At 50.1% G+C, this 121,896-nt stretch overlaps 2 protein-coding genes and 2 long non-coding RNA genes across 7 annotated transcripts; 2 read left to right on the top strand and 2 right to left on the bottom strand.

The window, feature by feature from the left end:
• Positions 1–2,877: 2,877 nt before the first annotated feature.
• On the bottom strand, positions 2,878–27,905 carry USP2 (ubiquitin specific peptidase 2). 4 transcript variants are annotated; one of them, XM_031670412.2, is made up of 14 exons: positions 27,711–27,905; positions 19,066–19,883; positions 18,641–18,826; positions 7,476–7,526; positions 6,839–6,962; positions 6,524–6,635; positions 6,316–6,426; positions 6,106–6,170; positions 5,829–5,932; positions 5,662–5,742; positions 5,453–5,531; positions 5,127–5,234; positions 4,825–4,945; positions 2,878–4,594 (listed from the first exon to the last, which is right to left on the bottom strand). In XM_031670412.2, the coding sequence occupies exons 2-14, from the start codon at positions 19,840–19,842 to the stop codon at positions 4,507–4,509; spliced, it is 2,007 nt and encodes a 668-aa protein (XP_031526272.1). In that variant the 5' UTR covers positions 19,843–19,883; positions 27,711–27,905; the 3' UTR covers positions 2,878–4,506. The 4 variants fall into 4 exon arrangements, with proteins under 4 accessions (XP_031526272.1, XP_006207788.1, XP_031526273.1 ...); XM_006207726.4 differs by lacking the exons at positions 18,641–18,826; positions 27,711–27,905 and adding exons at positions 25,537–25,729; positions 26,656–26,896; XM_031670413.2 differs by lacking the exon at positions 18,641–18,826 and having other exon boundaries at positions 27,711–27,903.
• LOC116276734 (uncharacterized) lies at positions 11,487–13,188 on the top strand. The gene is made up of 2 exons (XR_012066766.1): positions 11,487–12,763; positions 12,849–13,188. It is a non-coding gene; the product is annotated as an uncharacterized lncRNA (long non-coding RNA).
• A 144-nt stretch (positions 27,906–28,049) lies between the features above and the next one.
• LOC116276732 (uncharacterized) lies at positions 28,050–90,626 on the top strand. The gene is made up of 4 exons (XR_012066754.1): positions 28,050–28,128; positions 80,471–80,562; positions 82,019–82,142; positions 90,376–90,626. It is a non-coding gene; the product is annotated as an uncharacterized lncRNA (long non-coding RNA).
• On the bottom strand, positions 40,678–45,470 carry THY1 (Thy-1 cell surface antigen). The gene is made up of 4 exons (XM_072953929.1): positions 45,340–45,470; positions 43,350–43,410; positions 42,386–42,721; positions 40,678–41,937 (listed from the first exon to the last, which is right to left on the bottom strand). The coding sequence occupies exons 2-4, from the start codon at positions 43,384–43,386 to the stop codon at positions 41,825–41,827; spliced, it is 486 nt and encodes a 161-aa protein (XP_072810030.1). The 5' UTR covers positions 43,387–43,410; positions 45,340–45,470; the 3' UTR covers positions 40,678–41,824.
• Positions 90,627–121,896: the final 31,270 nt, after the last annotated feature.

Below are 121,896 nucleotides of genomic sequence, written 5' to 3'. Positions count from 1 at the left end.
CCAGCTTGAGGTTAGCTGTCACCTTCTAGACTCTGGCTCTCTAGCTCTCCCTCCTGCTGGCTCTCCAGCTCTAACCTTCCATGCCAGGCAGACCAGCCTCTCTGTTGTCCTGGAACACACTGTACCCACCCTACTTGTCCTTGTCCAGGCTTGTCCTCTGATCTGAACGCTTGCCTTTTGCTCGCTCCTGGGACCAGCATTATAGGTGTGCATTAGGACCTGACATTTCTAACCCCGTAAATCTGTCAGATACTCCCTCTTCTCCTTGTTCACTGCCACCTCCGCCCTTGACTCTCCACTCCTTGGTTCCTGGATCTTCTCTGGTCTCTAGGAGCCTGGAAGACTGCAGCTCAGGCCCAGCCACCCCACTGCTACCTCCAAGAGGCAGGTCATACCAAGTATCACGAAATCAGAAAGCTCATCCCTTGGCTTCAGAATGTACATTCAGTGGCTCTGTCTCATTAATTCTGTGTGGTTTGGGCAACACCATACTTCGCATTCCTGAGAAGTCAGAAGGCTGACTTCTCATCCTAAGAGGCCAGGAGAACTAAGCATTTGCCGAACATCACCCATTAAGAGGATCGTAGTGGAGTATTGATGGTGTGGTCCTAGGAATGGAAGTGAGTTGGGGGAATATGGACATTCGTTGACCTCCTACTGTGGGCCAGACACTTGCAGCTCTGAGTAGCTATTGTTATGCTTGGATTACAGAGGAGGAAACTAAGGCTCAGAGAAACTAAGTGATATTCTTGGACTATGAATTCTAGTCTCCTTCTGCTGCCTCCTGCCCGGGTGTTTGTGCCCATAGAGCAGTGAAGGACGGGCCCCTTAGAGATGCACAGCCCAGACCTGCTAGTGCCCAGGTAGGTGACAGATTGTGCTGGGTCTGCTCTTGGGTGTGTGTGAATGTGTAGAGTCAGGGAGTTCCCTGGTTATGTCACTGTTCAGCTCAATTGCTAACAGACACAGGTTGGGAAATTTTCTGCAGAAAGTCCTGGAAAAAATGCTATTTGACCAAAAGGCAGAGCACTCAGATGGAAAGAAATCTGGGTGGGGAGTCAAGATCCCTGGGTTCCATCTGATGAGCTGGTGGACTTGAGCAATTTCTCCAGCGCAGGTGTCCTCACTGGAAAGATAATGTGGACAAGGTGACCTCTATGGTCCTAACTCTGAAGCTTTATGGAAAGAAAGTGATATGTACTTTCTGAGCACTTGTCACTTTAAAACATATAAACTTCATAAAGTGGAACCGGGGAGCCAGATGTGTCTAAGTCCCCTAATGTAGGACTTGTGTTTAGAGAAATAGTGACTTAGAATGAGAACACTTGAGCTGAGACCTTTGAGATCCACTAGTCCAGTCTCCGTAATTCACAGATGAGACACTAAAGCCCTGAGAGAGGGAGGTTCTTGTTCAAGGTCACACAAGAGCAGGTGCAGGGGAACGCCTCCCCCAGGGAGAGGCCAGGGGAACGCCTCCCCTAGGGAGAGGCCAGGGGAACGCCAGCAGAGAATGGAAGCAATCCCAGTTGCTAGGAGACAAAGCTGATGGGTAAAGAAACATGGGGACAGGCTGTGTATGGGGCTCCGTGTAGCACCAGGACGCGTTGCTGTGGGAGAAGCAAGCACCACAGGCTAAGCACAGAAAGGAGCGCTGGGAGCCAGGGTGGAGGGGACTGAGCCCCTGCCCTCGATGCCACCTGCAGCTTGTTCCCGGTGGGAGACAACAGACACACTTCTACCTCTAGTGAGAAACTAGTCACAGGAGAGGGAGTGCACCTTGCAGGGGTTTGGGGCTCAGCTACCCACTTTGCTGTTGTTTCCATTTTGAGGGTGATCCTCTTCACCTGTGGTTTGGGGTATGTTATCAGCATTTAACATGGTATCCTGCGTTGGGCTCCTCCTAGGGCAGGCTGGGGAGAAATCCCAGGCTTGAGTCACTGTTGTTTTCAAGCCTTCTTGGAAATGTCCAGAAAAATTGCCCCCACCATTGTCTCAGCCCAGGAGGTAACAGCAGTGCTTTGATTTCTCAGTGTCTGGAGCAGGGATGGCTGCGGGAAAAATCCCGGTAAACACTCTAAGCTCAGCTGGTGGAGACTTCAGTTTCCCAAGTTCTAGAATCTGGTAGAAATGGTAAATCTGAACAGCACTGAGAAAAGATAAAACCAAAGGCGCTGAGTCCCTTGGGGGCCCCAGTGAGGCCCTCCCTTCAAGGGGTTAAATCTGGTGCCGTCTTGAAAACACTTTGGAGAACAGCGCATTTAATGAAAAGGCAGCTGTTTCCAGGTCTTTGTGGGGCAAGCTGAGAGCTTCCATTCCCCGAGGACCAAGCCTTGATCACTCCATGCCCAGGCACGGCCGCTCTGCTCTAAGAGCAGATTTGCTGTATTAAGCCTCTGCTGGAGAGGCCTGTCTTAGCCTGTTGTAGGTCAGCACAGGTACCCGTGTCAACAGGGAACCACAGGGGTGCCCACGCCAGCAGTTAAAGAGCAGGTAGACCATTTAAAGAAACATCTGTTAGAGATGCTGATTTTCTTAGGTGTGAAGCCAGGGTTGTGATTAAGTGGGAGACACATGCTGATGGTGATTGGAAACCTCACCCCTAAATATTTTGCCCCAAAGAATAAAGTATACATAGACAGAGGTGGAAAACGTTAATAACCGGTGAATCCAGGTGAGAAATGTCATGTTCGAAATGAGTACTAGTTCAGCTTTTTTTTTACAGAACTGAGAAGTTTAAACCAAAAAGCGGGTAGTTAACTTTTTCTAGAACTTGGAATTTACAATCTGGCCAAAGCAGTAAAATACCTGGCCACTGACAGGCTAGGAGTGCTTCCTGGGTTCAAACCTCTCCCAAATCAAGATTCCACTGCTCACCAATTTGTTTCTCAAAGCTATTATTTATTCTGTACAAGATTCCACTGTACATCACACATTCTTCTACTCTTGCTTACACAGTAAACAAGTGTACACACCAGCCCTTTGGCTCAGGTTCACAGGTCTCCCCTGGAAAAGGCTGTCAGGCCAGTTAAACTCAGGGTGTCTTTTTTGATGCCTCCTGGGAGCACTGGAAAGCTCTAGGCTCTGAGGGGCACAAGCCCGGCCCAGCTCTGTGGATGTGCAGAGAGCTCCACGCCCTGTTGCTAAAACAGCTTTTCTCTGGGACAGCACAGTTTTTGCCCAACTACTTAGGGCAAAATCAAGCCCGTGGGAAAGAATCCTAGAACTGAGGCAAGATGTCCCAAAACACCCAGGTTCCAGCTCCCAGGCTGGACTGCAGACTGATGCCAAGAGGAGCTGGGGGCGGCATGGGCATCCCTGAGAAACTCGGTCCAAAGGGCCTGTGTCAGGAGGCTCTGAGAAGGAGGCTTGGGGCAGGGCAGTTGGGGAGAAAAAGCATGTTATGGGGGAATAAATTAAAGGTGAGAGCAGCTCTAGAGTCAGGGGCTTGTGCTATCCTTCCAACAGCTGGGGAGTAGACCAGGGGTGGCTTAGAGGAAGCGGGAGGGAAGAACTTGACGCACTACCTGAAGACATCTCCTCTCACCTACTCTCCTCTTCACCTCACTGCGATGCGAAGCCAGCCAGGGACCGCGGGTATCACCCTGAGCTCCGCCGGTGGCTCTGAACACGGCACTGGGGAAAAGGGCAGAGGCTGAGGGATATTTCAGGGAGGGGCAGTTACCCCCTGGTCCCCAAATGCTATAAGGCACAATTCTTGGAGGCAACTAGATTCCATCCAAAACATTAAAAAACCAAAAAACTTATCAGATCCCAGGCCTACTGTGGCTGTGCTTGGGGCCTGGCCAACTCCCACCTAGCACCACTGGGGGCTAGCACTAGATAAGTTATATTTGAAGAATTAAAAAAAAAAGAAAAATGACCAGCACAATGTCCCAGCTGTTAAGAGGTGTGAAGGAGAGCATCTCCAGTCTGAAAACTTTAGTTATGATAATTAAAAAAAAAGTTGGGCTTTTAAAAATCAAAAACAGCTTGTTTCAAAGATGTCCCTCACATGTGCCCCTGGAGTTAGCAGCGTTAAGAGGGCTCTCGGCTCATGGATGCTTCTCTTGCTCCTGGACCAGAGAGGGTGAGCAGGGTCCAGGGGAAGACGGACGGCACTTCCAGGCAGTGATCCTCCCAGCAGGCTCCAGAGGGCGCTGTCTTCTCGGGAAGCGTTGGGGCTGGAGCCGGCAGCTTGGACGAGCATCTTCTCCCCGCCGACCGTTGTTGTTTATCACACACAGGAGAAAAACCACAAGCTTACAAATGCAAACGAGAGAAGCCGAGGGGCGCTGTGCTGGCTCCCGGCAGTGTCCCATCTTCCCTGCCAGGCGGGCTCGGGAGCACCGGGCTCCCCCCAGACCGTCCAGGCTGCAGCAACTCCTGCCTGGCAGCTTCACTGTATCTTCCTCTTACGTGTCAGGTGTTTTTGTTGTTTGTCTTTTTAAAAGAACTTCGGATGTGGGGCCACCACAGGGGAGGGAGGATGGGCTGTACTCCTCGCTGCTACATGCGGGAGGGTGGACTGGCCAACTCGTAGAAGAGCAGATAGGCGTCGCTGGTGCGCACTTGGCTGGGGGACATGGGGGAGACGCTGCGGAGAGAGCAGGGACAGGTCAGCCTGGCGGGCAAGGGCCACCGCGATGCAGCCGAGTGGCTGGGGGAGTGTGAGGGTCCGTCTCTAATCTCTCTACTGGACACCCGAGGCCACCCTCTCCTGTTGTCTCCTGGACAGTCTTCAAACGGGCAGCTGCTCAGCCTTCTGGCCCTGACCTCTTCTGTCCAGGCACAGACGGAGGTACGGGCGTCTGAGGTCTATCTCACCTGGAGTCGTTGAAGGTGTGCCATTCGCCTGTCACCGGACTCCGGCAGCAGGCTGTGTAATGGCCGCCCAGGGTGGTGCCGGAGTGATTGGACACAGCGTACAGGTTGTAAACAACATGGTCTGAGGAGGAAGCACAAGGTTTCAAGCCCCCAGGCATCCCTTGCCTCCCCGTCCCCACCCCGCCCCCTATTCCCAGCTTCCCCATCTCACCTGTGAGCAGCTTCCCTCCACCTCCTGGCCTCCCATCTGCATCTCAGATACTTGTGCCCTGTGTCTGCCCTTCCAGCTGAAAAATACTTACTGGTGTTTTCTGAGGCAAATTCTCTCAAGTCCAGGTCTCTTAGTGGGAAATTCACAAATGTTGTGAGCTTGCTGGTTCGTATCCTGGATTCTGAGAACCGCTTCAGATCTGGTATTGATGTGAGTCAAGGACAAACAGGGTGGTGAGAACAGGGTCAAAGAACAGGAGACAAGCCCCTGAGGGTGACTGCACTTCCTGGGAAGCAGAAGAGCAAACAAAGAGAATGAAAGCCCATCAAGTTTCCTTCTTCCCTACTTTGCCTGCCCTCACAGTGGCCCCTTGTCACTCTCAAGTCAAGCCCCTGCCCTGATGGATCTGAAGGATACGGAGCACCAAGATCTTTGGGAACCTCTGGATGGAGAACTTCTTTATACACCGTTTTCTGGCTCGGCAGCGACAGCATGTCTGAAAGATACGACAGAGTTGAGAAGGACTCACGGGAAAGGCTGATGGCCGAATCCAGCAATTCCGCGGCTGGTCTGCCCCCGAGAGGGCTCTGGGAGATGTGCTCTCGCTGTCACGGAGGGTGACTTACTGGCTTTTCATCGCCATCAAGCACATCCTCTTTGGTGAAGAGCCTCATGCAATCCATTAAAGTCACCTCGGGATAACCTCGCTGGGAGAGAAAAGTAAAGGTCAGAGGTCAACAACACAGAGAAGATAAGAGTAGCGTTTCAAAAGTGGGGTGACAGGGGTGCATACCTTAGCAATGGGCAGTGAGAGGTCCCAGAAGGGATCAAAGACAGTAGAACAGTAACCACAATCAGTACACGTCAGGGAGCTCTTCAGCTGCCCCACAAAGAGATCTGGGGGAGAGATGGACATGTGATGCTTAAACGCAGGGTCTCCTTTCTCACCACCACTCCTGCCTCGGTTGGTTGGGCACTGGGCATTGGGAGAGGTCCCTGGGAGAACCCATGCTCTGCTCAGGCAAAGCAGTTCACAGGGGAGGCAGGCATGCCCCTGTGCCTGCACTTACCCCCAATCCGACTGTCTTCCCGTTCTAGATATTTCCTCCACATCTGGCGCCCTTTCTCATCATCACTGGGACCCACAGAGAGGAAGACGACTGGGTCAGAGCTCAGACCATGATAAGTCTAAAGGTCTACCAACTGAAATCCTTAGTATCCAAAATCCTCCCCCAAACTATTACCCCCAAAGAAGTTGGCATGCTTCTCCTCCTACTCACGGAAGATGGTCCAGGTTCTCAGGGTTGGACTTGGGCCTCGCTGTGACCCGGTTCACCTCGTTGTGGAGCCCGTCCAGAAGGAAACGAAGAAACTCCTGGGCATCCTGCTGACTGAACCCGAGGAAAGGAGAGTGAGAACACCCCTCGTCCCTAGCACCTGCTGCTGCCACCACCCACCCTGGGGAGGACCCGTCCCCAGGGCCCTTACTTGTAGCCGACGAAGCGCGGGGCGTATCTCTGGATCTGGGTCTTGAACTCAGAGGGGCTCACCACATCATTGGGGGATGAGGTCCATATGGTCTGGATTAGTTTTGCAAACTCTTGGAAGGAGAGGGTAGAGGGGGGCGTGGAAGACAGGTGAGCCCCTTTCTCTAAGAAATTCAGAAACTAGAGTCCCAACAAAAAGAAGTCAAAGAAAAAGAAACAGAAGAGGAACACAGAACACAGCCCCACCAGGACAGCAGCAGGAGAGCGGGGAAGTGTCCAGCGGGGACCAGGACCACCGCGCGCACGGGCCCCTCACCTTCCATGAGGGCCGTGTGCGCGCTGCTGCTGTGGCTCAGCTCCCGCACGTACAGCCTCTGGAGGCAGTAATCTCGCAGCTCCCGGGTGTTGCTCAGGCACTGCAGGATGGAGTTCATGAAGCACTGCAAGAGAGCGTCCCGTCAGCAGGGGAAGACAGACCCCTGGCTGGCATGTCTAGTTCCTTAATACTCCAGGCCCTCCGGTTCACCTGGCCCAGAAATGAATCCTCCCACAGCCTCAAGTTCCTCTTTCTGTAAGTGAAAGGTGTGAAGTGAGGCAGATTCCCACCGCTGGCACAGGTGACGCAACTGGTTATTTACTAAACAGGTGTACAAAAGGGTGTGGGGGAGCCAGACGGAAGTGGGTGGGGAAGTGATGGATGTCCTTGAGAAGGATCCAGGAAAGCAGCTAGGCCGCCAGCGAAAAGGGCAACTCCCCTTTAGCAGTCTTTCCTGCTGGGGGCGGGGATAAGGCAGAGCCCAGCAATTCTGTAAAACACCAGTCAGGAAGGGCAGCTACCAACTAGCCTGGAGGGTAGGGAGTCAGCTGAAGCCAGGAGGGGACTCTGGTTAGATGGTCCCAGCAGGGATGGAAGGGAGTGGCCTCAGGGAAGAAGTGGGCTGGGAAGAACTCACCGTGTTCCCAAGGTTTCGGAGACCAGCCAGACCCTGGGCGCTCTTAGAATTCTGCAAGCAAAGAACACGTGGCATATGAGGCTGAAGGAAGAGGCCGGCCCCAGGCTAGGTTCTTTCTGGCTGATTGTAGCTGCTAGCATCAGGCCACACACATTACTCTCTCTCCAACTTTAGTCTATGTACATTGTAAGAAAGAGGGGTGAGAATGCCTGTCATTTTCAACACACAACAAAAATATTCCTCAAGGCTTTGCTTTCCTTTATTGACCATGTGTTTCCCCCCATCTTTACGTTACATCTTTACTCTTCATTCTCTGCCATGTTGGAGACTAGAGATTAGAGCCAGAGACTGGGAGTTCACATATCTGATTCCTGTTATAAGTTTCAGGTCCCCAGTCCAGACACACTCTAAATGACCTACACGTGTACCGCTAATGTCTGAGCTATAAAGCAGCTATACTAATAAGCACTTCAAGGAGGTCTTGGAAAGCCCAATGACGAAAATTAACTGAGTTCAGATCTTCAGCTGGGAAAAACTCTGTCGGCCTGCCATTCTGAATTGCCAGGGACAGGTGGAATTCCTTTCAGCTGAGCTCAGCTCCTCAGGGCTGATTAAAGCCTGGGAGAATCCTCCCCACCTGGTTCAGGTTTCAACATCCTGACTGGCCACTGGCTGGGAATCCTTCTGATGGCAGACTGGCCACGCAGAGGTGAGCACCTGGCTGCAGGCGCGACTCCTGCCCTTGTCCCTCTGGTGGAGGCTGGGAGGGGGCTGGAGAGAGCACAGGTGCTGGGTCGAGGACGCTGAGCGTTGTTTTTCCAGGTCTCTTGGCTAATCCTGGCCCAACCTCCAAGGAGGCAGAAAACCTTCAGGCTCAAAGGGTTAAAGCAGCAACGTGCAGAGGACCCTGCCATCCTCCCTTTCAGGGAGGGGACCCGGGAGCAGGCAGCTCTGGAGCAACACTGGCTGGGGCATGCGTGGGGCCAGCTCAACCCTGATCAGAACAGAAGCCTGAAATAACTCAGCTAAAATTACTCATGCCGTGTGCTGACAGCCTCTGAGGCTGTCAGCAGCTCAAAGCCCATGAGGTTGTCAGCATAAGGGGGGTGGGGTGGGGAGAAGCAGGCTGAAGGAGGGCTTTTCTCAGGAACTGCCCTGCTGATCCCACAAGTAAGAGGATCCCTCCTTGCCACTTATTAGGTCTAACGCTAACAGGTAGGCAAGGAAATACCTAAACCAGCCGACAGACCTGATTTCCACCTGCAGCTGGAAAGAAAAGCCTATTGGCAGCAGGTGGGGTATAAGCAGCCTCTGAAGAACAGAGCAGTGTAGGGCCCCAAAAGCAAAATTTAAATCTTACCTTTCCAACAATCTAAACCCTGATGTTCCAGGCAGGGGCCACAACAAAGACAATTCCCTGGACAAAGACCTTACCAGCACTTTCAGGTCAACCTGGGGCCCAGCAGAAACACTGACGTCTCCGTGCTGCCCACCTGGAACTAAGCAGTAAAGCCCGCCCGCAGCTGAACGCCCACTCCGACACCTCTTTCTGGCAGCGCTTTATTAGTTCTCACCCCCCTGTGCTTCCACCACTGGTGACTGTCACTGTCCACCCTCGGCTGAGATGCAGTCACGCAGCACTAGTGGGGGTAGGGCAGCGGGAGACCGGAGGCATCTTTCTAGGGAAGCATTCCTGTGGTGTTGACACTTTGACCCAGCAGACAGAGGGTCAAGAATGCATCGTGATGAACAGTTACTATCCTGAAGGATCTAATCTTACTTGTGGCCTGGCCGGTGGAGGAGAGCTGGAGAGGCTCCTTCAAGGCATCGCTAGGACCCTCTTCGTTCTGGGGGTGGGGGTTGTGTCTGTCTAAAACCTCCTGAGCTCGAAACCACTTGCCAATTCGTAAGCACCCTATGTAGAAGGCGGCTGGGTGACAGGAGTCAGGGGGTTAGGGTGGAGGGGAGAGCAGGACTGTTCTCTGCCTAGCCAGATAGTCTTCTGCCATGAATAGGAAATCAGGAGCTCCAGGGAAAGTCAGCACTTTCCATTCCAGAGAGGAACAAAATGTCCCAGAAGTGACCTTTCTTACGGGGAAAACAATCCTACCTCAGGGCTGACAGGGAGAGGCTAGAACTGGAGAAGTTGGGAGAGACCCTGTATAGCTAGCCTCTCACCAGGAGAGGAGGAACTGACTCCAGCTAGGATGCTGGAACTCAAGTGCAAAGAGCTGAGAAGGTTCGGGTCAAGAACATCCTTCAAATTAGCCATCAGCACACCTAATGTGACTCAGTAGCAACCACTGTTCTAGAAAGTAGATGCCACCTCCATAGCCAGTAAACAGCGTTCACCTTCCAGCGAAGGTGCAGGGGACTCAGGAAGCACCCGCTCTACGTTAAGGCATTGGAAACATCCGGGAATATAGGCCATATTAAAAAGGCTGATTGAGGTTTGTACCTTCACACTCGAGACCCCAGGAAAGAGCATTCCGGCGTACTTCACCTGTGCCATGAGGGTCAGCCATGAGTCCTGGCTGCAGCCAAGGAGCCTGGTGTGGCCCTGGCACGGGGCAGTGCACGCACTGCCAACACGGGAGCTGGTGCTGTTACATAAGATATGCCAAGCTCTGGCCCCTTCTCCCTTCCCCGAGCGGACAGTGCCCAGCCTTTAGCCCCAGCATCACTCTGGAGTGACTACCTCATTTGAAGGCTCCAGAGCCCACTTAGCAGAACTGGGGAGGGCTGGGAAGAGAAGGGACGTTGACCTCTTTCCAGTCTGCAATTCCTCTGCCCTTCACGGGGTCAAAGGACCCCTGTTACCGACCCTCGGGGAGAGGGCCTTTTGGGATCAGTGACGGGGAGGCAGCCCCCTTCTGATCAGCCTTTCTTGCTGGGTTTTGGCCTTGGAGGAGTCACACCAGCAGAGTCCAGCGAGCTGCCCGTTCCCTCACACCCCGAGAACTAGTCAAGGTTACGCCTTCCTGCACCTGTCCGGATAGGTGCCAGGAATTAATTAAGAGCCCAAGAGCCACCTGGTGCCTGGGTCGCGGAGAGGGAGGGGGGAGGGGGACTCGGGGCTGGGACCTCAACAAGGGGCAGGGGCCGCGAGTGAGCGTGAGATCACATGGGGAGGGGGCACTCCTTGCCGGGAGATCCTGGGAAAGGAGGGTGGGGGGGCTGGGAAGAATCCGCGCCCGAGCCGAGGGCGCGCGGCGGACGGAGGTAGGGGTGGGGGCGTCCCGGGGAGGAGGCGGAACCCCAGCCCTCAGCGTGGGGGTCCCGGAAAAGGGCCCCGCGTACCTTGGCTTTGTTGACCAGGAGCCCCACGAAGGTGGAGATCAGCAGGGAAGGGGAGAGAGTGGAGCGCGGCCGCAGCTCCTTGGCGAGGGCGGGAAAGGGGGCAGCGGGGGGCTCCTCGGGCAGGGTCACGGTGTACGAGGTGCGCATGCTGGGGGGCGGGCGGCGGGCTCGGCCCCTCGCCTAACGTTGGCCAAGGGGGCGCGGGGAAGGACCGCGCGGACCCACAGCCCGGACGCCCAGGCCGCCGAGGCCGCCACAGGACACCGTCCGCGGCGCCCGGCGGTAACCGCTACGGCGGGCCGACCGCGCACCGCTCCGCCTCAACCTCCCCGGCGCGCGCCGCCAACCGCCCCGGCACCGGCTTAGCGATCCGGCGGACTGACGGCCCCCGCGGGAGCCTCGGGCCCCACGACGTCAGCGCCGGGGCGGGGCCAGGACTCCAGCCCCGCCCCAGCCCCGCCCCCGGGCGCCGGCACGCGGACCCGGGCGAGGCTGCTCCCCCGCCCACCCCTCATCTCCTGCGGGTCCGCTCCCTGGCCCCGGCCGGCCCCGCCCGCCGCAGAGACCCGCAGCCCCCGGCGGCGGGCAGGATCCCGGCAGGCAGGACCGGAGCGCGGAGCCCCGGACCCGCCTCGGGACTGGGACTCGGGAGACACTTTGAGGCCCGCAGAGGACATGTCTCCAAGGCCGAGTGTCAGCCGGGTTAGCCTCCCCCAAGGCAGCCTGCGATTCATTACTTTTGGGGCCTTGCAGATCATTTTGAGAACCAGATGAAAGCTCTGTACTCGTTTTTCAGGGAAAGATGCACTCACGCACAAACCTGTACAGCATTGGCGGGGTGTAGGGGGAGGTTCAGGCCTTCTTGAAGCCCAACATCCACACAGTCCATGAGGGTCACTGGGCCAAGGTTAGGAAGATAGATTTCCAGGGCCTTGGGACTGACCTCCCCTCCTCCCTCCAGTTAGAACTAGGGTTTGGCCCATTATCAAGAGGCAGTGCCCATATTTTTATAAGGTACAAGAGGTCACTGTCCCTTTTGGCCCCAGGAAAGAATCTTTTCGGGCCTCTTCTATCCAGTTACCCAACTCCATCTCTTCCAGAATCTCAAATTTTGATTTCTTTTTGGGAGACGGGGATAAAGCAACATGATAGTGGAGAAATAGGTGCTCAGCTGGTGTGGGGGAGAATGTACTGCTCTGACCTAGGGGCAGCAATACTTGAAGATCAGAGGTCTCAGTGTTTTATTCCTGATGCTCCACCCGCCTCACCTATCGGGTACCCACACAGAATCTGCCTGGGGAAAGTATCTTGTTTGGAGCTTGATGGCTATTTTTAGCCAGTATTTTTAGCATTTAAAAATACTGAGAGAGGCAGCAGTGTGTGCTGTTACTCATCTGTGGCCTCCTTCTGTTCCTCTTGGCCTGCTCATCCTCACATGTACACGCGCACTGCACACACGACCACAGCCACACGGGGAATGTGCCCAGGACACACGTATGGCTGTACCCCAGGCCTCCCACAGAACAGCAATTTTGTGCTGTTGAGAGGGGTGTACAGACAGTTGCCCCTGTGTGTTCCAGGAGTGGTGGTGGGAGGAGTGGACAGCAGCAGGAGCTATAGGGCATTCTCCTGGCTAATAAGTGAGGGCGGGATGTTAGGTCACTGTCCTCGCCCAGTGACCAAACCTGGACCTTGGACAAAATGCAGCTGCCTTCTTTCTAACCACACCCTTTCAAGCCAGTCCTACGCTGTCTGCAGCAATGCCTGCATTTCATCACATCACTCTTCTGCCCTGAAACACCACAAGTGGCCGACTCTTCTCTCCAGTACGGAAGCCTCAAGTAGCCCTGTCTGTGAGGCTGTCATCCATAGGCAGCACACCATTGTCACCACCCTCCCTCTTCTCTGATCCTTGCTGCCAACCATCCTGCTTCATCACTTGCCTTCTCTCAAAAAGCAAAACTGATTATGTACTTACTAAATGCTAGGTACTTCTAAGTGCGTTATATATATTATCCCAGTTAACTTGCATAATAACACAATGATGCAGTAACTATTACCTCTGTTTTCTAGATGAAGGACCTTAAGCCCTGAGAGGTCAAGAGAGAGACTTGCCAGGACCACAGAGCTAGTAAATGGCAGTGTGGCTTTGAACCCATACCTGTGCTACAGCAAAACCCAGGCTTGCAGCAACTACCAGGAGATTCTGGATGGCCCTTCCTGTTCTCTGCTAATTACCTGCTGGTAAATTCTGCTCAAAACACATGTTTTCCACAAAGCTTTCTCTAATGAACTCCACCCAGCTCTAAATACCCCATTACTGTCTATTAATGTTGTTTGCACTGTATTAATTTGTCTTAATATGTTTACCTTTGTTTCCTAAGTGTCTCTAAGACTTCTGTAAATGATCTGAGCTTGTGTGTTGATGGTGCCGTCACACTGATACCTCCTCAAGGGCAGGGCTGGGGCTTCTTAGTGGGTGCTTAACAAAGGTGTTGAGCCCATCACTAAAGAGGGCCAGACCAGGCTCTGCTGGGCATCCTGGAAGTCGAACTGGGCCTTGGGAGAGGGGGCAGGGTGAGTCTGGGTCTGCCTGTTGAATATGTGCAGCAGACAACGCTGTCCGTCAGGTGCTCACGCACTGGAGCATTTGGCCTGTCTTCCCCTGACGTAGGCTGGCTACCCCAGGCCATCATGGCATCCTGCCAGTACGCTGTCTCCCTCTTTCCTGGAATGCAGAAGGTTAGGGACATTGCTGGGAGCAGGGAGGCCCAGATGGGGGAAGCCCCTGCGTGGGAGCCCTTTGAGAAGTCTGGGTGGAAAGAATTCACACAGGGTCCAGTCTTGTCAGGCAGGTCTGGCTGCTACAGGACACAACCAACCAAGAACTGTTGGTTCAGTTCTTAACTAGCCAAGCCCCGGTGAGACTCCTTCTCCTCCCTCCGTGCCATTTCTTGAAGTGGGATGGGTAACACATACAGTCTTACGGGATCTGAGTCTGGCTTTGGCTGTGTGACTCGGCCTCAAACACGCTGAGCTAATCTGAGCAGGGCTCATTCCTGGACCTGGAGCAAAACTGCTATTTCTCAGAGCCTGTGCTTGGCCTGCCTCCCCTGTAAATAATTTTCTCACCTCAAATCCTTCCTGGCACGAATGGAGCATTTAAATAAGTTAAAGTCACGGTTAGCTGTGCCTGAGGCTGGACTATGGAGATCTTGCTTTCTCAGATCTTAGTGGGCAGCTGGGTCCTGGTTTAGAAAAACTGCTCAGGCCGAGGCAAATGCCTTCAGGCCAACAGCCCTGCTTCCACGCACACCTGCTTTTACCACCTCAAACGGGACAGACTGGTGGCCTCATCCACCGATTGAACCGGCAGGGGCTCAGAATCCTTGTTAGGGTGTAAGTGCCCTTTGTGGAGAGGACCAGTCAGTCCTACCTAAGTTCTATAGGCAGCTCCACCTCTCTGCATCACTCAGACCTCAGGAGGCCAAAATCTCTGTACTCCTTTGAGCCTAGGGGGCAGTCTGGCCTGAACCAGCTGGATTCCAGAGGCCCACACACTTCCCTCTTGCTTGTACCTTTGTGTGGGGTGCTGGTTTTACATATCCATGGCGGTGAGAGGGTGCAGGGAGCCATGTGTCCAGCTCTGAGCCCTGAACATGGTGTTCATTTCTGCAGCTGATGGTCAGTGGAGTGGCTTCCTCAGGGGCAGGGAATATTTGGCCAGGCTTGAATTAACTTCTGCTTTGCTGAGCCCCACCCCAGCACCACATTAATTCCGGAGACAACCTGGAGTGGGGATGGAGGAGGAGGCAGGGAGCATGGTACTGGGCACTGATTGAGAAACTGAGCCTGGTTAAGGTAGCACCAAGGCCACCAGCCAGGTCACAGTCCACAGCCGGTCTTCAAGGGATGGAGACATCGGTGTCTTGCTGAGTCTAACCACAGACCACAAACCGACCGCTCTTTCTTTCTCAGTAGCTAGTACCAGTCCTGGCTGTGGGACCCCTCTGGCTTAAGGTCTCCACATGACTGTCCTATGCTGTCAACACAGATTCAGGCCCTCATGAAGTTTAGCCTCCTCAGGGTGAGGACAAGCCCCAGGGTCTCAGGCTGCCAAGCTGGACAAACAAGACAGCAGAGATGCAGTTCAGCGTGGCTGAGTAAACAGTGAGAAGGCAGGGGAGAGAGGAAGGTCATACTTCTCACCCGGGAGCTCCAGGGCAGCCCCTGCTGTCCTCAGCTAGTTCTCTTGGGAGTAAAACTCCTCCCCGTTCCCCACTGCTTTGCAGCAGTCAGGTCCAAAGTCCCACCCAAGAGAAAAAGCACATGACCTCAGCTTATATAATCTCCTTGTCACTGAACAGCTGGAACCCAAGGTTGAGTCAGCAGCCCCAGTGGCAAAAAGAACCCTGGTAATCTAGGTTCCCCGGCTGTGTGCTCCTAGCAACAGGTCCCAGAGCAGAGAGCAAGGCTGTGGAAGAGGCTGTGTTGAGGGTAACAGGCTACACCAGGCTCTGAGCCTCAGTCTCAGACTCTGAGCCATCAGTCTCTGGCTCTGTACCTGAGCAGCAGGTGCCCGGTCTGGTGACTGCTCTGGAGGGCCCTGGGCCAACCCAGCTCTTCCTGGGGAGGCGACAGGGTGGCCTGGGCAGGGCAAGGCAAGGGGAGGGCAGGGCTGAGGCCGGAGGGCAGAATGCCAGGGCCGGGGAGGGAGCAGCTGGAGTGGGTGGAGCGGAGGAGGATTAGGATGGATTGTAGGGTTAAAGCGCAGCCCTGGCAGGGCTCAGTGGGAACAGCCTGTCCTTCCATAGGCCCGAGGGAACAGGAGAGGTGGGGTGGAGGGGGGACAGGACCGGTTTGGGTGTTTGAGCCTACAGCTCTCTGCAGGGCCAACCCACCGGGCCTGGCTTGGAGTCCCCATTGTGGGTGGTGGAAGTTCTCTCTTTTTTTTTCTTACCAGTTCTGAACTAACACACCCCGCTCTTCTCCAGTCTCTCTGCCTTAAAACAGAAGGTGAAGCTTGGGGCAGCCCTCACTGTCCTAGGCTGAGCTGCACTGGTGTGCGGACTGGCATTTTGTTGGTATTTAAGCAAGCCGGGTGGGGAGGGGGGTTCCGGAATTCATGTGTCCTCCCCTCCCCCCACCAGTTCTTTAACTCCTGCTCAGCTGCATCTGTGATATTCCAAGTTCACGTGGGCTGTTGTATTAATGAGGGGAATGAGTCTGGTTGGAACTGTTCTACTCCCCGGTTGGGTCTGCTTTTGACCTTCCTCTGTGAGTGCCAACTGTAGTTCAAGTCAGCTACCCTGAGAGCCCAGGGCCAGGGCCAGGGCTGCCCCAGGGTGGGGGCCCAGGGGAGTCAGATCACACTGGATGTGCTTTCTCACCTTTGTTCTTCCCCACGGTGGTCCCCTCCCCACTCCATTCAGCTGCCAAATGCCCCTTTTCCATCATCTCCTTTGCCCCCCTAAGTTTAAGCTCTCCTGCAGCATTTTACAGGTTTCAGATTCCTCCACATCCATTATTTGCTTTGAGCCTCATGACATCCCTGTGAGGTGGGCAGGGCAGGCATGACCACTCCCTTTTATGGATGAGGAAACAGCTCAGATGAGAGGTGTCCAAGGTTAAAGAGGCAAACTGTCCTTCCAGCGGTCATAGCAGCCCATCGCGGCCTCAGGTGACTTCTCCCTTTCCCACCACCTATGACACAGAGAAACACCTCGGGCTGCCTCCTATTGCAACTATTTGTAGAACTTATTTCCTCAAGTTAATTGTGAATAGACTGAGGCCACGGACCATGGCTCACACCTCTCTTGCTTCCCAAAGCACCTGGGAGGGGACATTCATTGAGCACCTACTATGTGCCAGGCCCTTTCACACGCAATCTTTGATCCCTCACGATCATCTATGACGTGGGAATTGTGACTGCTTTCATTTTACAGAGGAGACAGGTTCAGAAGTTCAGGAACCTCTCAGAGGTTAGTTACACTGCTAGTGAGCTGAGCACTGGAAATGGATGCATGAGGTCCCCAAATGAAGATGGGAAAGGAAACTGGACTTGGTTTTAGAAAGAAGTGGTCCAGGCCCTAGGAATAGGGTTGTTCTCACCGCAGCAAGATGCGGTCAGCCCCAGGAAGTGACGGTGAGAATGGTGAGGAGAGAGGGGGCGAGGTAAAGTCAAGGTCTCACACCGTTGACCCCAGGAGGGGCCTTTCCCATTTGGCAGTATCTTCTTGAGCACGAGCTCAGAGTGAAACAATAGCTCAATTGTAGGGCCACTGGCTCCTTAAGTGCCTTGTGAGTTGTTTCTGGAGGGGATGGAAGGATGTTAGGGGGCCAAGTTTGCCCAGAGGCCAACTCAAAACTTCTCTCCCCCCAGCCCTGGGGTGGGGGTGGGGCCGTGTGTCCGCTGTGGAAGGGCTGGAGGGCCGTGGACTCCAGGGAGGTTTGGGGTATGCCAGTGTGGGAAGGAGGCAGAGTCCCAGTGGAGTCTTGACTCCCAGAGGAGGAGGAGGCCTTCCCTCTTGTGATTGGGGCTGAGGGTGGGTCTGCCCTTCTGTCTGTAGAGGGAGATTTTCAGACCTCAGCGTGTGTGAAGGTTACAGGGAGGCTTGTGAAAAGGGCACATTCCCAGAGAGTTTGATTCAGGGGATCTGGGTGGGGCCCAGGACCCTGAATTGTTAAGCTGTGCAAGTGATTCTGATGTAGGCAGTCTGCAGACCCCACCATAAAGAGCCCTTCTCCTCTGAGCAAAGGGAGGGGGCCCCTCAGAGGCTTCTAGGACCCAAGCCCCTTCACTGAGAGCTGCGTTCTGACTGCCCCTGAGATGGGCAACACCAGATGTGTTCAAGTGAATCACGCTTCAACCCAAGCACATATCCCCTGAGAGCATATCCTTCTCTCCCAGGCCAGCCCTGTTGTCTCCCACTCCTCGTCTACACTAGCTCTCCAACATAGCCAACCCTGCCTTCTCAGGGTCCAAATGTTCTAGGAGTCACCATCTTTGGTATTTCCCATGGCACTTCACAGATGGCCCAGCAAGGCCCAGACTCTCTTTAAGTTATGGTATCAAAGTTGTCCTCTCAAGACCTTTAGTTATGACAAGCTGCAAGGTCTATGACTCAAAGCCCTGCCCCTGCCTTATGCTCCTGTTCCATTTTTCCAGACAAGCACCCTAAGCAGCATTTCTTGCTACAGCACAGCTATTGTTTCTAAAAGACACACGTCCAAAGAGTAGGGGAAATGTACATAAGGTAATGAAGGAGACACAGCACCCAGTTATCCTGCCCACATGCTTGTCTGTCCATCTATCTGTCCATCCACACACCCAGGCACCCACTCATCCATCTATCTATCCATCCATCCATCCATCCACCCACATGATAAGCAGGCCAGATGAGTTCTGCACTGAGCTAGGCACATGGTGAGGGATGTAGAGATGTGATTTCTTTCTCATCCTCTGAGAGTTCACCACCTAATGGGTAAACCAATAAAGACAAGGCAGGAGGTAGTCAGTGCCCCAAGAGAGGCGTGTTTAGGGATTAGATGGAAGCGGGGCCATGCCAGCCCTTACCCCCGGTCTCCAGTAGAGCCCCTTCCTTCACTCCAGCCCCGGCAGGGTTGGAGGATAGAGAGATTGGATTGTCTAAAGCCCTAGACAAAAACTTCTCCACCATTTTTCTCAAAAGACATGCAAAAACTACTGTCCAGACACCTTGGTCCTGAGCCAACCAGTGTCAACCAGAGGAGTCCCCCTTTTCCCCTGATGTCTTATGTCCAGATGCTGACCCATACCTCTGGGCTGGGATGTAAAAGCCTGAGCAGGAGGAGAGATGCAACCAGAGCAGGGAGGCCTCTCTTACCACAGGGCACACTGGTGGTCTGGGGGCCTCAGCATTCAGTCCAGGAGGGGGCAGGGCCTGCAGGGGACCCCAGCATGTTGGCTGGGAAAGTAGAGGGTAAGAATCGCAGTGTAGGTGGGGGTAGCTGGGCACTTCCAAGAGCACTGCTGGACCATTGTTGAGTGCACAGGTCGTGAAGTAGGTTTCCTAGGGAGAGTGGGAAGACCCCTGAGCAAGGCACCGAGCCACGAGGGCATCATATGTGCTGAGATGACCTCCCTGGCTTGTCCCCACTTGGGCTTCAGGAGCAGCCACTGTGAGGTGTGGGTAAGAAAACCTCTGTCTTCGATCATTGGTCCAGTTGGCAGTCCTTTCCTCCACCTGGCTCTTCTACATCAGTGATTGCCTCCCCAGCCCATTACTGGGTCCCCAAGGGGCAAACTCACCATCGTGTCTCGCCCTGGGGAGCTGGAGCGGCTGGACATAGGGGCCTGGCCCTTGCCCTTCTCCCACAGAGTGTAACGGCCACTGGGTCGGTAGGTGGGGCTGAGGACTTCAGGGACTCGTGAGGGAGGGGCCTGGCTGGGCACCTGGGGTGCACTGCCCTTGCGACCATAGTTCTCCAGGTAATCGGCCAGGTACTCGGAGCGGCTGGCTGCCTGGTAGAGCCCTTGCAGGGCACACAGCTCCTTGCGCGTGCGGGCCAGCATGGGGCTGCGGCCCAGGTTCCCGGGGTCTATCCGGTAGCTATCTGAGGTCCGGAGGCTGGAGAAATCCCGGGCCAGGTCGGATTGACTGTTCGACTTCTTCTGGGTCAGGGTTACCCCCTGGTCGCGGGCATTCACGGGCAGGTAGCTGAGGGAGCTGGTGGTCATTCCATAAGGGAATCCACTGCCCCCACTGAGTCCACTCCCTGAGGGCCGCTCGGCGATCCGAGCCTGGCTCTCCGCCCGCTTACCACCCCCGATGATGTCGGGTCTCAGCAAGGGGCGGCCTCGGTCATAGTCCAGGATGGAGGAGGGGCCGTAGGTACGGGGACGGGTGAAGAAGCTGGTTGGGGGGCCTGGCTTGAAACCAAGCTTCTCCTTCTCCAGGAAGGAGGCAGCCAGGTTGGCCCCGTAGGAAGAGGGAGTGTAGGTGCCATAGCCTGATTTGGAGTAAGGGGCATCTGTGTAGCGGGCCGATTCTGTGTAGCGCTTCAGGGTGGAGGAGAGCTGGGACATCCTTCAGGGCGGCACTCAGTGGGGACTGGGAGCCTCATGGGCTGAAAGACAAAGAAAGCTGTTGTCAAAGAGCCCTGCTGGGGGTCAGGCTCTCACTGCACCTGCTCTCCATCACCAGCTGGCCAGACGTTAGATCTTGCCCGGGGACCCTGTGGTCTGCTTCCATGAGAAGCCCACTGCTGGAAGACACACTTCCTGTGTGTGTGTGCACATACATGCACGCGGGTCTGCACGCACCTGTGCATTCAGACCTCAGGGAAAGCACAAGAAACCATGGGGGGCTGTCACTCTCAGCAAGTCCTGCCACCCCGAGTGGTCCTGTTGAAGACTCTGGCATGAGAGCAGGGACGGCCCTACCTCTGCAGCCCTTCAAGCAACAAGCATTCCAGCCCAGATCCCATCCGCTCCCTTTCCTTAGCTTCTGCAGATCCTCCTGCGATGGCGGGATGCCGCCACCCTCCCCTCCTGGATCGAAAGCACCGGACATTCTAAGAGTCTAGGCTAATCCTCTCCTTTCTGACCTATGGGACGAGCTGGAGTCTTTTGGGGATCCTGTGCTGTCTGGAGCTGGCACGACCTGGGGATCGTTTAGCCAGATCCCTGATGAGGAAAAGGAGGCTCATGAGGGGACTAAAGGGGGCTGGGGGTGAGTAGCTGAGAGGGCGCTTGACCTTGGTCTCCAGACCCAATCCCGGAGTTCTTCCCTGGACAGGGTCACCTGCTGCGGTAGGGGATCCTCGTGGGGCAGAGCCCAACCTCCTCTGTGATCTCAGCCTTCTGTCCTATAAGTGGAGTTAGGGCCTTGTGGCCTCCCAGGGGTTCCCCTACCAGCACCCATCCTGAACTGCTCTTGGTGATAATGACTTGTGCAAAGGGGGCCCCCTAGAGGCTAAAATCCTTCACTGCAGGTAGCGCTCCCTGTCCCCACCCCCAGTCCTGGCAGCTGGGATGGGTCTGGTAAAGGAACAAAGAATCTCTGAATTGGGGAGTTTTGAGGGCCATGAAGGATCATCCATCATAACTTCTCTGTTGTACAAAGAGGAAAAGTGCCACTGACTAGGCCGAGGTCACACACTAGCAAAGCCAGGATTAGAATGTCTCTCAGATTTCCAGCCCGGTTCTCCTTCCACTGTATCTGGATTCACCCCTCTCCCCCAATTTAGGCTCCCATGGGGGCCCCTAGAGACCACCCTCCATCACCCTAAGTCTGCAGGCTTTATCTACAATGAAGCTGGAGGGGGAGGATATAGCTCAGTGGTAGAGAGCGTGCTTAGCATGCACGAGGTCCTGGGTTCAATCCCTAGTATCTCCTTCAAAATAAGTAGATAAATACAATGGAGCTGGAGGGCACAGGAGCTCAGACAGAAGGGCAGGTCGGATCAGGTCCCTGTCCTTGAGAGTCAGCAGGGGTTCCTGGGGGGCTTCTGGGGTAGTGGGGGGCGGTGCAGAGCCATCCAGGACTCTCAGAGCAGCATGGTAGGGGCCAGTTTGGACGTGCCCTGGGGCTGACAAGCTGGGTGATTTTGCCCTAGTCATTTAACCTCTCTGAGCCCCAATTTCCTCACCTGTAAAATCAGTATAATAATCATCATTAAGACTCCTACCACACAGGGATGTTGCGAGGAGCAAATGAGAGAACACCATGTGAAAGCTCCCAACAGTGAAGGGGGTTATTATCTCCTCCCCCAGCCCCTGCCAGGCAGCCTGGCTCCTCCCTTCATAGGCCTATAATAATGTCAGGGCTGGCTGTCTCCTGGCCTGGCCGGCCTCTGACCTCAGCCCCAGGCGCCAGGCTTCTGCCTGCAGCCCCCATGAGATAAGTGGATGAGCAGGCAGTGGGCAGAATCTAGCTGTTCAGCAGTCAGTGGCTCAGGCAGCCCATAGCCTACCCTCAGCCCGCAGCCCAGCCCATTAGGGCAGAGAGAAGCTGATGCCAAGCCCCAAATGCTGAGGGCTTGGCAGAGAGCTCCAGAAACTCAGTCCATGTATGGCGTGGGATAGGTGCAGGGGTGGGAGATTGGCAGGTGGCAACTTCCAGAACAGAACTTCTAGACACTGCCAGAGACTTCCAGCCATTTTCAGTCCAGACTGGCATTGCAAAGGCCTGGCCTGGAGTTACTGCCTGCCTTTCCCACCTGGGGACCTCTTACCCTTCGTGGGTACTTCCTTGCCCACTGTGCTCCCACCTCCAGCACATCATTCATCCCTTTCTAGGTAAAAGTGAACTGGAGAAAGACCTCCAGCAGGATTAGGGAGAAACCACAAACTTTCCTCCCATTTGCTTAGCTTTCTGGGGGCCAGAGAAGGAGGAGAATGAAGGCTGAGGGAGGCCTGGGGGAGAGACAGAAGGAGGCACAGGGGCAGGGGCGTGGGACCAGTCCTGCTCTATTTCACTTTGGAGAGCTCCATCAATAATTCAAAGTCAAAGAGACTCCAGGTCTCAGGAGCTGGGCTCTGGAACACCCAGCAGCCAATCAGATACGACTGCCCCTCTTCCAGGGCCTGAGCTCCTGCCTCCTCCCCACTGGTCTCTCTCCCCCTCCCCCACACGAAGGTTCCCAGGGAATTGGTATTCTGCGGGCAGTGCCCCAAGCTTGTGACCTCTCCTGGCCCTGCTGACGCAGAAGTGCTCGGGCCAAACAAGGTACAGCATACAGGGACAGTCGGCCCTTGGATGGCCCACAAGTAGTCCTGGGAAGGTTTGGGGGCTGGAGGTGCAGTCACACCTTCCAGCCCCCAGAATCCCAGGAGGGCTGGCTCCTCATTCTGGCTCTCCTGTCTGCTCCAATCTGGCAGGCGACTGACAGATCTCCCCCTCCTGCCCCCTATGGTGGTCCTGCCATCACTAACAGCCCCCTGGAAGCTGCCCTGTCTGGGGAAAGGTCCCTATTCAGGCCTTGAGCATGCCTCTCCCCTCCCCCACCCCCCAGTTTCACTCTTGAGGAAAGTGCCAGCACCTTTCAGGTGAGCAGACGGCTTGGGCTGGCACCCCTTGCATTACCTGGCACAGTTGTCCCTGGAGGCTGCAGAAGGCACCCTGGGTGGGAGAGCGGGCTGGGGCCCTGGCTATAGCCTTGCTGCGCAAGACAGGGACAGGACGGGCACTCACATGGCCGCGAGTCTCCTTGTTGCCACAGGAACGGCCTGAACTGAATGGCCCTTTCATGGGGCAGTGGGAGGCCAGCCGATTGGCTGTGATCCCCCGTCCCCCTCCCTGCCCAGCGTGGGGCCCCTGCTGCCCAACTCCTTTCACTGTTTACCCGGGAGCTGGCAAGTACAGGCATGTGGCTCCAGGCAGCGTCTCCCCAGGTGCCCGCCACCTCGGACAGTCTGCCCGCCAGCCTCCTCCTCGTGCCATCTCACTGAGGGCCTTGGCTCTGCCCCGCTCTGCCAGACTTCCCTCTCCCTTTGCTCAGTTTCCCCCTCTTGGGAGGTGTGGCTGCATTCCTTTCCCTAGAAGGACTAGTGAGCCAGGTGGCCGTCATCCCCGCCAGCAGGTACTGAGTGCCTCTGGACCTGGCATTGTGCTGAGTGCTTCTCATTTCTCAGCAGCCGAAAGTCTTACCCTCAGACAGCCTCACTGTGCCCCTGGCGCTCTTCTAAGGATGCTTCATACAGAGTGAGGGTCAGTTTGAAGCTTTGATTCTTTGGGAAGAATCAAAGCCTCGAACTTACAAACGTCATTTGAAGGTTTAATTTTTTACATTAAATTGAAATTCAAAATATTGTCCTTCAAAATGAAAAAAATAGACAAGAAGTTTAAATAATGAAACATTCAAATGAAGTATTCAGCATTCATATTTCTGAAGTTATTAAAGCTTAAAGTGCACTAAGACTTCTGGGACACCAGTGTATTAATTCACTTAATCCTCACGATTGCTTTAAGCAACAGGTGCTATTATTATGCCTACTTGCAGGTAAGGAAACTAGCGTTCAGGGAAGTGATGTGGATTTCCCAAGGTCACACTGGGAGTGGTGGTAGAGCTGGACAGGGATCTCCACCTGTGCTCTGTCTGCTCATAGCTACCCTGAAGTCAGGCCCCCACTTCACACTTCCCTGGCCTCTCCCTCAGCTGGCATAGGGTCTGGGGAGATCCAGGCATTCCCTGTTTAGGCAATAGCATGGCAGGTACAGACTCCCACAGGAGCTGCCCTTTGAGTTTCCACTGCAGGGGAATGAAAGCGAAGCCAGGCGCAACCTGAGCCCCAGTATGATGCTGATCAGCTGTGAGATGGTCCCGGGGGCCTCCATTTCACCCGTGGTGCCAAGCTCCTGCGCGTCCCCTGGCCCTAGCATCTGGCCCCAGCCAGGGTCTTTGGCCCAAGGCCTGCTTATGGACATTCCCCCCAGCCTCCTACCCTTGATGCAGCTCGGCCTACTCCCCAAGGTACCCAGGCTAGGTGAGCCAGGGATTAAAATGAATCCCTGGGGTAGCTGGGCCCCTTACGTCAGCCACTGTCATTTCCTGTTGCTCACGTGAAGGGCTCCCTAACCTGCCCAGCAAGGGGAGGGACTGCTCCCCAGGAATCCCAGGCACTCCTGGCCCCCAGGGTAGTGGATGGGTAATGCCCTAAACCCCAGCAGCCTTCATGGCCCCTCTCTGCCCAGATCCATTCTGCTTTCTGGGGTGAAGGCATGCCAGCTTTTGTGGCCTCACCATGGCCTGGATAGAAAGCCCCTGACTGGGTTTCAGAGGTACACCTAGATGGGGTTCAGTCCCTTCCCTCCTACCCAGGTGTCCGGGATGGGTGAGTGGGGGAGTCCCAGCCAGTCGGACCAGGTGCTTGGGAACCTCCACAGTGGTGACCTCAGAGCTTCCCAAAGCTGCTTGCTAACAACATCGGAATGAGGCACTGGGATGGTTGACCTTGAAGGGTAAAGTGGGCTGAGAGGGGCCCTGTCTCCCTTCTTCTACACTTTCCAGCCCACACTCCTAGCTGCTGGGGCCCTGTCCAGACACAAGTGTCAACTCCTGGGTCGAGGGGTGTCCTGGAAGAAGTGGAGGATGCAGGCAGAGTGGAGGGTTCGGGTGGGGCATATCTGTGCTCCCATAATCCAAGGGTTTTGTTTACTCCTCAGGCCTCCAGATGCCTCAGCCTGCCCCCTCCTCTTCAGCAGGTCACTGGTGGCTCTCTCTCTCAGGGGCTGGCGCCTGGTTACCCACCAGTTTAGTGCCTAATCATGCTGCATATGCCTTGGCAGGGGATCATCCAAGGGGGTGGTCCATCTCATTCTCTCTAGATCCTGGTAGTTGCCCAAGGGTTGGCAGTGGGCAAAGAGGTAAGATAAAGAGGCTGGAGACTAGAGCCAGATCCTGACTGGGGAAGTGGTGGGCTTAGGGCAGTGCCTCGATGGTGCTTCTTGATTTGGGGTTGGGATAGGGTGGGCATCTCTACACTTCCAAGAACAGGCAAAGACATGGATCCCCAGGCACTACTGGAATCCTTCCATTATCTTTTCCAATCACCCCCTTCCAGGCACTCTTCTGGTCCCCACCAGTCCCCCAGAGGAGAGCCCCTCCCTCCATCTCCCCTAGGGCTTCTGCTTTTCTCCTCTGGGCCTCAGAGCCTTTGGTCTTGTCCAGAGCACCCACCAGTGGGGCAGCTTTTCACATGCTCCCCAAAACAGACAGTCCAGGGCCCTCTGGATAATGACCCTGTAAAGTTCAGATACCAAAGAGGGCATCTACTGACCTGTGTCCGGGGACACTGGATGGGATCTGGGGTCTTCTCCTCCCCAGCAGGGCAGGGAGCACAGTGGCAGCCCAGAGGCTGGAGCCTGACTCAGGGGCTGGGTAATCCGGAGCTCAGGTTACCGACTCCGATATATATAGTATCTTATCTGACCTCACAGAGATGGCCAGCACCACTCTCTCGCATTCCAGGCCTGGGGAGAATTAAAGGGACAGTGGCAGACCCTCCCTGGTGGTGGGCAAGTACCCCGCAAGATCATCCTACAAGGACTGTTTGAACGAAGGCATTTTGAAGTGGAACAGGAGGAGTATTCAAGGGGAAACAGAACTGGAAAGATGGTAGAGGGACAGGGGTGGAATTGAGGCAAAAATATAGAGAAGGAGGTGTCAGTCACAGACCTGGAGGAGAGGAAGAAGCCTTAGTGCTTGTCCCCCTCCTTTACTTTGGAGCTGGAGGAGACCTAGAGGCAGACAGCAGCTCGCTCAAGGGCACACAGATAGGGAGAGGCAGATGGGACCCCTCTCGGGTTTCTAGTCCAAACTGTTTTATAATGGACTCCTAGGCCTGGGCTTGTATTCTGGGTCTATCCCTTTTATTGGCTCTGAGACAGTGGGAAAATCACCTAAGCTCTCTGAACCTTATTTAGTCTGTAAAACAGGAGTAATAATAATAATAATAATAATAATAATAATAATGCCAATGCTATTCCTCAAGCAGTAAGGATTAAATAATATTTGTAACTTTCCTGGCACATAATAAGAGTTCAATAAATGATAATTATCACTCTATTGAATACTTCCACTTATAATTAGTGGTAGTATTTGTAGTAGCACCTCTTGGGTGAAACTTGCTACAGAGAAAAGGGCCTCGAGGCCACCCCTTGGGAGTGCTCTGTTCGAATGTCAGAGAACAGTGCCATGGTTTTCTGAGCTGGTCCACATCCCATAACTGGCAAGAACAAACGCGGCTTGCCCTATTCCCAGATGTCCAGTCCACCCATCAGAGAAGGGCCAGGCCCACTTAGGCTTCTTCCTCCTTTGTCTAGAAAAATACAGCAAGTGCCGCTTCCCCCAGGCTACCAGGAGCAATCCTGGCTGCTCCCAGGTGGTTCCACTCTACCTGTAGGAGTGCTCAGGATCCCAAGCCTAAGGAGCCGGGCTGGCTGGGCAGGGTCACGAGAGGACGGAGCAGGATTCTTAACCTCTCGGGCCTTGGTGCTCTCGTCTGCTCCCGGTCTGTTTCTCCTGTTTCTCGATGGCGCTCCCTGAGGACTGGGAGTACCCAGGATGGTGCCTCCACCCTGTCTCGGCAGAGGCTACTGACTCAGCTCAGGTCCTGATGATGCACTTCAGAGGACGCCCTCGTCCCAGGCCCTCATTCCAGTCCTCATTCCGACTCCAGTTTGGCATTATCTACAGCTTCAAAGGAGTGGTGGCTGCTCCATCCCCGGCCCAACCAGCTCTCCTTTCCTCCACTTTATGGGTGGGACTTGGGGGACCTCCTCATGCCCATGCCTGGGGAGGTGAGGCTCAGCAGAAACTCCAACTCACCCCATTCTAAAAGCAGCCAGGTCAGGAGGTGGATGTTCACTCCTTGGAGGACAGCTAGAATGGGTTGGCCAGGGCTTCCTTTGGCTGTTAAGTGTAAGTTACTTGCCTTGGAGCACCGCATGCTGCTTCTGGTTTGAGATTGGTGAGAATTTCAAAGATGCCTCTTTCTACTTTGGGATTGGTGGAAAATCTCCCCTTCTACTTAACTGCTACCCTCCCCCTCACCCCTTTGGCAAACTGACCAGAGACAGCCCCCCAGGAGCTTTGAGAGGAGAGAGTAAAGGAGCTGCGCGCACACGTGGAGAGCAGGTTGTCAGCGCCCAGGCGTCACTCCCAGGCCACATCCCACACCGGGCTCAGAGCCCTGGACCTGCCGAAGCAGTGTTTCCTTAGAACACACTGATCAGCACACAGATGGCTCTTCCCCGCACCCTGCACTGTCAGCTGGCAGGCCCCCTCACACAACTGGCACCCACAGCTGGAGATCCTCAGCGCAGCTGGCACTTGCCCTACATTTCTAGCGCCCATTCTGCCCAGGCTGTCGCTGACACCTCACTTTCTGAGCCTCAAACGGAACTGCCCTCCGCATCCCCGACTCCACAGTCTCCGACAGGTGGCACATACCTGCCTCTTCTCTGAGGATGGACGAGTGGAGCCAGGCACAAGCATGGAGCTGTGGGTGAGTCCCGGCTGATACCGGCGCAATGAGCAGCAGCTGACGCAGAGGGCTCCCTGGCCTCGGCTCCTGCCCGCCTCTCCCCCACCTCCGCCGGGGGCCCGAAGAGGACCTCCCCGGGAAATCGGCGCCACCCAGCGGGCAGCCGCTTCATTGCGCTGGGGCGGGCAAAGCCACACCCCGCGTCTCGCGTCACTGAGACGCGTCACGGCTATTGGCTTGTTCCTATTGTGGCGTAATTAGAGCCCCGCCCGGCCAGCGTCTCCCTGACGACCGATATACACAGAGAAACACGTGGAGGAAAGGCACGAGAGTTTGGAGGTGGAGCACGAAAAGAAGTGGACCTGGATATGACACGAATGGAAGGTAGTGGGAGAGTAAGGATGGGGGAGAAAGGTCAGAAGTTGAGCCCCAGGACATATATATCACCTTTCAGTTTTTAGGGAAATCTAAAATTTCCTGCTTCTCTCACCCGGCTGGAAGAGGCCTGTTCTTCTGCCTTTTCTCTTTTCCTCTACTCTTTAAGGCACTCCCTGCTCATTTAACTAGCATGAGATTAGTGAGTGATGATGACTCCTTAAGTGGGTAAATGGAGGCACTGAGTCAGTGGAAGGGATTCTCTTGTCTTTCAAGAAAAAGCCAAAACGAAACTTGAATTTTTGCCACTCCCATTCTTTGTGTATAACCTTTCCCCCACTTCCCCATGGTGGTGAAGAAAACCACACAGCCAGGTAGGCTGGTGCCGAGGCAAATCCAGGTTTTTGATTTCATCTGGACCATCAATCCTTCCAAATGTTGTTAACTCCTTCTCTTATTCTCCGTGGCTGGTATTGCTGTCCATCACCACTCTCAAGTCCCTCCTTGTCTTCTATTTCCCAGAGAAACTGGGAAACACTGAAATTTCTGCCTACAAACATACTTGAATCCATTCTTACCTCTGTTCCAGAAGCAGTGAAAGAGGTGTTCCTCTTCTTGCCGAGTCAAATTCCTTCTGGATCTCAACTCTTTTATGTTTCTTTAGTTCTGAAAACTGGGTCAACCTCTTGGTGGGCATCAAACCAAAAGACACAACCAAGCCAAAGAGCAGGAGAAGGAAGGGTTTATTACTTGCAACAAGTAAGGAGAACACTGGGGATCTTTCTCAATGCAGTGTCTCCCCAAACAGCAAAGTTGGGGGATGTTTTATGTTAAGGTACATGCATATTCATGAAGGGGGTTGGGTGGGGTATGCATATTCATGAAGGGGCTTGAGCGCAGAATAGGATTCGAAGAATTGGGGCATAGGTTTCCAAAGTCCAAGCTTAGTTGATTGAAGTCATGAGGGTCAGAAAAGGTCAACATCAATCCTTAGGTTCTGACCAGTCTAGGGTCACAGCAGGTACCATCTTCCACCTGGATGGGGTCCTTAGTTCCTGCAGAACTCAAAGATTTGCATCAGATTGTTATGTATATCCCTTGAGGAGGAACTGGGACTCTCTTTTATCGATGATCTATTGTTTCTTGACTGCTTTTCCCTTGTTCTTGCATTTTCCCACTTCCCTTAATATCATTAATTCCTGAGACCTGTTCAAGGGCCAGCATTGTGGCCAGCCTTAGATTACAAAATGGCTTAGGCCAAAAATGACTTCTCTTATGTCAAAAAAGCCATGCCTAGTTTTCTTTATCCAGGGACCTCCTACCCCATCTGCTTACATTAGAACATTTATTCCACCATATTTTACAGATCGCTATTAGATATGCGAGGTAGTCTTCTAGGAACTAGGGATATAGCAGTGAACAAAACAGGCAAAATCTTTGCCTTTAAGGAGCTTACGTTCTATTAGAAGTAGAAGACAATAACCAAATAAGGAAATAAGTAAAATATATAGTATCGGATGGCAGTAAGAGCTATGGAGGCAAATAAAGCAGGGAGGAGAATAGAGGTAATATAAGGTGTCATCAGAGATGGCCTCAGTGAGGTGACATTCAATGACCATTGAATGAAGGAGGTGAGGGAGTGAGCCATCTGGATATCTGAGGAAAGAATGTTCTAGGTGATGGGAACAGTAAGTGCAAATACCCTGAGATAGGTGTGCATTTGCCACTTTTGAAGAAGAGCAAGAAGACCAGTGTGGCTGGAGAGAAGAGGGAGAGACAGAGTGGAAGATGACGTCAAAGAGATGAGGGAGGGGCCTCACCTTGTAGGTCCCTAAGGCCATTAAGATGACTTTAACCTTTACTCTGAGAGAGAAGCCGCTGGGAGATTCTGAGCAGAGGAGGGACATGGATCTGATTTTTGTTTTAACAGAGTCCCTTTAGCTACTGTATGGAGAACAGATCTGAATAGAGTCAGAGTTGAAGAAGGAGACCAGTTAGGAGGTCACTGCAATCATCTGGTGAGACATGATGGTGGCTCCGGTTAGTGTGGTAGCAGGAGAGGTGGTGAGAAGCAGTTGGATTTTGGGTGTATTCTGTATATAGAGTCAACAGGGTTTCCTGATGGATTAGGTGGTGAGAGAAAAAGGGAGTAATTTTTGGCCTGAACATTAACTGAGAATATATAGGCTGTGGAAGAAGCAGATTTTGGGGTGGGGGGAGGTCAGGAGACTGATTAAATCCATATTAAATTTGATTTATGAGGGGGAGGTAATTGGGTTTCTTCATTGATTTCTGCTTGGAGGAGGTACTGGGGTTTGAACCCCTGATTTTTTGGGTGCTGAGCGTGAGCTCTACCACTTGAGCTATATACCCTTCCCCCAAACCCATATTAAGTGTGAGATGTCTATTAGGCATGTCAGGATGCCAAGAAGGAGGCTGTATGTACGCATTTGGCAAGGTCTGGTTTGGAGATATAAAGCTGAGAGTCATCAGCAGATGGATGTTATTTAAAGCCATGAGATTAGAAGAGATCACCAAGGGAGCAAATATAAATAGAAAAGAAAGATGTGCAAGGACTGAACCCTGGAGCTCTCCAACATTAAATGGTTTTAGAAATGAGTAGGAACCAGCAAAGGAAATGAAAGGAATGGCTAGTGAAGTAGGGGAAAAAAATCCAGGGGATGGTGATATGCTACAAGCCAAGAAAAGGAAACTTACCAAGGAGGAAAGATCAATTGTATCAAGTGCTGCATATGGGTTAATGAATGAAGGAATCTGAGAATTGATTTAAGAGGTTGTTGATGACCTTGACAAGAATGGTTTTGGTAGTGACAGAGTGAAAATTGGATTGTGGATGCGTTCAAGCAACAATGGGAGGAGAGGGATGGAGTGTATAGACAACTATTTGGACGAGTTTTGTGCTAAAGGAAGGAGAGAGATTGGGTAGGAGCTAAAAGGAGAAGAGAGGTCAAGATGTTATCAAACCAAACTTGGGTCCACCTGCCTGCAAGCAGTGAAGCCAATCTACTGACTTGAAGGAAAGTGCAGTGTTTATTGCAGGCACCAAACAAGGAGCACAGGCTTCTAATGCTCAAGAAATCTGAACTGCCCAATGGCTTTCAGGGAAAGTTTTTTAGAGACAGGGTGAGGGAGAGGGTTGAGTGGCGCATGATCAACTGGTGGACAGTCTTCTGATTGGTTGGTAGTGAGGCAATCCGGAGTCAGTATCATCAACCTTCTGGTTCCAACCGCTCTGAGGTCTCCGTGCTTGTGGTCAACATGCAGTTAACTTCTTCCACCTGGTGGGGGTTTCAGTATCTGCAAAATGAATCAAAAGATATGACTTAAAATATTATATAGCCCTTGAAGTGGAACTAAAGGTTTTTGACTTTGTTTAATGACTAAACTATTATTATTTTGTCTTGCTTGACAGTTTTCCTTTTTTGCTGCATTTTCTCACTTCTCTGGTTAAATTTATTCTTTGGAACTTGGGGAAGGCCTAGGAGGCTAAAGTTCTACAAACAAGAGGCAGGTGGAGGATGTGGTGGTGGGGGGTGGGCGGTCTGTCCTGAAAATGCCCCACAGGGTCCTGCTCAGTTACAAAGCAAATTTTTTTAAATGGGAAAATAACTATACATTTATATGTTGATGAGAAAGAGCCAGTGGAGAGTCAGAACTGATGATACAGAGAGAGCGAGGAGAATAGCGGAGCAGTGTCCTTGGTGAGGTGAGGGTGATGGTACCCAGTACAGAGTGAAGGAGGAAGTACCTCCTTGAGTTTAGAGTGCTCTTGCTGGATCTGGGTCAGGGGCAGGAGACGGGGACTAGGGAGGGCCGGAGGTGATGGAAGGTGAGAAGGAATAGGGTGGCCTATGGATGTCCTACAGGCCTATTCCTGCCCCACACAGCCAGCTAATGTGGACATTTTTGAATGGACTGAGTTGGCGTGTATTGTGCGTATGGGTGTGAGTGGCCTGTTAGGGGCAGAGGCGTACCACAGCCTTGTGGATGGCGGCAATGGTGGGGGGGGGCACCTGTGTTCCTCTGAAGGAAGTGGACTTTCCTCTGTCAGTTGTGCTGAGACAGAAAGTAAAGAATGGGGATGCTGGGCCTTAGACGACTGGTAAGGAGTCCGCTCTCTGGGCCTCATGACACTGTGTTCTGGTCTCTGAGGTGCTGGTGTGCTCAGAGCACTCCTGGAGCTGACCCTTGCCTCAGGGAGCGAGGCTGAGAGGTGCTCCTGTGAGGGCCCTCCTGTTCTTGCTCTGCCTCCGCCTCATGAGTTCAGCTGTGGCGGAAAAGCTTTGCTATATAAGAGCAGGGATTCAAACAACTGTGGTTCCTGCCCATGGGCTAGTCCAGCTCTGTCCGAATAGAACTTCCTGTGAGGAAGGAAAGCGACCAGTCACATGTGCTGTTGAACACTTGAGACGTGGATAGTGTGACTGAGGAACTGAAAATTTAATTTACTTAAATGAAATTTATTTAAGTCTAAATACCCACAAATGGCCAGGGGCTACCATACTGGACCCCTCGGGTCAAGATGGCAGAAAGCCAGAAAGCTGTAAAGCCTAAAGCCTGAGCCAGAGCTGTGATGATGGCTGTCATCATCAGAGGACATGGAGGCTCCAAGAGGCCGTCACCCTGTGTGAGGGGTGGAGCTGCCCCGCGGCAGGAGGGGGCAGTGTCCTGAATGGGCCAGGGCCCAGGCTGCCCGACTGCAGCCCGTCCTGCAGCTGACTGGGAGCCCAGGACGGTGGGACCCAGCATGAGGCCCACAGTTAAACTGACTGCCCGCTGTCCCCTCACTGACGGCATTATGCTGGTCCTCAAGGTCTGTCTTGGTCCCTAGAAGTCGAGAGAGTCCAGCTAATCCATTATTAGCACGTATCTCCTATTGCTTCTCCTCACCTGGGCCAAATCCTGTGCCCCCCCCAATCCAAGCCCTCTTATGCCTGGACTCTGCTCTAGGCAAGCTCTGCTTCGTCCCCAGCCTCTTCTCCAAAGATTCCCCCGAGCTCCTGCTTTAAATGAAACTCGCTTACCCCGAGGACACCAGTGCCCCTGACGCCCCCTTAAGTGGTGTCTGCTTTTATTCTCACCCTCACTCACCTCTGGGCCAGGAGGTGGGGTTTAGGCTTCCTAGGGCGACAGCGACAAATTACCATGACTGGGTGACTTAAAGCAACAGATATTTATTTTCTCACACTTCTTGAGGCCATGCTCCCTCTGAAGCCTCTAGGGGAGGGTCCTTCCTTGCTTCTTTCAGCTTCTGGTGGCCCCAGGTGATCCCTGGGTGGAGGCAATGCCACTCCAGTCTTTCCTTGATCTTCACATGGCCTTCTTCTCTTTGTAGGGAGATGGGGATTAGGTTTGTTTGTTTGTTTGTTTATTTATTTATTTATTTATTTAATGGAGGTACTGCGAATTGAACCCAGGGCTTCCTATATGCTGAGCATGCGCTCTACCACTGAGCTACACCCGCCGCCCCCAACCCCTCACCAGCCCTCGACCATAGCCTTTTCTCTGTGTCTCCTGTTTCTCTAAGTTCAAATTTCTCTCCTCTTGTAAGGATGCCAGTCTTTGGATTAGGCCCACCCTAATCCTATGACTTCATTTTAACTTGATTCTATCTGCAAAGACCTTATTTCCAAATAAGGTCACATTCATAGGTAATGGGGATTAGGGCTTGAATGTGTCTTTTTGGGGGGCCACAGTTCAACCCACAACAGGTGGGGTAAGTGTCCTTCCTCCCTCCTTCCAGCACCGCTGCCGAATCTCCTGGCATCTGGTTTCCCTACCACCCCCTTCCTCTCTGCTGTCACATAGTGGCTCGAGGTCACTTGTCTCACTCCTGGCTCACTGTCTTCCTTTCTGCCCCTTCTCTTTCATCCTCCTCCATGATTTCAACAGCCATGTGGATGTTCCTCCCAACCTGCTGTCCTGCAAGCCTTCAGCCCCCTTTACCTCCTCTTTCTCCCTCTGTGTAATCTGCCCATCCTCTGGTATCTTCACATCCTTACGTAGTTAGGACTAAAACACATCATTTTAATCACTCCTTTGCTAACTTTCTCCATTCCTTTCCCCCTCCTTCCCTCTGCTGCTCTTGCCTGGAAAAATCTGAATCCTCTCCAACGGTACCTCCCTATGCCTGCATCCATGCAGGTGAATGATCCTGGGGAAGATTGCTCAGTCAAGTCCACAGACCTCAGATGGGTCACCACTCAGCACTGCCCAGCATTTCTATTATGTTTCCCTGATATGTTTATTTTCCCACCATATTAGGTTTCCACTGTCGTGTTACACATTGTCAGAAATCTAATGACTTAAAACACCCACTTATTATCTCACAATCTGTAGGTCAGAAGTTCTGGTGGACTCAGCTGGTTCTCTGGTCAGGGTTTTACAAGGCCAAAATCAAGGTGTTGGCCAGGCTGGCTGTTCTCTGGAGGCTCAGGGCAAGAATCCACTTCAACGTTCATTTAGGTTGTTGGCAGAATCCCATTCCTTATGGCTATAGGTGTAAGGTCCCTGTTTCCTTGCTGGCTGCTAGCTGGGCTCTGCTCTCTGCTCCTAGAGGCTGCCCACCTTCCTTCTCACGTGGCCAGCACGTGGCGCACTGAATCAGGCTTGTGCTTCAAATCTCCCTGCCTTCCTCTCCTGCCACTAGCCGGAGAAAGTTCTGTGCTTTTAAGGGCTCGTGTGATTACATCAGGCATACCTGGACAGTTCCTCTCAAGACTTACCCACTGTGCCATATAACATAACATAATCACGGGGGGACATCTCATCTCAGTCACAGATTCCAGGGATTAGGTGGTATATAACATTGGGGGGTTATTTTTAGAATTCTGCTTCTTTGTTTTATTCTCCTTCTTGTTCATCAATCTTTCCCTGTCTCCAGAAATAATCATCATCAATATACATGCTCTAGTATCTCCTATCTCAAAAATAAACAACTCTCCTTAACTATACCTCCCACACCAGTCACAGCAAAACTTCCTGAAAAAGAAGTCTATACTCTCCCATTCACTCTCACTCACCCACTCCAAGCGGGCTTCTGTTAGCACTGCTACACTGAACTGCTCTTGTTAAAGTTGCTGTTGTGGCATCACAAACACTCCAACGTTTAGTGGCTTTAAACAGTCTATTAATGTGTCTCATGCTGCTGCCGTTGATGGTCTCAGCTGAGGAACTTCTCGCTTGGGATTTCTTTCTCATGAGGTTGCAGTTAGCAACAGCTGGGCCTGGAGTCACCCGAAGGCTCAGCTGAGCTGGATGTCCAACATGGCGCACTGACACAGCTGGCAGTGGATGGTGGCTGTTGGCTGGGAGCTTAGCTGAAGCTGGTGACTGGAGTGCCTACTTGTGGCCACTATGTGACTTGGGTTCTCAGAATGATATAGCTGGGTTCCAAGAGGGTGTGTCCCAGGAGTGAGCACTCCTGGAGAAGCAGGTGGAAGCTGCAAGTCTTCTTATGACCTTGCTTTGGAAGTCATGCAGCATGACTTCTACCATAGGCTACCAGTCATAAGCAAGACACAGGACCATGCCAGGCTTAAGGGGATGGGATTACAAGGGGCATATTTTACCTAGAGGACCATATTTGCAGACTAGCTACCATAGTCACCAACTTGGTCCTGGTCTTAATTGGCTTCTTAATGTCTGTTGACCTAGTTGATTGTTTTATTTCAAAACTTTTCCTTCTCTGGCTCCACAGACCCCTGGCTTTCCTCTTTCCTCACTGGCTGCTCTTTAATCTCCCTTGCTTTTCTGTAAACTCTAAATATTGGACCACCTCCAGTTCTAGGCCTGGGCTCAATTATTTCTTTATAATATCTCCCTCCATGATCTTACTTGTCCCATGGTCAGTGCCTACCACTCAAATGTTGATGTCTCCAAATTTTATCTCTAACCCTGACCTCTCACCTGTGCTTAGGATTGTGATACCCAGCTGCCTTCTAGATATTCCATTTAGGTGTCTAATGGGCATCTCAGATTTAACATATGCACTTCTCCACCCCAGTGCTCCCCCATCCTTTTCTATCTCAACAGATGGCATCATCATCCATTCATTGTTCAAGCAAAAAACCCCCCAAAACCCAAGGGTCATCCAGGATTTCTTCTCCCTTCTTTTCAACACTCCACCCCCATCCAAACCACTAGTAAGCAAGTCCTCTCTGTTTTGGGTGCCTGGCATTAATATATTTCTTTAACTAGATTTGATGTATATTGTTTAGCAAATGAATACATTTACAGAGACAAAAAGTATTACTAAGCTTATCATGTAAAAGCAGTCTGTTACCCCATCATACATTTTTATTCCCCAGAGCAACTACTCTCAACTATTTTAGCTAGTTTTCCTGCTACTTGCTTCTGTATTTAGATTTTTCTCATATAGATAGCTGTTTCTTGATTTTTCGATTTTAAGTATTATCTGTTGGCTTTCACCTATGGAAAATGAGGGTTAGCTTTCTTGTACGCTCATTTCCTCCCCCACCAAACACATATACTTATCCTTCTCCCAGCCTCCACTGTAGCTTTGTCACAATTTTTGGTTAAAATAGCTGTTTAGTGTTTATGTTTGTATGACTCTGTCGATATTTCTAGCTATGTAATGTGTTATATGATTAGAATTCTTCTTTTCCTCCCTCTGGAGTTAATACTTGCCTTTTTTTTTTTTGGTTGTTGTGAATTTCAAAAAAAAACCCCTTATTTTAAAATAATTAAAGATTTACAGGAAGCTACAAAAATAGTGTGAAGAGGTCCTGAGGACCCTTCATGCAGTTTTCCCCAGTGGTAACATTCAACATGACTGCAGCACATCGGAACCAGAAAATTGCTATTGGTGAAATCAGCAGACCTTCCTCAGATTTCACCGGTCCTCCCAGTTTTAACTGTATGTATCTCAGAGTCACCCCTTCTGTTTCTGCCATACCATTTTTATCCCAGCTGCCATCAGCTCTCTTAGGACCACGGCAACATCCTGAGTTCTTGCTTCTGCTGTTGTTCCTCTCCAGTCTATTTTCCACAAAGCAGCAAGAGGGATCTTCTAAAAATATTATTAGGTCAAATCCTTTATCCTTTCCCTGTTGCTCTTAGAATGAAATTCAAACTCTTCACCAGGACCTCCAAGGCCCCCTGGGACCTGGCTCTTACCTACCTCCTCAGAGACCCCTTTCACCCCTCCTCGCCCAGACACCCTTCCTATTCCCTCTGTCTGGCTGTGCTCCTGCAGCTTTCAAATGGCTGGCCTTTTCTCATCCTTCCTGTCTTAGCTCAGTGGCCCTCTGCTCAGGTTGTCCCTGATCATCCGACTAAAGCGGGCCCATCCTTCTCTTGCTGCCTTCTACGGGTAGATGATCTACAGTAACCTTATTTACTTGCTCCCTGTCTGCCTCCTATTCTGCAACGTAAGTTGTATGTGGGTAGGAACTTGTCTGTACCACTCACTGCTCTGTCCTCACTGCCCTGCACAGATAATTACCCTCCCTGTCACGGAGTGCAGACTTGGCAAATGTTTAAATGGAGACGACTGGGTCAGGGACCCTGATGATGGGCCCATGTGCTCTGACAGCTCGACCATTGCTAGGAATCCAGGCTGCTATCTTGCACTCTGTCATTTGTAACCCACAGCTTCTCATAGTCCAAGATGGCTGCTCCAGTTCCAGCCATCAGCCCTGCATTCCGGCCAGCATGAAGGTGAAAGGGTTTCACATTCTCCCTTTAAAAGCACTTCATGGAAATTATACACATTATTTTGTGCTAGTGTTCCATTGGACAGAACTTAACCACATATACACACCTTGCTACAAGGGAGCCAGGAAATGTAGTCTTTATTATGGACCATGTATTCTAGTTCTAGTTTGTGGGTCATATTGCTGAGAAAGAAGAAAAGAATGCATGTTGGGAAACCTCGAAGTCATCTCTGCCACTGTTTTCCCGCCTATAGTACCAATCACTGTGCTGAAATAAATTCTTCACTTCTTATTGGACTGGGGCTGTGTCTTTTACCTCTTAGCACAGGCAGGTGCTTAATGTTTGTTATATAAATAAATGATTCCAGGGCTTCCATCTTATTTTAGAAATTAGAGAATTGAGGCACTGGAGGGTGAAGTGACTAGGGTCACCTGGCCCAGGTTCCCACTGAATTCAGGAAGCTGCTTTCCTGCAGACTGGGTAGGTGGCCTCTATTGACCATGTCCACTGCCAGGCATTCTTACCTCTGATTCTGGGCAGCTCCAGCCATCCAAGGCCCCTTCTGGGTGTGGAGCCACACTTGGTTCCATGGAACTCTCCCGTTGGTCCTCCGCTGCCCTCTACAGCATGTATCCACTTCCAAACCTTCCCTGCCCCAAGGTCTTCCCTTGGTCAGGCAAAGACGCCTCCTGGGAGTCTTCACAGAACACGATCCTCCCCTAGGGGTGGGGGATACTTGGAGCCTGAGAGCCCTGGGCAGGAAGGCCATCCCACCTTTGTCCTGAAGCCCTCCTGGGTTAGCAGGAGGAAGCTGACGACCCTTACTCTTTGCCAGAACTCTGAAGGATCCCAGACCCAAAGATTCCTTAATGGTAGATGAGGAAATGGTTTACTCTTAGCCCGGGACTTGTTCTTTCACATGTGAAGACAAACCTGCCCATCACAACGTGGAAACTGCAAACAGAGAGGAAAGGGATGTCATGCTGAGGGGGCTGGAGGACGCATGTCGCAAGTGCCCTGGACAGCTGGTACGTTTATTGGTTAGCCAGAGGAAGTCCCTCCATCTCCCCGTGGTGCTCTCCCGCCTTCCCCGAGGGGGCCCTGGATGTCGGGGAAGTCCTCACACTGCACCCTGTGCCGCTGTTCCTCTGTCTCGGTGGACGATCCAACCAGAAATGGGGGTGTGGAGAGGGGCTTCTTCTGTCGCTATTGAGCAAGAATTCCATGTCCTAAGGTAGGGACAGAGATAGCAGAGGGGAACGTGGGAGATGGATGAGGAGGAGTGGGAAGGCGTTTGATGGGGTGGGGTCTGGGCATGTGTGCAGGAACCTGGGAGGGCCTATGCCCTGCAGCATCTCACAGCTCTCCTGACGTGGCCAGAGAGGACCTGGTGGCTGTCGTGGCCTGCCTCTGAAAGTCCCTGGTAGCCTCAGCCCGCAGAGCGATCCTTCTGGGTCGCCCTATGCTGTGAGGCCCGGTGGCCCTGACTAAGTCATAGGGCCCCTTCTCAGGCCTAGGCCTGGTCCCCTCTTCTCCGTTCTTGCCCTCCTATGGCCCCTGGGCCTCTGACGGCCTCTGTGTCTTCTGAAGCTAATCCCACTCCCTGTGGGCCTCAGGCTCTCCTCCCTGAAGCATGGCTGCTATGGGCAAGGTGTCTGCCCAGGACGCTGGTAGGGTGGCTGCTCAATTCTTCAGGGAAACAGCACCAGGCTGTGACACAGACCATACCAGAGGCTCACACAGGTACCAGGGCCTCACGGTATTCTCATGCTTGAGGCTTCCCAGTTCTTCCAGAACTTTGGCTCTTACTACCCCGAGGGTAGCATCTGAACTCCCTCCCCCTATGAAGGCTCCTTTCATTTTTTGGCTGCAAGCAGGGCAGCGCAAGAGGGGCCTGTGTCCATGATGTCCCTGCATCTGGAGACCCCAGGCTGTCTGGCCTGGGCTGAGTGGCTGACACCCTGCATGGGGAGGGATGGGCTCTGTGGTCGGTGACCCAGGCAGCTCCCTCTCTTCCTTGAGGGCTCCTCTTGTCCTCTTTGGGCACAGCTGCTACACGGGCCACTGGCAAGGCACAGGCATTGATGGGAGATGTCAGGCAGTGTGGGAGTCAGTGGCATGAATTTAGATCCTGGGCCTTTAAGCAAATGCTCAGGAAAAAAATCATCCTACCCAGAGCTAAATACCAAATGAGTCAGCTTCTGGATAGTTACCACCCTCCTCCCCCAAATTCCCCTGCAAAGCAGGGAAGGCTGTCTGGGGGCTGCCTCACTCTGCCAGCAACTGCAACCTAGAATCACCCTGGGATGCTGTTCTAGTCCACAGTGCCAGGGGTCGCTGTTCGCATTCCACTCAGTGGCTTTTAGGGGAGGGAGCCAGCGATGGGCCTCAGTGTTCCCTCCCCACCCTCAGTCCTTTGGATAGCCGTGCTGGTTTTAAGAGGTTTGTCTTTACTCCTCGGTGATGTGGGCAGCTCCCAAGGCTCCCGCGCGTCCTCTCCATAGCAGATGTGACTTGATAGGGGGGAGAACAACCAGATCTGAGAAGAAAAACGTGGACTCCACACCCTAGTGCTTTTTAGCATATTCTGGAACCAGTGCCATGTGGCTTGGCCATTGGAGTCTGTCCTTCCTGCCAGGTGAGTCAGCAGAGATGGAACATACTTTTTCTGGGCAAACGTGTCACGTTAGAGTGGTTCTGAGAAGCCGGGCACACAGTGGTCCAGCCCTGCGGGCAGCGGGGGAGTGGAAGGGCTGCTGAAAGTAGGGAAGGGGGAGACGGGGAGGTGGCAGGCAGACCTCTGGCTAAGGGAGGGGGACAGGCCTGGAGACAGAGGAGCAAAGTAGACTGACAGGAGAATGGATTCCAGAGGCTTGGTTTTATTGTACAGTATTCTTTTTCCCCAATGAGATGCCGTAAGCTGTGGTGGCACTACACATGGTCACGAGACAGGGCAGGGCCGCCGGGTGGGGGGCTGGGTGTTGGGAAAAGCCATCTCTTGAGGCATGTCCCATTCATGGGTCTCACCCAACGGCCTGCCTCAGGCCCCCCAGAGGTCCTGAGAAGGCAGGCCTAGGGGGCAGGGGGTGTCTGAAGGCTGAGGCACTGATAGGGGAGGAAGGAAGAGCCTCCAAGAGAAACACTTGGGCCACTCTGGGCGGCTCCGGGGCTCCACCTGGCCTGACTTACTGTCTCCAGGTCAGAGTTCCAAGAGCTCTCAGGAGCTTGGGATAGCCTGGGAGGGGGCGTGTCCTCCTCTGCCATCCTCCCAACTCTGGCTGAGCTGGTGAGAGACACTAGGCTCCCAGTTTTAGCTTCCTCAGCTGGGGCAGATGAGGGACTCTCCCTTCTACCCTGCCTCTCCAACCCATCAGCACCACTTTCCGGGCAGAACCTGCATTTTCAGTGGACCCAGGCCCCTTGGGAACTTCTGCAGGGATAAGAAGACAGCTTTTTTGCTGTGGCAGAAAGTGCTCCTGGAGATGCTCAGTCCTGTCCTCACATGACGGGCCACAAGTGCTTGGCGGTGCCCTCACATCCAGGGTCTGCAGGTGCCATTCCTGCCTGCTGACCCCCTCCCCTCTCCTCATCCAGGTCTCTCCCAGGCCCCTGGTCCCAGTGGGCAAGGATGATCTTCCACCTGCCAGGGGCTGATATCCCTCCATCCTACACCCCTCCCATCCCCTCACTCTCCATCAGGTTCCCAGCCCTGGCTTCCCTTTTCACGAACTCCAAAGAAAAGGAAGGAAAAGCCCTAAATAAACCAGACAGAAGCAGCTCTGGAACAAAGAGTACAAATAGCCAGTGGCGTGCGGAGAGGGTACGAGGTGGCAGTGGCAGAGAGGGTGGATAATGGCATGCAGCACTGGGATTCCTTAGGAGGGGTGGGGTCCCCATTTCTCCCCGAGGTGTGTGAGGCATTGGGGGGAGGGGGTTAGCAGACTCAGAGAAGTAGGCTCTCTGGACTGGGCCTGTGGCTTCCTGTATACTCCATGGGCCCAACCAGTCACAGGGAAATGAAATCCATGGCCTGCAGGAGGGGCAGGGAGAGCAGGAGCAGCAGCAGCCACGAGGTGTTCTGGACCAGCAGGCTTATGCCCTCACACTTGACCAGTTTGTCTGTGGAGAGAGAATGGGGTAGAGGGGCAGGGCTGGAATGAAGAGAGACCAGGCAGGCGCAGGCCCATTCCCCTGGGGAGGCAGGTGACATGAGGTCTTAGCTGAATCCAGGGCCGACCTGGTCCAATAGAACCATGTTTCCCATCTGCAGTTTCCTGACATTATCACAAGAAAACTGTAGGTGAGGTAGCCAGCACCGTCCTGTCTTCCAGGTAGGGAGGAGGAGGCTTGGGGAAGCCAAGTGATTCACACTTGGCCCTTCCCCCATTCACACTGAGGGCCGTGAATCCCCAGGGCCCAGGCAGCAGTGTGGGGAAGCGGAGAGGGGTTTTGGGGCCACTCCCCTCTCCGGCCCAGCTAAGGGGACTGCCTGCTGTCCCAGCCAGCCCGTTCCTCCCCAGCCTGCCTTTCCCAGCTCATTTGGTCTTGTGGTGAGGGCTTGCCTTACCTCTGAGCACAGAGACATTCTTGTTGGAGATGGTGGGAGGCTGGCCAGAGAGGCGGAGTTCACATGTGTAGAGTCCCTCATCCTTGGTGGTGAAGCCGGATAAGTAGAGGACCTTGATGTTGTACTTGCTGGAGAAGCTGGTTCGAGAGCGGTATGTGTGCTCAGGCACCCCCACAGTGCCATAGAGCACGTGCTTCTTTGTCTCCCGGGTCAGGCTGAACTCGTACTGAATGGGCAGGCTGGTGGTGTTCTCATGGCGGCAATCTAGACGAAGGCTCTGGTCCACGAGGCAGGCTGTCAGGCTGGTCACCTTCTGCCCACGGGCCACCTGCAAGACTGGCACCAGCAAGGGGAAGCACATGCTTAGCATGCACGTCCTGAGTTCAGTCTCTAGTACCTCCATATAAATACATACATACATACATACATACATACATACATACCTAATTACCTCCCCCCAAAAAATTAAAAAAAAAAAGACTGGCACCAGCAGTGCCCTCTCCGAGTTGGGGAGGACCTGCAGAACAGGGGGCCTCCTGCTGACATTAATAGTAGAGAGGGCCAGCTAGGGAGGGTACAAGGGTCTGCTCTCTGAGTACCTCTCCCCACCCAGAGGTCCCTGAGGGCCAGTCCGCCTTCCCCACTGGAAACCCCAGCCTACCTCCCTCATCTGCTCTAGTCCTGGGTCCCACCAATGTGTTCCAGGGTCAGGAGATCTTGGCGGAGAGGATGCAACTGGTTCCCATATGGAGATTCCAACTCAATATGGGGCAGGCTCAGTGACTTGTGTTTCCAAAAGCCACCCCAGGCAGTTAGAAGATGAACAAGATTGTTCAGCTGACTTAGGGAGGAAAAAGGGCCCTCTCTCCCTTGGTCACCTCTGCCTTCTGAGGTCATGAGGAAAAAGCTAGCTTCTGTGAAGGGAAGGAAGCTTGGAATCCCAACCCTGCCCCTTGCCCAGTACCTGTCAGCAAGAGAGCGATGCCAATGGTGGGTTTCATGTTGCCGAGAGCTCAGTCCTGGATCTGGGGGTGGAACAGGATGGGAATCAGCCAAGAGGTGGGACAGGTGTGCCCACACTTACTGTCAGGGCGAGGGGGCCCCTGGGAGACATGCCATAATGACCATGGTGGGCATCCAAGCCTCTCTCTACTGTCCTCTCCCCTCCTGACTTCTCAGTGAATGTAACACTACCACTGGGCTCTTCCTGATTAGGGAAAGCAAAGGGGATGGGGAACACAGCCTTCAGTGGTATTTATCTGTGCCAAGCACTTAGTAGCTGGGTGGCTTTGGGTAAGTGACTTTAACTTGACCCTTGCTACTTCCCTTCTGGAAGGCAAGGACTTCCTATTTGCTTTTCAAGGGGAAACCACCAGTTCCTAAACAGTTCCTGGCATGTAACAGATGCCCAAAAGATGCTGAATGAAACTGAGCTTTGGATACCCACAGGGTTGTGATGGGGATTAAGAAAAATGACAGACATCTGGCACTGTTCCATAGTAAGTGATCCACAAATGTTAATTTCTCTCCTCTTAGATGACTGTGTGGGTAGGGATGACGTCAGGTATGTGTGTGGCTCCAGGTAAGACTGTACTAGGTGCACAGCTAATGGTGTTCCCGGTTGGGTAAGAGGAAAAGCGACAGTGCTCTCCAATTGCATTTGTTCTCTGCATCCGAACCAAGATGTTTCCAATGGTCCAGCTCTCCGGGTGGAATTCCTGGGTCTGCGGTTTCCCAGTCCGGCTTCAGTATCCTCCCTGCCTAGGCTCTCTGCCCTGTCTTTTTTTTTTTTTTTTTTTTTGCAGCCTAGGTTGGATCAATATCCTGGCGAGGCGACATGGAGCGGGTAGTCTAGCCCGTCCGCAGCAGCGCTGGCCAGGGAGAAGCCAGCGGAGGGGCGTGCGCCTGTAGGGCGCGCCTCTCGCTGCTTCCTGGATCCCGGGCGGTCAGCCCTGCGGGGCGGGGCGGGGCGAGGCTGGGGTCCCGCGGAGGCCGCGGCTGCAGTCTGTTCCATCTCGGACCCCTGCAGGGAGGGACCCGAAAGTGCTGTTGGGGGACGAAAGGGGTCGACATCTGGTTTTGATTAGCAGATACTGAGTTACAGAGGAGGGGTGCGAGCTTGAGCTCTAGGAGGGGAAGGGGGAAGGGGCAGCTAGAACTAGAAGGGAAGAAATGGGGCTGATGGGAGGGGGATGTAGAGCCAAAGGGAGGGGTAGAGCGCGGTAGGGCAGGCGCAGTCTGTTTTTGGTTTTCTCGACCTTGTGTCCCCGCAGCCAAGAACCCGAAGAAGCTTCGCGCTCCTTCCCTCCCTAGCCTGTATTCGACTAACCCCACCCTTATACCGTTTCCATATCCAATCTTTTCCTTTCCCAAATGAGGTCCCCCTCCCCCTCATCCTTTTCCAGTTCTCGCCTCCCCCGCCTGCCTGCCTGCCTCCCCCCAGTCCCCGCCCGCGGCACTGCGGTTTAGTGCCTTGGGTGCCCCGCACTCAGTCTGCCGCGAGGCCGAAGGGCAGAAATGCCCTCCAGTGTGCGGTCTTCCTCTCTCCCTCCCCCACCCCCCGCCATTTCACCGCCCCCTGCCCCCGCCTTTGCGAGCCGGGTTTGGGGAAGTCTCGGTGGAGAGCAGACAGACAAGGCTGTCCTTAGCGCCCTTCCTCCCGGTTCTCCTCCAGCGCCCCAGTCCCAGGCAAACGACCCCACAGCCTACCGGGGCTCCGGCGAAAGCCCCGGAGCGCCTACCCCGAAAGGCGGGGTGCGCCGCGGCCCCCGGCCTGCAGCAGTGGCACCCCGCCCCAGCCCCTGCTTGGGCAGCAGGCTTCCTCCGCACGCACTGCGCGGCTCCTTCCCAGGGCGCCCTCGGACCGTTTTCCAAAGCCTCGGGTTGGGAGGGCTGGCGTGGGCGCCTCGGGCCCATCGCTGCACCCCGGGTCCCGCCCCGGCTCCAGCTCTCACCTGGGCTCCGGTCCTCCGCCGCAGCAGCCTCCTTCCGACGCGCCGCCGCCTCCAGTTGCTGCACCCTGCCCGGCGCCCGCAGTTTTCACCCGGGGTGGGAGAAGAGATGCGGGGAGGGCCCGGGGGCTCGGCCAATCAGAGGCTGAGTGGGGAGCGAGAAAGGATGGCAGAGGGAGGAGAAGGCGGTCCGATATTGGTGTGGGAGAGTGGCCAATGCAGCAAAAGGGGACCCTCACCCTGTGGCTGGCAGGCCTGGCCAGGGACGGGAGGGTTCAGGACCCGGGAGATTAGGGTGGGGCCGCTCAGGAAACGCTAGCCCCCTCCCAGAGCCCCGCTAAGTCTGCTCCTCTTTTAAGGCTTTAACCCTTTCTTCTGACCCAGGCTTCTGAAGTCTGTGGGGAAACCAAGGGCCAAGGGGTGGAGAATGGAGGCCAGCAACTGGGTCCCCTTAGGCAGCGCACGCCTCTTCGTTTCCTTTTTAGCTGGAGCACATCTATCTCCGTGGGAGCCTCCAGTGAGGTTTTTGGTATTGGAACGTTCCAGGCTTTCTCTAAAGGAAGATGGTGGGGGTGTTTTTCCACATTGGGGAAGCCTTTTAGAAGCACGACAGGTACTGCACCTTTCCCAGTCCCCAGCTCGGCTGCACCCCGCTCACCCAGCCTAGAACACCCTGGGGCACTCAGTCCCCCCTCAGTGCCTGGGCCGGCACTTCCTGGCACCGGAAGGCACAGCGCTGGCACTTCCTGGCACAGACAGCTAGAAGGTTCTTCTCAATTTCAGGCACTCCTCCTGCCCTCATCCCCTCCGGTGTCCCTGAATACTGTTGCTTACTCTTTAGACAAGGGAAGGGTGCTGCCCTCTACCAAGCACTGTGCCTGGCACATTCCGTCCATGGCCTCACGAACCCGCCACAATCTGTCAGGTTCATCCCGCCCCACTCCATTCCACTTCATAGCCAATATGTAGGAGAGCTGGCCAGTTGACCTGGGCTGTGGAACCCCCATCCCCAGTGCTGAGCCAGTCTAAGTCTGCAACCCAGCCCAGTGGGAGGAGAAACTGTGAAACTGTGGGTAGGGGGAGGAGACGGGACCAACTAGAAAGGAATAGCAGATACTAAGCTTTTAATCCCCTGGGGCACCCCACCTAGCCCCGTCAGTTTGAAGCCCTAGGATTAATTTTTTTTATATTTAATTTTGTTTTATATCCAGTGCTGATCAGTTGTCTCTTCCACCCACAGGTGAGGTGATTTTTTCTTTTTTGAGTAAAGTTTTCTTTGATTGATTTGCATCCTTGTGGCCTCTTTGTGAATTCTAGTCCTGACATTTTGTGGGCTGGCGGCACCCCCCGCCCCCCACCATCTCTCTGCCCATTCTCATATTTCCTCATAGAAGTCAGCCCTGGCACCTTTGCTGCAGCTTCTATTACTGTAATGGCACTGTTGGAAGCCATCCCTGGGCTAGCACTAGAATAAGCGTCAAAGATGGTAGAGTCCAGGGGCCACTGGCTTTGGTAAACAACAGAAGCTTCTGGAGCACTTTATGAGAAATGGAGCTGCCCTGGTCCACCTGGGATCTCCCTGGTCTAGAAGTAGCCTGCAATTTTCACAAATTCCCCGGGGTCTGGGGACTGTAGACTATCTCTCTTCATCGATCAAGTGACCTGGCTTCTCCTTATAGGGTAATTTTTAAGGCCCTGGATGTCCTGGCCCCTGGCTGCTGACCTCCACCACCACCTCGTCTTTCCCACTCATCTTCCGGCTGCATTCCAGACATGCTGCCTCTTCCCTGTCACTCCACGTAGTGTGTTCTGACCTGCTTAGCAGCTTTCTGGTTCTCAGGCCAGGGGTCTTCCCTATCAGAACACAGTTGCTTTCGTTGCTTTAGCTTTGGCCTAAGCTTCCCCTGCCCCCGCCCTACCACACACACAGATGAGGCTGGAGATGTTTCCTTTTTTTGGAGCAGGACACGAGGATACACCCAGAGGCTCCTTAACTACAGAAGATATCTGGGCTCTGGCTGCTGTTTCCCATTCTATGGCCCAGTCTGAGTGTTGCTGGATGGAAGGCCTAGCTGTGCTATTTTGATAAGGTTACGAGGACCTGGCCTACTTTCTGGGTCCCCAAGCACTTTACTTCAGGAAGGGGAGGAGAGTGTGGACTCTAGAGGGTGTGGCAATTGTATGCCTGCTAAAGCAAGGTCTCGGGCTGGTTGGAGTTCATGGCTCAGATGAGACATTTAGGGGCTGAGATGGAACACAGGGCAGTGATGGGGAGGAGGTTTAAAAACTCCCACTTGCTAGTGGGACAGGATAAGAGTGCTGAAAGCAGGAAGGGTTTAGAAAAACCTACCCAAACAAGATTTCCTGAGAGACTGTGACTGCCCTATTGGTCCCTTGGATTTTTCCTCTCCCGTCATCTCCAGTTGCCTTATCTAGAGACACATGGAGTAAATACTCCTCTAAAAATGCACATTCCTTTAGGATGACCAAGGGACTACCAGCCATTGACTCTTATTTTTGACTGCTTTCATCAGATTGTCTTTATAGAATCACAGAGGTAGCAGAAGCCATCTCATCATCTTATAGCTAGAAACTGAAGCTCAAGAAAGATAATGATTTGTCAAAGACCAGACAAGTACTTTGGAGCCCAGCTGGACTAGCTAGATCCCAGATCTCCTGACTGCACGGACACGGCTCACCACTGCTCCCAGGGTGGGTCTTCCGACTTCTGCTAGACTGATTTCACTGGTCCCTAGTGAAATGAGAAAAACAAGGACAATGTGGTGGTATTGTGTGAACATAGCTGCCAGGCTGCTACCTTGTTCTGATCGCCTCCAAGTCACTCTGTTGATAAGGGAGGATCCCAGATTCCCACCTTGGGGTTTTAGAGATGGTTGAACATATGACACCTGATACTGGACAGATGTGAGTGACAGCATGAGTGACAGCAGTTTATTGGTCACATGTGCTCACAGCCTAGAGGAAGACACCACGTGCCAGGCACTGCCACCTGCCACCAAAGACTTGCACTCAGGAACCGTGAACAAGCAAGAGCTGTGGGAGGCAGACTTTGTCTCATCCAAAAGGTGGGATGCCTGTTTCCTGCAGGAGGACATGATTGGCTTGTTTGAATAGTTCTGTGGGCTGGCAGGGGACTGAAGCCTGCTTCTCAGAGATGAGCAGGAACTATGTCTGGTCCCCATGAAAAGGAGGGTTAACTGGCCTGAGGAACTTAGCAGCAGAAGCTGATCATTGGAAAGGAGAACTTATGGTTAGGCCACCTGAGACCGTCCCAGTTTTATCAGATGACAAGACAGTACCTACTAGAGAGTCCTAATTTTGGGATTATTGATGCCACACACCTGCTTGTCCTTGTGGTGGCCTATACTTTCATTCTAAGGTTATACCTTTCCACTTTTTTGAAGTGATAGTGGTAGATGGTGAGTTTTTAATGTCCTTTTGAGGCAAAAAAAAAAAAAAAAAAGAAAAGTGGTAACTCAAACTTCTTTGGAAATGTGACTGGTCTACAAAATTAAAAAATCCTCGAACGACTGCTCTACGCTCTGCTGCTTCACCTAATGTGTGGTTGAGGTCAAGTCCCTGAGTGAGGTCACTCCCTGAAGAACTGCTTGTTTGGCTGGAGACAAAGAATAAAAGTTTCTCTGAGAATGCAGGGCAGAGGAAGAGAGGACAAAGCACCAAGGGAGATCAAAATTTCAACATTTATTTAAGAAACTTAATTCATGGATGCTTAATTAATCAAAGACATTGTTGTTCTAGGCACAGGGCTGGACCCTGGGGATATAAAGATTAATGGAGCGCGGTCTCTGTGCTCAAAGGCTTGTCCAGTGGGGGAGATAGAAATGGTAAATGGATTATTTGAAAACAGTAGGGTAGGTGCAGAGGTAGAGATGTGTATAAAGTATTGTGGCAGCTGAAAGGAGGGGCAACTAATGACCCAGCCTGTTAGAGTGGCCTTGTTGGAGGAAGGGAGGCATGAACTGAGTCCTTAAAGACGAATGGGAGTTGCCCAAGGGTGGTGGACTGTGACAGTAATGGCCTCTAACAAATCGTTCAACCCAATACTCTTGCCCTTATGCAATCCCCTTCTGCCCTGACTCTGGGCTTGGCCACGTGCCTTGCTTTGGTCAATGAGCCCTCAGCAAATGAGATGCAAGCAGAAGCTTGATAAGTGTTTGTACGTTGGGACTTGCCTTCTTGGAATTTAGTTGCCATGTGAGGAAATTTGAGCTAGCCACGTGGAGAACTGAGATGCCTCAGTTTCTATCAACCACCATTTGGGGTCAACTAGCCCCCTGTTGACCTGCTACACGATCACAAAAAGCATCTGTAGTCCCAACTAATGCCACATAGAACACAAACGAACTGACCCCAATAAGCTTACTAAGATGGTTCTAACACCTGGATAGAAATTTTTTGATCTTCCTTTCTCAAGAAGTGAAGTCTGTGTTTCCTTGAAATCTCAGTGGGCTTGTGACTGCTTCCACCAGTAGAACATGGCAGAAATGACGCTAAAAGACTTTTGAATTTAGATCTTAAAAAGGCCATAAAGCTTTTACTTTGTTGAAACACTTAGACTCAGAGCCGCCATATAAACTGTCTGACTACTCTGGGCCACGCTGTAGAAGCCCCAGTCCCATGGAGAGGCATGGCCTGGGCACTCTGGTAGACAGTCTCAGGTGAACTTAGCCTTTAGGGTCATTTCAGCCCAGGATTCAGACATGTAACTAAAGAAGCTTCCAGACAATTCCAGCCCCAAGCTGTCTGAGTGGTCGCTTTAAGCAGTTGTTTTAGATGATCTGTTATATAACAATAAGGACCTGACACATAAATTGGTACCTAGAAGTGTGGTGTGGCTTTAAAACCTAAACACGGCAGGGACGATAATAGCTCAGTAAGAGTGCTTGCTTAGCATGCATGAGGTCCTGGGTTCAGTCCTCAGTACCTTCACTAAAAAAATAAAATAAAATAAAATAAAAACCTGAACATGCGGCGCTGGCTTTGGAACTGGGCGGAGGGCAGAGGCTTGAATGATAAGCAGTGAGGCAGCTGCTGTGCAGGCTGGAGAGAGTGAATGTGCTGGTGGGAGAGGCTGGGAAAGCAGTAAGGAAACTGCTTGGAGGCTGGACCAAGGGTGGTGACACATGGTGAAGGGTGGAAAAACAATTGGCAAAGACATTGCTTTTGATAACTTAGAAAATGCGCCTAATGAATTTGTGAATCTGGCTAAAGGGATCTGGAGACGAAATGTTGAAAATTTCATGTGGGTGCTTCTAGTTTGCATGATAGGATAATTCAGGAGAGAGATGAGCTAAATAAGGATCTGTACAGTTTGCTGAGTTGGAAAGGAAAACTAGTTCTCACTTCTGGTCGCTCCAGAAGGCAACAGATTCTCAAAGTGAGAACTGGCCTAAGGGTGAAGATTAAATCAAAGGTTTGATTGTAGAATCTTTGTTCAGACCCCAGGAAGATTAAACGTGGTGCTTAGTAGTTAAACGAAAGGGCTTCTAAGAATAGTAAGGCTATTATCCCATAATGGAAATAGAGTCTTCTTTTATTTTTTTTAATTGAAGTATAGTTGATTTACAATCTTGTGTTAGTTTCTGGTGCACAGCACAGTGATTCAGTTACATATGTACATATATATTCTTTTTGCATATTCTTTTTCATTAGAGGTTGTTACAAGTTATTGAATACAGTTCCCCGTGCTGTACAGTGGGACCTTGCTATTTATCTCTTCTGTATATAGTAGTTTGTGTCTGCTAATCCCAAACTCCCAATCTATCCCTTCCCCCTAGAGTCTTCTTGAAATTAGTTATGTGTGCGTCCTTTAGTGAACAAAGTGCACCTAATAATACAGAAACCCCATAAACATTTAAAGAGTATTGTATTGGCAAAAACTATCTGTTTGCGCTAAAAAGGAATGAAACGCTTAAAAATGAAAAGAGGCCTTGGGCTTTTAAACTGTCTATGGGCGGTAAACTGGTCAATATTCACACAGGCCTTTCTTATGGAAAAGAAAATCATCTCAGAGGGCAGAACCAAGAGCCCAGAGGGTATAACTAGAAGCCAAAGAGAACTGGGCTCTATTCAAGTAACATTCTCTGCTTCCGGAGTAGGGGCCCTGATAATGGTGCCTGGCTGGATTTCAGAATTACTTTGAATCCATGGTTACTACGTGCCTCCTGTTCCTCCTCTTTTTAATGGGAGCGTCTATTGGGGTTATCCTGTGTGTGCTTCACCATTATATGCTGGACACATGGGGGCAGATGTCTTGTTATTTCACAGGCCTCTGGATCAAAGGAGCCACACCCGAGGGGTTGTAACCCGGGAGATTCCGCCACATCCAGATCTGCTGCATGTTGAGATCACAGGCTTTGAGCCTGGTGTCCTGATCGGATACTACTTTGGGTATTTTGGGAAGTGGGGTATATTTTACATGTGGGCAGGCTATGCGTCCTAAGGGTAGAAGGCAGACTGTGGTAGATTGCTATGTTAATGGCTCCCCAGTGAGTCACACCATTTCAATATTGATTCTGGGCTCAGTGATACGACATGCATCTGGCCAATGGGATTTAAGCAAATGTGATACAGGCAGAGACTCCGTAAGTGCTTGCCCATTAGGGCTTGCTTCCTGGAACCCGGATGCCATGTGAGTAAGCCCAAGCTAGCAAAATGGAGAGACCTAAACTGAAATGCTCCAGCTCAAAGCCCCACCGAATTGCCAGGCATTGAGTGAGCCCTTCCAGGATCATCCAACCCCCAGCCCACCTGTCAACTGACCACAAATGCACGGATGAGCCCTGCCAAGTCTGTGTGGAGCACAGATGAGCCATCCCAGCTGATCCCTGACCAAACTGCTGACTCTCAGAATTGTTGCTGCCTTTAGATATTAGTCTGGGTGGTTTGTTACACAGCAATAGGTAACAGATAAACCAGGTGAAGAGAAGGAAGAGTATTGAGGAGAGGGCATGAACAAAGGCATAGATACAAGAACAAAAGCAAAGCAAAGCGGATGTGGGAAAATACACGTGGTCTGAGGCTGCCTGCAGCGGAACACAGTGAAGGGCTCACTGGAGAGCTGGGGGAGGGCCCGCGGAGGGAACCTTTGTCTACTTGGACTTGGGTAATGTGGCCCCATCAGAGTTTTACAGGAGAAGTGTGAAATGGCCACAGAGATGCATTCTTTAGAAAGAGTACTCTGGGACAGTGTGGGGGATTAACAGAGAGCCACATGGACCGTCTTCTGCCCATGTGGTCCTTTACTCCTGCAGTATGTTCAGAGCGGAAGTAGGGAGGTAGAAGGCAGCTACTGGAGCCCAGGATGGTGTGATTGACACTTGCTGAGGTCAGGGTGTCTGTCTATTTTATTTTCTGCTGTATCTCTAGGGCCTCTAGGTCCTGGAGCAAACTAGAACCTCAGTAAATCTTTCTGAATGAACATAAAAAGAAATAAGAGCAATCAAGTATTATAGGTGCTATGAAGCAAAAAAAGAGGAAATTCCAAGGAGAGTTTGGGAGAGTGCAGTGGTTGTTTTCTGGGAAGAAGAAAGGTGTTCCCAGCAGAAGGAGTCTCAGAAATAAAGGCATGGAGGCGTGAGCTGGGTCTGGGCAACTGCACTTTCTGAAGTTCCATGTGGTCTGAGCATGGAGTGGGAGGAAGGGATGGTGCCTGAGCTGTGGCTGGGGAGGGAGAAGGAGCCAGATCCCAGAAGACTGGATTTATCAGGCCAAGGAATTTAGACTTTATGCAGTAAGCGGTGGGGAGACATGGAAGGCTATAAAGCAGGGGAGAAGTGTGGTGAGACTTGTATTCTGGAGAGATGAGTGGAAACTGGGGTGACAGCATGGGATTGGAAGGATGCACAGGAGTGGATGTGGAGCAACTGGGAGCATAGGTACTTCGGTTGAGGAAGATGAGGGCCTGAAATAGGGCAGGAGCCATGGAGATGGAAGAGATGGGACAGAGAGGGAGACCCACACAGGAGAATTCAGCACATAGGCACTTCCTAGATGTGTTTAGTGAGGTATTGCAAGAACTCCCAGGTTTCTGGTGTGGATGCTCTGAAAGAAGAGAAGAGATGAAGCACCTATGAGGCAGAAAATCTGAGTTCAGCCTTAGCCACGTGAGCTTGAGGTCCTGTGGGACACACAGAGCAGAGGTCCAGGCTGGGGCCGAGGAGCATCATCTGAGTGGAGGGCATATCTCTGATGGGTGTTGGCAGATGAGTGGTGATGATTGCCCGGGGAGCATCATAGGCACAGAGGAAAACAGAAGCCAGGGCAGGACCTGAAGGAGCACTGATACTCAAGCAGCAAGGAAGGCTGAGATGGAGTGCCAGAGGGATGGGAGAAGCAGGGCAGAGCCACACCACGAAAATGGGCACGTTTCCTTGAGGGTGTGGTCAGTGGTGTCAAGTAAAGACCAAAACGTACTCATTAGATCTAGCAATGAGGAAGTCACCTGGTGAAGACAGTTTCAGAAGCATGTGAGAGCTGAAGTCTGAGGTCATTATTTAAAAATATAGATTTTATTATTACTTATGTATGGCAAGGCCAGCAGACGAGGAGATGATCACCACTGAAAATGTAGTTCGTTATATTCACAGATATGGGTAGGGGTGCACGCCGCTCACGGGGAACCACACTGGAAAGTGCTGGGATTGATCAGGAGGCAGAGAGAAAAGGGGAAATTGGGGGCGAGAGCCTTTATTGTGGTTTCTGTGGGACAGAACAGACGAGGTAAGATAAACAGGTTTAGGATGGGCTAGTTTAAAAATCTCAGCGGGCTCTGGGGCACAAGGATGGCTCTAGCTAGCAGGTACCTGGCCGTGGGATGATTAGGGCAGGTGGCTAGTGATCTGGAATGTGAGAGCCTAGTACAGAAGATGGTTGAGGGTGTGGACATCCTCCAATCAGACTGGTTAACTGAAGTAGATTAGTTAATTAGATTGATTGATTTAATTGGTTGGTTTGCATTTGAAAGGTGCACCTGTGGCTGAGTGGTTTACTCTCTCTAGGAATTGGCTGACCCTGGGAGGGACAGTCACCCCAGATGTCAAAGCATCAGAATACAGAAATTAAAAGAACTGGTTCCCATAGTCATGGGTTGGGAGTGAATAGCAAAAGACGGAGGATGTAAAGCAGAAGAACCTTGCAAGTGAGGGGTTGCCAGTGGCTCTCTCTTCTCTCAAGTGTGGTTAGAAGTGGGGAGGTGGGTTGCCGGTTTCCAAAACCTAGGGCTGGAGTCTCCCACAAAGGCCAGGACCTGCCTGCTGGTAACATCTTGCTCACGCCAGTCTCCTGGGCAGCAGCGCCTGGCAAAGATGCTTGAGAGCGTGGGCTGTGGGGCTGCCCGGGTTTTCAGTCTCAACCTCAGGGTTTTGGCTTGGCTGAGCTCAGCTCTTCTCAGTCTGCACAGTCAGGGGAGAGCCAGGAAGGGCTGTCTGAGAGGTGAGAATAGCCCCCCTGATTCCTGACTCAGTCTCTCCAGTAAAGGGAAAATGGATTAGCAGTTTTTTGGCAGGTACTGCTGTGCCTAGGGCTAAACAAGATTCATCCTTGTGGAATGTGAGCAGAGTTAGCATTTCTTAAAAAACTGGCTTTTGGGGAAAACAAAAAAATACAGGCAGAGACCCCACAGCTGTCTGAGGCCACCTCCACCTCAGCTTTCCACAGCCAGGACCCATTTTGGGCAGAGCTGCCCAGGAAGCAAGCTGCTGCCTCCTGATTAGCAAACTCATAATACCCTGATTCCTTCAGAAGAGGCTGATCCAACACCTCTTGCCAGCTGACTTCAACCAGTAGAATTGCAGCATGCAAATGCAGCATCCTGCAGCTGCTTGGGTCAGGCTACTCCAAAGTAGGAGGAATTTCCCCAAAGAGGGGAAATTCAACTCTTAGATGGGGAAAAGAAAAAAAAATCAGAAATAATTTCTTTATGTTGGAGGCATTTCTGCTGCTCATTGGCAGGAAGGAAAGGAGGAGAATGTTGATGGGTATTCTTTCTTCCAAAGTGCATTGTGTAGGAAAGCATGTGTTTCAGCTTCTCTGGTGTGAGCATGGGGTACTGCTGGGCAGTCCATGTGGTGGGGAGTACGAGTGAGTGTGTGCGTGTGTGGTGGTGGTGCTGGTGGTGGTGGTGGTGATGGTGGCTGGAGCTCTCTGCTCAACTAGGCACAGCCCCAACCCTGAACACTTCTCTCTCCAGCTTGCCCAGGCAGATCTCTGTCCATCCAGGCTTCCAGGAGCTATTGGAGGAATAAGCAGACCTGGGGGGAGTGACTCTGAGCAAGAAATCTTTCTTAGTCCAAATCTTGGGGGTCATCCTCTCTTGCTTTCACCCACATAACCAGTCTTTCATCCAAGTTTGAATTCTACCTGCAAAATGCTTCTTCCACCCCATCCTCATTGACACGGCACCTAGTACTCATCTTCTCTCGCTTCAGCTATTGCAATAACCTGCTAGTTGGTCTCCTGCCTCCAGTTTGCTGCACATTACTCCACATTGCTAAAATCACTGGTTCCTTTTAGTTCTCAAAATGACCCTCAAGATAGGTGTACTATTATTATCCCCATTTTACAAATGAGGAACTGAGGCACGGAGGAGTTCATCAAAAGATTAGAGGCTGAACTCTCGAACACTATTCCCTGCTGTTCCTGAAGCTCCTAAATGATCCTCCTGTGCCCCTTATAGGCCATTCTCCAAATCAGTGCTCTTTTTAGACATGGAGCAGACCATGTCCCTCCCCTCTTTAAAACCCTTCTCAATGGCTCAGTGTTTTCTCGTTTCTCTTAGAACAAAACTCAAATTCCTGTAAGGACTGCGTGCATAGGCTCTGTGTTTCCCTCTACCTCACTAAACATCACCTTCCTCACCAGCATCACACTTGACAGACCCTCTTTTGGTCCTTGGATATTTCAGCCCTGTCCCACCCCAGGTCCTTTGAACTTACTCTTTGTTTGTCTAAATATATATATATATATTTATTATATATATATATGTTTGTCTCTCTATATATATTTAGACAAACATATATATATTTGGTGCTCCTGTGATTGGGATCTAGTTTTATAATACACTTTTTAACCTGTTAGTGTTATCACGTGCATAGGCACTAATATTGAGAAACATATTTATTGAATTGGAAAGACCTTGCCAATCAATGTTGAGTGAATTAAATGTTTGCAAAATACTGTATAGATCTGTGTTGTTTAATGCAGTATAGTACAGGAACACATGTGGCTATTTGAATACATTTAAATTTAAACTATCTAATACAAAATAAAATTAGAAATTCTGTTCCTCAGTCACACTAGCTACCTTTTGAGTGCTCAGTAGCCAATTGTGGGTCACGGCTACCATGTTGGACACTGCAGATGTAAAACGTTTCTGTCATTGCAGAAGTGTCCATTAGACTGCATTATTCTAGAATTTGGTCCCACTTAAAAGTAAAGTATATATATCACATATATGTTCATATAGATGTAGATATATAAATATTATAGGTTTTTTTATAATATGTATTTAAAATATTTATTTTTCTCTTTATAGAATGTACCTTTACTAACTAGATAAATATTCTAAATTGCTAAACATTTTAAATGTACCACATTCTTTGGAGAAGTCTCTACTTTGCTGCACTTAAAAAATATATGCTGCTTCATAGAAATCTATTTATTTAAAAAGTCCCCGTCATGCACGGGAAAGTAAAACAGTCTTAAACTTTTTCTTCCTAATGTGAGGATCCGATTTCATAAACGAATCCCCCAGGAGTGTAAGGAGAGAGCACTGGAGAGGTCATGCCGCAGCCTCCAACTTATGCCCTTAAATGCACACTCAGGACACTTGCATTTACCTCTGCCCACTCAGAAAACAGAAAACACTTTCAGAAATGAATGTTGCTAAGGATTATGGGAATGGGGCAAGCCCATTATTAGGGTTCTCCTGAGATTTCCCCAGTACAGACTCTGGCAGCTCCCTTTTCTTCAACTCCTTAGCAGGAAGTGTAGCCATGGGTCCCGACTTACTGAGCTATGTGGTCTCACCTGGGGGGCCAGAAGCTTCGGGGGTCAGGGGTCTTGGAGGCGTACCAGGGAGAAGGGTCTGGGTTGAAATTTAGGGACGAGACTAGGGTGAGGTGAATGAGGCCTTGTTCTGAGGCACAACGTTTAAGAGGATGCCCAGAACCTCAGTGACCAAGATAAACAATCTTTTAAAGGCAATATTTCAAAAAACAAAACAAATGCCAAAAAGTCACAATGAACACAGTACCAGCTTTTGAAACAAAGACAGAATCTGGCCCAGCACTTGTGAGATTCACCTCATTGGCATCACGCTTATCCTGGCCCTGCCACCGGATAAAAGCTGTTGTCAACTTCTTAAATGTAGCAAGAAGAATTTCCTTTTTAAAAAATTACAGAACCAAACTTCCTTTTATTGGGATATGAAATACATAGAAGACACTGCACACATCACTTGTATAACAGCTTGCTGAATTTTCACAAATTCACACCCAAGGGCAACCAGAACCTAGCCCAAGAAAGCAAACTGGCCAGCCCCCAGAAGCCACCCCTGTGCCCCTTCCAGGCACTACCTTCACCTCAGGAGGAGGCTAATCCTTAACCTGACTGTTTCCCCCCCTTCAATAAAAAAAAAATTGAGATGAAATTCACACAATATACAATTAACCATTCCGTGGCGTTTTGTGCTCTCAATACTGTGAAACCACCACCTCTGTCAAGTTCTAAATCATTTTCATCTCCCCTAAGGGTAACTTTGTCCCCGTTGAGCAGTCATTTCCTATGTCCCAATTTCTGGCAACCACCAGTTTACTTTCTACCTTGGGATTTACCTCTTGTGGCTATTTCATGTAAATGGAATCATACAACATGTGACCTTTTGTTTCTGGCTTCTTTCATTTAAAAGAATATTTTCAAGGTTTACCCACGTTTTGCAGGTATCTGTACTTTATTCCCCTTTACGAGTGAATAATATTCCATTGTACGTATATATCACATTTCATTCACTCGTTCATCCTTTGATAGACATTGGACTTGTTTCCAGCTTTTGGCTATTGTCAATAGTGCTGCTAGGAATATTTGTGTATAAAGGTTTGTTTGAATACTTGTTTTCAGTTCTTTTGGATATAGACCTAGGAGTAGAATTGCTGGGTCCTATGATGATTTTATGTTTAACTTTTTTTTTTTATGTTTAACTTTTTGATCAAACACCACACTGTTTTCCACAGAGGCTGCATCATTTTACATTCCCACCCATGATGCACAAGGGGTCCAGTTTCTCCATGTCTTCGCTAACACTTTAAAAAAAATTATAGCTGTCATTAGTGGGTATGAAGTGGTATGTTATCATGGTTTTGCCTTGCATTCCACTCGTAACTAATGATTTTGAACATCTTTTATGTGTTTATTGATCATTTGTGTATTTTCTTTTGAGACCTGTCTATTCAAGTCCTTTGCTTATTCAAAAATTGGGTTGCTGGTCTTTCTGTTGTTGAATTCTAAGAGTTCTTTATACATTCTGGATAGTAGACATTAAAAAATTTTATTTATTTTTTTGGGGGGAGGGAGGCAATTAGGTATTTATTTATTTAATGGAGGTGCTAGGGATCAAACCCAGGACCTTGTGCATACTGAGCACACACTCTACCACTGAGCTCTGTCTTCCTCCTAGACATTTTTAAGATATATGATTCACAAATATTTTCTCCCATTCTTTAGCTTGTCTTTTTGCTTTCTTGGTGATGTCCCTTTTTGTACAAAAGTTTCAAATTTTGATGAATTCCAGATAACCTAATTTTTCTTTGGTTGCATGTGCTTTTGGTATCATATCTAAGAATCCATTCCCAAATCCAGGATTCATGAAGATTTACCCTTATATTTTCTTCTTAAAGTTTAATAGTTTTAGCCCTTACATTTATGTGATTGATTCATTTTTGAGTTAACTTTTGAATATGATGTGACATTGTATTCTGTCCTTATGCCAGTCCCACACTGTTTTGATTACCGTTGCTTGGTATATAATTCAGAATTGGGAAATGTGGGTCTCTCGGCCTGACTTTTATTATATGGATTAATTGTGCCTCGTTTTACAATTTATGTAAATGGAATCATTATAATATGTACTCTTTTGTGTCTATTATCTTCTGCTTAACACTACGTTTGAAAGCCACTTTTAAGGTTAAGTAAAAAAAAAAAGACTTTAAACAAATAACACACTTAAATGATTTTAAAAACTCAAACAGAAAGGATTATAGTGAAAAGCTGCGCTGTCTCCAAACCCAATTCTCTGCCTCCTTTCCCCAGAGATAACCGATGTTACCAGTTTCTTGGGCATTTATGGAGAGAAATTTGGGGCACAAGCAGATCTCTGGTTGTGTACCTCTCTCCCCCACGGAGATCTTAGCGCATGCTACGTACAGAACACTTCATTAGATTTATTTTTTAATTATCTATTTGAATTAGCTTACTTTTTCTCCATCCCCACTGCCATTATTCAATTCATTTTTTAAGAGTACAGGGCTGTTAGTTCGTAGACTGTAATCTTATTTGCGTTTCTCTAGTGTTTCCTCATAATTTGATTCAGTTTATGCCCTTCGGGCGGTAATGCCCCAGAACTGATGCTGTGTGCCTGTCAGCCCACCCTCCCAGGGGGCGCTCACGTCGGGTTGTGCCATTCTTGGTGAAGTGGATTTGGCTCCCTTGGTTAGGGTAGAGTCTGCCAGGTTTCTCCACTGTAAAATGATCAATATCTTTTTTGTAATTAATAAGTCATCTTTGGGGAGACTCTTTGAGACATTGTGTCTATCTTGTTAGTCATGGAACATTGTCTGAAAGGTTTTAACACCCACCAGTGATTTTTGCCTGGAGCAGTGATTACTGGGGTGATCGCAGACTGGTGTGTATGAGTTTTGTTTGCACCGTCCTTGAGTTCTCCTGGACGGCACAGTTGGGCTAGGATGGCAGTGCTGTGAGGTGCAGTGCTTCTGTCGGCTTCTCGTTCCTGAAGTCCTGCCTAACCATCTCCAGAAGACTCAGCTTGTAGCCCAGGGAAAGGGTGAACCTAAGAAGAGTGAAAGAGATTTGGGGGCCAGAGTGACAGTATCAGATAGACTGAACTCACCTCTCTGTCCTGACTCCTGGCTCCAGAGAAATCAGACGGACCTTGATAAGGTTGGTGTCAACTTTGTGAAGCTTGGGAACCTTGAATCCTCTCATCTCAGAGATTGTGTTCCTGGTATTACCTTTGTTCCAGGGCTTCATCAGGTTTTCTCTTTATCTGAATAGGGACCCTAGTGACTCACTTCTGGAATAAAATTTAGATTCTTCAACCTGGAACCCAAATTTCTTGAGCAAGTTGTCCTCTGAAATCAGTCCTAGAGTTAAGGGCTGTTCTTAAATTCCCTGATGAGGATATGCAGTTGGGAGAAGATGTAGCAGGTGTGACACCAGCTTGCTTCTCTATCTTGAATCTTCTTTAACGGTGATCTTGTCCACGGCCTTGGCTTGATTCCGAGGCCTCTGCAGGTTCTGGTCTTCTCTGGAGTAGGTATCTAGCTCTTGGATTCTGAAACTCAATTTAGATTCTAGACTCTTCAGTGTTGCATTCTAAGCAAGCTTTTTGTTTGGAAGCATAACCCAGATAAGGTTTTTGGCTGAATGTGCGGATGAGAATTTTCAATGGATCCTCTGTGAATTTGCTGCAACTGTGCCTACCATGGGTAGCCACAATCTTGTTTGGAGAGTTGTCCTGGAGCATGCAGGAAGAGAGTCCTGGCACCCACCCTTGGATATAGCTAGCTGAAGTGATCTTTTAAAAATCAGATCTCCCTAGTCCTAGTCCTGTGCCAAAGATCTTTAGGTGGGTCACAAGTACCTACAGCACCCTCAACTTTATGCCACCTACCCCGGGATCTGCAAATCACGCGTGCATCAAACATTGTCATTCTGGTTTTTATTTAGCATGAAAAACACGGGATATGAATATGTAGAGGTCATCATAGCTAATAACACACACAAAGCATTGCTGAATTCTTCATACTTTTTGTCCTTACACATTCAATCTGTCAATTCCAAAAATGTTATTATTATGTTAGAGGAATATTCAGAATATTTTGACATTAAAAAAAGGACAATGGAATATTATTCAGCAATAAAAAGAATTGAGTATCAAGCCACGAGAAGACATGGAGGAAATTTAAATGCATATTGTAAAGTGAAAGAAGCCAGTCTGAAAAGTCTGCATGTTGTATGATTCCATCTATACGATATTTTGGAAAAGGCAAAAGGTGGAGAGATTAAAAAGAGCAGTGGCTTCCAGGGACTGAGGGGAGGGATGAATAGTGGAGCACAGGGGATTTTTAGGGCAGTGAAACTACACTGTATGAAACTGTAGTGGTAGATACATGCAGATACAGCTGTCAAAACCCGTTTAGAGTGGCTCTTAATAGAAACTGTAGACTTTGAGTGATATTGATGGGTCAGTGTAGGATCACTGATGGTAACAAATGGACCATTCTGGTGAGGGATATTAATAATGGTGTGTGTATAAGGGGGCAGGGCTATACGGGATAGCTCTGCTGCTTCTGCTCAATTTTGCTGTGAACCTAAAACTACTGTAAAATAAAAAGTTTATTAAAAAAAAAGGGGGGGGGATTCTTATTTTAAAAAAATGTTGGGAACCCCCAGCAGGATAAAAATCCAAACTCCTTCGTATGCTGTGCCCTCTAAGATCAGGCTTACTGCATCTTCCTGGCCTTGCCCCCAGCCCTGCTCCTCCCTCCTGCTACACTGGTCATCTCACCATGCACATTCTTCCTTGCATCACGCCTCTATCACTTTCTCTCCTGCAGGTCTTGGCTTCCTCCTCCTCCTCCACCTGGTGAAACCCTACACGTCCTTCAGCTCAGCTCAGGTGTCTTGTCCATGGCCACTTTCCTTGGCGCATCATGTTCAGGGCAGAAATCTCACCTCAAAGCCCTTTCATCACCATGCATTAAAAATGTATTTATCTATTTATATTGAAGTATAATTGCTTTACAATTTTGTGATAGTTTCTAGTGTACAGCAGAGTGATTCAGTTATATATGTAATACATGTATATATTCCTTTTCATATTCTTTTTCCTTATAGGCCATTATGAGGTATTAAGTATCGTTCCCTCTGCTATACAGTAGGACCTTGTTGTTTATCTGTTTTATATATAGTAGTTAGTATCTGCAAATCCTGAACTCTCAATTTATCCCTCCCCACCTCCTTGTATCTTTTCTTTTTTAAGATTCCACATATAAGTGATATCATATGGTACTTTTTTTCTCTTTCTGGCTTATTTCACTTAGAATGATGATCTCCAGGTCCAACCATGTTGCTGCAAATGGCATTATTTTATTCTTTTTTATGGCTGAGTAGTATTCCATTATATATATATATATCAATCATATGATCATATGCATATATGATACATATAATAACTTCTTTATCCAGTCATCTGTTGATGGACATTTAGGTTGCTTCCATGTCTTGGCTATTGTAAATAGTGCTATGAACATTAGGGTGCATATATCTTTTTGAATTAGAGTTTCCTCCAGATGTATGCCCAGGAATGGAATTGCTGGCTTATAGGGTACGTCCATTTTTAGTTTTTTAAGGACTCTTCATACTGTTTTCCATAATGGCTGCACCAAACTACATTACTACCAATAGTGTAGGAGGGTTCCCTTTTCTCCATACCCTCACCCTCTTCATTTATCACTTGTGGACTTTTTAATGATGGTCATTCTGACTGCATCACACTGCTTTTAGAGCAAAGTTTTTGGCAGATACAATTGTGCCTAGGAGTCTATTCTAGTTAATTATCTATGATTTATGATTCTTTCTCTCCAGCTAGATTGTTCTTTTATTTAAAGGATGAGAACCAAGAAGGGGATGTGTGATTGTTAATTTTTCATATCAGTATGGATGCTCAGATAGCTGGTTAAACATGATATCTCACTGATGTTATTTCCAGAATAGATTAGCATTTGAATCAGTGGACTGAGTAAAGCAGATGGCCATCCCCAGTGTGGATGGGCACCATCGAGCTGTTGAGGGCTTGAATAGAGCAAAAAGGTGGAGGAAGGTTGAGTTCCCTCTGTGCCTGACTGGTGAGCTGGGACATTGAACTTCTCCTGTCCTTGCTGCTTGGTGCTCCTGGTTCTCAGGCTTCAAACTACACCACCAGCTTTCCTGGGTCTCCAGTTGTGGGTGGCAGAATGTGAGACTTCTCAGCTTCCGTAACAGCACAAGCCAGTTCCTACAACAAGCCTCCCTTCCATCCTTCCTTCCTTCCTTCCTTCTTCCTTCCTCTCTTTCTTCTTCTCTTTCTTTCTTTCTTCCTCTCTTTCTTTCTTTCTTCCTCTCTTTCTTTCTTTCTTCCTCCCTTTCTTTCTTTCTTTCTTTCTTTCTTTCTTTCTTTCTTTCTTTCTTTCTTTCTTTCTTTCTTTCTTTTCCTTCCTTCCTTTTTTCCTTTCCTTTCCTTTCCCCTTCCATCCTTCCTTCCTTCCTTCTTTCTTCCTCTCTTTCTTCCTCTCTTCCTCTCTTTCTTTCTTTCTTCCTCTCTTTCTTTCTTCCTCTCTTTCTTTCTTCCTCTCTTTCTTTCTTTCTTTCTTTCTTTCTTTCTTTCTTTCTTTCTTTCTTTCTTTCTTTCTTTCTCTTTCTTTTCCTTCCTTCCTTTTTTCTTTCCTTTCCTTTCCTTTCCTTTCCTTTCCTTTCCTTTCCTTTCCTTTCCTTTCCTTTCCTTTCCTTTCCTTTCCCCTTCCTTCCTTCCTTCCTTCCTTCTTTCCTTCCTTCCTTCCTTCCTTCCTTCCTTCCTTCCTTCCTTCCTTTCTTCCTTCCTTCCTTCCTTCCCTCCTTCCTTCCTGCTTGCTTTGTTGGTTCTGTTTCTCTAGAGAATACTGACTTAGACAGTAATTGGTACCAGAAGTGGGTGCTGTAATAACAAATACATAAAAACGTGGAAGGGGCTTAGAACTGATAACGGGTACAGGTGGGAAGAGTTTTGAAGTATATTCTGGAAAATGCTGGTATAGCTGTGAAGGGACTTGAAAGGAGTCTGGTGAGTGCTTAGAAAGGAAAGAGAGCTATAGAGAAAACTTCCGTCTTTTCAGAGAATATATGAATAATCATGAACGGAACATTGGTAGAAATATGGACGGTAGAGGCCATTCTGATGTGGTCTCAGACGGAAATGAGGACCATGTTATTGAGTGATGGAGAAAAAGCTATTGCCCTGCATTCAGAGATGGCGGCACAGGTGGTCTATGTTTGCTTCCTGGCTCTGGTGAGGTGAGGACAGAACCCCAGAGGTTTGGCTCCTGAATGACTTTCTTCTAGCCGCTTCATTTCAGCCTAGGCCTGGATTTCCTCACCTGGCACTTGGCATGAAGGTCAGGGCACTTAGATCATGGCAACCTATATTTCCACAGAAGACAGAGGACAAATGCTATCTTTCCTCTTGTGCAGTCATGTTTCTCTCTTTTCTCCTCCGGCTTGGCTCTGGGTGACCCTGATTTCTCTGGCCTCAGTGTGGTCTTCTGAAATGGGCTGATGTCTGACCCCCATGGTGCTGACCGAACATCCTGTGTAGCTCGGGTCTGTATCCTGGGGCTGCACTCCAGGCCCTCCTGATACGGGAAAATGGGGTGCGAGAGGATGGCCATGTCCAGGTTCTCGGGCAAGTCCCTGGGATGTGCCCCGCCAAGTGAGGAAGGTCCTTTCCTGGCTTTGGGCAGGAAAGAATTCAAAGGTGAGCCCTAGTTGAGTGAAGATAGATTTATTCAGCGAGATACATCCTCCATAGACAGAGTGTGGGCTGTCTTAGAAGGCCAGAGAGGCCACAAGGCATGGGGGTAGGTGTTTAGTTTAAAGTAAAAGTGGATACATGCTCCATAGACAGAATGCGAGCCTTCTCAAAAGGCAAGAGAAAGGCTACGAGGAGTGGGGTTGTTCATTTTTATGGGCTCGGTAACTTCATATGCTAACAAGTGGGCAGATCATTCCAACTACTTTAGGGAAGGGGCTGGGATTCCCAGGAACTGGGCCACCACCCACTTTTGACCTTTTACGGTCAGCCTTGGAACTGTCATGGCGCCCGTGGGAGTGCCATTTACCACACTAGTATATTACAGTGAGCGTGTAATGAAGCTCCAGGTTTACTAGGAGTCAAACCTCCCGCCATCTTGGGCCTCTAGGTCCCCTGGGAATTGAATTTTCTGCCATCTCGGTGCTAACTGCTGTGTCATTCCTTTAATGGCTGCGCCCTGCCCCCTTCCCTCCTGTCTCACTCCCACACGCTGGGTCCTCAGAGAGTAAGCCAGCTGCCTAGGATATTTTCAGTCACAGCTGCAGTTGAATAAATCATGACCAGGAAGAGGACAGCATTGTGTTGGACTCCCCTGAAGGCCTGGCGCCAGCTCCTGAGAGAGATGGGGGTGTTGCTTGGCTCCTAGGCCTTCCCCATTGCTCCTGCCACACTGCTCCAAAGTACCTCTTCCTCCCCTCCCTGGAGCCAGCCCAGCTTCTGCCTTCAGGAAGCTTCCTTCAGGAGACTCCACCCTGAGTGACTCCTTGTTTCTTTTTGTTTTTGTGTCTTGACCCAGTGCCCGTTTCATTCAATTAAAAAAAAACCCGAGCTGAGCGCCTGCCTGGGGTGTAGGGTCAGGGGTGAGCAGGCAGGTGTTGCTCACCCTCTGTGGGGATTTGAAGGCAAGAGCACAATCATGCCAAGGAAACCAGTGTACGTGTGATGAGATAAATGCCCCCTGGAGCTCAGAAGAGGGAAGCTTCCTGGGGAAGACTGAGACCAGAGAAAGATGGAGGAGGTGCTGGCTTGTGTATCTGCTTTTGTTCCCTTTTCCTTCCTCCCCACCGACCCCTCAAGTGTGCTATTCTGTGTCGGATTCTGTTAGGCCCAGGCAGATACAAATGCTGATTTTAGTTAATTAACTCAGATATGCAAGAAAGAGTGCATTTCTTTATTTTCTGTAAAACAACTTTTTTGGGACTCCAAGTCTTGTTTGTATTGGGTTGGCGGGAAATGCATCTTCGTCATCTAGCAGCCTCGTGACCCAAGGCAAGTGCAAAGGTTCCAGGTCATGCGAGGAGCCCAGGCACCAGGGAGGCCGGCCTGTGGGCTCTGTGTTTGCCCTCGTGCTACTCAGCCTCCCGCAGGCCTTCTCTGCCGACATCCACGCCCCCAGGGCTCAGGCTTGGGGTACAGGAATCCTGTACCGGATCATCTGCTGAGGAGCTACCGGGGAGCAGGATGTGGTCCCCAGTGCCGGCAGCATGTCCTCGTTACCTCTCTGGTTCAAGAGAATCTCTTTTTCGTCCAGAAGACTAACTCTCTTTCCATGCTTCCAAGCATTTCCCCCCTCTCTCAAGGATACTTAGCATATCCACTGAGGGGAAAACAGAAACCAGGAAGAAATGTGTATTTATTAGTATAATTGGAAAGATAGTGTCCCCTCAAAATTCCTGTGCTGAAGTCCTAAACCGTGATGTCTCAGAGTGTAACAGCATTTGGGGATAAGTGCGTTAAAGAGGTAATTACGCTAAAATGAAGTCTTCAGGATGGGCCCTAGTCCCACATGACTGCTGTCCTCATGAGGTGACATTAGGACACAGACACAAACAGCAAGAAGACCGTGTGAAAACACCGAAGGCGGCAACTGTCTACAAGCCAAGGAGAGAGGCCTTAGAAGAAGCTAACCCTGCTGGCACCTTGATCTCAGACTTCCCGCCTCCGGGACAATGAGAAAGTAAATTTCTGTTGTCTAAGCCACTCAGTCTGTGGCATTTTGTTATGGAAGCTCTAGTAAAGAAATGTAGTTAAGGTTTGCGTTTGGTTGCTGTAACAAAGGAACCCAAAATACAGTGGCTTGAACAAGATGGAGGTTAATTTTTATTAATTTTTATTCATGAACCTGTCTGAACGTGGGCACCGGGGCTGACGTGGGGCTGGGGATTCACACTTGTGACTTTCAGCTCTGTCACCCCCTGAGATGTTGTTCTTATCTTCATGGTCCCTGAGAGCTCTCCATCAGGTCTCTGGGCCCATGTCTGGCCAGCAGACAGGGAAAGAAGGAGAAGGGAAGGTAATGCCCCTTCCTTTTAAGCACACATCACTTTTGCTCATTCAGAAGTGACCGAATTTTGTTGCGTGGTCACATCTGATCATGAGGGAGGCTGGCAAATGTCGCCTTTACTCTGGTTGTCTGTGAGCACAGCTAAAACTTGGGTGGTCAGATACTACAAGAATAAGAAAATGATGACAGTCACAATCAGCAGTCTCTGCCCTCCCAGATGCAAGGAAGAACAGGAATTGTTGATCTGCTCGGATGGGGGAAAAGGGAAGGGAAATGGCCAGGAGGGGATCATAAATACATATCATCAAAATGATCTGCCACTTGAAGAGCAGGCAGACCTGTGCAGATCCTTCCCTCTCGTTGCTCCCGGATGCTCACCGTTTCTAGAGAACAAGCAAACATAACCCAACACGACTATATACAGACAATAAAAGTTTTACAGTCACAACCTACAACCCAGTTGTTCTTAAGAAGAAACTGTATCCGTTTAGAAAAGTTTCTTGATGAGCTACCTGGAAGCAAGGGTTGGCAAGATCCTAAGAAGGGAGGGTGACATCTAAACGAGTCTGTGTAAGAAACCTACCAGAACTGAACATCACAGAGGCAAAAGAGGGGGCCAAGTAACAGGCGGGACGGTGGAAAGTGAATTGATAGGGTTCTTAGAACAGGATGCCTATTTTTAATTTTAAATCATTTGGGTCCTGTAATGTCTTGTGCACCTGCTATTTGCCAGGCACGGTGCTAGATGCAAAGACAAGACTACAAAGACAAGTGAGAGGCAACAGACTTTCCCAAAGCTAATCAAAGGCTATTAAATAAAGGCCTCAGTGTGTGTGTGTGTGGATGTGTATGTGTGAATCTCACATCTGGGTCATTTTATTGCAGAACAGGGGCAGCATTATGAGAGGACAATGCACCTGAACAAATTAGGCAAAGTAGGGCTGAAGTAGGTGACATGTCCCCTTTAGAATTTCAGAAGGACTGGGATGGAGGTGGGAATGGGATTTTAGCCGATTCCATTGAATCTCAAGAATCGAAGCACGTCAGACAATACCTGGATTAAACCATTGTGACAGAAACTAGCTACATGTGGGTGCCAAGCACATTTCCCTCTGCCCAGGGGTGTCCGAGAAACTATTATAGAGGAGGGGACGCTGAAGAGTGCCCTAAAGGAGGCAAAGAGGGGACTAGCTCTCCCTGCGGCGGAGGGGAGAGCCTTTGTTAGGAGGCATCAGAAGGTTTTAAGTGGGGGAAACGTGGTGGGGTCTGGGCTTTGAGAACGAGTTGAGGATTGGATCTGTGGCTCACTCTGTGGATGTGAGTGTCACAGCCTCTTTCCCCGTCTGCTCACTGAAAACACTTGTGTCTTCTTGGGAGAGCCTTTTTCTCATCTACCCTCTTTGGGGATGGTTGTCTTTGCCAACTTGGTTCCTTGGTTTTTGTGAAGCAGAACACTGGTGACAGAAGTGGAAAGAGACAGAGAAGCCAGGATGGGGATATGCATTGGGAAGGGCTGAGATTCACCTGTGGGAGATGCCAGGTGTGCATGGAGACCCTCTATATAGCACCCCTCCTCCTTAAATCCTGGGACAATGAACACAAAGACAGGGTGATGGGGCGTCAGGCAGATGGAGATGAGCTGTCACAGTATGAAAGAGCTGGTGTTGGTGATTGTGACTTTTTAAAAAATTGAATAAATTTGACCTATAACATTGTATAAATGTAAGGTATATGTATACTTGGATACATTATATATTGTAATATGTGTTGTAATACACTGTAGTGATATTTATCACATTACATAATTATAGCACAATAGTGCTTATATGAATGGTGCCATGCAGTAGATCTCTATGGCTTATTACTACTCATGGCAAGTTTGTCCCCTTAAACAACATTGATCTTTCAGCCCCCTAGAGATTGTGACTTTTCGTAATACTCAACTCCAGAATGAGGTCCACGTACCCAACTCGTCCCAGGCAGTGCTGGGGCAGGTTATTTGTAAAACTTTCAGCCTAGAGGACAGAGTAAAGGTTGCACTCTGCAAAGGCAGTTTGATTTGAGGAGAAAGGGAAGAGAAAATGTCAGGGTCACACATGGCAAGTTTTCCTTCGAAAGTCACCAGGGAAGTCCCTCCACCTCGCTTGGGGTGAAGTGTGTGGAGGGTCGGGGGAGGGCATCAGGATGGGGAAGAGGCTTGACCCCTCCCATTCCCTGGGCTTCCTTTGTTAACCCGTTAGGCTTAACCATTAAGCCTTTGATTAGCTTTGGGAATGTCTGTTGCCTCTCACTTGTCTTTGTAGTCCCGGCATCTAGCACCGTGCCTGGCAAATAGCAGGTGCACAATACATATTTTTCGAAGGAAGAGGAGGAAAGCGGGCATTGCCTCAGAGAAATCAGGAGAACTCACCCTGGTCATTCTTGCTTCTGGCTTAAGTTGTACTTTAACACATATTGAGACATGCAGGGGAGAAACTCGTGTCTTTCTTCAGGATCTTGAGGGAGGCGGACATACACCCTTCTTTGCTACTTCCCCATGCAAGTCGGTTTAGTAAGTTGTGACTGCAAATAAAAAAATATGAAGACTATACCAGTATAGGATAGAATAGAACTGAAAATATGAAAGTATGTAATATGTAAGGTAGGAGTTGCTTTGTGAGATGTGTGTTTGTGTGTGTGTGTGTGTGTGTGTGTGTGTGTACTGGGTTGCTGTGTAAATTGTATATTTTACTATGGGTTGCAGTAAAATATGTCGAAAAATATTGAATTGCCCCACTTGGCAGAACTCAATTGCAACTTCTACCTCTTTTCCCGTAAGGGAGTGAATTCAAATAGTGGGGATGGTGAGGGTGGTGGAAAGGAAACAGGCGAAAAAGAGGGCTTTTTAAACTGAAAATAACAAGCTCATTAGTCAACACCTTGAGGATTATGGCTCAAGAATGTCTGGGTGGCATTTTTGCAGAACTCTGCATCCAAGGGTATGAAATAAAATAATTGCGCTTGAGCAACTGGCTGCCATCATGTCTCCACACCGTTGCCAAAGCAGGAAACCCAAGAGCATTGTGAATAGTTTGATTTTCCATCTTTCCGGCCTGCGGGGCTGGTGATGAAACCCTGGTGTTGGTTATTATGGTTAATTTTAGCAGTGATAATGATATTTGCTGTACTAACAATCCTAAAAATTAACTGAGTTATTTCAGCTTAAAAGATCTTCCCCATCTGCCTTTACATTTAATTTTACAACAACCCTGGGAGTAGTCAGCCCAGGTAGAATTCTACCCACTTTATTTTTTTTTATTGAAGTATAGTTGATTTACAATGTTCTGTTAATTTCTGCTGTACAGCACAGTGATTCAGTTATACGTATGCATACATATATAGATTCCTTTTCATATTCTTTTTCATTATAAGTTATTACAAGGTATTGAATATAATCCCTGTGCTATACAGTAGGACGTTGTTGTTTATCTGTTTTATATATAGTAGTTAGTATCTGCCAATCCCAGACTCCCAGTTTATCCCTCCCCACTCCCTTTTTCCCCAGTAACCATTGTTTGTATTCTATGTCTGTGAGTCTGTTTCTGTTTTGTAAATAAGTTCATTTGTGTCCTTTTTTTAGATTCCACATATAAATGATATCATATGGTATTTTTCTTTCTCTTTCTGGCTCACTTCAATTAGTATGATGATCTCCATGTCCAACAATGTTGCTGCAAATGGCATTATTTTATTCTTTTTTATGGCTGAGTAGTATTCCATTGTATAAATATACCACAGTTTCTTTATCCAGTCATCTGTTGATGGACATTTAGGTTGCTTCCATATCTTGGCTATTGTAAATAGTGCTGCCATGAACATCAGGGTGCACGTATCTTTTTGAATTAGAGTTTCCTCTGGATATATGCCCAGGAGTGGGATCGCTGGATCATATGGTAATTCAATTTTGTTTTTAAAGGAATTTCCATACTGTTTTCCATAGTGGCTGCATTAAGCATTATACCCATTTTAGAGGAAACAGACTCAGAAGGGGCAGTCCATGCTCACACAACTGCCTCCTGCGTTTCCCAATTCTTCCTGGCTGTGCTCTTTTGGCACTTGAGGGGACCCAATAAATAATTCCACTTTTTGTGCCCGAATTCAGAGCCAACTGAGAGGCAGAGACACAGGATGATGATAGAAATATCAGCTTAATTATGGGTAAATACTGGAGTGGGCCAGGATCATGACTGCTGGCGTCTCAGAGACCCCCCTGCTGAATCACAGCTTGACTCCAAGTAAGACATATCTTTGAGGCATTGCTGTTCTCACAAAAGGAGAGGTCTCCAGGGATCCACCATCAAAAACAAACAAGCAGTCCTGATCTGGTCCTAGAGTGGCTGGGACCCCGTCTGTGGCAGCTAGCAACTGGGACTTGATAGCTAAAAGTTGCAGAAGGAGCCCCCCACTCCCCTCAGGGTGGCCGAGGGGGCTGGGAGCTGGGGCTGGGTGGGAGCCAGCCTGGACCGGCAGGTATTGGGCTGGGGTTGGGGAAGAGCCCTGAGGTTTGTGAATGTACTCAATGCCGCTAAATTGTTCCATTTAAAATGATTAATTTTATGTTACGTGAATGTCACTTCAAAAAAATGGATTACCTCAAAATCAATAATATAATTGTTGAAATGAAAACTCAGTGGATAGGTTGAAAACGCACAGTTTTGACACAGTTGAGAAAAAAGTAGGAAACAGAAAGACACATTTGGGGAAATTATTCAGAATGCAACAAAGAGAGAAAAGGAGATGGAAAATATGGGAAATTAAGAGACAGAGAAGCTAGAATGAGATGGTCTAATAAATGCCTAATTAAAGTCAGAAGGTGAGAAGAAAAAGAATGAAGGACAGGCTATATCCAAAGAGATTCAGGTCACATCTATCACGAATAGTATGGTGAGGAAAAATGAACAAATCCTTCATTATAATGGAAGATTTCAATGCATCTCTCTTGATTATTGATATTAAGTAGACAAAAATATATCAGCAATGATGTAACAAATGCAAACACAAGTTTGTTCTAATGGACCTATATAAAATTTGGCATCCAACAATTAGCAAACATGTTTTTTTTCCAAGCATACATGCAGCAGTCAAAAACTAATCATAAAATTTCCCTACATATTTCAAAGCATAAGCATTAAAATAGAATCTCTGTTCACAAAAATTCAACTAGAAGTTTATAACAGGGCACGGAGTTACAGCTCAGCGGTAGAGTGCATGCTTAACATGTGTGAGGTCCTGGGTTCAATCCCCAGTGCCTCCATTAAAGAAAAACAGTTTATAACAGAAGAACTTTTTAGAACATTTTCTATATATTTGAAAAAAAAAACCTTCTAAATGTCTCATGGATCAAGAATAAAACAGCATAGAAGTCCTTAAAATTGAAGGACAATGGAAATGCTAAATATAAAAACTTACAGGATGCTGCAAAAATGTTTCAAGGGAAATTTGTGGTTTTACATTCTTATATCAGAAAAGAAAAAAGGCTGATGAACATAAACAAGTTAAGTATCCAACCTAAGTGGCTGGGGAAAGAACAACAGAACAGCCGCAAAGGAAGCAGAAGAAAGAGTACAGCAAACATATGAGCAGAAATCAGTGAAATAGAAAACATCGAATGCAATAGAAAGATTCAAGTTGGCTTTTCAAGAAGATTAACACATAGAGAAATATCTAGTGTAACAGAAAGGGGAGAAAGAGGGGGAGAGAGAGAGAGAGCGAAGTCATATGTAACATCAGCAGTAAGAGTGAAAAGGGGACATAACTTACAGACATAACAATGTTTAAAAAAGAATAAAATAATGTCATCAAATAATACCACCTATAAATGTGATATTACATAAAATGGACAAATCCCTAGAAAATATGCAACTTACCAAAATTCTGACTAGCTCTATAAAATTAAAAAACAGTTTTCATATGTTTTTAAGAGAGAGTCCTATCAAACATTTAAAAAATTTTAATTAAAAATTTTTTCCTTTTAAAAAATTGAAATATAATTGATATACAATATTATATTAGTTTCAGGTATACTACAAAGTGATTTGATGTTTGCATACATCATGAGATGATTACCCTGACAAGTCTGGTAACCATCTGTCCCCAGACAAAGCTATTACAATTTTATTGGCCATATTCCTTACACTGCATATTATATCCCTGTGGCATGTTTATTTTATAACTGGAAGTGTGTACCTCTTAATCCCCTTAACCTCTTTCTCTACACCCCACCTACTACCCCTCTGGCAACCACCCATTTGTTCTCAGTGTTTATGAGTCTGGTTTCATTTTGTGTTGTTTATTTGTCTTGTTTTTTAGATTCCACATATAAATGAGATCATGCAGTATGTGTAAGCGTTCTGTCAATATTTTAAGGAACAGATTATACTTGCAACTTTATACAAACCATCCAGATAGTAGGAAAAAACAGTCCTCTTTTCACTTCGTTTTATGAAGCTAGTGTATCCTTGATACTAAAACCAGATGAAGACAGAATGGGTTATGAAAATTACACGTCCACTTATATAATAAATATACATACAAAATTGTAAACCAAGTATTAGCAAGTTGAATGAAACAATGATAGTAAGATAAAATTCCACAACCAAGACTTTTTAACAGATAAAAGAGAAAAACGTTTTGACCCTCTCAATAGACACAGAAAAAAATTTGTAAAATTGAACACCCGTTGATAAAAAAGCTCAGTAAATAGAATAGGCTAGAATTCCTGTAAAAGCACTGTGTAAGTGTAATGTGTACAGCATGATAGTTTATTTGACCAATATATATCATGAAATGATGACCACAGTAAGTTTAGTGAACAGTCATCATCTCATATAGATACAAAATAAAGGAAAAGAAAAAATATTTTTCCTTGTGTTAAGCATGCTTGGAAGTTCTCTTACCAATTATCACATATAACACACAGCAGTGTTAATTATGTACATCATGGTGTAAATTATGTTTATAGTACTTATTTATCTTATAATTGGAAGTTTGTACCTTTTGATCACCTTCATCCAATTTCGCCTTTCCTGACTCCGCGCCTCTGGTAACCGCCAAGTATGATTTCTTTTTCTGGGAGTTTGTTTGTTTTTTGTTTTTGACGTATAATTTACCTACAACATGATGTTAGTTCCTGGTGCACAATATAGTGATTCGATATTTCTGTACATTTCAAAAAGATCGCCACGATAAGTCTAGTTACCATTTGTCATACTACGAAGATATTACATAATTATTGACTATATTCCCTGCACTGTACATTTCATATTCATGACTCATTTATTTTGCACCTGGAAATTTGTATTTCTTGATCTCCCTCATCTGTTTCTCTCATACCCCCAGCCCCTTCCCTCTGGCAACCATTTGTTTGTTCTCTGTATCTATGAGTCTGTTTTTGTTTTGTTGTGTTTGTTCATTTGTCTTGTTTTTTGGATTCCACATGTAAATGAAATCATATGGTATTTGTCTTTCTCTGTCTGACTTATTTCACTTGACGTAATACTCTCAAGGTCCATCCATTTTGTTGCACGTGGCAAGATATCATTCTTTTTAGTGGCTGAGTCTTCGTTTTAAAATCAACTTCATCTGATGTAAATATTGTTACCCTAGATTTTTTTTTGTTTCCATTTGCATGAAAATACCTTTTCCCATCTCCTCACCCTCAGTCCGTGTGTGTTATTAGATCTAAAGTGAGTCTCTTGTAGGCAGCATATGTATAGGTCTTGTTTTTTTCTCCATTCAACTACTCTGAGTCTTTTTATTGGAGGATTTAGTTCATTTACATTTAACATAATTATTGATAGGTATGTACTTACTGCCATTTTGTTAATTGGTTTTTTTGGTAGTTCTTTTCTGTTCCTTCTTTTGCTTTCTTCCTTTGTGATTTGTTGACTATTTTTAGTGTTACATTTGGATTCCTTTCTCTTTTTTTGTGTGCGTATCTATGACAGGTTTTTGGTTTGTTGGGCAGGTTATCATGAGGTTTATATATAACTATATAAATAAATTTTAAAAGTATGACTATTTTAAGTTGATGATCTCTAAAATTTAAACACATTCTAACAAATCTGCATTTCATTCCCCCCTTCAATATTTTTGACATCATATCTTACATCTTTTTGTTCTGTCTGTCCTTTCACTACTTATTATGGATATAAATTATTTTTTACTGTTTTTTCCTTTTGATCTTTCTACTAGCTTTACAAGTGGTTGATCGACTACCTTTACAGTATATTTTACTTTACCAATGAGACATTTCCTTTTGTAATTTTCATTTCTCTGGTTGTGGTCTTTTCCACTTGGAAGAGTCCCTTTAGCATTTCTTGTAAAGCCTGTTTAGTTGTGCTGAACTCTTTTAGTTTTTGCTTGTCTATGAACCTCTTTCTCTCTTCTTCAAATCTGAATTATAGCTTTGCTGGGTAGAGTATTCTTGGTTTTTTTCCTTTCATAACTAAGTATGTCATTCCACTCTTCAGTTCTGCAAAGTTTCTGCTGAAAAGTCTTACGGAAGTTCCTTTCTATGTAACTAGTTTCTTTCCCCTTGCTGCCTTTAAGTTTCTCTCTTTATCTTTAATTTTTGCTATTTTAATTACAATGTGTCTTGGTGTGTATCGCTTTGGGTTCATCTTGTTTGAGACTCTGTACTTCCTGGACTTGGATGTCTGTTTCCATTCCCAGGTTAGGAAATTTTTCAGCTATTACTTTTTTCAAGTAAGCTCTCTGCCCCTTTCTCTTTCTCTTCTCCTTCTGGGAACCCTATAATGCAAATGTTAGTACCCTTGATATTGTCCCAGAAGTCTCCTAAACTATCCTTATTTTTTAAAAACATTTTTCTTTTCTGTGTTCATCTTGGGTGATTTCCACTACTCTGTCTTTCATGAATCTGTTCCTCTGTATCATTTGATCTACTGTTGATTCCTTCTACTATATTTTTTCTTCATCTCTGGGCTTTTCTTTATATTTTCGCTTTGTTAGAAGTTTCTAACTTCTCACTGTGTTTACTCATTCTTCTCCTGAGTTCTCCAAGCATCTTTACTATTTTAACCTTGAACTCTTTATTGGGTAGATCACTTACCTCCACTTTGCTTAGTTCTTCTTCTGGGGCTTTATCTAGCTCCTTCATTTGGACAATGTTCCTCTGTTGCCTCATTTTGCCTAATTCTCTGTTTTTATTTCTATGTACTAGGGTGTAAGGTATGTAGGTTACTTTATCTGATCTTGGAGAAGGAGCCTTATGTTGGCGATGTCCTATGGGCCCAGCAGGACACTCCCCTCTGGTCACCAGAGCTATATGCTCTAGGGGTGCTTCCTGTGAGGGTTACATGGGCCCTTCTGTTGTCGGGGGGTGACCACTGTGGGTGCACTGGTGGGCGGGTCTGGTCCTGACCCTCTTAGCTGCCAGGTTCTGCCTTATGTGGAGGCTGCTTGCCTGCTGATGGGCAGGGCTGATCCTGGCCTGGCTGGCAAAGGGGCCCAGGAGGTTCTGGAGCTGGTGGAGGCTTGCTGGAGGGTGGGGCTGGGTCACCGTGTGGCTGGTGGGTTGGCCTAGGGGGTGTCCTGAAACTTGTGCTAACTAGTAAAGTGGGCAGGTAAGTCCCTGGTGCTAACAGGTCAGAGGGAGGACTGCAGAATGCAGTGTGCCAGTGCCAGCACTATTGTCCTTGTGCTGGAATGAGCTCTTAGAATGGCTGCTGCCAGCATCTATATCCCCAGGGTGAGCTCCAGTTTCCTCCTTCCTCTCTAGGAGGCTCGCTAAGATTGGCAAGTGGGTATGACCTAGGCTCTTTTCAAATTAGTGCCCCTTTCTGGGTCTTGGAGTGTGGGAGATTTTGTGTGCGCCCTTTAATTGCGGAGTCTCTGTTTCCCACCAGCCTCCAATTCTGTTTGCAAGCCCCACTAGGCCTTCAGAGCCAGGTGTTCTGGGGGGCTCATCTTCCCATGCAGGACCCCCAGGCTGGGGAACCCAGTGTGGGGCTCAGACCCCTCCCTCCTTGGGGAGAACCTCTGCAGGTGTGATCATCCTCCTGTTTGTGGGTCGCCCAGCTGGGGGTGTGGGTTTTCACCATGCCACACCTCACCCACCTCATTGTGGTTCCTTCTTTGTATCTTTATCTGTGGAAAATCTTTTCTGTTAGTCTTTGGGTGGTTCTTACCAATAGTCGCTCCGTGAATAGTTGTAATTGTGGTGTGCCTGTCAGGGGAGGCAAGCTCATTGTCCTCCTACTCTGCAATCTTGGCCATCCATCCCCCTCAACCCCGAACTAGTCCAAGTTCCTTTAAATGGCTTACACAGACGTCCTTTCCTGCTGAGTCTTACGCACTTTCCCGGGAGGAGATTGTGCCCTGTTACTGGGCCTTGACTGCTGTGTATCTGAGTCATCTTGGCAATTTCAGTTCCCCATGCGGAGCAGAGGCCCTGGCCTGTTTGCTGAGAGCATGCTCTTGCATACATCGCTTGCAACCTAGGGAGTCCAGATTGATGCACCCTTCATTCTGTAGAGGAGACTAATACACCTTTCATTCCATGTTTGGGGAAACTGCCCTGGTTCTCAGGAGCTGTCTTTAGGTTGAAAGTGTCAGGAAACCTGTCCCAACTAGGCTTAGATGAGCAAGAGAATGTGCTGGCCCACACAACTGAACAATCCAGGGGTTATGTCATCTTCAGGTGAGGCTATACCCAGGATTCTACTTAACTGAGACCTGGTTTCTCTTTCCCCTTTTCAATGCCTCTTCTTCTGTGTTGGCCCCGTTCTCATAAGCCTTCTCCTCATGCTCCCCAAATGGCGGTCAGTAGTTTCCAGGGAATCTCTTTCTTAGCGGACCAGATGACTGCCTGCTCCTGTCTCATTGGCTTTGAATGGAGTAGTGCCCATCACCAGCCCAGGGGAAGGGATTTCCTGAGTCCATGGCTTGGCTTAAGCCAATCAGCTTCTCCCCTCACCCCTTACTTCTGGGAACAGAATGGCCATCAACTCCAGGGAAAAGCCCACAGATGGATAAGGGAGGAGGAGAAAATTGAGTGACAGCTCCCAAAACACGGCAGAAAGATGCAGGGAAACCCCAAAATGAGAAAATCCTTTACACTTGGACATGATAACAGAAGATAAGAATGTTGGGACTGCAAAGCTCAGCCACCACATCTCAGCAGGAGCAGGGCACAGAGATTGGCAGGAGAATTCTGGTCCAGGGAGAGCAAGCTCATAGCTCCTGGTATGGGTGCTTTGAGTGGGCAGGGAGGGGAGAGCTGGAATAGCACAGATGGGACAGACTTCAAGGTTAATTGGAAAAAAAACTTTTAATTAATTCATCCATTCATTTATTCAATAGTATTTGAAAGACCCACTATTCTGTATACTAACAAACAAACCAGTGGTTTCTAGTGTTCTTGTCCTGGCTCTGCCAACCGCGTGCTGTGTGAACTTAATCAAATCATTTCCCCTCTGAGCTTTAGTTTCCTTATCTGTAGAGTGAGGGTACTGGATCTGTGCAGAGGGCTCACACATTTTGGGGGCTCACTGAAGAGTGTACCTCTGACTGACAGCCTGTTCCCAGTGCCAGTCAATTGTCACTAGGAGAAAATGCCAGGGAATTTTCTTGCCATATCTTTTGGATTTTTTTTTCAAGAAAAAAAAGTCTGTATTTTTATATAAAATCTGATTTTCCCATGTTAATATCTAATCCACAATTTTAAGTGACTGTAGAGGCCAAATAAAACACGTCTGCGGGCCAGTTTGTTTCCTCTCACTAGATGGTCTGTAAAGTCCTTCTGGCTTAGCTAGTCATTGGTGACTTCTAGCAAAGGAAGGTAGGTGGTAGGGGAAAGGTCTGAGCCCTTCTAGCTGTGGCTGAAAAAGAAAAAAACCAACAAGCAAAATACTGGATTAATAGATACCTACAGAGCTACGAGAATTTGGCAGCAGTCTCTTCTTTCTGTATACTCTGGAGGCTGTCTCTACTCCTTCTTCATTTCACATCCCCTAATATGCTGTCTGATCTTTATTCAGCTGAGCCAATCTGTGTCTATGTGACTTGGCCCTCTAGGGATAGTACCAAAGGAAGGAACTCCCCCAAAGGGAAGCTACTTCACCTTCATCCATCCTCCTATCTATCCATCCATCCATCCAACCACACATCCATCCACACATCCATCCATCCATCCATCCACCCACCCACCCACACATCTGTGAAACCATTGGTTTACAAATTGTTGAATATCAATTTGTTTCATGCTGTGCTGGGTACCAGGGCCCTTTATTCAGTCAGTGGCCTCTTCCTTACTCAGCGCTTCCAAACTGCTTCATAGAATATAAATTCTCCTACTGGCTAGTCAAATCCTAGGGAGAAAGATCATTGTTTTCTATGCCACATTGTCAGGGCTGTTTTGTTAATGCCTTGGATGCATCTCTCAATCAGGAGTTAAGCACTCACAGGACCATCAGCTCTTTATCTAAAGACTCAATGATTTAAGCACCCTTCCCGCTTACAATTCCTCCATAATATGTTGCAAAGGCAAAATTTCTACATTCTTAGGCCTTCCAGAAGGTTAGCAGATGGATGTGGGGCCCATAGAGAATATGCTTCACCTGGCAAATGGGATGTTTTGAAGAATGGTTTTAGAACTGCAAGTACCTCGTTGAATGCCAACCCCTCCTTCCATTTATTCCATTAAGTAATGAACTGAATAAGGAGGCTCTGAAAGCACATAGGTCCCAGTCTGCTTTTCCTCTGCTCCTGGATTTGTGGTGGTTTTCTTTCCCGTGACAGTCTCCGGTGTCTGAGCCCAGGTCTCCATGTAGCAATTAGATCTTGTGTATTTAATTTGGAGCTCTTAATAAGCTGGGGGGGCGGGGTAGAGACTGTGAGGGAAGGATGGAATTAAAACCACATCCTGGGGTAATGGGATCTCCATGGGGCCTCACTTTTTTTCCTTCTCCCAGACCCTGCTGATCCTCTGCCCTCCTGTTTTGGAGAGAAACGCATCTCTGTTTGCCTAGTGGAAGTCTGTGGAAAATCCAGTTCACAATCCATAGTAAGCTTGGTGGCAGACACCCGCCCAGAGCGGGAGAGCTGCCTGGAGGGAACACGCTCATTTATGATCACATTTGGGTGACTGCAGGCTCGCTTTTCCGGCAGAGGGGAGCTGGGCAGGAAGGGGAGGTGGGAGGGCTTTCCCACAAACAGAGAACCTTGACAGGACAGTGCGTCTGTCTCCAAGGCTGCGAGTGTGGAATGGAAGACGGCTCTGAGAGATGCGGCCCTTGGGAGAACATATGGTGGGAAAAGTCAGGGAGCGAATCTGAATGCCGGGAAACTCTCTATACAGGGACTGGCTGACACTCAGTAAAATCAAGTCCCGATTCTCCAGAGTTGGCCGTGTAGAGGGAAACTTACACTTGTGGATCAGAATTGGGCTCTGAAGTCTCATTTGTCCCCCTGGGATTTGGCTCCCCTTGACTCTGTCACTAAAGAGCTCTGTGGCCACTCCCCACTGGCTTTAGGTGGCTGGCCCAGCCTGAGTGGAATTGAGATCATTGTCTCAATTTCCCTAAACACAGCTGAGTCAAGATCAGGGTATTTAATGAAACACTGCTCAAGGTTCAGGGATGACAAAGGGGTAATAAACACAGAAAGAAACATGAAACCAACCCCTATGGGTTGACTCTGAGGGTCCCTCTGCCCTGCCCAACCCAGGGCTCTATCCAGACTCTCCATATGTGACAGGGGTCATCTTACTCCACCTTCTCTGTCCTGGGACATGGTCTTACCCTGGGGGCCCCAAGGGACAACTTCCTCAAGCAACATCAAACAAGCCCCCCTAAGAGATTAATGCAGATAGAAGCAGGAAGCTTGATTCGTGGCCTGCCTGCGGTGTCCTGGGTGTCCTGGGTGTCCTGGGGTGCTCTCTCTGGCAGCAGCATAAGGTCATGAGGCTCTCCATAAGGACAAGTGTCCCACTGTTGCTTCGTGGTGGGTTCTTTTTTTACTCTTTTGATTTCTTAAATTGCTCAGAAACCAGACTATTTTGGGGAGGCCCACCAGAGGCATCTATCTATTGGGGCTCCCACCAGAGACACAGCACTGAAATCAAGATACCAGTGTGATGGAGAAAAACACCAAACCATCCAAATGGAGCTTAATTCATTAAATTGTTAGGTTTCTTGGCAGGTCCTTGACTGAGGCTTCCTTCCCGGGTTTGCCGGCTCCATAAATCACAATAAGGAGGTGGGACCGAGGAAGCCTGGCCCACTCCCAGCGCTTCAGCTGTGGAGCCAGCTTCCCCAGGGGCTGAGAGAGGTCGTGGTCTTGACATTGGGTTTCTTGCAATCCTGTGATCACAGGAGAGGGCTGGGGTGAGGGCTGCTGGCCTCCGGGATTCCCCTTATGCTGAGGCTAAGTGACGTGGTAGGGTCAGCTGGCTGCCTGGTTAAGTTTGCTGATTGCGACTTGGTCTCTGCTTCTGTGAGGGTCTTATTCATTCTCTCAAGGGCAGCTCCCATTCCTGGGAGCATCATACAGGTGACTGGGGATGCAGCACCGAGCAGCCCAGACTGGACTCCTCCCTCATGAAACTCACGTCCCACTGGAAGAGGCAGGTGATCCAGGTATCAAGTAAGTGCCACAGTTTCGTGCTAAGTGGGTTCCAAATGATCCAATTATAAAATGAGAGGCCGTGTTCCTGTGAGGTTAATGAAAAGTGAATTATCTGGTGGGGAGGGAGATAATGAGGGAGACTCTGCATATGTAGGGGCGTGGGAAATTTCTGCACCTTCTGTTCAATATTGCTATGAACCTGAAACTGTTCTAAAAAAAGTCTATTAGAAAATTCTGATCTGGGAACATGGTTTCTTAGCATCATCAAGAAAAGGAGGGGCTAGACAGCCACTGTCACTGTCCCCAAAGAAGTTCTGTATAAAATAATTTTCAAAGTGGAGCAGGTACCTCTGCGGTGCCGAGAAAAGTTCCAAGTGGTGGCAGGGCTCGCAGCAAGGAGCCCAGTCAGGAGCTGTAATAGAGGTCCTGTATGAAATAATTTAAACAGACATATTAAATAATTTTAAAGGAAAAGGTCATAGTATAAGAAGGCTTTGAAATGGATACATTTTTAGTATGGAGACTTCATTTTTATTTTGCAGACTTCATCTTTATTTTGCAGGTCGAAATAAAGCAAACATTATATTTTAAAAAACTCCTTGATACCTTGCCTCCCAACCAGCTGGGCAGAGAGGGAAGACCCAGAGCCCTCCCTGAGGCATGGAAGCCTCTGGGGGCACCTTGGAGTAAGGAGGTGGTGGTGCTGGAGGGGTAAAGGTGCTTCCTTGAAGCCATGCACCTACTCTGGCTGGGCGGCTGCCCCTCCGGAGGCCCCAGGTTCCCAGTGGGTCAATGCTGGTCTTAGATGGGCTGTGCCTGGCATTTCAGGTGCTTCTCCCCAACTTCCCAGCAGGCCTCCCTCCCACTGCTCTCATCTGACCCTCAGGTGGACCCTCAGTTTGCAGCACCAGGAGGCTGGACCAGAAAAAAGTAGAGAAATGGCCAGGAGTAGAGGGCTTTCCATGGTATCCGTAAGGGGTTAATGTCATCATTCATTCAACTGTTTTTTATTGAGCACCTACTATGCTGCAGGGTCTCTGCCAAGATATGTCATGGTAAACCAGAGGGATGGTGCCAACCCTCAAGGGTTGTTGTTTAATGTAGTTAGTTCTATAGTAGTGAAATAATCACAATAGCTACTAAGTGTTTGAATTCTGTTTGCCAGGCACTATGCTAAGTTACTTTCTGTGGAATTTCTTACTTGATTTTCGAATAGCCTTATGAAATAGGTACTATTAATACCTCTAGTTTTTTTCTTGAGGGTGCAATGTACAAGATAGTGACCATAGTTAGTAACCCAGTTTTTTATATTTGAAATTTGCTAACAGAGTACATCTTAAAAGTTCCCATCACAAGAAAAAAATTTTTTTTGTAACTATATATGGTAACTGATGTTAATGAGATGTACTGTGGTGATCATTTCACAATATATACAAATATCAAATCATTCTGTTGTACACCTGAAACTCACATAATGTTAGCTGTCAATTATGTCTCAATAATTACAAAAGAAGATTAACAAGTTTTGGAGATCTGATGTACAGCATGGTGATTAGAGCTAATAATACTGTATTATGTACTTGAATGTTGCTAACAGAGTAGATCTTAAATGTTCTCACCACAAAAAAGAAATGCTAATTTTGTGACAGGAAGGGGGAGAGTTGGCTTAGGCTATAGTGGTAATCGTCTTATTACATATAAATAGATCAAATCAATACTTGTACACCTTAAACACATGCAATGTGCTGTCTTATGAAAGCTGGGGAAAAACTGCAGCAAAAAGAAAACCAAAACCAAATCCCAAACCCTGCCTCCATTTTACAGATGGGGAAACTGACACTTAGAAGTCAAATCCATTATTAAGGGTCCCTTAGCTAGTCAGTGAAGGCGCCAGGATTTGAAGGCCACCTCTGGACTCTGGAGGTGACACCCTCAACCAAGACACCACCACATCTTTAGAACTTCAGCAGAGGCGGGGGCGAGGGTGTGTGTGGTGCTCATAACCTTGGCCGTTCAAGGAAGTTTTCCCAAGATGGAGTAACATCTAAGCTGTAACATCCTGGAGGAAGAGAGTTGAGCAGGTGAAATGTGTGGGAGGGATTGTACAGGGATGGGTGTGGGGAGGGGAAGGGGAACAGTGTGCAAAGCCTGGAACACCTACTCTGCGTCCCACCTGATTGGTGCCAGGTGAGATGGACCACTTACCCTCTGGGACCATGGGCATCTCCAAGACAAGGGCTGTGTTCACTTGTGTATTCCCAGCACCCAGCCTGGTGTCAGGCTTAAAGTAGGGCTCACAGATATTTCCAGACCAGGGGACTTTCAGGGGAGGTGCCCAGTGACAGGGAAGAAGGACCGAGCCAACACCCCTTCCTGGCAGCACCTTCCCTTGTGCTTTGCCAGGAAAATGGGGCCACACCCTTCCCACAGGCCCTACGGTGCCACCCTTACCTCAGTTTGGACAAGGTGTTCAAATATCAATCAGCCAGTGGCTCCTAACCTTTCTGAGGCTGCACATGCCTTTGAATGGCTGCGGAAAGCATTCCCTGCAGAGAGTGCACCTCCTGCCCCCTCATGGTTTGTCCCAGAGGCCCTGTCCCTTGAGCCCCACCTGAGAGGGTGCCCCGTGTGGAGTCTAGACCCGCCTCCTCCCACTCCGCCTGGCCATTCTTTCTCCGGACTCTCTGGCACCTGCTCGGTCCGGTGATCCAGCCCCACCTGGGAAAACTCTCGAGCAGACTCCGCTTCTCTCTCCTGTGCCCACAGTCCGTGGGGGGAGCCTGCCTGGCTGGAGGGAGTGAGGGGTGGTGATAGGCAGGCCTGACACTCGCCGCAGCTGGAGGGGGGCTGGTCGTCAGGGCTGCACAGACCTTGGTGACAACCTTGACCTTTGCCCTGAGAGCAGCACAAGCCACTGAAGGGGTTTAGGCAGGGGAATGACATGATTCCATTTCTGTTTTCAGAAGGCCGCTCTGGCTGTGGTGTCGAGGGCACTAGTAGCAACAGAGAGCAGCGTGGAGCTGGTGATGGGATGGAGGCGAAGGATGACAGTGGCCCAGGGAGGGAGGATGGGGCGGAGACCGGTGCCTGGACTCAAAAGTGGGGCAGAGTTGATGGGAGGTTGGCTGGGTTGGGAGTGGTCCAGGCAGGCTGAGGGGCGCTGGGCATGTGCCAGGATCACCCACCCCATGAAGATCGGGAGTCAGCGCTGGGCACGTAGAATGTTAGGTCCCTGAAGATGTCCAAGAGGAGACCAGGAGAGGCTGGTGGACAGACTATTCAGGAACCTGGGAGAAAGATCTAGGTAAAAGACTTAATTTGAGAACTAAGTCTAGGTCATGGAAACAAAGGTGGTGCTCAGGAAATATGCACAAAAGAAGAAGAGGAGAAGCCTGAAGTGGAGCTTTGAGAAATACCCACACTTACAGGATAGTCAATTGGAAGAAGAGCTTCTCTGAGTTTTCCTGTCTGTAAAATGGGTATGATGATGCCAGTTGCTGTAAGGATTAGGGAAGATGAAGTAAGTAAGATGTTTGACACGTTGGTACTCATTGATGGATCTTGTATGTAATGTGTTTCCACAGTGGCTTTCCTCCTGGGTCATGTTGGTTTATTACTGGCTCTTCAAAAGATATGACCAGAGGCCAGGACTTCATCACTGCTGACTGCAGTCCTCCAGCAGACATCAGGTTCTGTTAATGCAGCCCAAGGTTACATGCACTGCTGCTTAACGTGGGCCCAGCCAAGAACACTGTATCTTTGTGAGGGATGCTCTGAACTCAAAAGCCTTTACGGTAATATGTAAAGGAGGGGACCACGGCCTGTGGCTGGAGCCAGGGACAGTCCTCAGACCTAGCGTCTACTCCTGTCCTTTCTAGAAAGGGCAGGTAAATTGGTGAGCATCTCCAGCCCTTCAGTTCTCTGGACTTCCCAGGCAGGTTTCAGGAAAGGGAGAATGAGGCTGGTGATGGGGAATGTGGAGGGAAGGGTCAGGGTTGAGGAGAGGCTGGGATGAGGAGGGATCTCTAGGCAAGGGTGTGGAGTCTCTGGGCCGCCCTATCTAAGTCTCTTACATTTTTCAGAGATCCTGGGGCCATGTCTGCTGCTTGGACTGTGTCTGGGAAGCTGGACTCCTGGCTGGTGGGCAGTGGGCTGGAGCGACACTGCCCCCTCATGGTCTCCTCTGTAAGTGCAGCCAGTGGACCCTTCCCAGAGCTGGGAGCTGCCTTCAGACGCCCCACCCCACCTCTTCTGAGGTCCGCAGGCTGCCTCTGGAGCAGCCCATCAGCTGACTTTATAGTCCTTGGCTGTCTTTGGCAGCCTGTAAGTCTGTCTCCAGCTGTGTGTACCTACGCGTGTCCCTTTGTTTCTGGCTTACGTTAGCTGTTGTTGTCGGGTGTATCTCGGTCCTGCTGGTTGGGGCTGTCTGTCCCTGTGTCTGTGATCAGCACCTCCTGCCTCTCTTCTAGCAGTCTCTGCCTGGGTCTCTGTTTCTGCCTCTTCTTCTGTCTCTGACTTGCTCCCTGCCCCCCTCCACCATCCCTGTGTCCTGGAGCTGGGGTCGCGGCTGCCTTCTCCCAGAGTTGGACTGATTCTTGGGAAAGACTGAGCTTTTCAGCTTTTTCCATGATTATTCAGGAACTCCTGGAGGGATGAGGGCTAAAGCCCCACCCAGCAGTGGCCTCAGAGAGGATGTGGGAGGTCAGTGGAGTCTCAGGCTGGGCTGGGGATGGTGACGAGATTTTCCAAAATATGCTCATGGGGCCAGAGTGGGGCTGGGCGCATTCCTGTGGATGTCTAGGAAGAGGAATGAGCCAGCCAGCTGGCCGCCAGTGTGGAGGGGGCTGTTCTGGCTGCTGCCTGTGTGCAGAGCCTTCCCACTCTCCCCAGTCCTCAGCAGGCTTTCTGTTGCCTCAGGGCCTTTGCACAAACTGCTTCTCCTTGAGTAGTCTTTCTCCTCAGCCTTTAGAAACCACTTTCTTTAAGAAGTCCTCCCTGACTCACAGTGTCTGAGATGGGACCCTCCTCTGTGTGAGGGCAACGTCCTCTACTTGGCTTAATGTTACCTGGTGGCAGTCCTGCCCCCCGACTCGTGTGTCTGTTCTGGGGAGGGGTGGGTGGGAGTCTCCGTGTGCATAGGCAGGGAAGCAGCAAGCGGCAGCGACAGGGAGGAGTGGGGGGAACATGGGCAACCCACATGGATCAGGTTACCTCCCCACCCCCCGCAAAACACACAGTTGCTCTGCCTGTTTCTGCCCTGCTCTTTCTTCCTCCAGGTTTTCCCATATCTTTGTGCCAGAGACCCTAGAATTTCCAGGAGAATCTCCTGTCTGGCTTCTGGCCCAGAAACAGGCCCCGAGGAGGTGGTGGGGGAAGAGCTGCCTGCTTATCTGTCTGTTGGGTCCTCTGAGCAGCATAGGGGACGGGGCTGCCTGTGGGCATCCCAGGGCCGGGGAGAATGGGTGGAGTAGGGGGGCGAGGGACACTTGTAGCCCGAGCCCTCCGTGGGGGAGTGGCTGTGTCTCAGTGTGACTGTGACGCGGGGCGGGCAGGAGGGACAGTGTCCCTGAGGTTCTCACCTTGGCTGTGAATCTGCCTGCAGCCCTGCGTTGTCCCCAGGATCACGGCCTTCCCAAGTACCTTGCAAGAGGGCCAAGGCCCAGCCCTGCCTCCCCAAGGGCCCCCAAACATACCCCAGGAAAGGGAAAAGGAAACACTCAGAGGAGGAACTCTGGTGCACAGCGGGCGAGGGGCCCACCCCCCTTTATTTTGGGCGGGCTACCTGGACCTCCTTTGAAGGCTGAAACCTGCTGTTGTCTGGCTGTGGGGCCCTGAGTGATGGGGCTAGGAGGCTGGAAGGCGCTGTTGAGAAGTGAGGGGGGCTGTTATGAATGATGAGGGGCTGTGAGGGGGCCTGGAGGGGGAGGTGCTGGGTGAAATTAGAAATCTACTGGTGGAATCTGGTCCAGGACCCCTTGGATCACAGACCTGAGGTCACTCACTGAGCGCTGGCTTCAGAGTTGAGGCTGGAAGCCCACGGCTGGGGCAGGGCAGGGCTGGGGGCTGCATCTGAGTTCCAGCTCAGGATCCCTGGCTCACCCAGAGATGTGGGCTTTGGACTTGGGAGCTGAGTTCAAGTCCCAGCTGGAGACCCAGGCCCTGTCTCTGGTCACTCTAGGCCTCAGATTCCTCACCTGTGAGGAATGGGGAGGCCAATACCTGCGGGACACTGTGAATGGATGTGAAAAAGTGCCTGCACACAGCAGTGCCCGGGGTCACCTCCCTCCTCCTTTGACCCCTAGGTGGTCCTGGAGCTTTCCAGCTGGGTGGGCAGGGCTGGAGGTCTCCCCCGGCTGCCGCGGTCCGTGGAGACCAGGAGACGCTGCTCAGTGCCCCCCCTCCCAAGTCCGTGAGTCACAGGCAGGCTCACCTGGCCAGCTGTGCCACCTGTGGCCACCATGTGCCACTCACATGGCGTGCACCCTCCTCCACTTGCGGTGGCTGCCTTTTGATTTGGGGGCGGGAGCAGCTTCCTCCGTCCCGCCCTCACCCAGCTGGGCAGGTGTCCCCCGTGAAGCCCATGGAACAGTGCGTAGGCTGTTGTCCCTGGAGCCTTGCTGTTCGGACAAAGTTGGGTGATGTGTCTGTGCCTGTGGGTGGGTGAGCCCTGCGTTCCCAGCTCGACTGAAGGCCCAGAAGGGCAGGCGTCTCAGAAGCTCTCCCACCTTCCACCCTGGCCCTCCTGTGCCACCGTTTGAGAGTCACCACTTCATTGGGATAAGTGCTGGCTTCTCTCAGGGACGCCTTAATTCTGGTCCTGCAGTGGTGGTCAGGCACCGTCGAGTGTGTTCCCTTGTTTTGTCCATGAGGAAACCAAGGCCCCGAGAACAAGGCAGAGCTCATGGGGTCACTGTGGATTTGGGGCTGAGGGGACAGAGCAATTCATTCAACAAACACGGTGAGGACTTCCTGTGCGTCAGGTGTGTGCAGGGCCGGGGTTCTGGACTCAGGAAGCCATAGACTCACTTTGGAAGGTACATGACCCGATCATAACATCATAGGTCCCGGAGCTGCGGGGGAGGGGAGTGGGAGGAGGCCAGCCTGGATTATGGGCTCCCGGGCGTGGCTGCTCTCCCAGGTCAGTGTGCTGTATGTAGGTCCTGGAGCAAGGGACTGGCTGTCATGCCTCCTTCTTGTTTGTTTGTTTGTTTTAAAATCTGCTATGAGGTGAGGACAGTAACAGCGTGGACACTGTAGGGATGTCGGCAGTTCATATATGAAGCATTTAGAATAGTGCCTGGTATACAGAAAGTGCTGAATAAGTGCTCGCTAGTATCATTCCGGCAGCAGCGTCCCCTGCCTTTGATGTCTTTGGGTCCAATGCACTGATTAGCTACCTTCCTCCCTGGGGAGGTGGCTGGCGGGGAACAGCTGTGTAGGGAAGGGGAGGAGGAGGTTGGGGGCTGGAGGAGGAGGGGAGCCAGGCGGAGGGAAGGCTGGCCAGGACCCACCATGCTCTGGCAAGGCCTGGCCGCTGCCTCCAGGGACACAGCAGGGCACAGAGTTGCCTGGGCTGGGGAGACGCTGGGCTGGGGGATGCTGACCCAGGGCAGGAATGGAGCCAGGCATAGGGTGGGGGGCACAGCAGTTCTTTCCTTTTGAAATTACTAAAGCATCTCTCCTCCACGTTACAAGTTCAAAAAAGATAGAAAGATATCAGATCAGCAATGGAAGTCCCCCCCCTAAAACCCATTCGATCCCCTTAACCTCTCAACTCCTTTTCCAAAACCTACTCCTCAAGATTTAACACCTTTAACGATGTAAATTGCATCCTTTCTAGACCTTTTTATAAATACATATTTGAGCTCCAGTTTCTTCATTTGTAAATGAAGATTTTTTTTTAACTGAAGTATGATTTACAATGTTGTGTTAGTTCCAGGTGTACATACAGCAAAGTGATTCAGTTATATACATACATATATAATATACATATTCTTTTTTCAGATTCTTTTCCATTATAGGTTATTCCAAGATATTGAATACAGTTCCCTGCACTATGCAGTAGGACCTTGTTGTTTATCTATTTTATTTATAGTTGTGTGTATTAGACCTTTTACATATTTTAATAACCTATGTAAACACTTATAAACACCATTTTGTTTCTTAAAAAAAGTAAATTATATAATATTGCATTCATTGTTCTGCAACCTGTCTTTTTTGTCTGAGAAATCCTTCCTTGTCCCACATACAGGTTCCTCCACTGTCTTTCCTGCTGCAGAGCTGCCGTAGCACAGACGGACCAGAATTTATTTGACCATTTCCCCAGTAATGGACATTCGGATGGTTTCCAATCTTTTGCTATTACTAACAAAGCTGCCGCAAACATCCTGTACATATATTTTGTGTCCACGTACAAGTGTCTCTGAGGCTCAATTCCCTAAGAGGCATGGATCCCAGAGCAAGAAGGCTGTGCATTTAAAATTGTGAAGGCTGACGTGCAAACCCCCATGTGTGTACCTGTGTGTTCCGGGACCAGGAGAGCCGTGCTGTGTGGGGAACATGGTGCCCATGACCCAGGTCGCCACACTCTGAAGGATGCTGGCCGCCCCCCAGCTCCCCTATTGCTCCTCTGCCTGCTTCTCATGGGCCTTGGTGCTGCTCTGCAGTTCTACTAAATGGCCCTTGTCCGTCCATCTCCTCTTTCTTCGCTCTTCCCGGAATGCCCCTCTTCACTCTCAGCTGGCGACCTTACCTCCTGTCTCACAGAGGAAGTTGAAGCCACCAGGGAAGAACGTTCATGGTCGCCCAGCACCACACCCACCCGCTCACCCACCTCAGTGCTCATCTTCTGCCTCTTTCCTGGGGCCACGGCAGCCCCTACTCTGCACCACCAGATCTTTTTGAAAAATGGAGGTACTGGGGATTGAACCCAGGACCTCGTGCATGCTAAGCTGAGTGCTGCCACTGAGCTATTTCCTCCCCACTTCAAACAGATCTTTAAAAAAAACTATTATTGAGCAAAAATGTGCAAAGCATTACATTCACCCTTTTAAAGTGTGCAATTCAGTGCTTCTTTTTTTCTTTTTTTAGCGCATCCGCAGTTCTACAACCCTCACCACTACCCAATTCCAGAACACTTTCATCACCCCAAAATCAAACCCTATGGCCATTAGCAGTCACTCTTCCCAGCCCCTGATAACCACTAATCTACTTTACGGAAAAGTCTAGTGTCTCTGAATTCACCTATTCTGGACATTTCGTATAAATGGAATCATACAATTTGTGGCCTTTGGTGTCCTGGTTTTTTTCACTTGGCATAATGGCGTTCATCCATGTTATAGCAAGTGTCAGTACTTTAATCCCTTTTTATGACTGAATAATATTCCATTGTATGGATATGTGCGACATCTTCTTTATCCACTCATTAGTTGGTGGACATTTAGGTTTCCACTTTTTAGCTGTTATGAACAATAATGTTGCTATGAACATTTGTGTATGCATTTTTGTGTGGCCATATGTCTTTATTTCTCTTGGATATTCCTTGGAGTGGAATCGCTGGATCATATGGTAGCTCCTTGTTTAGGCTGAAATTTTTTTTTATTGAGATATAATTAAGGGGGGAGGGTACAGCTCAGTGGTAGAGAGCCTGCCTGGTTCTGGGCTGATGCAGACAGGTGTCCTTTTCAAATGCAAGCTGGACTGTGCGGTTCCTCAACTCAGCACCCTGCAATGTAGCCCCATTTCATGAGGTCACTGCCTTTACAATGGCCTCTGAGCTCCTACGGATCTGGTGCCACCTCCTCCCACTCTCCCACCCTCCCCTTAATCCTCTCTGGCCTTTTCTGCTCCCCAGACCCAGCAGGCAAGGCTCGGCCCCTGCACTTGTCTGGAATGTTCCTGCCCGGAAATCTACATGGCTCTGTCCTCATCTCCTTTACTCAAATGTCACTGCCTCAGAGAGGTCATGCCTGACCACGCTGTCTAAAATCGCAACCTCCCCGGTGCTGCATCCCCACCTCCTGAACTGTTTTTCTCCTAGCGTTATCCCCTCTGGCATGCTGTGTGTTTTATGCATTGGCCTTATTTATTATTTGTTTGCCCTACTAGAATATAAGCGCTGTAAGGGCAGGGATTTTAGTCTGTTTCGTTCACTGCTGTATACTCAGCTCCTAAAGGCATGCCTGTTGCTGAATAAATATTTGTGAATGAATAAATGGATGCCAATGCTGGAAGTTCTTCCTGACGCTCAAGGAACAGCCCCTACCGGCGATGCCAGCTTTAGCCAGCAGGTGGCACTGTGACTACAGAAATGTCAGGCTCCTGGCTTTCCAGCTATTTTTCCCCCGAGAAATCCACCCCTTCCTTAGATGCCCCTGCTTTTTAAAAGGCTGGAGTGTGTGTGTGACAATGTATGTGCCTCCCAGGTTGGTATTCTGCCCATTTTTAGACTCCTGGCAGGATTCCAGAGAAGCTGAGATTATTTCCAGGCTGATGAGGATTACCAGCCCTGGATGGGACCTCAGCTCCAGGCCCAGGTGATGGTGAGGTGTCTGGAATTGGGCAGCCAGCCTCCGGCAGCTGAGCGGATTTGGCCTGACCCTGCGGAATCCTTCAGGGAGCCCTGGGGGAGCGGTGGGGCTGCACTGCCCGCCTCCTCTCTGCTCCCAGCCATGGGACAAGTCCCACAGCCCCAGGGACACCTTGAGCAGTGGGCTCTGTCCAGCCCCCGCCATTCTCCGCAGCCAAAGAGCCCGTCTTCCCGCCTCTGTGGGGAGTGAGGAGAGCTACGTCCCCTCTGCCCTGAGTTCCTGCTGCTCCTCACTGTCAGCACGTGGGCAGGTCTGAGCCCAGGGCGCATTTCTGGTCCTGCCACTTGCCAGCTGGGTGACCTTGCCAAGTGCTGAGCCTCAGTTTTGTCATCTGTCCAATGGGGAGGGATTTGCCTGCCTCATTCAGTGCTTGTAAAACACCTGCCTGGTTCTGGGCTGACGCAGACAGGTGTCCTCAGTAAGTCCTGGTTCCTGTGTGAGGGCTGGCCGGGCACCAAGATCAGACCGGGACAGAGGGCAGGTGGCAGGGCTGTTGTTGTTCGTTCTTATTCTTAACATCTGTGCAATGTGCCTCCCGCGAGCCCAGGGCTGCGTAGGGCCTTGGGGGCACTATAGGGACCCAAAACATTTTGCTCTGGCATTCAGGGAAGCTAAGAATTAATGGACAATATAGGACTAAACCTATGAGAAGAAAAGTTAAATAACAAATATGAAATGGAGCACAAGAGATGCCAGTGGGCTGCTCCTGCTGAGTTCGCCCAGTGAGTGGGACAGTCAGGAGATGCTGTGAGCTGTGAGCCTGGCACAGAGGAGCCGTGGGCTGTGGGGTCTGGGGAGGCCACGACGGGCTCGGGGGAGGAGGCAGGTGGAGGCCACGGCCGGGTCTGGGGCCAGTCTCCTGAAGCTGCTCCTGACTGTGGGCCAGGCTGGAAAAGAGGTGTCCTGCTGTCCGCCTGGGCTGTGGCTGGGATCAGCCGATTCCACCTGGTGGGGGACCTGGCCATCGCTCAGGGAACAGTTCCAGGGGCGGTACTGCTGCCTGCAAACACAGAGCAGACCAGGATGACAACCTGAGCGAAGGGCCACCCTGGTTCCACTGAGGTTGGTGGGGGTGGGGGAGGAATCTCCTGGGGAGTGTTGTTAGGGCACTTCAGACACTGGAGCTGATGCCCTCCTGCAGGACCCTGGGGTGAGGAGCAGAATGAGGGACATTGCCACTCTTCCCGCAAAGCCCTCATGTAACCTTTAGGAAACATGCGACCATCAGGAGTCTGTGGAAAGTGCTACTACAGTGACGAGCATACAAGCAGAGGTCCTGAGCGCCGGCTCCTGGTGAGACCTCCATCACCGCGGCAGAGAACCTGTGGGCCACGCCCCTCCCTTAACACATTTCCTGTGTTATGCCAAGGCAAGAAGCTGTCCAGATCTTGGGTTTAACACATCTGAGGGTGGAAACAGCTATAGCACCATCCAACCCTTCCCTGTGCCTCAGAACTTGTGGTCCTCCATCCCTGCCAACATCCCTTGGGCGATGCTAGCCTGTGCCAAGCTTTCTCTACCAAATCTTAGACCTGCTGCCTCTGACCTTCTTCCCGCCCTTCCCCTCCCTTGTCCAGGTTCTCACAGTTTCCCTGAGGAAGAAATTGAAGCAGCAGGAAAGGACCAAGAAGCCACAGGTGCTCCCCATCGCTGCTCTCAGAGACCTGCACCTGCCTGGGAAGCCGTCTTCCCCTGTGGCCCCTGGTGGACATGGGGCAGAGAAGCCCGGCTGGTCCTGGACAGTCCCTCTCCCTGCCTGTCTGGGCTTGGCGCTGCTGCTCTGCCCGTGTCCTTGCTTTGCCCAGATGCCTGGCTGGCTCAGAGGACTTCTGCCAGTCCTTCTGGGTCTGCGGGCTGGAGTAGCGGCTGGGAGGTGAGTCTGTTTACTCCACCGCCCCCTCTTCACCCTCCACAGCACAAGGCAGAGCGCTCACTTAGATTAATTAATCTGCTGCCCAGCCTGCTTCTCTGACCCATCTTTTATTCATGGACAAGCGGCGTTCTCTGCCTTACTAGGACGCGAGCATCAATATTTCATCCTGGCTTCGCCTGCCAGCATCCTGCTCCCTCCTTCCTGCGTCCCACCCGCTCTAGGACCCGGAGGGCTGGGGCATGCTGGCCTAGCCCAGGGCGTCATCGCGGATGCCCATGCTGCCTTCTTTGGCCCCTTAGCCTGCCCACTGTGCCATCATGGGCAGAGCCAGCATCCGAGCCAGAAGCCTTTCTGAGTAAGTGAGCTGGAGAGGTGGCGCAGGTGGAGGGGCTGGGCCTGGAGGGAGGGTCTGGGCTCAGGATCCTGCATGGGTCGGGGGAGATGTCCTGGTGTGTATGGGGGAGGGGGATGATGCTGCAGCTGACATGACAGTCTTGTCACTGTGTTGCTGGGTGGCTGTCAGGGCAGGAGACGAGGGCTGTGCAGTGCCTGACACAGCTGGGTCCACAGCAAGTGCTCATTTTCCTGCCTTCATTTTCTTTCTTCAGTTTTCCCTTACACCAGGTGTTACTGATCTTTTCCGCCCTCCTATCCTCAGCTGTTTATTGAAGGAAGCGATACCAGCGTTCAGGAGACACCTTCCGTACCCCCAGCACCCAGCCCTTCTCACCTCGTTCCCTTCCCGGTGCCCCAGGCTTCCCAGTGGGTGCTCAGGACCACAGAGTCTGAACCTCGGACCTGGAGGAGCCCTTACCTGGATCCCAGCCCAGGGCTCTTAGCCTGGGGCCCATGGAGGGCCTTCCGGAAGAGGTATGAACCCTCGAAACACAAAATCATGGGTGATGTGTGTGTGTGTTTTCTGGGCAGGGGGGCAGCCCTGACTTTCATTAGATTCTCAGTGGGGTCTGTAAGCCATAAAAGGTTACAAACCCCTAAACTCTAGGTGGGTCAGATCTTCCGTTTTTGACGTGAAGGAAGAGAGTGAAGGGGGTTACTTGTCCAAGGAGCCACCTCTAAGGTGGGAATGTGCGTGCAGACAGGTGAACGTGTGTGCACGTGTGGCGTGGGGTGGGTGCTGGGATCACAGAGGAACACCTTGCCATCCTGTCCTGGAGGAACTGGCAGATGTGGAGCAGGGATGGAAGCAGTAACTCTCAGGTGGCCTTTGGACAGGTCGTGCGTCCCTTCCCAGGCTGATGGCCGGCGCTTTATCTCTGCGTTGGGACTGCGGTCGAGGGAGCCTGTGGAGCTGAGCCGGGCCGGGGGAACTGCTCTGTCCCTGGCTCGGGCTGAGAGGCAGCGCACCTAACTCCCCTTGCTCTTTGAGGGCCAGGTGAGGCATCCATCTCCCCTCTTTCCTCACTGTATACCCAATCCTTCAGGAGCCCCTGCCCGCTGAACCCCCAAATACCTCTGAAATCAGACCACTTCCATCATCGGCTGCCACCTTGCCTCTGTCCCTGCATGGCCCCTGCCTTGTCTCCTGCTCCCTCAGCACAGACACCGTGACTCTCCAGCCAGGAACCCCCCTGGCTCACCTGTGCCGACCACCCCGACCCGACACGCTAGCAGAATCCACCTGGGCCTCTGTGCCTTTTCTTTCCCCAGGTGTCCTCCTGGCTCAGGCTGTCACCTCCTTCTAGTCTCTGCTGAAGTGTCACTCAGCCCCACCCCTCAGCCCTGTACTTCGAATCTTCCCCCAGCACATGCCCCCTTCTAACATCCCGGTTCCTCTGTTGCCCACGTTGCCCACATACCCTTTGTCTCTTGCCCGCACGATGAAAGCTCCCCAAGGACAGGAGCCTTACTATTTTGTTCACTGATTCATCTCAGAAGCGAGCTCACGAGGAAGGGGCTCATTAAATAATGTGGGGTGAATGAATGAGTGAGTGAGTGAATGAATGAACGGGTGATTGAATCGCCCACCGCGTTACTCCATGGCCCATTTAGGACAGCCCGTGGATATTTTTTTCCCTCACATCTAACTGCCAGAAGAACCTTAGCCTATGCTGAGAAACTGATGCTTATTCATTCACATAGTCACTATATTTATTGAGCACCTACTATGTGCCAGCCCCCGTCCCTGGCACTATGGAGATGGCAATGAACAGAGTGGACAAACGCTGCTTGTCTTCTAGCGCTGAGTAGGTCTCTCCTGGGTCCCCAGGGGATTGACATTGATCTTGTCACTGCTTTCCTTTCTTCTCTGGCTGCCCTGCCTTACCCCTCCCCCTGCCCAGAGCTAATTTTGTGAATTTTTCTTAGTACCAAACCTGCCCCTTTGATCTCTCTGTGTTATTCCACTTTTCTTCCCCCTATGTCTTGATTGTTTTTAGCAGAAAAGGGAAATACATCACAGGAATGTGCAGTGTCTGGCCGGCTGGCTCAGGACTCTGGGAAGCTGCTGGGGACCAAGGCTTTCTCTTGGTCTCTCTCCAGAACCCCTTCTGGGTGCTATCTCTGGCATCTCACCTTTATCTCTGTGTCTCTGCTGCCTGCTTCCTCCCTCTGCCCCTTGTGGATCTGCCTCCCCACTGACACAGCTGAAGATGGGACCCCACTACTCTTTTGCTTTGATGAAATAATCCATTTATATGTTTAATCTTGGAGTATTATATGCATTCTTTTAAACTATTTCAAAATCTTCCGGCAGCAAGATGTGCATAGATTACTGCTTCTCGATGAATGTGTATATGTGCAGGGTGGGGTGGGGCTAGCTCCGGCTTCGACTGGAGACGGGGCCAAGCAGAGATGGAGGATTCCCCAGAAAGAAGAAGCAGAAGGTGACAGACCTCTTGTGTTGTGGGGAGGGTCCCTTGCTGCCACTCCTCCTAACAGGCCTTCTTTAAGAATCAATGTGATTTTCTCAGTCACAGCCCAGCAGTTTCTTGGCCTACATACACTTTTGTCACCAGCCTGCCACCTCCTGGTAAATTGCCCCTCCCCAGCCCCCACCTAGCCACTCTTGGACTTCGCAGCTTCATTCCTGGGTGAAGTCATGGACCCTTTGGTCCTTGGTTCCCCGTTACCATCACAGGGAATGGGGTGACCTCTACGCCTGAAGTTTGGTGCTAGAAAAAGGGATAGATGGGTGTGGAGGAGGCAGGAGCAATTGACACAGAGGGCCAGAGGTGGGGGCACTCACCAGAGGCATGGGGTTGGGGAGTGGGGTGGAAGGAACCAGGGAGAAGTGCCGACCATCCTGTCCCAGGCATACCTGGGTCTCTCTGCCTTGAACTACATCCTCCCTCCATGGGGGCCACAGCCTTGAGCAACTAACTAGACTCTTGGGGGTGGGGAAAGGGTGTGGGCACAAGAGAAGGAGACATTGGCCTGAAAGCTTGAGGCAGAGGCACCCCCACCCTCCCTTGTGGGCCCTGGGTCTGGGGTTCTCACCCTTAGCCCCCTTCACTCCCAACACCCCACCCCACAACACACCCCCTGGTCTAGGAAGAGGAGTCTGCAATAGGGGAAGCAAGTTCCCTGGTGCCATGGCCAAGGCCGCAAGCTAACCGGTCACGTGCCTTTGAACAAGTTATGTAACTTCTCTGTGCCTCAGTGTTTCCATCTGCACGTTGGAGATAAGGGTTCTAGAGTTGCAAAGATCGAGTTTACAGTGTAGAATTCAGCAGAGTGTCTGCATATAGTGAGTGCTCAATAAGTATTAGTCACCATTATGGTCGTTTGATAAGTTCTAGAATGTTCCTCCTAGCCCTGCATCTCCTTGCATGCGGAGCCTAAAGTTCCTCCTCCACTTATTTCTGTAGATGATAGTTCTTCCAAAGGCTCTGATGAAGAAACACAGAATAGCACCTGGCGACACAGTATGGGGGTTAAGAACAGGGACTTGGGGCCTGGCTCCACACCTTGTCTGCTGTGTGACCTTGGGCAGCTCTTCAGTCTCTCTGAGCCTTGATTCATTCTCTTTAGATAACAACAGACCAACCTGGAGGGTTCTTGTGAAGACAAAAACGAGACCAAGACACTTAGCGTGGTGTGTGGCGCAGCGTGAGTGGTCAAGGAACACGAGGCTGTCACTTTACAAGATGCCCGCTGTGCCTCACCACATCAGATGCTGGCCTCGACTCTGAGCCGGCAGTGCAGCGCTTGCCAGGCCCCTTCCAGGTGAGAAGACTGAGGCCAAGAGAGGGGAAGTGACTTTCTGAGTTGGGCTGGAACTTGGGCCTCTGGGAGTGGCCCTCAGACTGGCCCAGGTGGCTGTCATTCCTGGCATGATGGGAGCAATCAGGTGCTTTGCCCCTGACCTGAGGCCTGGAGGTGGGGAAAGGGGCCCGCAGGGGTGGTGGGAGGTGTGAGTGTGAGGTTATGGATAGGGGTGGGGAGGGGGCAACTGGAAATACTGCAAACCTCCCACTTCCCAGCTTGGCCCCAACCCAGCCTACTCTCTGCCACTGTGAGCACCCCCATCCGCCCTCCTCCTGCAGCTCTCAGGGCCTGACTCTGGTCTTGGGGAGCCCTGGACTACAGCCCATCTGCAGGCCTGGAGTCCCGGGGCTTGCCCCCTGCCCCCTGGGGCATGGCCCTCTCTGGTGTCCCCAGGCCTCAGGAGGGCTGGAGATTGGCCCTAATCCAGGGAAAAGCGTTAGACATGATTTCATTTTTTACTGAGATTGTGAGTGGGGGAAAGAGACGAGTGAAAAATAACTCATCTGGACTGAGCAGGGGAAAAAGCAATTGCCTTCTGAAATCTCTTTTTCTGATTCTTAAAAGATGCAATTTGAAAATGTCTCGGTGGCTCTGGCTGGGGTATGGGCCAGACCACCTACAAGGCACTTGGGTGGGGACCCGCAGGGTGGCTGGGGAGCAGTGAGGGTGGTAGGGAGGGACCAAGCCCTTGCTGGGTTCCAGCTCAGGCTTCGAAGCCAGACCAAAGGGGAAGATGTGGGAGCATGGAGTGTGGCCAAGGGTGTGCTGAGGAGTGAAGGTGGCAGGGACTGACCAGAGGAAGGGGCTGGGGGTCCTGATGTGCAGAAGGGCAGGGAATGTGTGGGAAAGAGTCCCAGCCTGGCTGGGGTTGGGGTGGCCCAGAACCTAAAGGAGGTCCCTGCTTTGGGTCAGTGTCTCAGGAGATTTCATGGGGCAGAGGCACAAATCCGTCCTGAAGGATGGTGAATTCTAATCCCTTTTCTGGAAGGCCTCTGGGTGCTGGGTAATCAGGTGGTCCCTCGGGGTGTGGTCAGAGCCCACAGGAGCATGCATAGTAAAGGGATGAGGGCCAGCCTTAACGCCTCAGGGCTCCTGTGCTTGTCCTCCAGGGTCATTCTCCATGGTCCCCAGAAGCCTTCTCCTTAGCTGCTGCTTCTGTTTGCAGAGGTGTTCCAGCAGCCACGGTGAGGCTGTGAGGAGACCAGCCTGGGGGACAGGCCCGGCCCCTTTGGGTAGGACAGAAATGGAGAGTGAGGCTCACTGTAGGGACCTCCCTGGGGTGTGTCCTTCCCTCTGACATGGTGCTAACCCCATGTCCTAAGTACCAACCTATCACCTAACCCATCAACCATTCAAGTCTACCAACCTACCAATCAAACCATCACTCCGATAAACAATTCAATAACCAGCAACCAACATTTTACCCTACACGGCGCCACACCACCACCTCAGCAACCTTCTAAGCGACTACCAACCAACCCACCAACCAGTCTGCCAACTAACCTGTTCTTCCACCATTCTATCACCCCACTGACCAGCTTATCAACCAACTCACCAATCAACCCATTGCCTCAATGTCCAGTCAGAAGATAGGAACCACAAGGCAATATTAACAGGAAAGGTTTAATATAGAGAATTATGAATTATAATAGGGGGTGATTTACTAAGGATTACCTACTAACTAACAGGGGATTTCTTACCTAAAGAAACAAAGGAATAGCAGATACAGGGATGCTCTGAGGCTGAGGCAGAGCATCAAAGGAAGGAACAAATCCAGAAGAGCCTTCCACATACCCAGGGCTGATGGTGTCACTACCCCGTTAAGGAAGGTGCAGCTGCAGAAGCCCATCGGACGGCAGAAGAGTTTGCTCAGGCGTCACGCTGGCGGGACTTCCTGGGAAGGTGCCTTTGGGGTGCTGGAGGAAGCTGTGTGCCGCGGATGCCTCACTGCAGGGGCCTGGAAGGGAAGCCCCTTCCTCCTGCGGTGTTTCAGCCCCTTCTACTAACAAAGCTTGAGAGGGGGCCAGCTGCTAAAGGAGAAACACTTACAGAGTCCAGCCGTGACCACCGCCCAGGTCATGAGGAGTAGAATTGAAGCTGAGAGGCAGTCAGGTAATAACTGTCTCCTGCCTCCCCTCAACCCAGCAGCTGTCTCACTGGTCTATCAGCCCATCGGCCAATCGGCCAATCAACTAACAAGCCTACTCCTCCGGCAGCCCACCCCACACCCCACCAACCAGCAATCCTCTAGCCAGGGTGCCAGCCCACCTGCCCACCTACCAGCCAACCCAGCAACCTCGTTTTCTTGATGATCCCCTGTCCCAGGCACTGTGCTCAGAGCTGTGAGGACAGCTTCCACCCTGAGGGAGGAACATTTTATCCAGATTGAGGAGACATATGACCAGCTGAGGGTCAACAGGGACCTGTCACACAGGTGACACCCATTAAATGGACAAACAGTAGGCAGGTGGAGTGCTCTGAAGTTAGTGGTGGGACAGATTCGTGGAGAGAGGAAGTGATATGGGTTTTGAAGAAAAAGCAAAATTTAGGTTTAGATTTGGAAAGAGCTTCATAAGAGAAGCAGGTGGGGACAAGCCTCTCCCGTATCTCTGGATCCAGCAGAACTCAGGCACATGAAGACTTCTGCACGAAGGACTCACCGTGCTCAGGGAGACTTCGCAGGTAGCTGCACTGAGCCCTCAGGGACTGAGTCTGCACCTTGCCTGTGAGGAGGAAGAACCATCAGGGCCCTGAGAAGTGACGCTGGTTGTATGATCAGCTTCTTCTTCAGGCAGTGGGTAGGCTTCCTACCTAGAGGGGCTCTTCTGTTTTTCATCAAGGACAAAATTGAAAAGAAAAGGAAAAATGGCTCACCCAGCCTCAGGCGGACATCGGGACGAACTTCCAGTCCAGACCAGCAGGAGTCTCGGGAATTGCTTCTCTGTAAACCTTAAAGAAGAGAGACTCATCCATCTGGGCTGGCTCAAATATTGACCTACTCAGAGTCAGGGGAGTAACTGTGTTGACCCTTCCTGACCCCACTGTTGAAGAGTTCCCTGTGCCCCAGGTCCACCTGTTCCCAGGCTCCCAGCAGCCAAAGTGCCATTAAGTATCTTGGAATAAAAATCCGACTTGAGAATCAATTGATGGAGAGAGGTTCTCCAAACATTCACCAGCGAAGGTAATTAAATTCCGATAGCAGAAGATGGAGCGGTGTGACAGGGCGGTGGGGGCAGTGTGCTGGCGCCGGGCTGCTGAGCAGGGAAATCGCAGGCGTGCGCAGCCCAGAGCTGGCAGCGGCACAAAGGAAATTGGAGCAGTCAAATATTTCCCTCCTCGTTGAGTTTCATTTACATGTTTATAATGGAGGTTCTTAAGGCCCTGATGAGAAGGCTGCTCATTGCAGGGAAGAGGATGATTAAGGCTCTGCCAGACACGATCAGGGACAGGAACAAAGGCCTGTTAATTACTACAGAGGGACAGGAGGGGCGGCAGCCTCCGCTCTCAGCTCCCCAGAGCCTCCCCAGCCTGGTCCCTTCCTGTTCTCCAGGCTCACCTTTGCACCAAGCGCTGGTGACTTCCGAGGGGTGGGTTGGATAGATTCCCAGAGCTACACAAAGGCGCGCAGGGATGTTTCCAATAGCCCTCACGAGGGGGTAATTTCAGGCTGTGCCCATAGCCCAGGAAGATCTGTCCCCTGGAGATGCCCTGCTGGGACAATGGGGCAAAGGAATCAAAAGAAGCCACAATGGTGAATTGCTTGGCCATTGCATGGACCCACTGCCCACTAGGAGGCACCTTGCAGGAACTTCTGGGTCCTGGAAGGGGGTCACCAAAGGCAGAGATAGGGTCTCTTTTCCCAGCCTTCAGTCATTGATATGTCTGTGGTGACCCAGGCCAGACTTAGTGGCCTGATGATGTCATCTGATAAGAAGGCAGAGAGTTCCTGCCAAGTTGACTTGAAGGCCTCTAACAACCAGAGTTCATGATGTGGTGGAAAAAGTATGGGCTTTGGGTGAACAGACTTAGGGTCCAACAGAGCTAGGTTCAGATCCCAGATCTGCTGTTTGTAGTGAGCCTCAGTCTGTAGAAAGGGGATGGTCATACCTACTAACCCACACTGGGTTTGTTTGATGATGCAGCAAGATAATATAGGTAAAGTCTGGCACACAGTAGGTGCTCCATGTATGATGGTAACCTCCCCTGTTCTGTGGGGCTGGCTTAGTAATCTGAGGGGAAGATCTTAAGCGTCTTCTCTCTAACCTCCCAGGGCCTGGAGCTGAGTGTGTGTGTCTCTGGTGTCCTTCAGCAGGTCCTGCTCCATAGCTACTCTTTTCGTGATGGGGTGTCTGGGGATAATCAGGGAAGAGCAGCTCTCAGTCTCCCAGAGAGAGGGGTGGAAATCCACACCCCTGGGCACTGCTTGCCTCTGGGTGACTCTCCACTGTGTGTCCCCACCTGTGCTCCACCCTCAGGTCCTCATCTTTGTTCTATCCTACCCCTAAGGGCTCAGGAGATGAGGGGAAGATGAGAGAACAGAGATGGGAGGAACAGGCTTGGGGAGCTCCCTGATTCCTGTGGGGAGAAGGGATCAGAGGAATAAGAGTTATGTCATACAAAGGAGAGTGAATCTGGCAGTCAAGGGTGGAATTTGAAAACCTTTGATTTTTACACTGTATGAGTGGAGAATTAAACTTTATTTAGTTTTTATATGTTGTAATATTTCTTCATATACATCTCTCCTATAAATAAAAAATAAAAACTTTGATTTTTAGGATAGCAGTCATTTCGTAAAGGCCTAAATCAGAAATTTCTCAATTAGAATCTTGATTTTAGGCCCAGGGGATGTAGGGTCTAAGAAGAGAATGATTCTGAAGGAAAGGCAAAGACCTTTGGATGAGAGGCCCAAATTTCCTGGAGGTTATGGAGCAATCTTGTCCTTCTCAGGGGTCAGTCTTGGGCTCGGAGGCTGTGATGTCATGGAAGAGGGTGGTAGGGAGAGGCAACTAGGAAGGTCTCTGGCATCTTTGCTCACCATGCTGCTTTCCTTGGAGCTGTCCGCGGTGCTGGCCTCAGAGTCCTTCTAGAACAGTCTGTCTAACCACACCTCTCCAGCTGGCTGTCTGCCAGGCCTATTGTCTGCAGAACCCCTGCCCAAAACCATTGCACTGACCTCTGCTGCAAGTCCCAAAACTTTCAGACATACCCAACTGTAAGACAAATCTATTGAACAGTAAGCTCAAGTCTTACTGTTAACATTAACCCAGTCCCTGATCACAACCTATATTCTAGAGTTTACCTTAACTAGAACTTTAACCAGAATGCAGACTTGAACCCAATACAAGTCTGACGTTCAGCCCTACCCTCATTCCTTCCTTAATATAAACTTAAATACTATCCTCATTACTAACCTCAGCCCTAGTATTGGTTGCACTGACTTTTCACCCTCATCTTGGACTGAACCTGGAATCCTAAAGTCTTGGGGTAGGGTGAAGACTGGCTCCTTCCTTCCTCTTCTTCTCTCCTTCCTTATAAACATGGTTGAGCATCTGTGGCAGGCACTAGAGAGATGTGTTATACCACCTCTGTTCTCAGGGAACTTGCCCATGTACCCCCACCACTGTCAGACGGAGAAGCCCAGGGATCGACAAACTCATACAAATGTCAGCATTGATGACATTCTCCCAAGGGGGAAAGTCTTTGGAGAAGATATTTTTATCACTTTCCAAAGGCAAAATATAGAGGTGGGCCATGAGGTCTTTGGATCCTGCCCACCACTCTCCACCTTCCATGTCTCTGACTCTGGTCCACTGTGCTCTCCATGTGGGTGGGGAGGGGAGTGAGGGTACCCCTCAGGGAGGAAACTTTTGCAGAGGCAAAGCAAGTGACTGGTTTGCACATAAATGTGAAGGAGTTCCGAGTAGCACAGGAAGTTATCAGACACATCATCACTATCTAAAGGCCCCTCCTGTGCTCATCCCATTGAAGCCTCACGGCACTCTCTGAATGAGGGATGTAGTCCCATTTTGAAGCTGAGAAAGTTAAGGTTTTGAGAGGTGAAAAGACTTGCTTCAGATTACAGAGATACTGGGTGGAGGAGCTAGGAGTCAAACACAAGTCTTCTGGCTGCAAGGCCTTGAAGTTGGGGAAGGGGTCCTGAGGAGCTTCAGGAGCGAGGGCATGGGGGTTTTCCAGCCATGAGGACGCAGTGTCAGAGAGGTAAGTTGGAGATTGAGGTGGGAGTTGAAGAAGAATCATTGGCCAAGGCTGAGATGGGCAGCTGGGATGGGATGGCCTCTGTAGGCTGGTCTGGACTTCGCCTTGACTCAAGGCAGGGCACTGGGGGAAACTTGGAGGGAGAGGAGAACCCATGGCTGATTCCTCCTACATGGAGAACCCAGGAGTGAGATGGAAAAAGGGGATGGGGGAGAATGGTAGCCAGGAGAAGGCACGTGATGTGCCGGGGGGTCCATGATAAGGCCCGTGTGTCTCAGTCCACTGACCCTTCATCCCTCCGCAGCTTCTATCCCCTCCCTCTTTCATCCTTTGGGTCTTCTGCTCACGGCCAGAGGGACCTTCTGAGGCCCTTGTGGGGACTCTCCTCTCCAAGAAGCTGAGCTCCTTCCTCTTTCCTGCCAAATTCCACCCAGCTCTGCTCCTTGGCTTTCTGGTCACTTATAGTTGGGGTGAATATATAACCTGTCTTCCAAACTGGGGCATTGCTGACACCAAAGGGAGTGCTGTTAATGACTGAGGGCAGCAGGTGTGATACTAGGTTGTGCACCATGGCCTCACCCCTCCAGCCCAATCCCAGGACTCCTCAACACCACCCTCAGCTCTTTAAGATCCTGCCAATTGTGGGCCTGCAGCTTCTGAGGCCTGGGGGCTCTACTGGGAGAGGAAAGGGCTGGTATGGAGGTCAGGAGCTGAGCCGCAGACCAAGCTCTCCACTCACTGCGTAAGACCTTGTGGGGGTGCCCCTCCTCCTTGGCTCATCTCCCTGTAAAATGGGATGCTCGCTCTGCTCTGCTCCTCTCTCAATGAGATGGTGAATGTGATGGCACTTGGCAAATGGATGCACTGGACACATAAGGCTTGCTGGAGTTATTGTCCCCTCTCCTGCCCAAATTTTGGCCGCAATTATTATTTTTTATTTTTTAAGTCTGGTAAAGATCACATAATATAAAATTGCCATCTTAACCTGTTTTAAGTGTATGGTTCAATAGTGTTAATTGTAATCATATTATTGTGCAACACACCTCCAGAATTTCTCATCTTGCAAATCTGAAGCTCTGGACCATTAAATAACCATTCCACATTCCCCCCTCCTTCCAGCCCCTGGCAACTACCATTCTGCTTTTTGTTTCTATAAATTTCAGTACTCTAGGAACCTCATATAAATGGAATTGAAGACTATTTCTCTTTTTGTAACTGGCTTATTTCACTTAGCATAATGTCCTCAAGGTTCATCCATGTTGTAACATGTGTCAGAATTTCCTTTCTTTTTAAGGCTGAATAATATTCCATTGTATGTGTAGACCACATCCTGTTTATCCAGTCACCTGTTGATGGACACTTGGGTCGCTTATACCTTTTGACTATTGTGAAGATGCTCTAATGAACATGGATGTACAAACATCTTCTTGAGACCTTGATTTCAACTCTTTTGGATATATATGGAATTGCAGTATCACATGATATTTCTATTTTTAACTTGTAGAGGAACTGCCACATTGTTTTCTACAGTGGCTACCTCGTTTTAAATTCCCACCAGTAGGATACAAGCGTTCCAGTTTCACCATGTTCTTACCAACACTTGTTAGTTTATGGTTTTTTTTTTTTTTTGATAGTAGCCACACTAGTGAGGTGATATCTCATTGTGATTTTGATTTACATTTGGCCTCAGTTTATTTATTTAAGCCTCAGTTAAGTTTTAATTGCCCTCCTCCATGGAGCTGTGATTTTTTGCGGCCTCCAGCCACCCTCCTCTGCACCTTCTAGGATCCTCAGGCTGGTCTTGCAGCAGGTGCTTGATTATTGCCCCTCATATGGGTCAGAGACTGCCAGCTCTGGGCAGGGGAGGTGGTGTCTTTCTTCTCTGCCATCCTTAGTACAGTCCTGGGTGCCTGGGGGAGCTCTGTCAAGTTGGCTGGATGTTCATTGAACCAGTCTTTACTTCGGTGGTTCTCAAGCTTGAATCAGAACCAGTGAATCAGAACTGTCTAGTGGGCTTGATGAACCTTAAATTGCTGGGCCCCGTTGCCTATTCTAATTCAGTCGGTCTGGGGTGGGGCCTGAGAGTGTGCATTCTAACAACTTCTCAGGTGATGCTGATATTGCTGGACTCGGACTATGTTTTGAGAAGGACCACTGTTCTCAGCAAAAGCCTTGCCCACCTTCCAGGGAGACTTCAGTCTAAGGGGTGGACAGGCTGACAGGAGATGGTCTCAGGCAGATTATGTGTGTGTTGGGAGGGGGAGGGGCAGCACCTCAGACACCCAAGAAGTGAGCTCCTTTTGCCTGGAGGCAGAAGCAGCCTCCACTGTTTTTGGAGAACATTAGTGCTGGATGTCCTCAGCCAGAGCTGCGACATCCAAATGTAACCTATGCAGAGCAATTAGAGGGAGGGAGCTGAGCAGGAATGGGGGCTGGGGGAAGGGAGCTGCATATTTCATGCCATTCCAGGCTTTGAAGGTCCCGGGAAGGGAAGCGCATGGCAGTTGGTGACAGCTTCATCTTAATGAGGGATGGGGAGATGCACCCTGCTGGGGGCAGGTTGCAGAGCCTGGGGCTCATCACTGGGATGGAGGGACTGTGGAGCAGGGAGGGACAGGAGAGGTGCTGGGTGGGTTTGGATGGGAGGAGGGGAGGAGAATCTGTGATCTGGGTCTCTCCTATAGCTCAACTCCCTTCTCTCTCAGATTATAGAGGTGGCAGTGAACTTCCAGAAATATATTCACCTGTAGCCTTTAAGGGCCTGCCTCTGTCCTGAAGGGCACATCTGAAACATTCCTCTCTCTCCAAAGAGATAGCTCAACAGTTGCAGAAGCTTCTGGCAGAGCAAAGCCCCAGTGTTCCTGAAATTGCCACCAACTGTACTCGGGTGGTATCAGGAGCTCTGAATTGAAGAGAACAAGGCTCATTACTATTTGGTTTCAGGCCCACACCCTGTTTGTTCCTTCCTCCTCCATCCCTCATCCCCAACCTCCCACCAGTAGAGGTCAAGGCCATTTTTAAAGAGCTTTTAATGGAGGGCTTGGGGAGAATCTCTGAGCATTTTTTAAAAGTCCCCTCCTTTCTCTTAGTTTTGGTCACATTGCACCCCCCGCCCCACCTTGGCCTCCCTGCCAAGCACAGCCCTGATTTAGGAATTTAGCATTTGAGATCCAGAGTGATGAGAGAGAAAAGGAGGCAGGGTCCCTGAGAGACAAGCTTGGCTTGGGGACACTTTCTGGGACCAGAAAAGGTGTCTGCACGGGGTCGGTGCCTTTTCTCAGGACACAGACTCAAAGGGCTCTCAGGACCCCTGAGTTGGCTACATTGACAAACACGTCCCCCTCTGGGCTCAGCAGGGCACCATGCCAGCCTCTGAGGAGACACAGAACCATCCAGAATCAGTGACTGTGGTCTTTTATTCACAGATATCCAAATGGTCATCAGAGACAGGGTGTGGATAGCTGGGCAGGAGTCAGGCAGACTCTGCTGCACTTCTGACCTGTCCAAGCTCTGCCGCATTTCTAGGGCTGCATTTGCCCTTCCAAAGGACTTTGCAACCATGGGGTAGACCGGGGCCCTGGGAGATGGGAAGGGACAATGGCAATGTTGTATATCTTTCATTCAACAGACCTGGGTTCAAGTCCTGCCTTTGCTTCTGAATTTCTGGAGATGTGACCTTGGGTAAGTCACATGATCTTTCAGAGTCTCAATTTGCTTATCTTGAAAATGGAACATAATTTCACTCTTGCAGGGGCACTGGGAGGATATGATGCATGGGAAACACTTAACCCAGCGCCTGGCACCTGTGAGCTCCTGATAATGGGCACATGTGAGACCTTGAGATGGATGCATCGAAGCTGGTCAGGGCCTTATGCAGCCCCAGGGCCCTTCCCTCCAGCCCAGACCAGGTGGAAACGAGGCTCTGGCCTCGAGCCCCTCCCTCGGAGCGGGTTGGAGTGAGCATTCAATCCTGATTAGCTCCACCGGGCTCCCTCGTAACCTTTTCATTAGGAAATTATGTTTAATAGAAATTGTTCTGACACCTCTCAGCAGCGTTTCCCTGCAATTCATTACCACCTCGGGGGAGGGGGGCAGGCAGCTGAGCGGCTCTTGGGCCCGAATCTATCAGGGGACCCCCACCCCCCGACCCTGGTCCAGTCGTTGCCTGTGTGGGTGGAAGGGACGCCAGACAGAGGTGTTCCAGCTTGGCGTCCCCTCGGAGAGGCAGGCCAGCTATTGGAGCATATCTGGGTGGGAACCGCCTGCTCTTATCACCCTCCCCTAGGTCCGATTTGGGACTACCCAGCTGCTGCCAATGATGCTTGTGTGGCGATAGCATCCTGATTCCTGTTCTGTTGTCACACTGTCCCCACCAGGGAGAGAACACAGTGGTTTCCAGCTGCTGCAGAGCGGGAAACACTGCCCATGCTTCGTGCTCTGTTGTCTCTGTCGGCCTGAAACTCTCTTCTCTCTCCTCTGCTCCCTTCCTCCTGAAGCCTCCTGGGATGAGTCCCCTCCAGGTCGGCTCTGCTATCATTTCCTCCCCCTTTGGCACCTGGTCCTAGGGGAGGTGGTGTCGACACCTGTTTCTCACCTGACTCATGGGAGTCTGCTCTGCATCCCTGGACTGGCTGGGACTGGGGAAGGAGAGACTCGATCAATACTTGGCCTTGTCCATCAGGGTGTCTCAGGCCTTCCAGAAGCCTCCTGTCTCTGTCCTAGCTCTAGACAGTTCTGTTTCTTACACTCCACCTTGTGGGGATGGGTTTTGGGTGGGGGAGCCAAGGCAATGCCACCCTACTTCTCTTGCTTCTGCCTTCTTCCTGATCTGACAACCAGGTGGGGAGCTTCTCCATGCCCCTCCTCTTCTGGTCCAGGCCCCAGGATGCTGCTTCCCCTGCCTCAATACCTTGGATCTTCTGCTCTGTGAAATGAACCAGGTTCCTCATCCTAGCCTCCTCTGAAGAAAAGGGAGTGTACGGGAGCTTGGCGCTGAAATGGTCTCTGCTTGGAGATCCAAGGAGCCAGGCTGGATGACCCACCATGCTTTTCTGACCTGCCCACTGGTGAGACCCCCTTCCCATTTCCCCACCCACTATCTGAAATTAGCAGCAGCCTAATCTCTCTCTGCCATATCACTCTGGTGTAATTGTGCAGAAAAAAATGTATTAAAATGCAAAACACTCAGTTGTACTTCTTTATGTTAAATCCCTTCTTTGCTCTATCTCCCTTTTAATTTTACAAGGTTTTTTCTCTCTCCCCTTTTTATAGAAGGGAAAACTGGGCATGCAGGGAATCATTTCAACTCCCCTATAAATCTCCAAAATGAATACTTAAATTTGAGGGAAAAAAATACATTCTTACACCTTTAATTTCCCTGCTCTGAAGTGTAATGAAAAAGCCTGATTATTTTTAATTCTTCCCTTTAATAATTCAGTGGCAGAGTGATTTAAGACTAGGGTTCATAATTACCTTTCCGCTTTCTTAGCAAATGAAGTTTTAATAGAAATGAGAGCTCTGGTGGCTGAAATGGATTTCAACAGGTGGCTGAGGGGTCAGGCCCAACACCAACTGGTACAGGAGCATTCCCAGGGCCCCTCCAGGGGTGGGGTCTGGACTGGACACTTGGAGGGTGGAGGGAGATGTGTATTGCTGATGCTCACTGGGGGCCATCTCTCGTAACAGTAATGAATGGGCAGTGTGGGTGTTGAATGACAATCTGATTTGTCTTGGAAGGAAGAAATGGGTGAAAAATGGCCATCAAAAAAGTCTTCTTGATTAGCAGTAAATGAATAACCAAGAGGTGAAGGAGAGTAGCTACCATTAATTGAGCAAGTACTATGTGCTCAGTGCATCAGAGACATTCCCTCTTCTCATCCTCACGATAATCTATTCTATACATGTAGAAACAGAGGCTCAGGGAGGAACTAACAAATCAAGATCAAGGTAAATGGCAGAGCATGCGTTGAGCCTCATTTCTGTCTGACTCTAAAGCCACCACTCTCCTCTACTGACTGATTTCCCAAGCCCTGCCCAGAGACCGTCACCCAGACATGGCACCTGCCCCAAGGAGCTTACAGACGGACCCAGACCAGTGGGGTGGGATTGCAGAGAGGTCATGGGAAGGGCATTTGGCCAGGGAGGATTCAGGAGTCCTGGATGCTTCAGCCAGCCCCACTGCCTGTGAGGTCGGAGACCCTAGGAAAGTCACTCATCTTCCCTGAGCCTCAGTTTCCTCATCTATTAAATGGGGATAATAAAACCTGACTTGCCTAGTGCAGGGCCTGTACTGAGACTCAAGTGAGAAAATATATGTAGAAAAGTTTTGTAAATCCTCAATTGTTCTGCAAGGTTAAAGGATAATTCCCATTATTTGATAACAGAATACTTAAAACCAAATTCATTTCTACTCTCCTCCCAAAACCATTTGTTTTCCCTGCTGCTTGTATAGTCTTTCTACCAAAATCCAGCTCAGACTTTACCTCCTCTTCCAGGAAGCCTTCTGGACTGATGGGCCCACTCTCAGGGCCCCATTATTCTATGACTCTCCACCCCACTGTCTATTTTTTGCATTTGTTTGAGTTCTTAAGTTCCTTGAGAGCACGGTGTGTGTGTGTGTGTGTGTGTGTGTATACTCTCTCTAGACTGTCAAATCCTGCTACAAGGTTTTTTGCTCCCTTTTGAAACCTCAAACTCTGCCTCTGCATTCAGGCTGTAACACATCAGTAGAGTTGATTCACTGCCTGAATAGAGACATAGATGCTGAAAACCCACAGATAATCCCGAACCATGAACTGTTGGTGTTGGAGTGCTGAAGCATGCAGTGAGACACCAGTGCAGATACACGCACACTCACACACACGCATACTCAGACACTGACTCACACACACACCCCCTTACCAACACGCCTGCGCCTGGCTCATCGGAGCTCACCTATATTGTGATGATAATCCACTGGGGACAATTGTACCCAGCCCTTATTTTACAGTTTATAAAATGCTTTTCCATACATTAAAAAATAGGATTCTTGCAATAACCCTGTGCAGAGAGGCAGGGCAGGGATCGCTGCCCTCTTTTCAGAGCAGGAGAGGTTAGGTTGTTTGCCCAGGATCCCTGTGTAAATGGGGAACAGCCTTAAAAGGCCATCACACTCCTGAGCCATGGCTCTCTCTGAGGGGGGCTGTCTGGCTGCAGAGAGAGTGAGGTCTGGTCTATGTGCCTGGGAAGGAGCCTGGCTGTGGTCCTGGAGGACTGTCTGAGAGAGGAGGTGGCTGCCTGGGGGCAGAGACTCAGGACCCTCAGAGACATGAGCCTTGGAGACAAAGCTCTTCTTGAGCCTGGCAGGAATCTGAGTTCTGACCCAGCCCTTTGAGCCTCCCTGTGCCCAGAGGACCCGGGAGTCAAGCTCCCCACTCTGGAGTCCCCCACTCTCCACACTCTGGTGTGAGGTAGCTTGCCCCTGGGGGCCTCAGGAGGAAAGGAGGGGGCTGGAGTCAGAGGGATGGGTCTGAGGGTCTTTGCCTAGATCTCCGCCTCCCCTCCTCCCATGAGTGCTCCCTGGAATGGGAAGGCAGCAGAGGGACCCTCAGAGACACTTGAGTCCTGATTGGGAATAAGTGTCTGATAATGACTCCCATCAAATGTCAAGCCGCCTGCTCAGCTCCTCCTGGGCTGATTGCTCCCCCTGGGTGGTGGGCGGGGACGTCTGGCCCTGGATGCGGATGCTTCTGCACCGGGGGAGACCACACCCTAAGGCTTTGTCGGGGTTTGTCTCTGAAGTGAGCTCCTCTGGGGCTGTGGCCAGCTTCAACTCTCATCGCAGCCCTCCCTTTGCCCTTCCTGGATACTGCCATTGGTGGGTATGGCAGGAACCAAGTTGGGGGGGAAGGGTAGGGCTGGAGCTAGAACTGACCTCACTGGTCCTGGGCTGGACAGACTAGGTGGAAGCTCAATCAGGCTCTTTGTAGAAAAGGGTACTTCCCCTTCAAGGCCCTGCAGGAGCACAGCGCTTAACTTCTCCAACACTATGACTTGGGGTCTTTTCTTAAGGCCTGATGTATCTGTTAGCTGGTGCCTTGTAACAAACCACCCCAAAACTCAGTGACTTAAAACAATTAGCTCTATGATTTCTTATGAGTCTATCAATTAGATCTATGATTTCTTATAAGTCTATGGGTTATCTGGGTGGTTCTTCTGCTTTTGGCTGGGATCACTTAGGCACTTATGGTTGGCTGTGGGTGGAGGAGGTGCCTCTGTTGCTCTAGGATGGGTTTTTATGTCTGGGGGTCAGCTGACCATAGGCAGAGTTAGGAAGGCCTCAGCTGGGACAACTAGGCTCTTCTTGACTTGTCTCTCGTCCCCCAGCAGGCTAGCCCAGGCTTGTTCACATGGTGCTGGCGGAATTCTAAGAGAGAGTGGAATCTCACGAAGTCTCCTGAAGTCTAGCCTAGGAACTGGGACACTCTCACCTCTGTTGAACTCTAGTGGTCAAGGTGAGTTCCAAGGCAGCTCAGATTCAATAGGAGGGGAAATAGACTACTTCGCATCGGGAGGAGCTGCAAAGCCACATTGTCAAGGGGCATGGCTATCAGGTAGGGGAGAATGTGGGGACATTTTGCAATTGACCTACTATATCCAACCTCTGAAGCCGTGTCTCCCCTCCAAGGTCTGAGTGGGAAACGTGGCTTTGATTACCAGGGAAGGACTGGGCAGGGCCTTGACGACATGACCTCCCAGGATTCTTCTAGTTCATGTTCTCTTGTTAGTGGGTCCATTACATCACCTTCCAGCTGTGTGACTACAGGCGACTCACCACGTCTCTTTCTGCCTGTTTCCCCACTGGTGAAATGAAGCAGTTAGATTAGATTTGATGATTAGATTAGATGGTTAATTATTGGGAATGTTCTCTGCCAGGAATTATGCCATGCACTGAGCTAGAAGATCAGTAAGGACCTTCCAGGTTGGGGCAGGAGGACATGCGGGCAGACAGCAGAGGGCCTAAGGGAGTGGAAGAGACTGGTTACGAAATGTGTTCGCATCCTTCTCCACCACTTTGGGGAAGTTGGTTTTCCATTCTGAGCTAATCTCCCCTTTGGCAAAACCGGACTGTGACAGTATTTGGCAAGATCCTATATGAGAACACATCTGTCCACTACTGAGTGTGGGGCACACGCCAGTTGCTCCTTGCTAGCCCTCTCCCAGCTTTTCCGTGGAGAGCTGCAGGGATTTTAGTTACTTCTGGTAACATCTGATGTTGGTTTCTCACCACTAAAGAAGTGCTTCTCAGGCTGAAGAAGCATGGCAGAATTTGCTGAGTTGGACATGAAGTGTGGAAGGTCATAGAAACAGGGTCATTATATGTCTCAGGAAGAGCAGGGTCAGGGAACTAAGTCTCACTGTGAGTGTTTGTGCTGATCAGATTCAACGAACATCCCTGATCACCCACCACCCCAGGCATTGCCTTAGATGTTACTGCTTCGATTTCATTCTCACTATGACTTTTGGGAATGGTGTTTATTTCCTATTGTACAAATAAGGATGCTGTAGTCTGTGGCCCACAGAAGCAGTATCTGCCCACATAGCTAGTAATTATGTATTTAGAAACTGTCTTAAACTGACTGGATATAAAGAGAATCATGGCTAACAGACTTGAGATGGGGTTTGAATGTAGCTCTTCTGCTTTCGGCACCATTATTTTTCCTACTGCATCACCCTGGAGATGGCTGAGTTCCATGCCCACTGGGAAGAGAACAAGCTGCAATGGCCTTAAAAGGCAGCAGGGAGGATTCAAGGGAACCGAGAACTTCCTGGCTACAGGGAGCCATAATAGGAATGACAATAGCTAAGATCATTGGGGACTTATTACGTGCCCTTTGCAAAAAGCATCTTATTTAATCTTCAGAAGGACTTTATGAGGTTGGTACTATTTAGGAAGCTCGTCCAAGGTCACACAGAGCGTGAGAAGTGGAGCTGGGGTTTGAACCTGGGGAGCTGGGCTCTATCTGAGGTTTGGCACTGCCAGCTAAGGTAATGGGCCAGGTGCTTTTTCTGCCTTGGGGTCTCCTCAGTCTCCCAGCTGATGAGAGGCTGTGTGCTGCCTGGAGAATGGGGAAGTATACGTCTCGTCCATGCCCAGAAAGGTGCAGCTGGGCTGGTGTCAGTCTGCTCCAAGTGGAGTGGTGTGTGGAGAAAGTACCAGGCTGACTTTTTCAGGGGGTGAAGCATCAGTCAGATACCAAGGCCATTAGCTCCCTCGATGGGTGCTGTTCCCTGCTTGGTTGTTTATCATGCTCAAGGCATGAAATTGATTCCAGAAAGCTTGTCCATTTCCTCTGGCTCTTCCTGCAGAGGAGGGAGAGAGAGAGAGAGTGTGAGCACGTGTGTGTGTGTGTGTGTCTGCTGGCCAGGATGGACACCCTTGAATTGGCAACCCACATGAGCATATTTCTCCAAGACCCTTTGGGATGTCATCTCCATGTCCAAGGTTGGAGATCTTCCCAAGGCTGCCCAGGGCAGAGCAGGAAAGGGAGCAAGTCCGAGATGGGACCATCTAGTTGAAAGAAGTAAATGCAAGGCTGTCAGGGGAGATTAGGGAACTGGGCAGGGGTCAGAGGACGGTCTCATGTTATTCTAGGGAACTTCAGTGCCTAGAGCCCATGGGTATGAACCTGGTCACTGATTCTGGAGAAGGTAGGGACATATTATGGGCCATTCTCTGCGGTATTGCTCAATCCAGAGTCAGGCATTGGTGGGCTTTCTGATGTCATGAATGAAGACAGTGGCAATGATCACACTGTAACAAATACTTAGCAAGCGCCTATTCTGATCCAGGTTCTAAACTAGACCTGAGGATGTAATGGTGCAAAAGGTGTGGTCCCAGGTCCCAAGGAGCTCAGAGTTGTGTGTGTGTGTGTGTGTGTGTGTGTGTGTATGTATGTTTGGGGGGTGTAGTGGAGACTCACAAAGAGGCTCATGCCTCTGTTAAGACAGCTGTAAGAGGCATGAGCAAAGCCCTCGGGCTCTGGGGGAGTCTGGGAAGGAGCCACCTCAGTGAGGTCTTCAGAATGAGTAACTCTTGCCGAGGGTGGCGCACACTCCTGCATCAGGCGGGGTTCGTGTCCATAAGTAATAGACCAGATCTGATGACTCAGGAATTTAGTAGAAGAATATGGGGTGTCTCATCTAGTCCTGGGGAGGGCTGGAGAACCAGATGAAGCTTCCAGGCCCGATGCCCTACACAGACCCAGACTGATGGGGAAAACGGAGCCACTGATGCTTTCCCGTCAGACACCGGGACCCTCTGCTGCCACCCCCACTGATAGCGTTTCTGGACCAACCCTGCTATCACTTCTACACCAGAGCTGCTTCTCCCTTCCTTCCTTCCTTCCTTCCTTCCTTCCTTCCTTCCTTCCTTCCTTCCTTCCTTCCTTCCTTCCTTCCTTTTTTTTTTAAATGGAGGTACTGGGGATTGAACCAGGACCTTGTGCAAGCTAAGTATGTGCTCTACCCCTGACTTACACCCGCCTACCCCTAAAGCTGGATTTCTCCACTTCCACCCTTGCCAGGACAGTAAACTCTGGACACTGCCTCCTGACTCAAACCCCTCCCTTCTAGAGTGAATTCTCTTACGAGTGAACCTGGTTGGTGGGATCTGAGTCACACGTCGGGGCCCTAACTGCAAAGGAGGCTGGACAACCGAGTTTCTGGTTTCTGTCTTGGGAGGGTGTGACTCCTGAGGCTGGAAACTCGAGTTCAGCAAAAATGCTTGCTGGTAGCCAAGCCAACTGGCAACAAACGTGGTAAAGCCCACGGCAGGGATGATAAGTCTGCAAGAACAGGAAATGGGCTTTTTTTTGCCAGTAAACCTTCTGCCCCTGGCGTGTGCCTGGCAGGAGGTAGGCAGTCCATACATGCTTGTTGAATTAATAAATAAATGACGGGGCAGGGGAGCGGTGATGTGGATCATGGGCTCGGGCAAGCCATTTCTTTCTTTATGGGTATCCCAGAAAACAGTTAAGACACCTGGACAGCAATTTGTATCTGATTTGGCCCAGTCTTGCCAACCAGCCTGTGATCTGGGCCATTGGTCTGATTCTCTGCTCTTTAGGGGAACGGGCAGTGGTCTGGTTCTTAGGATTCGGTGGAGAGGAATTGACCCAGTTTGAGCCTGGGGAGGGACTGTTGACATAAACATGACTAACGATTAAATATGTACTGACTTCAACAATCTCTACACACTTACTCACCTCTTAGTCCAGTGGGTACTGCCTACCCCGCACCTGGTCCCCGCTTCCTCCTCCCTCACAGAACCTGCGTTGGTGTGTGCCTCAGGGAGAGGATGGCCCCACCCCCAGCTCCTGGACAATCTGACTGGGCTAAGGTAATTCCAGTCTCCTTGCAGACATTAGGTTAGGATGGGCCAGTGAGATGCAAGGAGAGCTTTTCTGACAGTTGGGGGGAAGCCTTCTTCATACTGCTGAAAGAGTCTCTGAGAGTTGCCCTCTTCTGGTTTGCTCTGAACTTTGTCATGGGATCTAAGGCTCTTAACTACCCCAGCCATTTCGTAATCTAGTCCAAGGATCATGGATACACAAAGAGAATCATGGGACCAGGCTTGCAGACCACACCAGGTTTCCAGGGCTAGTAAATTTCTGTATGCTCTGAGCCACTTTGAGCTGTTGGATGTTCTGTCATTTGCCCCTGAAACCCCCCTAACAGCTACATGGATCACTGGTTGCTCATGTGTAGTGGTGGCTCAATCCCAGGAGATGGCAAGGCTGGCATCTGAGTAGTACTGAAGGGATAAGAACGGCCCCTCTCCTCACCCTCAAAGGCTTTCCCATTGGCCCCTCTGGTAGTGCCTGAGATGTATCAAGGGAGGGCTTTCCTTTCAAGGCAGCCCTGTGTCTAGGGGGCCCTGTTTAGGAAAGAAATATTCCAAGGAAGGATGACCCACAGTCAGTTAGCATCCTGGAGCATGAAAGACTTTATCAGGGAGGTGCAAAGCCTCCCATGGCTTGGGATTCAGATGGAAAGAGACCTTGGACAGAAGGGGAGGTGGGGCAGAGCCTTCTGCCCCATTGTCACTCCTCAACAAAGATGGAGGAGTCGCTTTCTGCTCACATCCATGCCCTGGCCTGGCCACAGTTCTTCAGGGTACAGTAGGGTGAAACAGCCTCTGGTAAGCACTCGGTGTGTCCTGTGACCCCAGCTAAAACAGTGATTGTCAGAGGCATTTGTCTCCCAATCACCACCCCCAGGGGCAGGGGTCGCTCCTACATTACTTAAAGAGAAGTGGAGGGCCCTGGGCTCCAGAGGGCTCCAAACTGCTCCATATTTTCCTGGGAGGGGAGTCAGGTGGAACATAAATAAGACAATTTATTCAGAGAAACCATCTCCCCTATTTACATTTAAATTGAATAATTTAAAACACCTTTACCCATTTCCATAAATTATCCCCTGTTGGACGGGCAGTTCAGCTGTGTGGAGGGGGTGCAGTCCTGGGGAAAGGCCTAATTACATTCCCTGCTACAGGGCTGGGGTGGGAGGGGGAGCATGGGAGGAGGGGAGGGGCAGCAGGCTCAGGGGAGGGGAGGCAGACGTTTGTTTTAGGATTGGCAGGAAGAAAGAGAGAGCTAATAAGAAGGTGAGGTTCCTTTAAGAGCTTTACAACTGGGAGGTAAAGGGAAAAAAAAAATCTTCCTCTGATCACAGGAACAAGGCATCAGGGCCAATCCCTGGCCTCCCAGCCACGGCATCACCCAAGTTTGACCTGGGTCAGCTGTCCTGCGTTTACAGATTCCGAAGACCCAGTCTCTGGCACCAGGGAAGGAGGGAAGAGGAGGAAAGAACTGGGCTTCCTCAGTGATGAGTCAGTTACAGGCATTTCCCAGGCACTTGCTCTTAGCCAGGCTCTGGGCTGAGTGCTGGGGGCGCAGGGTAACCAGCCGCAGGCCGCCCCCCAGGGCTCTGGGAAGGGTGAGAAGACCTCCTTTCACACAGGCTGTGTGCTCGGAGGGGAGGGACAAGACCCACAGGAGGGGGAGGAGTGAGGAGCCGGCCTGCCGCGGCCCCCTGGTTCACAGGGGAGGTAGCGCCTGATGCCCCTGGGAGGCTGGGCCGATGTAGGGAGGTGCTGAGGAAGAGAAAAGGTATCACCAAGAAGGCACCAGTGTGAGAAAAGTCTCAGAGGTGAGATGGTTCAAGGTCTGGGGACTGAGGAGGCCAGAACGACTTTGGGGGAGGAAGGATGGAGTGGGGTCAGCTGGGCTTCGCCCTTCTGGAATTGCTGGCGCTGGTGCTGGCGCAGGAGCCAGAGCAGCTGCCTGGGGTTAGTGGCACTGCCATGGTATCCTTTCCCCCCACTGCCCTCCGAGAGCTTGCGTGGAAGGAGCTGGGCATTTGGATCCTCTGTCACTGACTCCTTTAGGCTCCTGAGGAAGGGGAGCCCTCCTATCACCCAAGTGTCCCCACCATGGGGCCAGTGGAGCTGGAGGCTCTTCCCAGGCCCCCCGATGCAGAGGGGAGCTGATTCCTGGCATCAGCCCACTTAGTCTTGGGGGCCCTGGGATCCCTCTGCCTCCAGGATCTCCTGGACTGTCTCCCTACTCCCCCGCCCTCTGGGGTCACCTCTCTCTGGCTTCCCCAGAGGTGGAGCTCTCTCCAGCTCACCTCCTCTCCCCCAGGGAGGGGTGGCTCTGGACGCAGAGTAGAGTGACGTAACACCCCCCCCCCCCCACGATGGAAGGCAAAATGCCCGGTGAAGCCTGCGGGCCAGGGAACAGTGAAGGGTGGCCTTCAGGGAGGCTGGTGACAAGCTCTTTAACGCTTGTGACAACCCTAGGAGGCAGGCATGATTAGCTCTGTTTAAGAGGTGAGGAATTGGAGGCTCCAAGCTGGGGAAACCAGGATTTGAACTTTGTTCTGTTTGCCTGGAAAGCCAGTGTGGGACCCCGACCAGTAATCTCTGGCAAGGAGTGCTGTGCTGAGGGCGGTGTGAGCAGATGGGGCATAAACCTCTCTGGGAAAACAGATTAAAGTGGCGTGGTGGTGCTTAAGAGCCATGCAGTAACCTTGCATATTAATGGAATCTCATCAATGTGCATTGCCATCTTTCTGGGCTCTCCTGGGACAGCAGAAAAAATGTGTGTGGGTCAAGGCACACCTGGCCCCTTCTCCTGCCTTTTCAGAGCCAAGGGTCTTAAAATAAGCTCGTCTCTTCCAGGAAAGAGATGTCTCCAGTGGTGGCCTCTGAGCTACTTTTTAGCCTCTTTTCAGCACCCACTGTCCCCTTGGGTCAAGTCCCCTTGGGGTTTAGCCTCTCTTATTGGAACCAGACAGATCTAGGCTCAGATCTCAAATCTATCATTTGCTCACTGTGTGACCTTGGGAAAGTCACTTGCCCTCTCTGAACCTAACTTTAGAATCATAGGCCTGATGTCAGAAGCTTGTTGTGAGCATTGCATGAGCTTGGATAGTGAGCCACATGGTATAGAGCTCAGCACACAAAGCAGCAGCTCAATAAATGTCAGCTTTTTTTCTGATGGGTGTGCCACCATTAACGAGGTCCTTCCAGCTACTGCTTGACTTTCTCGAAAGTCATAGAGAACCTTGTCTGGGAGACCTTCCACAATTCGCTCGCTGCAACACTCACCTACTCAGTATCCCCTGGGCACTGAGGTGTTCAGTTTGCAGGTGCTGGCATATGACTGGAGGTGGAGCCGGGCTCCATCAGTTTCTTGCTGTATGACTTTGGGCAATTGACTTAAGCCATTTGATATTCGTGTCTCACTCCCTTCTTCTGTTAAAAGAGACAAAATAATACCTACCTTACAATGATATTGTGAGAATTAAATGAGAGATAACTTGGGTTAAGCACCTCGTATGATGTGGGGCACACAGCAGTTGCTTAGCAATTGCAGTGTTATCTTTTCGTGTGTGTATGTGTGTGTGTGTGTGTGTGTGTGTGTGTTGAGGGTGGGCTGCTCTTCAGCAGGTTGGGTTCTCCCAGGCAGGGACAGCCTCCTCTCTCCCCTAGGTCTCCCTGAGCACCAAGCAGAGATAGTCCCCAACCTGGAGGGCTCGGCTACGGGGAAAGGGTACCCCCTCCACTTCCTTCATAGGCTCTCAGGCTGTTCATCTGACGAACTGGGTACTTGTGAATTAACTGTTGGTGAGGCGGTTGCAGATGTGGCTGGGATGGCAGTGGAGCTATTTGGGGATAATTTTCATCCCTCTGTTGAGGTTCCGCATTTGAGTTTAGCGTCTCAAAGATCTGCAACACAGGGATCTACTTAATTCCCACCAAAGAGCTTTTGAGCATCTAAATGATTGGGCACAGCCATCCCTGAGCTGCATCCTGGGCTAGTACTTGGGCATTAGAGGCACCTCAAGATATCAGCAGGACATGCCCCCCAGGTACCATCTTATTCCTGCCCGCCCAGCTGCAAGGACAATCGATTAGCCAGGTTATACGGCCCTGGGAGAGGGAGGCCAGCAGGGGCAGAGGGTGCTCGTTGGAGAGCACTGCCGCGGATGTCCTGGATTATGGCTCAGACACAACTGGCTGTTTGATTTCCAGAGGAGTTTCTAATTTCCCTGAGCCTCAGTTTCTCATAAAACAAGGGGTGAGAGTGGATGACCTCCAAGGTCACCCACAAATTTTAAAGTTCCGAATTTCTAGGTCTAACCTGAATCCTTCTTGCTGCATTTGAAGCCAACAGAGAATGTATACTTGCTCATAAGTGAGCAACACTGGGTAAATGCTAGAGGGCTGTGATTTTCTAATCTCTTATAGAGGGAAAACTTTGGTGGGATTATATTCTAATTAAATATTTAATGAGGTGTGCTTGCCTTTAAAATCACTGCC

The sequence above is a fragment of the Vicugna pacos genome, chromosome 33 (genome assembly GCF_048564905.1).
Source record: "Vicugna pacos chromosome 33, VicPac4, whole genome shotgun sequence".
Lineage (NCBI taxonomy): Eukaryota > Metazoa > Chordata > Mammalia > Artiodactyla > Camelidae > Vicugna > Vicugna pacos.
The sequence above is the reverse complement of the archived record's forward strand: the minus strand, read 5'-3'. Positions and strand labels throughout refer to the sequence as shown.

Bases quoted from the DNA above. Each gene is read 5' to 3' on its own strand.
- THY1 (XM_072953929.1), bottom strand. From the start codon at position 43,386: ATGAAACCCACCATTGGCATCGCTCTCTTGCTGACAG. The intron at 42,722-43,349 runs GTACTGGGCAAG...TGCTGGTGCCAG, and splicing joins CATCGCTCTCTTGCTGACAG to TCTTGCAGGTGGCCCGTGGG. The intron at 41,938-42,385 runs GTAAGGCAAGCC...CTCTCTCCACAG, and splicing joins GAATGTCTCTGTGCTCAGAG to ACAAACTGGTCAAGTGTGAG.
- USP2 (XM_031670412.2), bottom strand. From the start codon at position 19,842: ATGTCCCAGCTCTCCTCCACCCTGAAGCGCTACACAGAATCGGCCCGC. The intron at 6,636-6,838 runs GTGAGGGGCCCG...TCTCCTTCCAAG, and splicing joins GCACACGGCCCTCATGGAAG to AGTTTGCAAAACTAATCCAG. The intron at 5,235-5,452 runs GTATCCTTCAGA...CATCAATACCAG, and splicing joins CCCAAAGATCTTGGTGCTCC to ATCTGAAGCGGTTCTCAGAA.